Source organism: Gavia stellata, chromosome 8 (genome assembly GCF_030936135.1).
Source record: "Gavia stellata isolate bGavSte3 chromosome 8, bGavSte3.hap2, whole genome shotgun sequence".
In the NCBI taxonomy this organism is placed as follows: domain Eukaryota; kingdom Metazoa; phylum Chordata; class Aves; order Gaviiformes; family Gaviidae; genus Gavia; species Gavia stellata.
In genome coordinates, this window is record NC_082601.1 from 44,460,983 (window position 1) to 44,603,970 (window position 142,988).

At 47.2% G+C, this 142,988-nt stretch overlaps 1 protein-coding gene across 1 annotated transcript; it reads left to right on the forward strand.

Moving 5' to 3' along the window:
• Window positions 1–22,784: 22,784 nt before the first annotated feature.
• On the forward strand, window positions 22,785–82,599 carry ADARB1 (adenosine deaminase RNA specific B1). The gene is made up of 10 exons (XM_059820132.1): window positions 22,785–22,806; window positions 40,370–40,444; window positions 47,361–48,292; window positions 58,022–58,136; window positions 60,811–60,979; window positions 61,484–61,632; window positions 62,242–62,410; window positions 73,096–73,277; window positions 80,280–80,458; window positions 81,456–82,599. The coding sequence occupies exons 2-10, from the start codon at window positions 40,417–40,419 to the stop codon at window positions 81,630–81,632; spliced, it is 2,100 nt and encodes a 699-aa protein (XP_059676115.1). The 5' UTR covers window positions 22,785–22,806; window positions 40,370–40,416; the 3' UTR covers window positions 81,633–82,599.
• The last annotated feature ends 60,389 nt before the right edge of the window (window positions 82,600–142,988 follow it).

A 142,988-nucleotide genomic window follows, 5' to 3' on the forward strand; every position in this document is an offset into this window, starting at 1 on the left:
GGTCTTTGTCACAGCGCTCGGCTTCGCAAGGCTGGCCTCCGGGGATGCCTTCCCCAAGTTTGCCGAGGCACGGCTGCGTGAATGCGCAATTCTTGCTGTCAGTAATTAAGAAAAAGGATCGCGTGAGGAGTTTTCTCACGTTTTGCTGTACGGTTTATCAGAGCGTAACAGATGAGCTGTGGCCCTAACCCCTCACGCACCCGTGCTTTTTCCAGTTTCTTTTCAGCAGCCAGTGTGCTGGCCGAGGCTTCTCCGGCGCGGCTTGCGTGTGAAAGCACCGGCTCCTCAGCTCAAGGGAGAGCAGCCCAGCTTTTTCAGCCGGAGGAGAAGTTGTTGTATGATGACTTGTTTTCTGAGAAGGTACCGTAGAGGACGTTGTGCTTAGTGTTTGAAGTGGGAGGTCTCTCATAGCTTTGCTCACGCTGCACTCGCGGATCTCAGGCCATTTTGGTATTTGCCTCCCCGGCTTATTCAGATTTACCTGCTTTGATGAAAGTTTAGTGCCCTTTCGGAGGCTGTATGTGCTTTGGGAATGGAAATGCGGTGCTGTAGGTCTTCAGCGGCAGGCCTCTTGCTTGCAGTGAGCATCTAAGTCTTCCAGAGTACTTTTACCTTGTTTATTATAAGCAAATGGGACTTTTTTCTCTTCTAAAAGCCAACTGTGTTTTGACTTGAGTGAGTAAAACCTTCTAAAAGGCTGGGCTTATTAGTTCAGACAGGGCATCATCACAGTTTCGGACTGCAACCAGGTCAGGCTCTACTGCTCTCCAGCAAACTCATCTCTGCGCTCATACCCCGCACCGGTGCCGTCGCGTGTTTGCAGTCACCCGGTCAGAGATCCTGCGTGGGAGCGAAGGGTTCCTGTTAAACAGGGTGGTGGCAAACGCTCATCTTGGAGAGCCGTGGGACAGACCAAAAATATAACATGCCCTCTAAGCAGCTCAGCATCGATGTTTTGGGGATGTCATCTGTGACTTGAGGACCTTTTGGGGATGGCAGTGGTGGGTGTGCCCCCGGTGAGGAGCGTTTCACCGGCTGCAGGGCCTGGATGAGTACGTTAGTGCTTCTCTGTGCCAGGACGATTTTAGGCGAGGCTGAAACGGGCTGTCTCCAGGTGCTAGAAGTGAGTGTGGCTCGTCAGGTTGATGCCTCTTGCATTTGAAGTCAGTTCAGTGGGTGCAGGACCCTGACACAGTTAGGTGAGGATCTTTGTTTGAAGGTCTAAGGACACGGTCTGATGAAGAGAGACGCATAGCACTTACTGTTTCTGCAACTTCTGAAACAAGTAAGTGCTTGGCACCTTTGAAACTCAGGCCATCCAGCTGCCGTACTATGGATTTCAGTTTAAGTTTAAGTACCAAAGATTAAAACTGTGGTTTTGGACTGTATTTTTCCGTAGAAGCTGTTATTTATGTACTTGGTTTTCAAGGAAATACCTTTATAAGTATAAATGTTGCGTGACCAAAAAAAAAAAACAACTTGGCCAGTTGGTTATGTAAGCAAATGAAATGACATTTTAAAGCAAGTTTCTTTCCTGTTTGCATACAATGTGGCTGTTTTTTTTGCTCTTTCCTACCATTTAACAACAGAGTGCATTTTTTCAGTCCTTTTAGTGAATGTCTTTTGGATGGTAGGTATGAGAAATATTTGTTTTTGCAATTCAAATTCTTGAAGAGGCCGTCAGCAGGCTCTGGGAGCTGGCAGGAGCCAGCTGTGAGTATCGGGGTCTGTAGCTGACCAAAGCAGCAGCACATCTGTGCATTTAAAAAATAATAAAAAAAAAAAAAGAAGAAACCCACATAACTGATACTACTCTGGGAGCCAAGCTTGTCTCGGAGTGATGCCCCAGACAGCCGTCCTCTCAAGGATATCTGGTTGCAAAGGGAATTGGGATCATTTTTACATTCTCTGCCTCCAGGTCAGCCGCGGCGTTTGTCCGTCCCCGTGCAAAGGGAATTGGGCGCCTCCGCAAAAGCCGTGCGGGTTACCTTGAGCCCCCTTTGCCGGTGGGGAGCGCGGGGCTGAGTCAGTGCTGGCTGCCGAGGGCGGTGACTCAGTGCTGTCCCCTCGGATGCACGTCCAGCCCGCTGCCAACAGAGCCCGGCAATAGCCTGATTACAGAAGTCTCCTCTGTGGGTACCTGCTGGTTAGAGGGATCTGGGAATGTCGGGCTGCTTTTGGTAATTACGTGTGTGTTGGTGGAAGTTGGTCGTTCCTGAGCTTTTATACGCTGTACCGAGCATCTGTAGAAGTGCCAGGAGGCTCAGAGGCCAGAAGCTTCTTTCCCCTGTACTTGATAGCACGGTGTTATGGTTTTGTATCTTTGTGGGTTGTGTTGGTTTTTAAATTTTATTTTAATTTATTTCATTTTAACTTTTTTTTTTTATTTATGTGCTTGAAGAGGAAATGTGCTTTGTTTTCCTTGGGGAGAAATTTCTTCCCTGATGCTGTAGGGTTAGGTCTCTTAAAGCGAGGATGCTGTCCGTGCTTTTAAATTAGGATTGCCCCCTGAACAAATGTTTTTATCGGGAACTGCCACTCCCATATGTTCTGAGCTCTACTTCCCATTGCATAAGCATCACGCTGTCAGTGCCCCTGAATGAAATAATTGGTCAACATGTTGAAAAGTCCATCAAATTTGACAAGAGGGTAGAGATGTCAAAGGTAAGTGCCGGGAAGTTGTGTGAGGACAAGAATCTGCATGGAGGAAATTCTCAGGTTAGTGCTCCGCTGGAAGAAAAGCTGTTGGCTGAGTGCAAGTGTATTATTAGACATCAGAGGATCTTCGTGGTAGGGAGACAAACAGGAAATCAAGTTTCATAAGTAGTTCCAGTAGAAGCTGAGTGTCCTTATTTCCTTCGTGAACGTGGTGAGGAGTGATCTGACGAGCAATCTTGCATTGTCATAGGAGAGAAGAGAACAAAAGGTTTCGGGTACCGTCCTTCACCCTGCCCCTTGGGGCTGAAGGCGGAGGGAGATGAGTGAAGATTTTAAATTTCACTGTAAAGGCTTTTGCAGTTGTCCGGGAAAATGTCCTTTTATAGGTGCCACGTAACCACTCGGGTCAGGGTTTTTCTGCGCGGAGCGCTTTTGGCGGAGATGCAAAAGGAAGGTCTGCTTGGGGATTGAGGAGTATCGCCTTTTTCCTGTTTGCACCAGTACGAATTTAAGATACTTGTACTGAAGTTCTTTTCCATTTTGGTTTTCTGAGGCTTTTCCTTTGTGAGGCATACTGAAACAGGAAAATATTTTTTTTTTTAAAATTTATTTTTCAGTTCAAAGACATTCTGACAGAATGGACCTCTTGGACCTGTATCTTGTGTCTTGCGGGTAAGATGCCGAGTATCCTGAGTATTGTCATTCAGAGAAAATGTGGGAGGAATATACCGTATTTTGAATTTAAAGAAAAGTAGACATCTTCCTCATTTGGTGATGAGTTTGGTGCTGCGTGTCAGGGTGTACTCTGACTACCTTGCTGTCCGTTGCTTTTGTTACTATAATACTTTTAAGTCACATAAACAATTTTGTGATGGGCCTTTGGTAATATTAGGCTTGAGGACTATATCGATGCCAATCTATCATTGTTCCAAACTCTACGTGTGCTAGTACTCTTAATTTCCCAATGGCTCTCCCTCCTCCTTTCTGCTATTATTTTTGTCATATCAACTCTGGGAAGAGATGAACTGTTTAAAATTTGATCAAAAAGAGAACTAGCAAGTATGGAAAACATTATTTTCTTTCATTTGTCAGATGTAGCATGAGAAAATGAAGTTTTTACATAGGGATTGTGCGGCAGCCTCAACTAGAAGTATTTTTTTCCCATTTAATGTGTTTAAGTTTTGAGATTTGCAGAGATAATTAGTACCTGCCTCTTCCATTGTGAAGGGCTTCCGCTGAAAATGTTCAGTGCATCTAAAATGCGGTTGATTTTTATTTAGGTTGATTTACTGAGCTCCTCATCTTTATTAGAAAATGAGTCTTTAAGTTTAAACTTTCACTGCCTTTTTCCTTGCTTAATTATACTCTAATATTTGGGCACAGTCTGCTGGGAAACTAGTAGAGGGGAAAAAGTATTTTTGAGTTCTTACTTTAAATGCAGATTTTATAAATTTTTGTTTACAAAGCCCATTCTGACTCAAAATGAGTTTTTATTTTTCACCTCAAATACTGAGCACAGGTACTGAGTACTTAATAGTAATAATTAAAAAAAGGACTTTATATGACTCCCAGTGAAGAGCATAGTAGGATCTTTAATTCAAAAGCATGATCAGCCCTATTTTGTCATTAATAAAGTTTGGACATGCATGCAGATTAGCTGGAAAATAAATGTGGACAGCCCTAGCAGAAGACTCCAGCTAGGGATAATAGAAACACCAAGGGATGGACCATAAATCAGGACATTTGTGCAGCAGAAATTACCAGGGACTTGGGAGAGTATTGAGGGAAAATCTCGCTACAGGCTTGCCCTGTTCTCGCAGCAGCTGCCGAGGGAAGAACATAGCCCCCGAGATGATGGAGCCTTGGTGTGGTCCGCCCTGGATGCTGTTAGGAGGGTAGGAAGGAAAAAAACGTATTCTGATCAAAACCAGACTAAGATAACACATTTCCACGCTGCTTTTGTCCTTAGACTTGCCGTGCTTTTCACATCTGAAGACAGAGGATCAGTACTGGTATATTTAAGTCTCTGAAAAATGGGAAGAATGAACGTAAGCCGATGGCTGAACCGTGCTTTGTTTGTCAGAAACTTGTAATAAAGCAAGCTCCACGGGGGAACCCGGCTGATATCCCTCCTCCGCTGGCCGAGTTTTAAAGCTCGCTCTTGACACACGCACGTAGCTCACATTGGGAGACCAAAGGAGGAGGTGGTAACTTCTGTTTTGTCAGGTGCTTACCCGCTTTTTTAATCCTGATCATCCTTTGGTCAAGCTTACGCCCTGGAAAGAACTTCGTAGCACGCGTGTCTCCTGTTTCCCACGCTACAGAAATTAGCTTGCTAATTTGCTAATTATGTCGGGAGAGATCTTTGTGATAGCTGCTTAATCTGTATGAGAAATAGCATTGTTTTCTCACTTAAATTTTGGTAGTTTTGGTAGCTGAAACTTTTTTAATCTGGTTGAACGTCCCCTTTGATAGGACAAGAGGAAATGGCTACAAGTTGTGCCAGGGGAGGTTTAGATTGGATATTAGGAAAAACTTCTTCACTGAAAGGGTTGTCGAGCACTGGAACGGGCTGCCCAGGGAGGTGGTGGAGTCACCATCACTGGAGGTATTTAAAAGACGCGTGGATGAGGCGCTTAGGGACATGGTTTAGTGGTGGACTTGGCAGGGTTAGGTTTACAAGTTGGACTCGATGATCTTAAAGGTCTTTTCCAACCTCAATGATTCTACGATTCTTTTGGACGCTGACTCCGTGTAGTTTTGCAGCCCCTTGAAGCTGTGGCCTGTGGAGTCTGCACAAAGTCTGGGTGCTGTTTTGAAGGTGCGGAGCCACAGGCAACTGTGAATTACGGTCATATTCCACGTTAAACCGGAGTCATCTGTTCCAGCTAGGTTAAAACACATTCCCATTTTTTTTTTTCTCCTTAAGCTTTTCAGAGCAGCTGTGTGGCACTACGCTTCCATTTTCTCAGCCGCGTTGGCTTTGATGTCTTCTCTGGAGCTGCAGCCCCTCTCTTGGTTAGAAGCACTCTTACAGCCAGCAAAGTCGTCATTCAAGTGCTGAGAGCAGATGTGCTTTCCTGGGATTTAATGTGTATTATACAGACATTCTTGCAGTCGTATTTTTACAGATGCTTTTTATCTCCTGCCGCTTACCAGCGCCAAGCGGTATTCTACGGTTTGATGTCGTGGGATACTGTGTTTTGATAACAAAGTGAAGCTGGAAATTAATGCTTAAGTCGAACCAGTTGTGTGTTGGGTGTGTACGCTAGCATTTTAATTTGCTGCGGGAGCGTGCTTTTGACAGTCTCCTGCTTGTCTCCACGTACTGTGCTTCAGCTCGCATGGAGGAGCGAGGTGGGAGCGTGTGCCCGGACTCCCTTCGGAGGACGGCGAGCGCAGAGATGGGCTATAGGGGCATGTCTCCCGCCTGTAAGTTTGTGATTGGGTTGTGCCTCAATCGCTGGTGAGCGTTCAGTTTTTGATTAATCAGAAGCTAAATTGGGACCCTTGGCTGAGTTAGCAGCTTTTAAGAACGTGAAACAGAAAAGTACAGCTGACTCGAGCAAAAGCGTGGAGGTCTGGTTGGGAGCGCGTGTGCCTGTGCTTTTTACAAAGTACGGGCAAAGGGGCAAGGTCTCCCAGACTAAACAGCTTACGAGAAAGTGCCGAAAATTCTCTCTTAACTCCAAAACCGTACATACTTGGACCTCCCGTGTCTTTGCACCTCTTTGCAAAAATCTGGGAAGTGACGTTAAACCCAGCTCTGCTGTTTTCCATGACGATGATAACGTGTTGGAAATACTTCCCGTCTGCGCAAAGGGCGCGTTAGTCTGAAAGCCTCTGGGTGGGTTATCCCCGTTGATGCTTTTGTATCAAAGTCGGTTTCTGCGGACCTCAGCGCTGATGAATGCGGATACTGAGGGATGGTGAGTACTACTGTAGCTTGTCTGTTTTTTCTGGTGCAGCCTAGTTTCTCTTCTCTTATCCCTGAAAGCTATTCTTAGTAAGTGGTTGTTTTTTTTGAATTAAGTGAGTGAATAATCAGCATTTCATTCACTGTCCTTACATATGCTTAAATATAGTATTAACGTAATCTTCTTATATACTTTTCCTCCTGCTGCTCCTGAGTTCATAAAGGAACCAGGTTCAGTATTAAGAAGATCTATGAATGAACTCGCCTGGAAGCAAAATAGTTCTTTCGGGCTTTGGCTTGTGTTTATTGCCAAGATGATAATTTATTTATGTTTCTGGGAGATAGCATCATTCTTCATGCACATAACTTCTGGTGCTGTGCCGTCCCCGTCCGTTTTCTTTGGTGCTGCCGAGAGTGGTTTTTCTGTCTACAAATTCCTTAGATACACTCTGTGAAGTGGTTTTTTGTTTCTCCTGGATGTAGAGTGACCGTCTGGTGGCAATCTTTGTCTTTTCCCTTTCGGGAGGGTTGCCTGACTTGAGAAGACCGAGGTGGTGATTGACACCTGTCAGTCTCCTCGTGCAGGAGCTTCGCACGCCTCCCCTCGGGTCTGCAGCCCCGCTGAGCCGTGGGGAGGGGGGTCAGGGAGCGCGGCGGGAGGCTTCTCCCGCAGCCCCACGGGCGCGGCTGCCGCTGCGGTAGCGGTGGCGGGCGGCTCCCGTTCCCCCCGCCTGCCGGGAGGGAGGGAGGGAGGGAGCTCTCCGTGGTGCCGAGCGGGGCCGAGCAGGGCCGAGCGGGGCCGAGCGCGGCCGAGCGGCGCCGAGCGGGGCCGAGCGCGGCCGAGCGGCGCCGAGCGGGGCCGAGCGCGGCCGAGCGGGGCCGAGCGCGGCCGAGCGGGACCGAGCGGGGCCGAGCGCGGCCGAGCGGGGCCGAGCGGGGCCGAGCGGGAACGCGGGCTTCCCCGTCCCTCCGCCGAGGTGCGGGCGGTCCTGCGGCAGCGGCCGCTGCCCAGAGGCTTTAGGCCGCCCTGTTGATTTCGGCCTATTCCTGCGTTAGATCTCTCGCAGAGCAGGAGGTGTGGGGCTTTGGGTGTGGGCTGCTCAGCCCAGTTTGTCAAAGGTACGAAGTTTTTTGTGGTCGCTGTATTCAGCGGATCTGCTCCTCGGTCTGCTGAGGGCTTCAGCACACCGGAAATACAAACATTGAACGTTACGCCATGGTCACGTTTCCTGGAGATGGACTGAATGTAATATAGCTTAAATAAATATGGGTAGTGTTCCTGTAACCCATACATTTTTCTCAGTCCTCCCTTCTCCCATCATTGCATTTCAGATCACCACAGCTAGCTTTTCTGTAGCCCAGCTAATACTCAGCGCTATTAGACAGTATTCCCAACTCCACTGTTCATTCAGTGTGCCCAGGTGGCCAAGAAGGCCAACGCCATCCTGGCCTGTATCAGAAACAGTGTGGGCAGCAGGAGCAGGGAGGTGATCGTGCCCCTGTACTCGGCTCTGGTGAGGCCACACCTGGAATCCTGTGTTCTGTTTTTGGCCCCTCACTACAAGAAGGACACTGAGGGGCTGGAGAGTGTCCAGAGAAGGGCGACGGAGCTGGTGAGGGGTCTGGAGCACAAGTCTGATGAGGAGCGGCTGAGGGAGCTGGGGTTGTTCAGTCTGGAGAAGAGGAGGCTGAGGGGAGACCTTATCGCTCTCTGCAACTGCCTGAAAGGGGGTTGCAGAGAGGTGGGTGTTGGTCTCTTCTCCCAAGTGACGAGTGACAGGACAAGAGGAAATGGCCTCAAGTTGCGCCAGGGGAGGTTCAGGCTGGATATTAGGAAACAGTTCTTTACTGAGAGAGTGGTGAAACACTGGAATAAGCTGCCCAGGGAAGTGGTGGAGTCACCATCCCTGGAGGTGTTCAAGGAAGGTGTGGACGTGGCACTGTGGGACATGGTTTAGTGGGCATGGTGGGGTTGGGTTGATGGTTGGACTTGATGATCTTACAGGTCTTTTCCAACCTTAATGATCCTGTGATTCTGTGATTTTCCATTTCCTTTGGCCTCCTCATGCATTTTTTCTTAGGCAAAACTGCCTGCTTTTCACGTAGGGTTCAGTCTGGTTTAACAGTCAGCTGGTGAGATCTCAGTTGAAGGTGAACCACGGTACTTCTGAGGCCGGTTTTGCCGGCCCTGTTAGGAAGGTACGTGGCTTCTCTCAGCATCGGTGGTGTCCTTGCTGACTCTTTCAGCCTAAGTCTACTTCAGAGTTGTCCTTTGTTCTGCTTTCGATCTCTTCTTTCCTCAATAACTCATTCAAGATGTTTACTTTAAAAGAAAGTTGGCTTTCCAGCCTTAAGCAAGCTTCCCTGATAGCTGTGAGGACATTTTCTAAATAGCTGCTCCTGATTGCTTTAAGTGAATGTGGAAGAGACTGGAAATACAACATTTGATTCTTGCAGTAAAAGCTCCGTTGAGGAATTTGGCTATTGACTGTTATTCTCTTGCCAGAGTATCACCTGATCTATAGGACTGCTTGGACGAAACAGGCTGCTTTGAATCTTAAAGAAAAAAAAAAGCGCCAATATTTTGAAGGTCATAGCTTTTATAGTGCAGTGGTAGAAAGTCGGGAAAGGAATTGTTCTCCTGGTAGCTTTCAGCGTCACATAGCTCCTCAGCATTCGCTAATGTTTTGGCTTTGGTATTCGTGCCGCTCCCTGGCTTGCATACTTTCCTTGCCTTCTTCTAGTGGTTTCTTGCCTAGGTCCCGTACATTGCTATAGTCCAAATGGGGCATAAGTTGTAAAACGAGTGTATTCATCGGAACAGGATAGTCCCTTTGCCTGGGAAGAGGTAGGAAGCACTAACACTGTCCAGTTAGCTGCAGGCTTGCTCTGATTAGGAGACCCAGGAGAACAACTAGACAGTGGACTGTCCTGACAAAACGTGAGTGAATCGTTTAAAATGGAATACTGCACTGCCACTGTAAAGTATTTGCTGCTCTTGCTGTTGAGCCATCACCATCATCTTGCATAAGTCTTAACTATACCCATAACCAGCTCTTTGCCTGCAGAGCATTGGGGCAGGTTGATGATGATGGTTCTGAGACTTGTAGAGGTCCCTCTGATCTGGAGACATGGTGGTTGTCCCGTGAAACACGGAAACAGCACAGCCCTCTGAGCACTCCGAAAACAGCAGGAACCCCTAGATGTGCAGAAGTCCGGGAAAGTGAGTATAAATGTGTATTTTTGCATCCACTGGTACTAAAAATGCATACAAATTCCTCTTGTTCTGACAGTTTGCTGGACTTCAGGTGTACGTTGCTTTGGCAGCATTGGTAGTGAATACTACTTTAATGTGTGTGGGGTGGGATAGTTTTGAATAAATGACTTTTGGATCTGTGTTAGGAGGCTGTTGGTGTTCTTATTGGAGGTTTTCACCTCATGGAGCCAAAGTCTTGGTTTTTTGTTTAGTGCATTGTTTAGAGAACAGCTAACTCTCTTTATTTCTGAACGAATAGCTTCCTCTTTACTTCACAGCAAATGTTGGCAGTATATGCATATATATGAAATACCTGCATACGTATCATTTTTTGTGTTCAGTACTTTGTCCAGAATAGCAAATTCAGTCTAAAAATAATTTAGATACAGTAAAAGGGCACTAAAGTAGCACGGTCTAAATTCCACTCAATAACGTGGTTTCTTCACATACGAACTGATGTACTCACTCCTTGCTTCGGTGGCTGAGATTGCTTAGGTAGTCTTGATTGCATTAAATGGCTCTTTCACTCTGTTAGTTCTGTTGTAGTGAACCTGAAGCAAATTTTACATCTTGAGTTATTTGCTCCCCTCTGTTGGTGTGCCAGGGGAATGGGGAATTTCCATCCTATTCCAGGAGCAGATGCAGCATAGTCTGTGCAGAAGCAGTGCTCGTCCCTCTCTTGCTGTTTTTAAATTCTAGGGGACCTGTGGTGGGGTGATCTTTAGACCTATGTGTGTGTTGGTGTACGTATGGGAAGTGGCAGAGCTGGAGGAGGGATGTGGTGGCGGTACATGTATGTACGTGCCCGTGAGGTGGGGAGGATGTGGCAGTAGCATCCCGTGCCACAGCAGGCAGCTTGGGTGGCACCGCGATGTTACGGTTTTGGAAATGCAACCAAGCAGGGGAAAAAAGAGACGAGGCTTTCTGGTTTCCAGCAAAATCACGAGGAGGTGCCCCTTGTGTCCTGGGTGAAGGCTGGCTTCTCTCAGCTTTTCCATCCTTCCTTCCATGGGGGCTTGGGGCTGGCTGGTGGCTGGGTACCACTCAGCTGCCGCCTTCCCACGGCATGTGTGGGAGGCTGGCAGTTCTCCTCCTCCTCCTGGGCCACCTGGAAATGCTTTCTGAAAGGCCGTAGGAAAATAAAGGTTCTCGTGGCTAATCCAGTGTAGCCCTTGCTCTGCCGTCGTCTGCGTTATGTATCAATTCTGCCTGAAAAGCATCGATTATTTCTTGCCTTCATACAAAAAGCCTCATTTGGTTCTGTACAGCGCTCCCTTTCAGGACAGATAATTGCTTCCCTTTCTTCCTCTCCCCCCTGTGTTTGGCACAGTCATACTTTAATTTGTTCTATTCCGCTGAGCAGCTCTTGGGAGACTTCCCTCGAACTCCCTATGCTGCGTATCACCCTGTAGTTCTTCCCCATTTGCCTTCTGCTTTGAAATGATACCAATTTGCAAGAGATGGCAAAGACGGGCAGGGTCCTGTGTGCAGTTTTGTCATGCCTCATGCAATGACAAATTCCTGATATAAATAATTCTCTTGTATTGGTAAATTTTCCCCAACAAAATGTCCCCTCTGGCAGGACTCTGTCCTCTCTCTTTTTAAGCCCTCTCATTCTGGAAGTCACCATCATCTCTGCAGAACTAGTTAATTGTTATGGTGTTCTATGAAATACCGTACTGACTTATTTTTCTTGATACGACTGGTATTAACTCCAACTCTGTCACTTCCCCATCTGGCTGATGATGGTGACTGTCACGAAAGATGTGCAGTTTCTTGAGAGGGGGACGCTGGCAAAAGCCGTTTGAAAATCTGGGTGAGGTCGGTACATCTGCTTCTAACCAGTGCTTCACTGATGCACCCGAGATCTCTAGTAAATGATAATGCAGAGTGCAACCGCTGGCATCCCATGGGGTATGTGGTCCTCTCTGAAGCTTCTCCTTCTGCTCTCGCTCAGCAAGGCTTTCTTTTTGGCCAGTCTTACTCAACAGTTGGCTCAACTAATATATAGAGGAATTAATTCCCATTCAAAGTGGGTTTTTTCTTCTAAAAATAACTTTTGCATCTTCCGCCATAAATATTTGCCCGCCTTTCCCCGTTATCATAGGCTGCATTGCTTATAGATCAGGAAAACTTTTGTGGATTCAAAACGAAGTCCCACCCCAGCAAACAGCCGTAGCGGCGGTATAGACTTTACACTTCCTAGGGAATACAGATATTGACAGCAGCACAGATGGAAGTAAACATGGAAGTACTGATGTTGAGGAACTGATGTGGGAACAACAAAAAATTCCCACCAAGATGTTGTAAATACTCTAAATTATATTAAAAATAATACCTGAAGCTCAGTTTGTGTAACTGAAATACCATTTCTCTCACCCATTATTAAGACTTAGATTTGTTTAACTCGTGGGGGTAAAAAAAATGGGACTTCTATTTTTGTCCCTTTTTTTAAGACCAAAATTTCTTCACCTCTCTTTTCTAACATGACTACTAGTAACTGTTACTACTGTAGTATAGTTTTGGGAGCAACCACCATTTAAGTAACTCTAACCCCCTGCTTTCAAGGACAACTAATGAATTTCAAAGGACTCTTGTCTATAAATGCACAAAGGGTGGAGAAATCACCCCCCCAAAAAATAAATGGAAGAGAGCGGCTTTTGGCGTAAGAACCAAGAGATTAGCTAGCTAGGAACCGATTTCTGGTGGAAAGTGGCATTTGCTGTGACCTGTGGCAGTTAAGTCAGAGAAGTGGAATTTTCTCTATTAATCAAGGGGAAAGTCAACCCCAAAGTTCCCATGAGGTTATAAGAGACTTGTACTTTGGAGAAGCAAATCACCCGGCTTTTGTGGAGAAATCCCTATCTACATGCCTTGCCATTTTATTGTTTTGATTTTTGGGATCATCTCGATCCCGTATTTGGGGTTTTTGCTGAATGTTGTAGGCACAAAATCTGCTAGCCATGAATTGCGACTTCAACTCCGGCATGTGCTGAGCTCTACGTTCAGTCTTAAACACTCTGTTTTTGTTGGAATGACCTGAATATTGATAGTTTGAAATATAAGCCAGCCTTCGCTCCACCGGGAAGGGAAAAGCACAGCCTGATGGTTAAGGGCACTGCATCGCCACATCTGCCAACTCAGTAAGTGTCCGCTGAGTGCCAGCCCAGCTGCGGCTGCACCGAGAGCTGCAGCAGCTCGAGATGTGGTGAAGCTCCTGGTGTGTAGCTATAGCCGGCGTTGCAGCTGGGTAAAGCTGAGCTAGTCGGGATGCTCCTGGAAAAAAGCACAAGCAGTATGGGAATCCCCATGCTCTGGGAAATCATGCGGTGCCGGACATCGGCTCAATGGCCCACAAACACAGGGCAAGGTGGGGTTTTTTGGGTGTGAGTTGGGAGAAGCATTTTGTATTTCATATGGACCAGTGAAGTGAATTATTTCAGCTCGCTGCATTTTGCACATCTGTGTTTCTGTTCAAGATTACAGTCCTTTAACCAAAATTTTTCAGCCCTAGTATTTAAAATGTTTTTTTTTTTAAATGGAACTTTTCAAACACACAAAAGCTAAGAAAAGATTTGCTCTGTATCTGGAACTTTCATCACGGACTGATTACTTCTCTTTCTCTTAAATATATGTAGTTTCAGATTTGTCTTGCTAGGAGATTCTTTGGGGCCACTTTGTATAATTTAGTAGTAGGTAAAGTAGGCATATTTCCGCTCTCATTAGCGTCATTTCCTTTGGCTTTCAGGGGCGACTTTTAATACTCAGCAGGAGACGTTATAGTATCTGAAAACGTATTTATCAAACTTCGTCTGAACTCAAAAAGACTAGTGAAAATGAGTGTATGAGTTACCTACTGACAACTCAGCCTGTGGGGGTAAGGCATCAAAATTGTTTTCTCTAGTCTCGAGTCTCCGTCTTGATATACTCACAAATTTTGGTCCATTTTGCCCTCAGCTGTGGTTGAGAATCTCAACATAAAAGACTTTTCAAACCTTTTGCTGTATGCAAGTAACGCCAGCCAAGCGTCTGTTCTGGACATGCCATCCTGACCTGTGCCCAGGTCATGCCAGCATCCTCCCCCTCTCTCCGTCTCCTCCTGCCCTATGAAACTCTACCCAGCGTTTCCCTTGCTGGTCTTGTCAAACTCAGGGATGTATTACAATTTCTTGAGTAAGAAAGTGGTAAGTACCGTTTCCACACAACGTGGCTGTAAAATGTCTAATGTTCTGTGGTGGCAAACACTCTGCCCACACACCAGGGTGGTGATGGAAGTCAGATTTTGCACCATAAGTGTGGTTGGTGGTTTTTTTTTAACATACAGATATTTAATATTGAATAACACAAGGAACTACTCTGGAGAGGACAGTTTGAGTCAGTCTTGTGTTAGCGAGATTCCCGATAGCCAGCTGCAACTGCCAGGTCCTGAGGAAGGCTTCCAGAAACTCGGAAGACTGGCTGGGAGTCAAGCCCTCTCGAAAGTTAGCTTGAAGTTCTTCAAATCTGCTCATATTTGTAGCGGGGGAAAAGCAGAAATGTCATTTTAGAAGCGAAAGGTAACACTTTCGTATTCTTCGAAGGCCAGCAGCTGGTTCTTCCAGAAACATTGCAGTGAGGAGACACACGCAAAAATCCTGGAAGCCGCCACCATGGAAATGCAGACTGTTGTCGAGACTTGAGTTACAAACACAGGGTGCTTCACGTTTGGCTTGCAGGCTGCTGCCTGCTTTCCCCACGTGCTGCGACGGCCTGAGAGCAGGCCCCTGCAGGGAAGAAAACCCAATTTATGATGCAGGTGCTGTTTTTCTGGCTCCCCTCTGCATTGAGGCAGCTCGCGTGATCCCCCTGTCCTCGCCTTGTGTGGCAGGGCAAGGGCCAGCGGGTGACCGCAGGTAGGTCAGAGTCCTTGCTCGTGGTCCAGCCCCAAGGTTGGGCTGTGAAAACAGCTGCAGCCAGACCGGGACAGTGGGGAAGAGCTGTGCGTGCCGGTATGTGAGCGATCCCCTGTGCGAGAGAAGGGCAAAAGTGATGGCTCTGCGCAGCCTTTGGCAACTAGCTTTGGCAACTCTTCCCCTTCCCAGCTCCCTTGGAGCTTAGCCCCTGTCCTGTCCCTGCATCGCTCTCCGGCAGGCCCCAGCTCTGCCCAGAGCATAAAATGGGTATAGATGCATAAATAGGGAAGCAGCGAGAAAACAACTGACCTGGAAACGTGATTTCCAGCTAATCACGCCCTGGTCCTTTGTTTGGGAAAACAGCGTGATTCAGATTTCTTCCGTGGTCTTTTAACTTCCCTGTGCAGGGAGTTCCTGTAAGGTGCAAGTTAAAGCCAAAGGATTAAAGAGCTCTGAAATCCTCCCATGTTAAATGCATAACATTTATTTAAAAAATTATGATAATAAAGCATGCACTGGCAGTGACCACAACTTTGCTTGAGTGGGGCGATTGCTGGGACGGCAGAGTACTCGTGTGCTGCTGTTGGGTGTCTTGGCCTTTGGTACCCGCCTGCAAGCCACTATTTTTGTTCCCCCGGTTTAGTTTGTGCTTCCTGGCTTTTTACACACAGCGGATGCAGTTTCGTGCTGTTTCCCCCGCTGGGGGAAGCCGTTGGCGAGCTGCAGGCTGATGGAGAATGGTTAGCATCGTGATTCATATCAAAGGCTAAGCCCGAAATGTGCACAAACAATATCTGTGTTAAGCCCTGTTTCCAGCCTGTACGTTTTATCTTGGCGTACTCTTTTTATTGAAGTTGCAGCACCTTCTTCTGCTGGTTTATCTTCATATAGGTGCTATAAACTGCGATCAAGTTGCCTTCTAATCTTCTCACTGATAAAATTAACGAAATTCTGTGGCTGGGCTGCATGAGATGTTTTTTCCTGCAGTGATTTGTGTATGTGGATATATCTGTGCCCCTTGGATCTTGTCGAGAGGAGAGGTTTTTAATCTCCTCCATGTCATTTGGCCTTTGTCAGGTGCAGATAGCTAACCCTAGGCTGACTCAATGCTCTGCTTTTAAATCGAGCAATAAATCGCGTTGGTTCTTCAGGCTGCAGAAGTGGTCTGGGAGCTCCTAGCGACGTGGGTCTCCTTACCAGGCGCTGCTTGGCGTGGGCATACTTCACCACACCTTTGCTAATCGCTGGTCTCTCGCCCAGCTTCGTCAGCAGCCGCTTGTTACACCGGGCGGCTGGAAGCAGCTGATGGCAGCGGTTTGATTTTCTGCCTGGCAGCGGCTCGGTCATCCTGTCCTGCGTTTACAAGTAGAAGTCTGTGAGTAAGGTGCGTTGTTTCGGAGGTCCTGAAGCAGTAAACGTAAGTATTTAAGGGCTGTGGGGAGTGACTTCCCACGGTAAAGGCTGCAGAAGATATTCATATGTCCTTAATGCAGGACATCATCCATGGTTTTGAACACTGTTAAACTGAGTGATAAGTATTTTGCATCTTTTTACTAAACATTGGTTTCTGAGGTATTTTTCTGAAGTCTAATGGTAAGGTACAAAATGTCCATGTAGCTCACATGCATCTTATCTTTGCCCTAGGGAGGAAGTAAGAATGAAAATAATCAGCCTGCCTTGTTCTGAAGTCTTAAAAATATCGCTGTTGTTCAAACGAAGAAAGATTTGCAGTCCTCTAGTATATGCCGAACATAAGTAGAAGCAGCATGCAGGTATTTTTTTCAGGATGTGTTAAGCGGAAACCCCTGTTCACTCACTGTAGCAGAGACAACAGCTTTCAGCAGCTTTCTCGGTCAGTGCAGGAACATCCGCATCTTAGCTGAGCATCTTCCAGCACCAGAATGGGTCAGTGCAGCTGGGACGGGTGCGTTGTCCCATCCCCGCCAGTCCTCTAGCCTAAATTCTCGTCCACAGTCTGTCTGTAGTCCAGACTAATCTTTGTCTTGTAGCTGTTGTCTAAAAAGTACTAATACGGAACAGAGAAATTACTTTCAATTGATTTCTTAAATTCCTTTGTCTTTCTGAAGTTGATGCCTAGTCTCAAGATTGCACTATTGTACTATTTCAATTTGACTAACGTTTAAAACAGCGAAACGAGTAATGTGAATGTTTAAACATCAGCTATAGTGAAATCACAAAAAACAAGATTAAAGCCTCAATTCCCCTGAAGACATTTATGGTAATTTTGCTCACGTGAATAATTCCTTTGGCTTCCTGTTGCATTCTCTTCTAAGGTAACTGCTCTTATACACGGGATGTTGTGATCCTGTAGAAGAGAGGAGCGGCATTAAAATCTTTGCTTTTTGAAATAACGATGTTTCAGTGTTGAAATTTAATATTGAGGCTTTAGGCTGTCATAAATAGCCATCAACACATTGTTAATACAATTTTTCAAATGTAGGGGATCACAAAATTAAAAATCAGAAATGAAAAGTTCCTTGCTGATATTATGTGAATATGTGAAACCATTTTTGGCGAGAGAATGTTTGAAAAAATAATTTACGTCTGCATTTGTTCCTGAACAGGTTTGAATCTTTGAGTGTTCCAGAATAAATGATAAATGTAATCTGATTTGATAGCTGCAGTAATAGCTTGGATATTACTTCATGGAGTAGCATACTTATTTTTCCGGTGGATACTAACCTGATTCCTGTTGCTTAATAGCTGCTGAATTTTCATAGCTTTTGAAGTGTCCGTGAACTTGGTTGCAGTGTCTTACAATCAGATACTTTCTATACATAAGTTCAAAAAAAGAGTTTGTTTTATGCCAAGGGAAGGAGACGTGTTTGACAGCTTTGTGTTGTGTATAAACTGCACTTTCTGCTTTTTCCAATTGCAGCATGTATGTCCTTTTTTCCTGAACTATTTTTTTCGTTATGGTGATTGGTTGCTAAGGCTTTCCTAATTTATTTTAGAATTCTAAATGAGGAATTCAAAAGGGATACACGGATCGTGGTTTGGATTTGGGCTATTATTTCATTAATTCAGTCTGATAAATTAAGGTAGGTACCATCACAGATGTCAAATTGTTTCTTCATGTTTAGATGGAAAAACTATTTCCAGAGGAAAACCCAGTTCTGTAATTGTGCTGTTGAACTGAGTTTATAGTTCACGGCAGAGACTCGTCCCCTTTGTGTATGAAAAGACGTGGCATGTCTTCTATTGCAGGCTAATGCTATCGTTTTCTGGGGTCAGGAGCAAAATCTGCCATGAAGGCATCTCTTCCCCGGGAGAACGGGAGAAGAGGAAGAGTGGGACCAAAGCCCTGGTAGCTGTTCACAGCTGGTCTTCAAGTGGAGGCACCCTTCCCTTTCAAAACCAGGGGTGGCAGTTTGAAGTGAGAAAGATTCCTAGGTGAAGGGGAAGAAGATGGTATAGAAAAACATCCAGAAGGGACAAATTCTAGAAATTAAATACAACCAACCAAAAAATTTTAATCAGCTGCATTTGTTTTGCAGCTGGAGTGCGCTGGCACTCGCCGTGTCCCAGCCGAGGAATGGGTGGACAGTTCATGCTGGAGTAAAGGTTTCTTCCAGCTGCTCGCCTTAATCTGGAGTTGAGAGGCTGAAGCAAATCTGGTTTAATTAATAAAGAAACCTAGCTCCTCTGGTGCCTAGGGAGGGTGCAAATCAGTTAGCAAAAACCATGGCTGTGTCTGCATGAAAAATACACGATCTTTTGAGTTTCTTTTTTGACCTCTCTGTGAAATGTCTTGGCGCAATCTGTGTCAGGATGTAAACTGAGCAAAAATGAGCTGAGCAATGCCGTTGGCTTTCCACCTCTAAGCAGTGCAATTTCCTGAGCCAGCGTTGAAATTGGAAGGGCAGATGATGCCAGATTTAACATACCTGTGGTTTTTGTCATGTGGACGCGTGCAGTTGCGATGCCTTGGCAGCTTACCTGTGTTTCTCAACACTGGAAAAGTAAAATAAATAGGAAAGTAAATATTTAAAGATTGGAATTGGTGTTTTTTGTCCTGTCCACATGGCTGGTGGTGAGTCCCTCCAGATATAGTAACCTTGTGTTTGGGTGGCTCTTGCAGGTTTGTGTCTCGAGGTGGGACCTCCTGTCCCCTGTGGGTGGGTGTTTTGGAGTTCTCTGTGATTGGCCGTGCTTTTTTCCCCCCAGAAATCTTACAGAACTGAATTGAGGCATCTAGCATCTTGCAAATGTAAGTTACGTTGGAAAATCACTGTCAGTTACCGGAGGGAAACACGGACGCGTTTGTGCAGGTGCCCAACGCAAGGTTGCCTGCTCCCCTTGACTCCTCCACTGGTGTCATGCCTGGGACCTGGGGTTGCAGCTCCCCATGGAGGAGCCCGGATGGGGCATCCCATCCTCTGATCTCACAACATGGGTCCCTGCCAGGCCGTGTGCCTCTGCTCCTCTGGGCTGGAGGAGATGGGCCTGGGCTGATGGCTCCTGGGATAGGGCAGGGTGTTGTTCGGGCAAGGTGGCAGTGATAGCTGTAGAGTTGGAGTCGCAGGACCCCCATCACCTGCTCAGCCAAGGAGGCCTTCATTGCCTTCAAGGAAGGAGATTTTCATCGCTTAAGGAGAGCCCTGAAATCCTTCTCCATTCTCAAAGATTTTAGGACTATTTGTTGACCAATGAAGACCTCAAAATTTTAGCTGGATGTTCTTCTCAGTGCCTTTCTCCTAAGGAATTTTTCAAAGGGCCGGCAGATTAGCTCTGAGAAACTAGAGATGCTGTTTCGTACATGTGAGATGCAGTCTATGTAATGAAGTCAGTTATCAGACCTCTGATTCGATTCTCATTGCCTTGAATTGTTTTCAGTTTGGCTTTAAAAAGTCAGTGTTTTCAGAAAGCCCTAAATGTCCAGCGTGACGCGTTCTTCAAATGGGTTTCAAGTATCCTTTGCTGCCCTGGGAGAAAGCGTGTTGGGTGTGTTTCCAAACTTTTTTGGGTGAATAAACTCATTAGTCATTTTTAGAAATGAAGGTGGTCGGAAGTCGCTTGATTTCCATTTGTTTTGCTTTTTAGTTGTTATTCCAGCCATGTGATGAAAAAGAACTCTTCCCAGGCTTGCTTTTGAACTCTTTTTTTACTCCTGTCTGTGGCATGAGGATAAACCTGTGTTAAAACGACAATTGTCGTTTCACGAGGAAAGCAAATGCCAATGAGCTGACGTGCACATCCGTCTTCGGGGTGTTTGTAAGGGACTAAGAATTGGTTTACTGATTTTTTTTTTTGGGAAGTAACGATGTGGAGATGCTGCGTGGAGGTGCTGAGCTCCCTTCTCCCTGCCAGAAGAGGAGCCCCTTCTGGCAGGCAAACACCGGTCTCCCTGCAAAAGGTGGTGAGGAAGCATGTTACAGCTTGAGCAAGCCCTGAGGTATCCATCTGCCACCAGGCAGAGCCCGGTAGGATGTGTAGAAGATGAGAGGTTTGTTCCTGGTTTTTATAACGTTAGCGTTATTTCCCTTTCTTTCCCATTTAGCGTCTCTATGGTTTAAGGTGTTACAAGTCTCACGATTTCCTCTGCCCCTCTTTACTGCTTAGTCCTTCAGCGGCGAAGCTGGCTTCGTCAGCCCGTGTAGTGCCGGCCCGCGGGCTCTGGGCTGGTGGCTGGCTCGCAGGGGCCTTTCCTTCTGCTGACGTTGATGCAGGAGCCACAAAATCTCAGTAATCCTCTGCTGAGCGAACGCCCTCGGAGCCCGAGCAGGTGTCCACACACGCGGCTCTGCCCGCTGCAAATACCCAACGCAAACGGTATGGCGTGCCCAGTTTGAATGAGATTGTAAGTGCTTTTTCTTTAAACAAAAAAATTGAAGTTAGCATTTTTTTTCCTGGTGGTGAGCAGATGAATGGCGTGTCTTGGGGGTGGGCAAAGGTGCTGTGGTGCCAGCACAGCCGTGCCTGCAGAAGCAGCACCCAGCCCTGTCCGGACAAGCTGGCAGCACCCATCCTGCCTGCCCGCAGCACCCAGCCCTGTCTGGACAAGCTGGCAGCGCCCATCCCGCCTGCCAGTTGCCACTCACCTCCTTCGGTATGGACTTGGACTGCTACGGTTTGCCAGCTGGAAAACGAAGAGTTAGAAAATAACCGGTTGGATTTTGGCTGTAGATATGTTTTTAAGTAGTACTGTAAAACCGTTCCTTATGCGTCGTGCCTGTGAGCTGCTTCTTATCCTGTAAAACTGTCTGCAGCTGTCAATAAATGAGGATCTTTTGCACTCAGTGGTAAAATTTTAAGTCCAAAGTCTCATGAATTGTGTTTATTTAGTTTGTTTGAAACTCAGGGGATTACCGACTGGGGTAATGTGTTGTATAAGGAATACAATTTCTAAACCAACTCAAGTTTATACTAATGTAAAAACTTATTTTAAAAATTACTCGTGGTGCGTTGTCTCGGGATTAATTATAACTTTATTTAAAGCAATGCTCATGTAGAAAGAGAATTATCAAAGAGTCATTTTAAAAAAAAATCTTGTTTGTGGCAACATCCTCCCCAAAAACTGGAGTTTCACGTCACACAGTTTATAGCTGATATTCCAAGCGTTCGGAAGAGTTCTCGTTGTGGATATGGGGCTACGAGGTTGGGAAAATAGTAAAGGAAATGGTCAATCATCATGCTGTAAATACTGTATCCCCATTTGGTGGACTTGAATATAGTCTGTTGCAGCGTGGGAAGCTGACTTCAGTTGACACTGCATTGAGCTTTCGAGGCAATTTTTTTACTACTTTATAGTAAAATATCATTGGCATATTTTTCTGGATTATTGGAAAATGCCACCGTGAAGCGTTGGGAAATTGAAACGTCTTTGAAAAAAACCCAAGATTGAATTAATGCAATTTTCTAGTATATGGACTTTAAATATCGTGGCAGATCCCTTCTTGTCTAACTTCATCAAAAAAATTTAAGAGATGATCCGCGCATCCATCAGTTTGTGTTGTCCATAGCTGTGCTGTGTGTGCTGTAGAACTTAACTCAAGTGAAAGTTTTGGTAGGGTGCCAGCACCCTCTTGTGGGCAGTGTAACAGCAGAGAATTTTTGTCTTTTCAAGGTGCAAATATCAAAATCCTTTACAGGTGGAGGTGGTGTCCCCGCTCTAATCAGCCGCTGGACTGCGTGTGTGTTTTTGCAGAACGTAGCCACTCAACTGAAATAACTCTGTTTTGGAAATAGCTTCTGTGATTTGCTGAACCATTTTAGAATAGTGTATCTTCACATTGATAAAGTCACATAAATATTTTCTTATAACTAGGAGGTTATCTGTAAAAATAAACCCATCTGTTCCTGACTGAGCAGCCGTGCAGTTTATATGTATTTATGGGAATAAAAGAAAATTTCTGGCAGCATTGTCCTTCCCGTTATCCTGTCTCCTTCTCACCCTACATCTGCCATTTCTTTCCCACCCCGTTGCTGGTAGTTGAGGGATTTTCCAGTTTTGCAGGCATTCAGGAGAATGCAAGCTGATGCCAGCAGTATCAGAAAACTGGTGGCTGACGAGCGGGTTGTAGCATGAGGTGTTGTTTATATGGATTAAAATCAACCACTAAAAGTAATATTTAAGATCTAAATTTAAAAAAAAAAAATCCAGCAACTTCAGGTTTGCTTGCAGGATGAGTTGGCTGTGATAACACAGAAGTTGATTTTAGTTTCAAGCCATTATTGGCCAAATTTTTTGCTGCCCCTTTCCGCTAGAAGGTGCGGGGATTGCAGATGGGGTTCTGCTGAGTACCTGCTTGTAGCTGTGGGATATTTCTCCTGGCCCCAAGTACTAAGCATCTTCAGTCTTGAATTTTTAGGGTTTTTTCCCAACCAGGAATGTCCAGAATTGTTTCTCCCCCTCCCTTTGCTGGGGTTACAAGGGAGTTGGCTCTGTAACTGTGTATATGCAGTATGTACTATTTATTCTTACAGCATCAGAAATTTGTCCCTCTTAAGGTTAAGAGTTGCCATTTGTAGTGCACTTAAATTTGTAAAAGAAAAACAATACTAACTGTGTTTCCTCTTTTTGCAGGTTGCAGAATCAGCATGTGTCCCTAATAGCTGAAAAGGTAAGCAGACCATATTTGCAAATATATAGTGAGATTCTTTGTTTTCTGATTGATGCATTCCGATCAGAACTTGGAGGAGAGAATTCATCTTAACGTATTTAAAGAATTATTCAAAACTTCATTATTTCATGTATAACTTTTATTTGGTACACTAAACCCCTTCAAAGATATTGGATCAGTGCGGTTTGAAAATAGGGAAAAATATTAAGAAATATCTAACTGTACCAAGTTGATGTACATGTTACAAAAAATTGCTTACTCTTCTGACTGCAAATTTGTATCCAGTCCATGTTAATAAAATAAATATGCAAAGCTGGCATGTAGAACTTAAAATTTTGCTGAGTGTTTGAGCCGAGCTTGATAACTGCTTGTGGTGGGAAAGGAGGAAATAGGTCCAATTTATAAGTCTCTAATGCCAAACATCACCCTACCTGCATTACTCTTTTTTTTTTCTTTTTTATAAAATAACTTCAAGATCTTTGAGACTTTTTTAACCTCCTTTGAGACTATCTTAGATTTTTCTTCCAATTAGCTATTATTTTCCTTAGCGCCACTGGATAGCTGCATCTATTATCTTTTAAATGATGGTGAAAATACTGATGTTACTTGCTGGGAGCTCTGGGCTGCTCAGTTTTCTTCTCTGAATGGTTACCGCTTTTTCCTTGGAAGCACATCTTAAATACATTTCTGACAATCATGGGTATTTGAGGAGTCCTTTGGAAATAATCTGCATTAAAAATTAGATGTTCAGACTTCAGAGTAAGCCGGTAAGAAGGATACAGACAAAGGATACAAAGCTTCATAATACATATATGTTCCAAAACAATTGACTGTAGAATAAATCTGCAAACGTTGTAAGTTATTTCTCCTTTGGAGCTGTGCTCTAGACTTCTTTGGTTAAGGGAGCAATAGATGTAAAATCAATTATTTATGTAGTGTAACAGTAGATGGTGCTGTTGGAGTGGATTTAATCACCTGAGGAGTTGAACTGCAAACTGAGGCATATGGTATCAGAGCTCTTGGGGTCCCTGGTGCGCAGCCAGCAGCTTTGGGTTTTGAGATTTGCTGTGCCGAGCAAATGCTCAAGCTGTAATTAGCCTATACAAACTCTAGCGGTTGCTACTGGTTTATATTCATTCTTGCTGCAGAACACAAAACTTGAAGGAAAACTTGCTGTTGGCCTGTAATGCCATCCTCGTGCTTGAAAAGTACATGAATTGCATGTGGGGAAAAAAAAAATCACTAAAAGTGCTTACAAAATACAGTGTGTGACTGTTTCTTCAAAGAATGTATAAATTAAGCTGATGATAGTGGCCAAATCCGTAAGTAAATGAGATTTGCAAGGATGTTTTTCGTGCATAGAGATTTTTGTGCAATATATTTAAAAAAAAGAAGTAGTAGTAGTTTCTTTTGCATTCTGTGATCAAACTCTTTTTGTCCTCTTTCTCCTTTCATCAGCAGCTTTCCAACTTATCTGATTTGAAGTGAGTCTGGTGGGTACCTAAAGATATGACACATTATTCCTATGAGTTTTATGAAGAGTGCTGGGTGAAGGAGACACTTGCGCAGTGCTGTGTCTGGCAGAAGGGCTGCAGCATGGCCTCGAGCCTCCTGGTGCTAGGGAACCTAGACGGGAAGGGACTGTAGATGCCACAGCTACGGGGTCTCCAGGTGGAACTCACAAATACGTAGCCACAAAACGCCGTCTATCACAAGCCATAAATCCACAGAAACCTAGGCTGCCTTTCTACAGTGATCTAGGTGGTAGAGGCAAGAATTGAGAAGCTACTGAACTTTTCCATGAGTCTTGGTCTCGCTTGGGTTAGTTTATCTCAGGTTTTCATGGAGGACACCTCAGTTGTTTAGTGTCTCTGCATTCCTAGTTCAGTGATGCAGGTGAGATGGAAGTATTCAAGATGTGTGGGTATGTAACCAAATTCCCCCTGGGACTTGCTTTTTCTTTGGAAAGGAGGCAGTCCAGTTTATCCTTGATGCCTCTGTGGGCATTCAATCTGTGAAATATAAGATGTTGTGGGATTTACTGCTTCCAAGGTACACATCAAAACCGAATGCCGCGTTTTTGTTCTGGTGTGTCGCATTTGCCTCCTTGCACTTAGCTTTTAACCTGCTTTGTTAGAACAGACAGTCACACAGACTTTGCAATATATTTATGGATATTGAATATTTAATCTCATGCATATTACAGATGGCGTATTTTTTATTTCCCAAAACTCTCGTTAATGTGCCAACTGCAAATGAATGCAGTGGGTCACTAACTTTCTCTCCCAAGTGCATTGCGTACATTCCTTACTCAGTAGTCAGATTTTGGAGACTTTACTTCTCTATTGAAACTGTCACCTTTCAAGCTAAAATTATCTCAGATCTTCTTCCTGATTCTCATACCCCAGAGGCACATTGCTTTGGGGAGCAGTGGTCAGTAGAGTAGGAGCTGCTTTGGAGAGCAGAGCTACAGGGCTGAGCCGGAGGAGTCTTTTTTCAGTCTTTACACCAAGTCCTGTCAACAAAATCTCTGACAGGTTAGGGCAGATAAATTAATGGTTGAAGGCAAAAATCACTTTTGAATTTTCAATACCTAATGCAGCAATTCCCTGAAAGGGAAGGAGAAATACACGTTGTTACGTACATCTTTCTCGCCTGTGGTGAGAACAAGGTGGTGAAGGTTTCAACAGCTGGAATAATTATGGTAAAATGGTTTCACAGGCTGCTTTTTTGCTTTTACAAAGTATGCTGTTTACTCAAAGGAGCAAAATGAATTTCCGTTCCCCTAAGGAGTGGGGTTTTTTCCCCCTTTTTCTCTCTGTGTATCAATGGTGCTTTTCCTTCAAGGCTGTGTGGAAGTAGATACCTCACCCTCCTTGTCCTTTCCCCATCATGCACTGCTTAATGTGGATTGAAATGTCAAACTTGGCCTGAAACCATTAATTAGTGGGGTGCAGAACTGCTAACTTCCGTCTTAAATTGGGTCAGATGGGAAAGCGCCCTGCCAATACGCAGCCAGTGCCCGTGCGGACACTGGAGCTGTGGGCTTCACGGGGGTTTCCTTAATATCTGCCTTAATCTTGCCGTAATGCGTAGACCCATCGGGATGTAGCATTGCGGGACCTGATGTCAGGCTATCATCACTTTTAAATGAGGCTGTTTCTGGTTTCCATGAAGGGAGAAATCACAGAATCACAGAATCACTAAGGTTGGAAAAGACCTGTAAGATCATCAAGTCCAACCTAAAAATGTTGCTGTGTTAATCCAGAGCATGCCTCTGGTCTGTGAGCCCAAGTGGGCAGTATGTAGTAAAGGAAGGAGAGATGCTGAAAGCATAAGAAAATGCCTGACTTTGTCTGCTGCATAGGAGGATCACACCTTATTGCCCCAGGAAAGAACCGTCTGGGGAGTTGGTCTTAGATGATGATGGGATTCATTTCCTCCTGGGCTTCTTGATGGTGGTGAATATGCGGTAGCGTGACCATGGCATTGGTGGCTTGTTCCACCATGGCAAGTTCTTCTTTTTAAGTTGTGTAAACTGTGCACGAATGGTCCTGTTGATATTTCTTCATCCTCAGTGAAGTAGTGTCCATTAACATAGATGCTGAAGTAGAACTTCAGCTGCTCTGAAGTAAGTGGGGAAGTCTGCAGCCCTTAGCACTTAGGCTTCCTGCAGAAATAATTCCAGTCAACAAGTTAACTCAATCTCAGAAGCTTTCTATCACAGACTGGAGGTGAAAAAGCCGGTACGTAGGAGCTGGAGAGCAAGTGCCTGCAGAGGGAGCGGGAGGTGGAGAGGTAGGGCTCCTTGTTAGCAGGTCAACCCAATCCCAGTGGTGAGCTTGAGCGTGTTGGTTTTGGTTAGTGAAGTACTGCTAATTTAAGATGCCAGTGGCAATGTTTTTCCACAAATGCCAGCCTGGCTAGTTGTAATAATACGATGGTCCATGTCATCTACCAGAGTTTATCCAGATTTGATCATGTGCTGTCTTCCAAAGAGCCAAGGCCTGATATGCGGAGAAATGAAGGTCTGAGAGCAGGTGGAGGTGACTTGTCAGAGAAGTCTCCTCACTCCAGTAACACACTGAGGAAACCTGTGGAGGTTGTACCTGCGAACATCCCCTCCTGGAGGGTGTTTTCTGTCCTGCGAGGTTCCATCTACAGGCAGGATTAAAGGATAGCTGCGACCCCAAGTCTGTGCTGCTGATCCACGGGACCCACAGGATGAACGTGTGTTTGGTTGGTTGCTCAGACTGGGGAAACAGGATAATATCATAGTATCCCGTAATGTTACGTTTTGCTTTTTTGTTTATAAAAAGGCTGGAAAATGTTGACATTGGGAAGTCTCTCGGTAAGACCTGTCATACAAACCCTCGTATGGAAAATGTGCAACTAAAACTAAAATCTCTTTGAGATTTGCATTTTTGTATATTCCTGCTGTTCACAAATATATTTTGTGCATTTCTAGGCAGTGTATGAAATACAGAACTCAGAACATGAGAAGCAATTATAAAGGATACTAAAGGCATCTTGCTCTCATGCACTAGGACGTACAAACATTTCCTTGCTATGTCTGTCCTTGTTTCTGAGATACGTATAAGGCTGAAGCCACACCAAAGAGTTGCCCTTCTTATTTAGTAACAAAATAAAAATAAATTTACCTTTCTGCACCCAGCAGTGAGGATGTCTTCAACACTGTCCTTTTAAGAAAACTGTCCTTCCTTGCCCCTTTCACTTACCGAAGGGTTAATTGTCACATGTGCCTCTTGCGGTGGGTAGGGACGAGCTGCATCGTTTGTTCATCTTTGTTGATCGGACTGTGCAGCACATCCCGCGGTTCGAGGAACGGGCCTCGGCGAGGTGAAGAGAGCGCAAGGCAACGCAGGGGTGACCCTCCTTTCGGGAATACGTCGCTGCCTTGTTAGGAGGGAGCGAGGGAGTGCAGCAGGCTGGTGAGCCGGGCTGGCGGTGGTGGACTGTAGGTGTGTGCATGGCATCTCTTCTAGCCATGGCTCTCGGCATGGGGACCCTCTTCAGCGCGGTCCGGCGGCGCTGTAAACGGAGGAGGAAAAAACGATCGGAGCGGAAAGGTAGTGTTTTAATTGCTATACAGTTGAAACCGAGTACTGGGGGGGGGGTGTAAATGTAGACGTTTTCAGGTGAGGTTTGACCCTTCATTGCTAAATGCAACTTCTGTGTTTTCTGTTTGCATTTATAGAGTAAAAGAAATATTTTGAACAGAATTCTTCAAAATCTCCCAGCATTTTATTTCACTTAGCTTTCAAAGTTTGGAAGGAGAGTACTTTTTAACAAATACAAAATGTTGCTAAAGCTGCAGCTTTCTGACTTCTACGCCCTTTTAATAATAGTTTTGTTTCATCTGTCATGTTATGATTTTGTGCATATATGCCATTCTCTCTTAACATAAAACACTGGGTAGCTGCTAAATTTTCCTTTCAAGGTATATCTAGTTTTTCCTCAATGATGAGGATAAACCAAAATAGCTGTTACGAGTCCTTCACAGCTTTTTTTTTTTTTCCTGTGCAGTGAATACACAGAATATTCAAACAAAAGGAACGCAAGTTATATCTCTTTTTGTACTCATGTAGTGTGTACTTGCTATAGCCAACATTTAGTTAAAAATCTTTCAAGTAGCCTCTTGGGGAAATAAAAGCAAATACTGTTGTGTTGGCTCGTACATTTTGAAGTACTTCTGGTGTTCTTCCTATCTTTGGAAAGACTTTATGGGAAATAGAGACTTCAAAACCAGGAGAGGGTTAAAAGTGTAAATATAATGTACATTTTCATTACTTCACTTAAATTAGCATACATTTAGTCGTCATTTTCCTGTTTGACATGGCTGGCATGTAATGCATTTAGGAAAGGGAAGCTTTTTGCCGTTCTGCTTGTAGTCTGAATATTGCAGGGTGTGCTGCTCTGCAGAATCACTTGGCTTCGGTGAGTGTATTTAGCCGACAGCTGGACTTTGTTTTGTCGCTCCATGTTAAAAGCAAAAATCCCCCCTACTACACCAGCATGGTACAGTTAAAACCTGAATTTATTTTATCAGTATACCTGAGAGAAAACAGTTCCTGCAGCCAAGGATTAGGCTTTCTCCACAGTCCTATTCCACACACAAAATGCTGTATATGCACTGACCCAAATCAGTTAACTAATATTTATGTCAATTTTATTCTTTATTGTTATTTCTGAAAGCTCTGTAAATCTCTGAGCAGCAATTAAGCTTTTTCCTTTAGTCTTACATTTTTTTTTTCCAAAATAAAAGTTTTTCCGGTGCTCTCAGAGAGCGTTACTCTGGTTGTGTAACTTATCCCAGAGCAGGTTTTAAGGAATAAAACTTGAGTTTACTCACACCTGCTGTCCAAGGTGAATGCACGGCTTCAGTGGAGTCCTTTTGGAAGCTGTCCTTGCTCAGATGCCACCGACAATTACCAAACCTCGATGCTGAAGCAGTGCAGAGACTTTGTGCCTGTAGGACCTGAGAGGTTTCTGGATGTCTGTTGCTAAATGGATTATTTACAGGCAGTGAATGAGTTTTTATTATTGCAGTTTTGCTGCATTATGGAAGCTGCTCGAATAAAAGTTTGGAAGGTCAAAGAAGTCAAAAACGCTGTTCCTTCTTCAAAGTGAAATGATAACTGAATTATTAATGATTTCAGAAGTAATCAAGCATGCCTTGGCAAGAGAGGAGGCTCTTTTCTGTCGTGAGCACCCTGAGTTCAGAGTCCTTTTTCTGCAAAAATCTACCCCCAATTTCCGAAAGCATATGTGGGCCCTATTTTAGGCTTTTAAAAACCTATTTTTTTATCACCTAATCCTGTACGTCTGGAAGCCAGGTGAAAAATAATTAAAAAAAAAAAAAACCCATGGACTAGAGTGGGAGCAAGTTTGGAAGATTAGTCTCCTAATTAATATCCCTATAAAAAGTGCTGAGAAGTTCATTCTTTCTGCCCCAGCTAAGTGGTCTCCTACACATTATATGTACTGTTTGAATGTTACTCTCTGGGAAAAGTGGATGTTATTTGGACTTCATTAATAAGTATATCTAATTCATTCTCTTCAAATTATTTTTGACTTTGAGAGGGTGGTTGTTAAAGTTAGTTGTAATGGAAATCAGTGATACGTTACTTCTAAAAAACTCACACAGACTACTACTACTTGCTGTAGTGATGTGCTTGGGATAGGGGAGTCGTAATGAAAAATACACAGCTTCCCAGCACAGCTTCCCACCCGTGGTGCTCTAAAGAGACTTCAAGTGTACTTTACTCCTTGCTTTAGGCGTCAAAGTCAAATCCTAGCCTTGGTAGGACAGTTTTAGAGTAGGGTCAGTCTAGATCAGTCGAGCAGTTGTTTGCCAAGCAAAGGGAGGAGTGTATGGATGCTTGTGGAGCCCATGAACCAAGAATCTGTATCTGTTAGGATACTAAAATACTATATATATGTTAGTAGTTCTTTTTCTAGCTCTTCCCTGCCTGGGAAGATGGTGTGCGCGCAGCTTTGTATGCAGCGGGAACGTGCGTCGTTGAGTTGAAATGGAGTGATGGGATCACATAGGTGGCACAATCCAACCCGATACACGCTCCTGAACCCTTTCCACTCTATGCAGGGCCAGCTTCGGTGCCTGCAGTGTGACGTCTAGGGAACCAAAGCATGGGAAGCACGGGGTGGAGATGCAGGCTTGGTAGGCAGTCAGCCAAGCTCGGCTGGGCTTACCAGCCTGGGGTCTGTGCTAGGTGACTTCTGCAAAAGAGCGGGTCAGCGAGGAGAGCAACACAGGGGTAATCTGCTGTCACAGTCCTAGGTGCTGGGGGAAAGTGCTGAGCACTGCTAATTTTTCTCAAGTGTATTTTTTTTTTGTAAGGAAAGGACTGGGAAAAAATGTGGTCATTCATTATACGCCAAGAATATATTTAGCCTAACTCTTAAACACAAAGGGTTAAACCTTAAAAGGATGCAAATGCTTCATTAGAAAATGTGGACAGACAGCTTAGTGCCGTTTGGCTGCATTATTTATTACTCTAGCATTGCATCTTTTACGTGCCTTACAGCTCTTCTGTCAACTGTCCTTCTTCCTGGCTGTTTGTCACACTTATTTAAGTAGTAAAAAAAAAATAGATCTGTGTGAATTCTGTTTCTTATAACCTTCAGTAATGCCACCAACAGTCTACATTAAAGTCCTGTTGATTACAGTCAACTGATTTCCTCTTCTTACACTGGAGTTGTGCTGATGCCATATAATGCAAATGTGGCAGTACAGTAAAATGTTTCCTTAGCAGCTCTAGTACTTTAGTAAGAACATTGGTTATTTGTTTTTTTTTTTTTCTGGGAGGAGAAAAAGTCTCTTTATACTGTGCTTCAAACATAGTCATCAAGGCTAAAACTCATGGGAAAATTAAGCTGGGTCTGAGCCTATCTAGCAAAGCACCAAGACTTGTGTTTAGAGTCAACAGCCATATAAAAGTTTATCTTAATAAATACTTAAGCTTTAAGCAACATCTGGGTAACAGCACAGACCAGGGTGGCTGCTGTGCCAGCTGCCCAGCTTGTGCTGCAGGCTTGGCTCATTTTCACAGAATCACAGGATCATTAAGGTTGGAAAAGACCTGTCAGATCTTCAAGTCCAACCATCACCCCAACACCACCATGCCCATTAAACCGTGTCCTACAATGCCATGTCCACACGTTCCTTGAACACCGCCAGTGATGGTGACTCCACCACCTCCCTGGGCAGCCTCTTCCAGTGCTTCACCACTCTCTCAGTAAAGAAATTTGCCCTCATATCCAGCCTGAACCTCCCTTCGTGCAACTTGAGGCCATTTCCTCTTGTTCTGGCGCTAGTCACTTGGGAGAAGAGACTAACACCCACCTCTCTGCAACCCCCTTTCAGGTAGTTGTAGAGAGCGATGAGGTCTCCCCTCAGCCCCCTCTTCTCCAGACTCAACAACCCCAGCTCCCTCAGCCGCTCCTCATACGACTTGTGTTCCAGACCCCTCACCAGCTTCGTCGCCCTTCTCTGGACACGCTCCAGCACCTCAATGTCCTTCTTGGAGTGAGGGGTCCAAAACTGAACACAGGATTCCAGGTGTGGCCTCACCAGCGCCGAGTACAGGGGCACGATCCCCTCCCTACTCCTGCTGGCCACACTATTTCTGATACAGGCCAGGATGCCGTTGGCCTTCTTGGTCACCTGGGCACACTGCTGGCTCATCTTCAGCTGGCTCTCAATCAACCCCCAGGTCCTTTTCTGTGGGGTAGCTTTCCAGCCACTCGTTCCGTAGCCTGTACCATTGCATGGGGTTGTTGTGGCCAAAGTGCAGGACCCGGCACTTGGCCTTGTTGAACCTCATACAATTGGCCTCAGCCCATCGATCCAGCCTGTCCAGATCCCTCTGCAGAGCCTTCCTACCCTTGAGCAGATCCACGCTCCCGCCCACCTTGGTGTCATCTGCAAACTTACTGAGGGAGCACTCAATCCCCTCATCTAGATCATCGATAAATATATTAAACAAGACCGGCCCCAAACCTGAGCCCTGGGGGACACCGCTTGTGAGCGACCGCCAACTGGATTTTGCTCCATTCACCACAACTCTCTGGGCTCAGCCGTCCAGCCAGTTTTTTACCCAGCAGAGAGTGCACCTAAGCCATGAGCCGCCAGCTTCTCTAGGAGAAAACTGTGGGAGACAGTGTTGAAGGCTTTACTAAAGTCCAGGTAGACAACATCCACAGCCTTCCCCTCATCCACCAGGCGGGTCACCTGGTCATAGAAGGAGATCAGGTTGGTCAAGCAGGACCTGCCTTTCATGAACCCGTGCTGGCTGGGCCTCATCCCTTGGTTGTCCTGCACGTGCCCTGTGAGTGCCCTCAAGATGAACCTTTCCATAATCTTCCCCGGCACTGAGGAATTCAGGCGGCAGCAAATGTGAGTTTTGAAAACCGGGTTTGTTAGGACAGCGGTGACGCTCCGTCTGGGCTGCAAGGGATGAACACCGCTGGGCACCACCCTTCTGAGGGCGATAAATCAAAAGGAGAGCTAACGTCTTCCTATTTTTCTTCTAATTCAGGCTTGGACCTTATACTTCAATCAGCTCTCACTCTTCCAAAATCTCTCTGGCCTGGCACAGTGCTAATTGCACTTGACATGGTCACAGATAAGAATTTCCCAGCCACCTGCTCAAGCTTTTAATCTTTATTCAGTTAGGTATATGTGGTGGTGGTGCAGACTTTTTAAAATTGATGTTGAAGCTGCCTGTGGTCTTTAAGAATACCTCAACTGCCTAAAGCCTTTAAAGCATTTTATTGTCTTGGGAGTATTTTATTTTACTGTTTCATATGCATTGAAATAAATAATTCTGAAAAGAATCTTTACTGAAGAGGAAAATCAATTTTTCAACAACCTTCCAGGTCCTTTCTCTAATAATTAACTAATTTATTTTCAAGGAAAATTTATCCTGAACTGATATTGACAAGTTTGGAAAACATAACATCTTTTGGAATACAGTACTTTTAGAAGCATCTCACCTTTTTTCAAACTTATTTGAAATGCTTGCTTTTTAAACAATAAATATACTTTGCTTTCAATTAATAGTTAAAAAAAAATTATTAGTTATCACTTTGTTTTTGTTGTCTTTGCTAATCAGTTCAAATGAAAACGTATTAAGTCTTCATGCTTGCTTCAGTTCTATATTTTAAAACCTCAAATGTGGTTAGTAAGGACGTTACAGTTTACATGATGTGCTGGGTACACATGTACAAAATACGGTACTGGCAGGGGTAGTTTGAAAACAAGCTAGCATCCCTTTCCCGAATTCAGCACGGTGTACAACAGGCCAGTAACACGATGGAGATGTTGGAGTTTGATTCTGATTCCAAAATGCCTCGTTGGTCCATGCTTGGTTGTCATGAAATGCGCATCATCACAATGAAATAAAATACCCGTGCTTTCATGATAATGCATCAACATTGGTTTTGGTAGCCCACAAAAAAATTTCACCTTTTTTAGACATAATTTTTATAGTTTTTCCGCACAGCTGGTTTTTAAATACACGTTGACTGTGGTATCTGAGCTGTGTACCTACACAGCATGAGTGTTGCTGCTTCTGTTACTGTAGAGAAATATTTCCTCTTAACTGCTATACATAACTGTGCGTAATACTGTCCGTAATATACTTAATAGATAATCTGGTTGATGGAAATATTAGTATGCCAAGAGTTATAGCCTTATCGATAGTACAGAGTTAATTAGGATTGGAATCAGGCTTTCTCTATGGTAATGGGAAAGCAAATTTAAGCAGCTTTTATCGAGCAAATGGAAGTAGCCCATTTAGCAAAACTTCTGCTCAAATTTCTAATCTCTTTAAGGGAAAAAAGCTTACGTGATTTGCATGATCCTCTCCCCTCCCTCTGTCCATCTGCTTTAGCGAGGACGGTGACCAGGTGCAAGAGAGATGCCCCAGCTGGCACTGCCGCAGTGGAAGCATGGCATGCTTGGTCATTAAAAATTGATGAGCCGGGTGTTTCCAGGTCTTACGGGGACCTGGATCAGACAAGGGTGTGATCCTGCCCATCTGACGGTAGCCTGCCTCGAGCTGTTGCGTTGCAGGGAGCCCGACTGGTGGCAGAGGTCCTCTTGAATGTGTTGTGCTCATGTCCAGAGTACGCAGTAGGACAACGTCTCTACTCCGCCCTGGTGAAGCCGCAGCTGGAGGACTGTGTCCAGTTCTGGGCTCCCCGGTTCAAGAAGGACAGGGAGCTGCTGGAGAGGGTACAGCAAAGGGCTACGAAGATGGTTAGGGGACTGGAACATCTTTCTTAGGAGGCAAGGCTGAGGGACTTGGGTCTTTTTAGTCTGGAGAAGAGAAGATTGAGGGGGGGATCTCATTAATGCTTATAAATACTGAAGGGGTGGGTGCCCCGAGGATGGGGCCAGTCTTTTTTCAGTGCTGCCCAGAGACAGGTTGAGAGGTAACGGGCACAAACTTGGTCATAGGAAGTTCCATCTAAACATGAGGAGGAACTTCTTTCCTTTGAGGGTGGCAGAGCACTGGAACAAGCTGCCCAGAGAGGTTGTGGAGTCTCCTTCTCTGGAGATATTCAAAACTCGCCTGGATGCATCCCTGTGCAATCTGCTCTGGGTGACCCTGCTCTGGTGGGGGGGTTGGACCAGATGCTCTCCAGAGGTCCCTTCCAACCCCTCTCTTGCTGTGTTTCTGTGATTTTCTGAAATGGTGTCTTCTTTCCAAAGTCTGTTTCTTCCCAGCTGGGACTGGGGAAATCTCAACAGCTCGGTGCAGCACTCCAACAAAAAGCAACAGGCGCCTGGGCGTCCTGTCCTCCTTTCCTCCCGCTGCGCCCTCGGGCGTACACATCCTATGTGAAAGTAGCTTTCTCTAAGCTGTAGGTGTTTCTTTTGACTTTCTCTGCAAAATAACTGTTTTCCCTTCCCCCACTCATCCCTTCTTCCTCAGTAAGCATTTCTGTTGTTTGTCGGTTATTGCCGGCACTTGTGTACTCGGCGTTGATGCAAGCATCGCTGCTCCAGCCCCCGGTGACAGTGGGTCTAGGGACAGGGGGTACTGCAAGAAAAGCAATAAAACACATACTTGCCAACGTTAAATAATGCACACATTTGCAATTTCTTGTTCAGCACAACATGCTAGCATAGCAGCACAATCACCTGCAGTGAAAAGGCTGGTAATTCTTTCAGAATTAAGCTGGAGGGGTGGCTCTGCTGCCCCGTTCAGCACAGTGGGGTGTATTTCAGTGTGTGGATGAAATCCAGAGGCTGCTGAAGTCAGAAAGAAAGGGAGCTCCGATCAGCTCCCGCTTGTATGTTTGAAAGGCTTTTCTGATTCCTAAACTCTATCTAAACAAAGAGTGATTGAGGTGACTTGTTTGTTTACTTTGCTTAGTAAAACACACTGGTTTATGGCAACTTTAGTTACTGGTTTGTTTGTTCTCCCATTATTGCACAGGGACAGATGCTGTCACGAGACGGGGACTCTGCTAGCCAGCCTGAAGTGAAGCAGCCAGGATTGTGGCTGCTGTAGCCTGCAGCTGGGATAAAACATGATGGGAAGCTCTGCATCCCCCTCAGCTCATCATGAGTATTTTAGCTCAGAGGAGGAATAGCCCCCCTGAAGTACGTCAGTGGTCCTCTGATGCTAAAGGGGTTTGCGCTGTGGCTGGAGCTGTCTCGTGCTGTGTCAAACGAGGCACGAGCATCTTAGGGAGTGAAGCCTATCAGTTTTGGTGGTGTGGGTGGAAACATAACTGGTACGTTAAACGGTGTCGCAAGCTCAGCAAAGCGACGTGGGCTCACAGACCTGCTCCTGGGTGGCAGTTTCTAGGACTGTTGGGCATTGCAGCAGGAGAGAGCTTTGGGGTAGGATTTGAGAGGATAATATTATAGCTTTCTGGGTACTTAGAGGGAGCTCATTCCCCGTGTGATAGTGCTCACGCGAAAGCCTGGGGGTACGGTCACGGCTGATGTCTTTGTGGCATGAAGTTCGAATTGGTCTCACAGCCGTATGGGAGAGGTGATGGAGCTGGGCTGGGTGTGAAGAACACAGGTTTCCTCTGAAGCGAAAGGGATGGAGGAAGGAGGGCAACCCGCTGCGTAGAGGATGAGTGCGTGTACGTGTACCCAGGCTGGCAGCGATGATCTAAGAAGCTCTTTGAATATGCACATGTTACCGGGCAAACGGGATTTGTTACGGACCAGCGGAGAGGTTGTAGTACACAAGGTGAATGATGACAGGGGCGCGGAAGAGAGATTGCCACTCTGAAACCCACGGTTTACCTAAAGCTTTGATGCATGTAAGATGGAGTTTACGTAGTTGTACATAGTCTTTAGATTAAAAAAAAAAAAAAAAAAAAGTTGTGGAAATTCTGTGATTTGTTTTAGGTGCTCTTGGGAGTCTCGGGAGAAGTAGTATGTGTGGGCCAAGTATTTTAGCTCTGTGCCCCTTGAAATTCTGCACTGCTGGTGACAAAATTAGTGGGGAGTTTTACTGCTTGCCTTACTTGTCGTATTTTTACGACCTGCTTGAGTTTATGCTGTCTGGCTAGTGGGGAATCTGAACAGCCTCACGGTGCTCAGAAGTGTGGTTTTGCATCTGTTGTCACTGCCTCTCCTCCCTGTTTGTGCAGAATCCTCTTAGTTACTTAAATCGTTGTCTTTTCCAGACAGGGTTGGTGTGTGAAAAGGAATTGTCTTGCCTGAGCAAAGACACTCATCCAGGTCACAAACTGGGATGATCATAAACGTTTCGCGGTGGTGGTAGGAAATTCAGGATACCTGCAGGCACGTGGGCTTTGGTTTGGAAACAGTGTGTGAAATGGTGACAAACACAGAGAGATATTTCTTTCTCATTCTGTTTTTAGAGGCATAGCATTAATTAGTGTAATGATTGCTAAAGGCACATTTTACATTTTCAGTGAGGGCTGCGTAGCTCCTGCTGTGAAAAGTAAGCTGTGAAAATTGCAAATAGTAGTGTGCTGAGGATTTGTTTAGTTGAGGATAAACAGATTTCATTGTTTTAAATTACTGAATAACAATATTTAGCATGGATGTTGAAGTTGCAGACTTACATGTGTCTATATATATTTTAACGTCATTCTTCAATTCTCAGTGTCTGATGTTTGGTTTTGGACTACAAGTTTCTTGATGTTTCTGACATACACCCTTCACATTTACATTTTAATCACCAATGTGCCAGTGGTTGCACTTTTACAAAAGCTTGGTTTTGAAGTGGCAGTTTGACTGGGCAAGTCATGCAGTTGTCCTGTCCCTAAGTCATCCTCTGGCAGATCAGAGATGAAGTTTGAGTGTGTTGGTCAGTAGATCGATGGTTCAGCCAGATGTTTGGCCTGCAGAGGTGATTAGTTCTGCTTCTGTGGCTACCGTGCTGGAGGAGGACTGCACGTGCATCATCCCCGTTGGGTTATACTACTGTCGAGCAATTAGCTGAATTATTTGTTTCCATATCCCTATAGATCTTTCATTCTTGGATGGAAGTTTTTGTGGGAATTTTTTTTTTTCTTCTTACGTTAGCAAAGATAAAACCAAATTGACTTAAAAAAGAACAAAACAGAACAATGCAGTTCATTATGTTTGGCATTTAGACCGGGACTCTGGATTTGCACCATGCTTTTGCATGCTTTCAATGAAGTGTCTACTAAAATAATAAATAGGGGTGGAATGGCTAGTTTCTTTTTGCAAAACGTGGTAATTACATATTACGCGCTCAGATTACTATAGTGTGCAATCTGTGCATTCAGAACAACATCAGTGCAAAGTTCTGCCTTTTGTTTACTAGCTAAAGTCAACTACAGTTTTAATGTAGAGCAGAATTAAAGCTAGATTTTCCCACAAGAGGTGGGAAGAGGTGGAATAAATTCATTGTTACGGAGCAGGCATTTGGCTGTGTTAAAATGAGCGTTGATTTTACTGTGTCAACCTTGTCAAGTGACCATGTTGGTTTATATGGTTCCTCTTCTTGATAATTTTTGACTCTCTTGTCCAATTTCCACCAGTGCTGACACTTCAAGAAGTCTCAAAGCATTAAATTTTCTAAATATTTGTTGTTGGCAGCTAGACAAGAGACACCGATGTGTGTCCTCACTGAGGGAAGGGCAAAACGCAATATAATAAAGCAAATACTTTAGTTCTGTGAATTGTGCCAGCCCATACAGCAACGTGAAACCAAGCATCGTCTTTTATGCCACCTACCTTCCAGTGTTCCCGCGCTTTTGAAGGCACAAATGACCTCTGCTTCCCACCCCGTTCTCCCCATCCCTTCCAGCTGCAGCCTCAGCCCTTGGTTTCACAAGGCATTACCGTTCCTGGCAGTATCCTCTTTAAGACATCACCGTGACTCTCTTCTTCCCAGCCACAGTGCCCAGGTATTTTTACTGGTACCAGTAGCGATGTACCGGTGGTGAGAATCAGTTCCCTCTTCTGATCTGGCATATGTGACCACAGCCTCGGGCTGAATCGGGTATCGCTTGTTCTGCCAAGTCCTCAGTATCCTGAACACTTATCTGAAAGTGTCCATGCAGTTGTTAACTTCTGAGATCTGTACAGTGTAAGTAAAATGTCCACGGATAATTAGAATTGACACTGTCTATGGTAAAAGTAAGCTAAGTAAGAGACTGAAATTCTGCTGGGAGGTAATTGTGTTATTGGAGATAACAAAAGAATGTTGAATTTTTGTGATTTCTGTGGACTATTTGTAATAGTTTTGGAGTAGGATCAAAGACGCACTTAAAGGTAGGACTTCAATCTTAATTTAATCTGATTGTCAGCAAAAGAAATCAAAGTTTACAGAAGTTACACAAGACTAGATTATCACAGAATGATTTTGCATTTGTACTGGACTTTACTCTCTTCAGGTACTTTCCAAACATTTAATTGTGGTAAAAAATCAGCAGAAAATGAATGCATTATATACTAAAAAAAAAAACGAACTGCAATGCAGAACATAGAAAGTGCAATGCTTAGTTGTTAATGCTTCAAAAAAGCTACGGGGCAGAAGCACAACAGATTGGCAAGTACAAGACAAATTTCCATGGTCCCGTGTGAGAGCGCAAAGCCCGTTAATACTCCGCTACTTTTTCCTCACTGTAATAATGGATCTTTTGTTAAAGGTGTAAGTCTCTGCGTGGTTTTGGGGTTCAGTGCTCCCTGTGGGAGCACTCATGGCATTATGAGATTGGAGCAATTACCCAGAAAGCAACAGATACTATACACTTGATTAGTTTTCAGGAAAAAACAAACTGGAATAATGAAAAAACCCAAACCAAGCCACAAACCCATCACCCTTAAATTAGTGCTTTCGGTTTGGGTAAAATTGGTGCCTTCTTTCAAACCAAATGCTCAGTAGATTACAGATTTTGCATGTCAGATGCTTATATTCACCTTTAGATCTGTGTCTCTTGAAATGGAAGTCCCTGTGGTTAATAAAATCTGTTTCCCCAGATAACCAATATGTAATATCATCTGAACATTTCAGTTAATAAGAAAGTCCACGTGTAGGAGAGAGGGTTACATTACCCCCTCTGTCCTTCGCCTGATATGGGGCTACGTCTTTCAATCATTGATCATCTCAGTTTTAGGAGGGATCTTGGGTCAGGTTTTAACCAAATCAGTTTGGTGCTGGGTAAAAACCCACATTTTCAGTGTTTTGACTGCTTGAATTGTCTGGGGTAACCTGCAGAGTGGATTTGACATTAATTTGGAGTTTTGGAAAAAAAAAAAAAAAGATGAGATGAAGTCGTTTACGTGCTCTTTCAGATAAAAAATATCGTAGTGCATCATACAAAACCCCAAATTCTTGCAAACCTTATCCAATTTGCATTTCTGCAGAGTGTACCTCAGCTACAGAAATAGGCACTTTAGGAAAATACTATGTGAAAATTGAGCAGAAACCATGGAGAGCCCAAAGCAAACCAGTGCCCCGGCTGCTGCTTTCAAAGGAGTTTTAATGCTTTACCTTGTATGTTGGTACCTTAAAGATTAAATATACCACTCTCTGTTTTCCAGACAGAAGCAGTCTCCGCCAGCCAAGAAACCAGCAAAAATATTTCACAATGGATGTAGACGATGAAGAAAACATGAGTAAGATGTGCTTATTTACACAGTAATAATCGTTTCTGAAGGTGACTTTTTCTCACAAGCACAGGGACGACTTCGAAGAAACTTCGGAAGCACAAATTAAAATTATTTCTTTGTATGTTTTAAAATATGGTATAGAAGAGTGACTCGGAGCTTTTGCATTAAACGTGTTTTAAATACACATGGTTATATGATAGTCAAGTTATACCTTTTGTCTCTCATTTTTCTTCCAACAACTGACTAATCAAACAGAATATTTTCCTGTTTTGAACCAGCAATGAAGAAGAGAGGGAGAATACCGGTAGTGCCGATGCCAAGGGTTAGGGACCAGTCAGGAGGGAGGGGTGAGACGAAGGACATGGAATTGAAGTGTATAAAATAAATGAGGGAAAGCAGAAATAGAGGAAGAAAAGGCAAAAGGAGGAGCTAGAAGAGCTCCCCGCAGGTCTTGCAGGGCTGATTATTCTCATCAGATGCTGATTGTTCCAACCCTGAGCTACTGCATTATTAAAGTACGTTTAAGCACAAAAATAGTCAAATATAGTGATCATCTTGATGCATACACTGGCAAAGTAAGTGCTGCGAGGTTGCTAACTCTGCAGTATAATTAAAACCTGATAACCTGTGGAGAAAAGTGTTCTCATTAAAACGTTATAAAAATATTTTTACTATTATTGGCCTTTCAACGATCTTCTTTTTGTGAAGGAGAGAAACGTTCTGTTGCTGCTATGCTGATGTGCTGTGCCTGACAGTAAATAGTTGTATATGATATAATAATGAATGTGCTTATTTTTCCCCTAAGTGACAATGGTTAAACGGCGCATCTCTGGCAAAGCTGACAAAGCCCAGCGGTGTGGGAGGCTTTGGAGGAGAAGAGTCGTAGTTCAGTCTGAAAGAGTTACGAAACATTTTTATTGGGAGATAAAGAAGTTAGATCATTGTGTTTAAAAAAAAACCAACAAAACAAACAAAAACCAAACAACACCCCCCCAGAAAAGCCTCCCTAAAAACATTATCTGGACTAGAATGCACCTTTTTTCTTTGACTGAAACAGTGAACTCAACTGCAATATGCTTGCTAACACTTTCTTTTCCTTGGTATAAAAGAAGTTCCTTCAAGTGGATGCTTTAGCTATTTCTCAAAGTGGTCTTCCTAAGGAGGACTTCCAAAAAGTAAGAGCTGTAATTGGATGTTTCATGTAAGATAATTTTTTGCATAAAACATCCCCTTATCTCAATAAGGAGTATATCTGAGCATGAATAAAAGGTGCCTTCCTGAGCTGGAGAAAATGTCGTCTCTTTACAGGGGCATTCTGTAAGTGTCCTTAAGCAAAATACTCAATTTTTGTCCGCTTCTGGTTTTTTTTTTTTTTGTGTGTGTGTTAGTGCATCAATATGGGAAACCATTCACTGAACTTTTTGTCCGGTCAGGAGGAGTTGTTAGAGGTTTGGGGCATGCATTTGTATAACCGCTGTTGTCTCCCAGAAGTATGTTTTGAGATGTCGTCTGGACCATGTTTTTGAAAGGAAGCTACAATGTCTACGTGGATGGGCTGAGTTAATAGAAGGTGGAAGAAGACCTTCCTGCGCCTGTATGCCCACACAAACATCATGAATTTGAAGTGTCAAGTCATCAGATTTGGGGGGAGGAATCTAAGTTCAAATTCTTAAGTTCTTCAGCTTGATTCGTGCAAAGATTTATTAATTTTTTTTTTATCTTTCTGTATTTTTATATCTCTTAAGATTGTGAATTGCGATATCAGAAGTTGCCTATTAATTTTTTATTATTTTACATAACTCCTTTTCGGGGAAGTATCTTACAGGAAAGGAAGGTGGGCATATGCAATATTTGTAGCTTGCAGTTGCATAACTAGAATTGCGTTGCAGAAGCCAGAATTAAAATTGTATTGGTTCAGCTGAAATATAAGACAGTGATGAGGTTACATTAATATCCCTGAGAAAATGCAGCATTTTCAGACTTCAGGTTTTATGTTGAACACAGAGCATTTGGGGAAAGATTTTTCTTTTTTAAAAATGTTTTTATTTGATTTTCTGTTGCTTTGCATGGAAGATATGTCTGCAGGACTCTGAACACCCCAGGAATCTGTGCCAGAAGCCCATCTGTATATTATCTCAGCGTCAAATCAGAGCGCCCTGCAGAAGCATCGATACAACAGAAATCAATAATTTGCTAGGTGTAAATTCACCGTGTTGCCTATCCTTATCAAGTACCTTATGGGCAAGGGAGAAGTGGAGCATTTTGCAGAACACGTGGGACACTAGCATGCGGCTGTCCTGACCTTTCTTTTTGATCATTTTCCCCCTTTTTCAAAGAAGATGCTCAGAAGAGATCACATGGGTTTTTTTCTGCCTGTTTTTTATGAAAAAATGACTTATTTATTGGCCTGGGGAAATTCTGAGAGCAGTGATATAAGGGGTAGCTAGAAACATCTTTCGGTTCAGCTAAGAGTCATCTAAATTTAATTAAGTGTGCTCCAGATCAGACAGAGCAGGGAGAGTGTTGTCTGTCAGCAAGCAGGTAATGGAAGTTCCCCAATGGATAAAGCATCTTAATTACAGACGCTTTTTAATTACAGGGAATAAAACCAAAAATAAACCAACACAGTCAGATGGAAGATTTATTACTTTACTGGCATGAAAATTTCCTATGCCTTTTTCCTTCTTTGAGCGCTCTCGGGTTTGTAATCCTCTCAAACAAGATTTCAGGACTTCTCTTCCACTGAAGTTGTTGGCATGTCAACTATGATTTTTACCAAGGCAGCTTCTACAGACGTCAGTGAAATCTCTAGTCAAAGCTGCCAACTATTTTTAGTGACTAGAAAATAAGCTAGTCTTATGGAAAATGTCTTATTCTTAAATTATGGGTAGCGTTAATGTTTAGGAAAACAGGATCCCATGATCATGTATTAATGCTACTTTAAAGTGTTGAATACACAGCAGCCGTGATGGACCTCAAAGGGGTCTCTAAAGCATTTGTTTCTTGAAAACTTATTTAAAGACTGGAAAATGCGTAGACTTGAAAGTATATTTAAAATCTAGGATTAAGCTGTTTTTAAACCTCTTGATTTTGGGGTACGTTAGGAGATCCACCAAGACTGTGTAACCTTTCTGTCACAAGACATTCTACGTTAACATAGAAGTTTAATAAAAAAGAAAAAAGGATAATGAAGAACATCCATTACTGAATGCAGAGATTTTTTTTTTTATAATTCAGAAGGTCATTTTTTCCTTCTGCCAGCTCTCTCCTATGCTTTATACTTTCTAATAGTGTTTTAACATTCACAGTTGTCATTTTCCTGCCTTATTTTAGCTGTGATGCTGGCAGCACGAGTCTTACTACTGGTTTCCAAATCAAACCGATAGATTTGAAATCATCTAAGCTGATTTTTAAAACATGTATGGAGTGGTGGTCCATGTCTGCCATGACCTCTGCTTTAGAGCAACAAAATTTTGCTCCTTTTGAGTACTGATGCTCCCAGCTTGAGCTATGATGGGATCCTGAATCAGCCAGAGCTTTCACGAGGTGAAGATGCCCTCCCTCATTCTCTTTGGAATGAGTGAGAGACTCCTCTCTCTAAAACAACGTATTACCAAAATGAAAAAGACTGCAGAATAGAGTAAGAAAAGCAAGTATATGGTGCATCCAGCTGTGGGTCCGCTGCTGTGAGAAGAAGAGGATGACCTCAGGACAAGGGACAGTTAGAGCCCTGCAGTGTAGAGGAGGGATGACAATGTTGAAATACTAGAGATACCTGTAAAATCATGAGCAGCACAGGTGTTTAATATTGGAATCATCAAATTGAAAAAAATAGCGGATAAAACCCAATACATGCCCTAAGTGAGACTAGCAGATGGGGGTTCAGAGCAAGCAGTGGAAGATGTTTTCATGCAATGTGTAATGAAACTGTGAAACGCATTGCCCAAGACATTGTGGATACCAAGGGCTTATACAGTCTTGAAAAACACAGGGGGAAGCAAACCCCGTCGGCGGCTCCCTGCCAGGCTCTCTGGGACAGCCCAGCGCTGCGGCTCCCTGCAGGCTGAGAGGCTGCCTTGGGGAAGGACCTCTGTGTCCTTGCTCAGGTTTTGTACCCTCTCTTGGGGTCTGCTGGTGGCCCTGTTGCGGGCGGGGAGCTGGGTGAGGTGAGGATGAGCTAGTAAGGCTGTTCTTTACTTCCCTAACAAGGTGAGATGCCTGGAAAAGGGAGAACTGTTTCTGAACAGCGGGGAGAGGCTGGGCTGGAGGAGTTACTCCATGTCTGAATATGGACAGATTAAATGAGATTACTTCTCTGACTTTAACAGGTGGTGATAGCTAATCTTACTTTTTGGCTACTCTGTCAGATCTTTTCCAGCCCTAAGGTAATTAAAGGACCTCACCACTGCTGGGCAGGACAGGCTAAAGAAAAGGACCAAAAGCACATCTTCACCCTCAGCCTGAGAAGCAGTTGCTCTTTCTTGCAGTCCAGTGGCTCTGTGGGTTGAAACAAACCCAGATCCTTCTGGTTCGCATGGAAAGTCTTTTTCTTTCCATCACATGCAAGGCTTGGATTTGGATCACCTCCACGACATAGAAACTTGCCTACTTTCATGGTCTTTGGGTTTGACTCAGGCTGCTAGTTCCCTGCGTGCTTTTTCTTCTAGTTTCTTCCACCCTGCCAGTTCTCCAAAGCTAACAAGCCTAGTAGCTCTCAGGCAAGGAGTAGTTTTCTCCCCTTCTTTCTTACTGAGACAAGGTAAGCGTGCAAGTTTCTTTCCTGCTTCCTACAAGTCCCCCCTCTCTGTCAAAGCATCGTTTCCCCTACCTGTGTCATGAGATGGATTAAGGAGTTCCTCCAGCTGCCGTGCTTACATGCAAAAGTTCTCTTTTTTTTTTTTTTACGTTCAGCTGGAGTCTCTTCAACTCGTGTTTTCCTTCTGTGGTGTCCACAGGCACTGGTAGTAGTCTTCATATAAAAAGAAAGATAAAACCAGAGGCCATTAATTAGTGTTAACTAAATGATTTCTATTTAGCCTAAAAGTCATATTGGTTGACAGCAAATTCCTGGTGCCACTAGTATGAGCAATGTTCCAGAAATGGTGTTTTAGATGAGGTGTTATTTTTGGAGATTACAGCTTCAGGTAAGAAACTCACTGTAAGGAAAGATTTAAAAATTCACTCTCTTGTCCTTAGATTCCTTCACCATATATATGTGTAAAGAATATATATGCATGAACACTGTGTATTGACAGTTGTGGCTCTATAGCACACATTCTGCAGGCAATATAATTTGTGGCTGAGCATTACAAGAGAATACTTTATTAAATTTAGCAGATTTCTAGCAATGAAATGCTTCCGAATATTTAGCGTTTCGTTCGTGACCAAATTTCATTGACTGGAATATAATGTTCAGTACTGTACAATTCTTTGTTGTGCTGCTGTGATTTAACAAAATGTGTTCCTACTTTGGCTTTTCCTTTTGATCTTTTTTAATTTCTTCTTTTTTTCTCTTCGAGCACCGAAAGGAGTAACCTATCGAGCTTTTGCTGGAGGATGTTATAAATGAAAATTTAGTAACTATTCCATCAGCTTTGTAACCTGGGCGAAGTGATGTGTGCATGGTAGGGGATTCTTAGGGAAGACTTAAAGTGTGGCTGAAATTTGTCACTGTGAAAGAGAGCTTCCAGCTTGGTTTGCTCTCATTTCAATTAACATTTATCACCTAGTATCGGTGTGGATGTAATATAGGTATTTTGATGTTTTGGAACAGAAGAGTTAGTTAGAAATACTTGACCTACTAAATTTGCCTTTTCATTCACAAATGCCAGTATAAAGCACAAATAATTAATTTCCTTAGTTTCTTTATCAGGGTAAAAATGAGGTCTTTGCAGTTATAGCAAATACCATTCTTTAAATATACCTCTGACATATCATTACCCCAACTTTCTACTTCAGAAAATAAATCATTAAATTAGTATTACAATGCCTTTTTTCCCCCATTAAAATATCATCATTGTGATTGTGCAGCTCTTGTCACACTTCTTGTATTCTGCATAGTCTTAAGAGAGGATCTTTCTCTATCATGATTTTTGAGTTTGTTACTCTGTGAGAGCAGTTTTCTTACTTTGCGAGGAATTACAAAATAGCTTGTAAATGACAAATAGAAGGTTTCTGAACAGAAGGCTGTATGGAAATATATAAAGTAGTCTTGTGGTCATGCAGGCACAGTGGGCAGCTGTAGTTCCTGAGCAAATTGGGGTGCAGTGAAATGTATGTCTAGGAAAGGCATAAAAAAGAAGGCAGTTCAGAGAATATGGAATAGCTAAAGAGAAACAAAAGCATTCAAACACTCTTCAGTCACGGTGCCTACCAAAGAGCTGCCTAATTTTTCATGACTCAGATTTTATTTATGTAATTTCTCAATTTGAGCAGCTAAAATCACTGAGAAAAAAAGATGTAACATGGCTAAAATAGGAATAAAGTAGAATTAAATATTCATCTCCTAGTACTGGTCTTAAGCATCAATTTTTATTTTACTAATCGTAGTTCTTTGTTTTATAGGCTTATGCTACTATAACTTACATTTCTGGTTTTAAGCATTTTTCTGGGCAAACGTAACTTACGAGTAAAAGTTTTGTTCCAGCGTGATTTAAATGAAAAAAAAAAAAAGCTGCAGTGGTTTTTTGCTGTATGATTGTATCAAATGTGTAGTTTGAAAATAATTCTTCAGTGTGTTATTTCTTGAATTATCGAGAGGTTGTATTGCATTATTATTATCTCTGATTGCATTGTAAAACATTTAACCTGTGAGCACACATCACTTAACCAGTTACAAAGAGAGATAAAGGAATCTATAAATTTTGCATTTACAAGATCCTGCAACGAAGGCATTGTAAGTTACTCTTTCTGGGCACCGCAGGTTCGAGCAGCACTGATGTTAAAGAAAACCGCAACGTGGACAACGTTCCCCCCAAGGACGGCGGTGGGCAGGGCGCTGGGGAGGGGACGCAGCTCTCCAACGGCGGTGGCAGCAGCAGCAGAAAGCGTCCTTTGGAGGAGGGCAACAATGGCCACTCCAAATTTCGCCTGAAGAAGAGGAAGAAAACGCCTGGCCCTGTTCTGCCAAAGAATGCCCTGATGCAACTTAATGAGATTAAGCCCGGTTTACAGTACAAACTCCTCTCCCAGACGGGGCCGGTCCATGCCCCCATGTTCGTGATGGCAGTCGAAGTCAATGGGCAGGTATTCGAGGGATCTGGCCCGACGAAAAAGAAAGCCAAGCTTCACGCTGCCGAGAAGGCTCTGCGGTCTTTCGTTCAGTTTCCAAACGCCTCGGAAGCCCACCTTGCAATGGGGAGGACTCTGTCGGTCAACACGGACTTCACCTCCGACCAAGCGGACTTCCCTGACACCCTTTTCAATGGGTTCGAAACGCCGGTCCCTTCCGATGCTTCCTTTTACCTAGGGTCCAACGGGGATGGGTCCTTTAGCTCTAGTGGGGACTACGGTTTGCCGTCGTCTGCCGTAGCCAGCAGCCTTTCCCAGTCGCCTCTCCCCGCGCCATCGCCCTACCCCTCTGCCAGCGGGAAGAACCCCGTCATGATCCTCAACGAGCTGCGGCCGGGGCTGAAGTACGAGTTTCTCTCAGAGAGCGGGGAGAGCCATGCCAAAAACTTTGTCATGGCTGTGGCGGTGGATGGTCAGACTTTTGAAGGCTCGGGAAGGAACAAAAAGCTGGCCAAAGCTCGGGCCGCTCAGTCGGCCCTGGCATCCTTGTTTAACATGCAGCTGGACCAGACCCCGTCTCGACAGCCCATTCCCAGTGAGGGGCTCCAGTTACACTTGCCACAGGTGAGAAGCCCTTTGGGTTTTGTTGATGTCTTTGGGTAATGACCAAGAGTAGCCAAGTCATGCGTATTGAGTCAGCTTGAACGGCATTTCTGCTCTTTATTCTGCTTCTGTAGATGTGTGTGTGCATATATATATATATGTATATATGTATTAGGTGATTTATCTACTTATAGCTTCTGACAATTGCATGAACTCTTTATATTCTGTTGGGCAGAGAGGAGGCTTTGTTGCTGATGCTTTCAGCCTTGATCATGTCACGTAAGAGAGCACCAAGCCCAGTGCAGTGCCAGCTTGGATTATGGTTTGTGCTGATGAAAGGTTGAATCACATCTTGTTCGTCTTAGGCAGCAGGACTTCGATGGAGTTCAAGTCAGAATTACTGCTTTAAGTAAAATTATTACTTGATACAACAGTTTTTAGCAGAGAAAAAAATAATTCTCTTCTGCAAACTGAAATTGTTGGCATTAACGGTGCTGAATAATGGAAGTCAAGGACAGATTAAGTGAGGCTGATGCAGTCGCCACATATTTCCAGGGTCTAAATGAACGACACGCTCGCAGTGCATGTATCCAAGACGTGTCGTTAAATAGCTGTCATCTAAAGGCTTGTGCTCTAATCAAATTAGTTAATAAGCATATGTAAGTTACTTAGGCAAGTAAATCTGGATGAGAAATAGTTTAAATCAAATAATTAACGAGCTAGGGAAAGTCGCAAACATACCAGATGTAGACCAGCAATTTAAAGTAGCTAGAATGGAGTAATTTTTTAATTTTTTTAATGAAGAAAAAGTTCTCCCTTATTTGCTTGTTTGTCTTTCTCCCCAGTCAAACTACAGTAATGATTGTTTGACTACCCTCTTTCTACTGCGCCTCTTGGGTCTTTTTAATGATATTCTATGCCTGTCTAAATTCAGATACTTGCCTGTGACTTTTTCGCAACTTTCTATCTGTTTATCATGAGAATTTTGAGGCTTTGACTTTTTCTATCTCAAAAACATTGTTTTAGATTTCATTTAAAATTGTAAGATACTGGTCTGATTTGATAATGTGGGGTTGAAGAGTATAAGTAGATGTTGTGACTATTTTAAGTATGTTGTTTTCTCAAAATGCATGGACAATATACATCATTTAGAAATTCCTATATGCTTTCTTTTTTAATGGTGCACAATTATTGCATTATTGATGAATGCTTCCTTCATTTTCAAATCTAGGATCATGCTATTGCAGGTAGTTATGATTTCTTCAGGAGATTCAGTAATTTCAGACTGCATCCTCTGCTGTGCTTTTAAAAGTAGATTTGGTCCCAGACACCAAAAAAAATTCACTGCCAGTAATTTCTGTGTTATTACTTCTTGGATCAGTAAAATGGTGAAAACTGGATCTGGAATCGGGAAGTGGGAAAGAGCACGAGGTGAGACTTGAAAGAGGTGTCATTCTAAGAGGGTAAAGTTGTTTCTCCGCCCAGCAGCCCAGCGGATAACAGCTTACACAGCCTCTTTTCTTTGAGGGACTTCGGTGGACCGCTGGGCAGTGCTGGGTTTTTCTGAGCTCCTTGCCTTTGTTAGGCTTTGACCGAGCCCCAGGTACCTGTCCCAGAGCTTATGGGATGATCAGGGCATTCAAGCCTAGGGTACGGTGTTAAATAACAAAAAAAGCAACTCGTGCAAATTCTATTTTTCATTTTTGCCAGTGCTCCTACACTGACCTTGATACCCATACTGCGTACAACAAAGCACACCCCAGGGCTAGCTTGCGTTTCACCTGTCTTACAGGTGTGCACCGAAAAAGGCTGCTCTGGTGTGGAGGAGAAACCGGTGGGCTTTAGGAGTAACGCCGAATATGCTGGGTGGGAAGGGGGAGGTTGCTGGTACTGCCTCCTGTAGACCCGATTCGAAGTCAGTTATTTATTCAGAGGCTTTTGATCCGCTTGTGATCAGGATGTCATCGTCGTTTCTGCACTTTGCTGTGTTGTATTACCCTGCTTTTAATGATAATCAGCTGTCAAGTTATTGGAATTATATCAAGGTCTGTTACATATTAGTGATTTTGGTCTGGTATCTATTAATGATTAATAAGGGATTTAAGCGTTTGTGATGTTTTCAGGTCCTGCTTTATTTATCTTCCTTTTTTTTTTAACTCTGTGAGTTGTTTTATTTTTTTACAGAGTGTTTACTCTGGATGTGTAAAGGTGTTAAATTTGGAGATAATCCTAAAGTGAGTGAAGTTGCAAACATTGGAGAGCACAGGAATTATGTCAATGAGGATAGGATTTGTTATAACCCATAGATCAAATAAAATGCTGCTTGGGTTGGAAAAAAAATGGAAGCTGGAAACATGTAAGGGGAGGAAAAATCCAAATACCAAATGCTCAGTGGAAATAATAAAAGTACAGAGTGGTTGTGCCAATGAAGATGTTGGAATTGACTGCCTAGGTGGGAGGTTCAAAACCTGTCTGTAGCTGGTGTGTTAATTTGTGGTGCCTCGTGAGAAAAAGTGATAGAGAGGAAAGACTCGAGAGGAGAGAAGAGATGCTCCCTGCTCCGGACGTGGTCGTGAGTATCAGCTGAAATGCATATCTGTAATCCCACACCTCCCGATAGCTGCAGGTGCTCCGGGGGGAAATTAAATGTGGAAATACATGTGCAAGCTATCAAATGGTACAGAAGGGCAGTTGACATCAGACATCAGCTTATAAAATGGGCATAGGTATAATCTTATGGTCTGTAGAGGGGGTTATCAAGGTGCTGATCCCATGGTTTAATACATTTAAAACCAGTCTCTGCAAAGCAAGCTTATCTGCTTGCTTACAGCTTGGCTTTTTGTAAGGGGCGAAGCAATGTTGCCTGCCGTGAGGAAAATCTCTTTGCTGGGAAAACTGAGTTAAAGCCAGTAAGTCACTCAACATGTGCCTCAGAGTGGATGAAAATGCTCTGCTGAAAAAATCAGCCCTCGTGCATTTATTACCTCGGCAGCGAGTGTGTTAAAATAGAAGAGGTTGTCAGTCTTGCATTATAGGGACCTGCCTTTCCAAAACAAAGAAAATATTTTTACGGTTAGCTACGCTTTGTAAATTGATAGCCACCCTCACTTTACCTCCCAGCCCTCGAGGCAAGGGGGTGACCTGTATTCTGCAATAAGCCACAGGACGTAGGTAGCAAGGGCTCTAAAATATGTGTCCTTCAAGTATTATTCTTTTCCATGGAAGAAAACTGCATGTTTCAGCGTACTTAGATTAATATCATTAAAAAGTTTAAGTGCATGGCTTGTCATAGGTCTGCAGAGCTGGTAGGTGATGAGACCTGGAGAAGAATGTGAAAACAAAGGGTTCACACGTTTGTAGATGAAGCGTGGAAGTTGATGTGACCAGGTTTTTGAAAACCTGTTAGTGCAAAGTCCAAATCCGATTTCTGGGGCAAAGAGTATTATTGAGCACTCAGCTGCAGCAAGAGCCACGCTGGGCCAGGCAAAAGCTCCTTCTCACACATCATCCCGTCCCCGGTGCCACGTCCCTGCCAGCAGCCCCAGCACTGGGAAGCGGGAGGTTTGCAGGGAATGCGGGTGCTGGCTGAGGCTGTCTCCACCCGCAGAGCCGGTCCTGTCGCTGAGCAATGCCTTGGACATCTCAGGAGATGGGACAAGGACATCCTTGGACATCTAGTGGTGGACTTAGCAGGGTTAGATTTACGGTTGGACTTGATGGTCTTAGAGGTCTTTTCCAACCTAAATTATTCTGCTCTATTCTGTTCTGTTCTATCTCAGGAGATGGGACAAGGACATCCTTGCACATCTCGGGAGCAGCGGATGCTCTGATGGACTTCCCTATTTCTTCATTTTTGATCCCTTTACCACCCAGAGAGGTGTCTCCCAGACATCACTTGTCTTCTCTCCTTTTTTCTTTTCCCTTAGACACTCCCTGCTTCCCAAGGAAGGCCGTGAGGGCTCTCACACCTCTGGCAAAGGTGGGATGGTGCTGTCTCTAAAAGAAGTACTCAGATGAGTACCAAATGCCTTGGAAAAAAAAGGGCATATAGGTAGCAGTACTTCCCCAGTATGTGCTTCTAACTTTCAGCAGTTTGTGTCTCAAGGATTTTCTCAGCCTGAAATGGTGTCTTTCCATCTGAGAGTCCTTAATGGATTATTGTTTTCCCTTATGAAATTCAACCTTTTCTTGAACTTCGGTAATCTTTTAACTTCCAAAGCACCTTGTAGCAAGAAGTTCCACTGTTTAAGTATGTATTGCGGGAAAAGAGTCTCATCTTGTTTGTTTTGAACGTGCGGCATGCATCCTGCTGGGCCCTGGGGCGCTTGGTGATGTTCGGTGAAGCGTGCTGGTCCAGGCTGCCGGCGTCACCGATGGCAACGGTTTCCATCAGATGGTAGGAACCTGCTTGCTGGTGGAGGTATCATCTTCAGGCCACTGATGGCCTCTGTTAGGAAAACCTCCATATAAGCTTTATAATGCTATTTCCCAGATTTCCTCAAACTTAAAAAGATAGCTGATTAGTCAGGATACAAAGAAGTGGAAAGTAGAGAATTGGAATTGTAACTATTGAAGCTTAAAACCAGAGTTATTTAGATTAGTGAAAGGTGAACTATTGTGAGAGAAAGCAACCTGCGCTCGACAAATAAGCAGTGTAGCTGCGGATGAAATTAATTTTAAAAAATCCACTCGAGGAAATACTTTTAATCATTCACCTGATTGTGTAACAAATTCAGTTTATCCTGTATATTATTGTGGACAGACATTGAAACAAAATGTTAAGCAGAAGGAGTGGAGTGAGAACCAGTACTGCAATGGCTACTTTTACTTGAAGTGCTATGTTAATCCAGGTTCAACCTGGGGTGGGGGGAAACTATAAAAGAGGTATTCAAATATAGGAAAGATATACAAATTAATGATTAAAATGACCTGAGATCTGGGAAAGCTGCTTCTGCAGAGGTGCTGAAGTGCTCTAGGCAGTTTATTGCAATAGGCTGCTTAGTGTGTAGAGGAGAATGAGAATGTAACAGATTCAAACCTATCAAAAAGATAATAGTGAATGTGTTTATGGGAATTAATGAGTAATATGTTGGAATAATTGCTGTGGAATTGTCAGAAATGTAAAAGATACATTTGCATAAGCAGGGAGATAATCTACTGCCAGGTAGCAGTTCCTTTAAATAAATACAGGAAACTTTGGAGCACTGGAAAATAATTATCCTGTTTTATTAGCATAGATATGTTTGCACCTTCTCTGAATTGTGTGTGCTGGTCCCTGTCAGAGGAGAGATAATGGACCCTGATTTTACCTACTGTGGGCACTGCCGCTTCTCATCAGCTTGTGAAAGTTCACGTAAGCCCTAAACTGTGAAGGTAAGAAGAAGTAAAGCTGGGGGAAGACATTTGTGCTTGAGAAGGATCAGCGGAGATCCAAGGAGAGCACAAAAGATTGGGAGGTCTTGGGTCAGGTTCCCAGTGAGAGCCGGGTGCTGTCAGCCCACACAGCGCCCCTGTTCCCACTGCCTTTGGTTCCACCACGCGGGTGCTCACCAGCATTCATCTGGAGTGGTCTCTATGGCCTGCCAAGGTCCTCCTTCGGATCCAGGCAGACCTGAACTTCATCAGCTTCAGAATATTTTAAAACATGAATGGTCAGGGGGGTTCCGCTACAACACTGCTGCAAGATATGTATTAACCAAAATCAGTCTGTATGTTAGAAAAGAAGTGGACTCGCTGTAGCTTCATCAGAGAAAGGAACAACGCACTCAAAATAGCTTTGAGCTCACATGCCTTAACGAGCAAACTGTCAGCTATTTTAGGTCTTTCCTTTTTTGAATTACCCAACTTTGAATAATGATTGAATGCAGGAGTGTGGGTAGAGAAACTGTGTGTCAGATGTTAGGGCAGCCATTGGGAAGGTGAGACATGAGTTCAATTTCTATTCCAATTAATACTTATTTATATGAAGGGGAGTAGAGTCAGAAAGAGAAGGGAAGGATCACTACCCGGGCCGGGCAGTGGCCTGGGCTTGATGTGGAGACAGCTTCAAGTCCTTGGTTTTGAGACGGCGACAACAAGGGCATAATTTTAGACGAGTAAGTCTTGTTCCCAGCGCTGCAGTGGTCTGTTCATAGCCTGCCTTATTCCCATCTCTTCTGTGCTCTTAGTGACTCTTTACTATGTTAATGTAATAGACCACCTGGGAGAAAAGGATAATTGTTCTAATTTATCGGGTGAGTATTCTTATAAAAGAGCAAAACCTTAGTAACTAAATCTGTAGGCATTTAATAGTGTTTATTCCTCACCACCCACCTGTTGTCACACAACTTGAGTATCAAATAGAATACAAAAATCTTCAATATATATGCCTGTTTTCTGGCAGTGATTTTTCCCCCCTCTCCCCTACAGTTCCTCGTGTATTGTTTGCATCTCTAGCGGTCATTTTGTCTCGCTTGAGTTCTGCTTAGTCCTTCTTATCGGTCCTCCGCAGTGTCTGGCTTCGTGTTCATTCAAGCGTTTTTAGGTTTCCTTGCCAGCAGCTTAGTTCCACGCTGTTTGAGATGCAGCCCCATCCCATCCTTCTGTGCCAGCTTACATCTTCCCAGAGGGACTCACCATATTCTCAATTGTATACCAACACCACAGTTTCTTCTGCTTTGCTTATTATGTGAAAAAAATAATCTTTTTGGAAAAAGCTAATATGTCCACCCTGTATGCAAGCATCCTACCCAATGGCGGGTCAAGTAGCCTTTTTGTCAGCAGTATTGGCAGGTAAGTTGGCCATGGGTTTCTTCCCAGAAATGCTTGGCAGTTTCAGTTGCCACCTCTTGACGAGAACCTCCTCAAGCCAGCCCTGATTCCCCCAGGGACTGGGCGATCGCGTGCCTCTGTAGATCAGCCTCTGTTTGGCCGGGTAGATTGAGGATCTGTGTAGCGAGTTGTCCATGTTCAGTGATCCTTGAAGAGGAGTTCTTCTATGTTCACCCTTGGCAACTGGTCAGTTTTGGTGCAGCATTTTGGAATCACTATTTCTGGTATGTGCTGAACTTTGTGTTTTTGTGTAGCTCAGCATTGGAGAAGACTCCTCCAGTTACCAGTCATCACGCTCACTTTTTTTTGGAGAAGGGGTGACCCATATTGTTTATTACCTGGATGGCAAGCCTTTCTGGCAGGCTTTGAAGCTTCTCTGAAGCATGTATTCTTTTTGTGGATCAGGTCCATCCCTATTTGGAAAAGTTTGTTTCACTAGTATATTCCATTTCACTAGTATATTCCATCATAATGTCATTCAGCATGATTTTACATTGCTTTGCAGCTTGTCAACTGTCAACTGTGTTCTCCTGTCCAGCATGTCATGATGTAAGGTAGAGCAGAAGAATATATGTTACAAAAATGAGAGCATAAAACGTGCAGCTGGGAAGCAGCATCCATAATTATTCAGTGGGGCTGTGGATAAAACACTGGAATGGGGACTCTGTTTCTCGTCCCTGCAGTCATCTGTCTATGTGGCTGCAGGGGGGTTAATCATTTAAGCCTTTTGTGTATTAATTTTCTGTTTCTAAAGCCAGGGTGATAATAAAACTGTCGCTCATTATTTTGCTTTTGTGTATTTACCGTACAGTTCAGCTCTCTGCGTTGGGGAAGTACTAGCACAATTAAATGTAGATTTTGTGCTGCGTGGTCACGGTGCTGTCAGAGCACAGATTGTAACACAATTTTGGGTCCTGTAGCAAAAAGACCTTGTTTGAGAATCAGTGCCTGCCCGGACATGTTTGTAGTCTCTGAGCAAAACTGTGTTCTTGAAAAATTTCTCAATCTGTTGATGAGAGTTTCTGAGTTGCAGTCCGTTCAAATGCGTCGAGAAAATTTGTATTTGCAATGTCGAGAGTCTTCTGGCTCTACAAGTAGTGCAGTTGCAAAACATTGACCAAAGCTTGGTGCAGATGTGACCCTAGTCACCACTGACTGCTGGTCGCTGTCTCCAGTCAGATATCTGGGAAAAGCTGTGAAACTCTGAAATCACGACACATGAGCTTTAATTATTGCTGCCTTGGCTGCTAAAGCTTTTCCAGAAGGAAGTTAACATTGAGAGCTCCTCCACGTTATTTCTAGGCTGTCGGTTCTCATGAGCATTGTTAAGAAAATGGTGGTGAATCAGGCTGGCAGTCTTCAAACCCTCCTTTTCCTTCTTTTCTTTCGACCCTGGTAGCCTGTTTTTAGAACTGATTGTGTTCAAGACTTTGTACCGTTTCAAGTGGGTGCCCCCAAGCTCCATATACTGCTGTCCATCAGCCCTGTTGATTTGCCTTGGGCCTTCTGGAGGGGTGAAGGTGGTGAGCTTCTTCCATTGCTGAGAGCCCAAAGACAGTTTGTAAGCAGAAGACTCTCAGCCACAAGCATCCTTTTGGGCTTGACGTAGTGGCTTACATGTGTGTTTAGCACCACGTTGGATGCTCTTGGGTATCTAAGACACCTGCATGGCGCTGGCAGGTATGACACAGGACCTGTGTCCTTCTGGTGTGTCAACATGTGGGCTATGTGGTTACCCCACAACATCTCAGATACTGCTGGGTGCCAACACATGGACAACCGGACCAAGCTCTTTACGCCTGGCACTCTGAAATAGGGACTTGAGCTCCCTCCCTGGCTGTCTACTCCTCACTGGCTGCTGGTCCTGGTGCTGGTGGAAGATGGGTGGGGATGGGCTGCCCTGTCTCTCCTGCCAGCCTGGGGACAGCTTATCACGCCGTCTAGCATGTAACTTGCCTTTCTCAGCCGCTCCCTTGGGAACAACCAGCTGTGCTAGCGATGCTGTTGCATAGATTGCCCTGGTTTTCAGTTTCTTTTCAGGTGCAAATTCAAGAATTTGATCTTGACTCATCTCTTCCAGCTGTTACGGTTCCAGCTGCCTTAAAAACAGCAGGTGAGATTAGCTGCAGTGTTGAACTGAACCGTCATTCATCAAGAGCAGGACTGGTATTTTAAAGTTTTCCTTAATACTAGAAGTTAGCCTCCCTTACAGTCTGACCAACGTTGCTTGCTAACCCTGCTGGCAAGATACAACAAGGCTGTGACTGCTGTTGTTGAAGTTTTCCTGAGGGTGAAGGAGATAAATCCTTCCCAATTTTGAGATAGCTTATTTTGGGTTATACATTGACATTTTCTATTCCTAAATTTGTATATGTATTGTAAAAATAAGTCATAGAAAGTGTTTAATCAGTGTTGAAAACAGATTCGTTCTTATTTGTGTAATAGCTAGATAATGAAGTCAATTGTAATAAAAGGTTTACATGTTGGTTTGAGGAGCCTGGGTTTTGCACTTCAATCTTCTTGTCAGGTCCAATGTTGAGGATACTGAAATGATGTGTTTTGAGGTTTGAGCATTAAAGTATCGACTTATCTGTCTATCCAGTTGTTCTCCTATGCCTCAAATGTTCATAACGATCCTGAGCATTAGGTGCTTTGATGCTTGGCTTAGGGCTGTCTGACCCTGTTTTAACAGACGTGGTGCACACAGAGCTCTGCTGCCACTTGTAAAGAGCTGCGAGTGCTCAGTATGCCTGAAAATTGGACCCAGCCACCTCCTTGACATACTGCTGATGCCTCGATGTCCAGTTTTAAAGTGAACAATAAAAACTCGTTTAATTTATTGTGTCAAATCATGTAAAAGTGCCTTTATAACCTAACGCTGCGGTAATTTTTAAATTATTTGTTTAATTTTCTAATGTGCATTTCCGTCTGATCCTACAGGTTTTAGCTGATGCTGTTGCACGCTTGGTTGTAGATAAATTCAGTGATTTGACAGAAAATTTCACATCTCCACATGCACGTAGAAAAGTCCTTGCTGGAATTGTCATGACAACAGGTAAATAAAAAAAAAAAAGTACTATTTTAACTGCTTAAATACGAGAGCTCTGTTTGCATTCTAGGAAACTATCTTTTTTCGGTCAACCAGTATTGAAATAGATTTTTACTGTTTAATCTTCAAGGTGCTCTAAATATAGCAATTAAATGTCGGCTAAAGATAATTACAGGAAAATTAGACCTGCAAATACTTCTGTTTCCACAGAGTTCCTGCCTTCTGTCTGATTGAGACCTCTGAGATAACTCATGGTCTACGAAATACATGTACCTTTTAAAAAGAATTGTGCAACTTTTTGAAAGTAAATCTAAAATAAATTTCACCGTATCAGTCACACAGATGGCCTTCTTGGTTTTTGGCATATTATGTAAGAAATTATGCTCGCTTTCCAAGTTTTTAAGGTTTTGCACTTTGTTAGAGTTATTCTTGCTATATTTTATTCTTAGTGCTTTGTGTCTCAGTCATTTAGTAAAAATATCTGAAGAAAGCAGCTTATGTTTTGGCAGCTGACACTGGTGTGCGTCTACAAGCAGCGGTAATGTCGTGGTTCTCTGATTGCTGGCACGAGATCCGTGCTCTGCCAGATCACCCAGACCAGTGAAGTTCTGCCCTAAGCTGATCCGCGACCCCGCTGCTGCTGAATTTTCCTCAGGCTAAGATTTATCTTCATCTTCAATCCATCTGAACCCTTGATGGGACATTCATTTTGGGCCTGTCATGAAATGTCCCCAGTTCGTTGGACGAGTCAGATGGATATCGGTGATAGATGTACAGCCTTCCCTTGGTGATTTGGGCAACGCCAGCCCTTTCCTTCTGCGGGGATGTTTGTAGGGGCCTCCTCCACAGAGCAGAGAGGTCTGAGGGTGCTGGTTAGGGTAGATGGTAACTGCATGCTCTAGGGACAGGGGACTGTGACAAGGGGACGATGTGGCCCAAACTGTCACAAGACATCCGTGGTGGGCTGACCCTGGCCGGCAGTCAAACACCCACCCAGCTTCTCCCTCGCTTCTCTCTCCTGGGGCATGGGGAGAAAATGGAAGGAGAGCGAGAAGACTCGTGGGTAGACAAACGCCGTAACCTCAAACGTCCTCTTTTCCTTTCCCTGAGCTCTCATTGCTGAGCACAATGAGGGATATCCCTTGGTCACTGTCGCTCAGCTGTCCCGGCTGTGTCCCTCCCCGTCTCTCGCCCACTCCCAGCACACTGGCCTTTGGGAGGTTGGGAGAGAAAGCCTTGACGCTCCTCAAGCGCTGCTCAGCAACAGCCAAAACATTTGTGTGGTACCAACACCGTATGAGCCCCAAAGGCAAAGCACTGTGAGGAACATGCTGTAGTTTTATTTAATATATTGGGTGATATTTAACAAGTTTTTATTGTAATTACAGTCCTGTATCCACAATTCCTAGAAGAGCCATGTGACCAAAGAATTAAGACTTAATTAACATGTGAATGCATTTTGATTAATTGAAGAAATAGCTTTACACAGAATTAGAAACCATCTTTGCATGGATATGTGTCTGGGGAACCCCTGGAATTAGGTGACCCCATTGCACAGCCTGGTGTTGTAGAGAGAAGGAAGCAGCTCCCTGCTTCTCCTCTGTGGTCGTCTCCTCCAGCCCTGTCTGGCAGGAGGGGCCAGTTGGGCTCAGGTTCATTTTTTTAAGGCCGTATATTTCATCAGGAGTGAGAACTCATGTCTCAATCACCTTTTTAATTACTCAAATATCAATCCCCTTGCAAATTACTAGTTACACCCCTTCTATCGGCGCTGCCGTCGTACAGCCAGGTGGTTATGGGAGGATCCTCAACTTTAGGTGCTTGGGGTGCATTGAAAGTGGTTTTCCTGCTTTTCCATTCCACAGTAACTATTCTGTGGGAGGAAGACAGCAGAAGGCATTTGGTAGGGCTTGGCCGCTATCTGCCTCTGCTGGTGAGGCCTCGAGAGCTTCAGAGGAATTAGTGGGGCTTGTTGGGACTCTTTCTGCTGAGTGTTTTGCTAGAGGCATGTAACATTTTGACCTGTCTTTCTGAATTCTTCATGCAGCTGACATTTTTTTGTGTGTGTGTGATAAAGACAGGTCTCTGTGTAGAAAACCCCCAAAATAGTTTTTTAATTCTATTGTACGGAATGGTTTAATACCAAGAACTACACTTCTAGAAGCATTATACTGCTCATAAGCTTTACGGTGGTTTAAGCATTTAAACTTCTTCATTCCCTAGTCTTACCTTTCCTGTTGTTGGCTTAATATCCTTCCATAACGTGCTGCTGTTTTAATAAATCAGTGCCTTTCAGATTTTTAAAGTCACTCTGAGTATCTGCATAGGTGGCCAGAAGGTATGTGCTGGAAGCTAGCTGGCTGCCTGGGGCTCAGGAAAAAAGCACCGTCTTTAGAGCTCAGCCTTTAACAACTCTTCCTGGAGCAGCAATTGTTCCCTGCAGGTTTTCAATTTCTAACTTGTCTGAACTCCAACATGAAGAACTCACAAGAACCATAGACCGTACTGGTACAGGGAGGGTATGGCTGAGTGAAGCTTTTGCTTTAAAGAAGAAAAAACTTTTTTTTTTTAAAAGAAGCAAACAAAAAAAAAAAGGACCCTTGTTTGGGTTCAGCAAAGATCACTTGTTAGATTATTTGTGATTTTAATTGCATCTTCTTCCTGAAATTTTGTTTTGCAGGTACAGATGTGAAAGATGCCCTGGTAATAAGTGTTTCTACAGGAACAAAATGCATCAATGGTGAATACATGAGTGATCGTGGTCTTGCATTAAATGATTGCCACGCGGAAATTATATCGCGCCGGTGCCTGCTTAAATTTCTGTATACACAACTTGAGCTTTATCTAAGGTAAGCTGGAGGGAAAAGGAAGATGAGCTGATCACACGGAGCTGAAAAGGTGTCTGTGTAAAACATCTATCTTAATTATTTCAATGTGAAACGCTTGTCCTGTTGCATTAGGATGTTTAATTTAGAACTCAGGCCCTTTGCCCTAAAGTTTGACTTTAACAAAACGTGTATTCAGTTAGGTGTCAATCATGAGAGGGGAGGACAGAAAAAATAATTGGGAATCATTTTGTAAACTGTAAACATGTAAATCAAAATAATCTCAAGTGGGCTAAAGGGTGCTGATGCTTCATTTGCTGGTAAGTGCCTGAAGGCTTTTGACATCTGGGGATGTCAAGGGCTCTCTATTTCTTGTCTTTAATTTTCTTAACTGTAATAACTGTTAGATTTATACTATAAAATTTCCAGACATCCTGTGTTTGGTTTTAATGCCTATTAAGACTGCCCAGCTTATGGCTATTTACATGGTAATGTCAGTTTTCACTCTAGCTTTATTCTCTGTTTCAGCAATAAAGAAGATCAACAAAAATCCATTTTTATCAAATCGGAGCGAGGCGGGTTTAAGCTGAAGGAGAATGTGCAGTTTCATCTCTATATCAGCACATCTCCCTGTGGCGACGCTAGGATTTTCTCACCACATGAAGCAGCACAAGAGGGTACGACAGCAGTCCTCCTCAAGCAAGGGAGTTTAAAGTATTCTTTCAGCACGTACAAGTGGCACAGTTCAAATTTAGGTGTCTTCTTTCCTTTTAGTGTAGATGTGTGTTAGACAAAGATCTCTTCAAAAAAAGTCCGAGCTGTTCTTCCTGTGTGGTAGAAGTTAAGTATAGACTGATCCACCATGTGGTCTTGAAGAGGCTGAATGCCAGCTGAGATAAGCCAGTGGGTCAGCAAGTATTTGTACAGAACTAACCGAACCGTTTTGCTGTTTCCATCTTTTAACGGTGGTTGCCTGCCTCCCCCTTTCTTGATACGTCCATTAACTTAATTCTAACGCTGTAATGCGTAGAACAGAATTGAAGAGCTACCTGCTGTGTGCTGCTCCTTTGTGGAAAGCCTAGTTTAATTGCAAGTGTGTTTTAGAAGACAGTATTTGTGAGAGACGCCTGATGCTGTAGCTAGTTTGCAAGGAGCAATAGAGGTTGTTATACAAGCCAGCAGTTACACAGGCAAATACCTTTCATTGACTCTTCTTGCTGTAATGCTATCTGTACAACACTTTGAGAATGTTTCTCAGCTGATTGTAAGTGATTTTTGTCATTTAGATCAAGGGGACAGGCATCCAAACCGCAAAGCGAGAGGACAGCTACGGACAAAAATAGAATCTGGGGAAGGGACTATCCCCGTGCGCTCTACCACCACTATCCAGACGTGGGATGGCGTATTGCAAGGAGAAAGGCTACTTACCATGTCCTGCAGTGACAAGATAGCGAGGTGAGATATCCAGCGATTGGTTTCTTTGCTCTTGCTTTTTATTGCTGAACAAGAAAGGAGGCTTGCATGATACCTGCAGTGAACGTGCAGGTTATTGATTGGCTTATTTCACTGCTTAGACGTAGCGTGGGGGTGACTGTAGCTCCGGTGATAAAGCTCTGATTCCTCACCTGCAGTTGGTGTCAGACCTTCTGCTGGCTTCAGAGGCAAGGTGAAATCATTATCTATCATTCCAGCCACGTCAAGTCATGACAGCTTTGTTCTGTATTTATATCCCTGGGAAATAGCAGAGGAACGCTTTTTTTCCCCCCTAAAGGAGTATAGCATTAGCAAAACAGTGCAATAAATATATCGCATCAGTTACACTTGGATAACTTTCTCTGATGATACACATCCTTGCCCCATCACTGGAAGTGTTCAAAGTCAGATCGGACGGGACTTTGAGCAACCTCATCCTAGTGAAAGGTGTCCCGGCCCATGGCAGGGAGGTTGGACTAGATGATCTTTAAAGGTCCCTTCCAACCCAAACCGGTCTGTGATTCTTTGATGTCAAAGATACATGTATGTTCCATGGATAGATTTAGATTTGTATTATTTTATACAGGGAAAAAGTGTTCCAGTTAAAAAAATCTTAATTGAGAGGCACTTTCAATTTTTAACTTTAAAATTATGTTAATTTTAGTTTAAATGTTTTTACTGTAATTAAATGTTTTGTTTCCAATACTAGTGCTTTTATTTCTATTTCATCCAATTCCTTCTTTGTTGTCCTTTTTGACAAAGATTGAAAGATTTTTTTTGTTCAAAATTGTAAATGGACAAGTGATTACCCCCCAAAAAGATTTAGCAGCAGTATCAGAAATAAAGGAGAGTTGCAACATAATTATTTGAAATTAGTCTGTGTGTTTGCAGCCTCTGTGTTCTTGCAAAATAGATGAGAAATGCCAAGTTTTTCAGCTGATGATACTTTAATGATTTTTTAATTAAAATAGCTCTGCTGTTTTGTCAAGTCACAGTTAGTCTGAGTCAAAATTTAAGTGTATTAAGTTGGAACTATTCTTGTGAACTGCGTATGCCAAATCAAACATGCAGGAGGAAGGTTATATAATTGCTTTGTTCCTCTAGTCTTGTCTCAAGTAATCAGCATCTACCATCTACCGAAGGAAGACGTTTTACTTCCATTTAAATACCCCTAACATAAATGGATAGGGCCTTTCAGAAGCTAGGACAGCGGGCTGTTGAAAGGTAATTCTACAAAAATGCCATTGCCGTTTCTTTTATAATATTTCCAGTAAAATTCACCAAATAAATTCCTCAGCTTCACGCCAGGGACTTCTCCCAACCACCTGACATGGTAATCGTGTCACATTCATTTGACTTCTTTTATCACGTCGTCATTGCTGTTAGTGCAAATAAAAAAAAAAAATGAAGAGAGTTGTTGAGCTAGAACACATTTGACTATTTTGTTGATTTTGTGTGATGCAGAACAGAATCCATCTCTCGCTTGCGTAGCTAGCTGTCACCTCTCCTTGGGGCTAATGGGAATAATTTTGTTTCTGCCAGTGAAGGAAGCAAATAGAACCCCTTGACACAGAACAAAGACTGTATGACGGGTAAGGAGGCCCAAATTTTCATATTCTTTTTTTTTCTTTTCTTTTTTTTTTTCCTACATTTCCCTGACAGTTATGACCGTGTTTTGTCCATTTACGTTTGAAAGAATGCATTGCTCTGTAGTGTCCAGCAGTCAGTCCTCCAGTATTCCTGAGCACTGTGAATTTCCACGGAGCTTTCTCAAAGGTTCATAGTCCCAGCCTGGAAAAGACATGGATAAATTTGGGGTGCAGGATTGCACAGGCAGGAAAACTTGTATCTGAACAACCTCATCTGTGTGGATTATATGTATAATCCAAGCTGTTATGTCCAGCCTCTGAGCACTTTGTTGCAGTGTGCTGTCTAGCACCCTCCTGAGCCTGGTAGGAACATCCAAGAGGAATTGTGAGGAACATGGAAAGGCCATGAGTATAATCCCATTTGGGTCAGGAGCATTAGAACAGGATTATCCTAGTGTGTTAGTGCCTGGTGGCACTGCTGTATGGTGTTGGGGTGGTTTCTGTGACCAGAGTAACCGTTTTGGGACATTAATATACATGCATTTGTTTTAAATGTATCCTAATCTTGTTCCATGATACTGTATTATGTCTATTTTTGTCAGTCTCCTTTTGATGTGTTTTTCTGCCCACATTCATTTTAAGTTTTTTGGCTTCAAATAATTAGTTAACTTCTCATGAAACATTCCAGCTGTAGCTAATGTCTTGCTGAGAAGAGCGCAATTTTTTTTCATCCTGTTTCATTGCTAGGAAGGCTGTAGGAATTGAGAAGTGCTTTACCATTAGGTGGAGTTATTAAAGGGGAAGTCATTGGTGCTCTTCTACTCTAAAGAAGGGAAAATATTATTTCTGATAATCTTTCGTGTGAAAGAACATCACGTCCTGTGCACTGGCCTCGTTTTGTGCTTATTCAGAGTGGGAAATCCGAATGGATGTTTGTAACTCAGTCTTTCTCTTTATTTCCTGAATGGCTTTGTCTTCCTGACCCCATCACCTAGTTTTCTGGGACTGGTGAAGATGCACAAACACATCTTAAAATCCTAGGCGTGCTCACTGAAGGCTGCATGTTCTGCAGCTATGTCCATGCCTATCCAGCTGTCTTTGAGTTTGAGAGCTATTTCTAAGTGGCAAGCTCCATGGGAGAGCCAGTGTGATTTCTGAACAGCAATAGCAAGAGCAGTTCTTCTCACCAGTTCTTAACCCAAGTGACAGTGGCCAATGTGCATGTATTCACTTCAATATGTGGTGTCTGTGTGACGTCTAGGTAAAAAACCTGGGGGAAAATGGTATGAAATCACTACCCAAGGTGTAGCATCTAAATAACAAGGTGTAGCATCATGTAACCTCTCAAACCAAGGCTCTTGGTTTGAGAGTCTTGACCTGAGTCTTGACCAAGGCTCACCGGTATGCAGCAAATCCAGGCAACGCCAGAAAAGCTGGGACATCTCAGAGCTGTGTGGTTGCCAGCCTAGGTACAGCTACAAGGGAAAACAGATCCTCTTGTATGTAATTGCAAATCTGACCTCAGGATAAAGAAAAAGATGTTTGCGAGAAGTGCTGCTGTCAAAGACCGTGGACTTCTTGCACATACTGATAGATAGGGTGGGCGGCTGACCGAGCCACTTGATGTAAAAGAAGCTCTGACTCCACTCTATGTAAAGATGTTGCTGCCCATTTATGCTGTGGCTCAGGAAAGACATGGGCTGCTCGTAGAGATTCAGTTAATCGCTTAAGGAAACAAAGAGAAATCAGATTCAAAATCAAAAAAGAAACCAGACTGCAGTTAGCTGAATGAAGGCAGCTCTGCCCGTTTGTTCTGCCAGGTGATGAGAGTAAAGCCCAGCTAGATGGGTGGCCACAGCAAGCAGATCATGACCTGCCCAGCGTGGCTCTGAGTTGAAGTTGAGCAGCAGAAGTGTCCCTGCACATCAATGATGAACCACAGCGACCGTGGTTGCAAAGACAGACAAATGCTTGTCACCGAGCTACAGAGATGAAGGCTTCCACAGGGCTCTGCAAGTATCCCTGGGGCTGCTGCTGGCCTCAAACTTGGCAGGGCGACGACAGCAGTCTTGGAAACCAGAAATATGCAGGAAAACCCACGGGCGCAGCTACTGCAAACACGAGCGCCTTCTGTTCAGAGCTAGTGGCAGCCCCTGGGTCTGTGGCTTCCAACGTCTTCATGGTAAGAAGCAAGTTGCCCCACATCTTGGATGCATAGTGGTCGTGGGGAGCTCTTGGTTCGCGTTGCAATTCAAAAGACCTTGAAATCTTGTTGGTGTTGCAGTAAGCTGAGCCTGCTTTTTGGGATTGCTCCCTGAGACAGCTGCCTTCTGAGCTGTACGCCTCTGTCACGGAGGAGGGCAGGACATGCATGTGAGGAGACAAAATGCTTTCTGGGGATAGTCTGACATCTTCTTACACGCTGACACCTTCTCTCCCTTGCCATCGGTTGCAAGTAAAAGCTTGTCATAAACAAAATGCCTACTAAATAATTTTCCTTTCTTCATAGTCATTGCATTTATAAATTATATTAATAAGAGCAGTTCTTTGAATTGTAAACACTTGTTTTTATTGGGCTTTGCAGTCTATCATAAGTATCACTTCATTTTTTCAACAGTAAACTCTCGTTTTGGTAGTTGCAGGAAACTCTATTCATTTTCCTGCGATGAATTCTGACACCGGTTCCACGGGCACACCATTGTAAACGCAACACGTAGTGACTCGCCTCTTCCATACAATAATTATTGAGAGTGGTACTAAGATGTTTGATGTCAACATCAAGCTTTATTGCTTACTGCTGTTAGACTTACCTCATTTCTATGTTGTCCCTAAAATAGTGCAAATAACAGGATTTTAATGCAGTTTGGGTTTGGAAAGTTCAGAGAAGAGTTTTTACCTGAAGCGTGTATTTTCAATCTGGTTTTTTTTGGCAAGAGATGCACTAGCACACTCTGTGAAAGTGGTGCTGCAGAGTTAAATTTTACTTACCTTTTTATGTATCAAGAGTTGTGAAATCAGCTGTATGTCATGAAGATATCAATAGATCTTTTAGGAATCCCCTGTAGATACCCTTGCCTTAGAGCACATGGTAGTCTAAAGCAGAAATGTGACAACACAGCAAGGAAGAGAGGACTCCTCTTGATTTGGTGTTGGTCCCTGGTTTCTCTCCCCTCTTTTTTTAATGTAGTGTGACTGAGAACAGCAGAAAGGTTGAGGAAGTGCATCCATCCTCCAGGTTGTTATCAATAGGATCTAAATGGTGAATATAGAATAAGGGAACCAGTGAGTATGATAAATTTGTGAAATTCGGATGTCCCCAATGCAGTGCTCGTCTGTAAAACCTCAGGTGAGCACACTACACAGAGAGTATCCTCTCTGTAAATAGTCAGAAGCTGAACACGATTCACGTGCACAGATCTGCAAAGGCCATTGTTGGGGTCTAGTCTGTAAAGGTGGTGAGATGTAGTGGTCTGAAAGAGCATTTCTCTGGATGCTTGAGCACAAGATTACTTCATAGACGACGTAGAGGACATGGCAAAATGTTGGTGACAGGGAAAATTTGGTCTTTTGGTCTCACTGCAGCTAAGCATGCATGGGGAACTGTGAACTGTAGAGCAAAGTGGGGATTTAAGGCACCCCAGGCTATACTCCCAGGGAGACACCTCAGCAGCATTTCTGAACTGAAGTAGTTTTTGGTTCGCACCTGCCTTTTTTCAGATGGCTGAATTTTTCATGCTAAACAAAAATACTCAATGGAAAGCGAAGTTTTTGTACAAGAAAAAGATTTTGTCAAAAAAGATGATCTGCTGGTACAACTTTGATGGAAATTTCTCCAAATAATAAACGTGATACCAGAGAGAGAGTATGTAATTATGCGTTATTTCTTCCTCATAGCAAACAGTGAATATATGAAATAATAAGGAGTTTAGAGAGGAATAATAAGAGGTTACTAAAAGGATACATGTTATATTTAGGTCAGACCAGATGTAATTTGTTGCTTCTCACACAGTTTGCTCCATCTTGCATCATTTTCCTCAGCAGAGTGGCCCCGCTGAAATCAATAAGACTATTTGCAGGAAAAAGGATCATTTGTCCCGTGCCTATTTCCTTTCTAAAAGCAAGCTAACATTCAGCTGGACTTGGGAGTGTGCTTTCAGTGGTGTATTCGCTGATGGAGAAAAGGTTTTAGGAGACTGCCAGTACCCATGCCCAGGTGCTGCATCCCTCCTGCACGCTGTGTCTCCCTGCCTCTCGGCGGTGGTCCCGCAGTTTTTCATGGAGCTGTGCTGTAAACCCGACTGGATAAACTGCCTTTTCAAAATACAAGGCCAGGGGTTTGGGTTTTTTTTAAAAAACTTGAATCATGGCACTGAAATGACTTTACGGAGAGCTGTACAAGCAATAAAATTAGCAGGTCGAGGAGGCCTCAAGTTGCGTCAGGGGAGGTTCAGGCTGGATATTAGGAAAAATTTCTTTGCTGAGAGAGTGGTGAAACACTGGAATAAGCTGCCCAGGGAGGTGGTGGAGTCACCATCACTGGAGCTGTTCAAGGAACGTGTGGACGTGGCACTGCGGGACATGGTTTAGTGGGCATGGTGGGGTTGGGTTGATGGTTGGACTTGATGATCTTACAGGTCTTTTCCAACCTTAGTGATTCTGTGAGGATCAAGGTGGTGATAGGCAGAGTCTTTTTCAGGCAGGCTTGGCGCTGGGGAAATGTTAGGGTGCAACTTCGCACTTTACAGCCGCAGCAGATTACAGCATCCTTGTACTGTCGTCCTCCTTATGTTTTTTAACTGTTTGGAGCTGCTTAATGGTCAGATAGTCAGATGAAGTTGTAATTTCTTTTTCCTTGTCCCAGAAAAGCAGCAGTAGCTCATACATGTAGTGATGGGAACACTGAACCTGCTAATCCAGCTGCCGTTGTGGTCTGTCGGGCCATTGCGGTGTGTTGGCTGGCCTGTCCGAGGAAAAAGGAGAGCTGCGGTTTTGATCTGCAGCTTTTGTTTCCCTGCTCATGCTTAAGTACTTTTCTAATTATTGCTAGAAGGGCTTTAGAAATGTTGCCTCGTCAAACATGGTAGGGCTTAAACATCACCTCAGTGAGCCCCTGGTAGAGAGTGAACCAAACGGCTTGGTGACTCTGAATGTTCTTCTGTCTCACAAAAGGCAGCGGAAAAGTGAAAAGCCAGTTCAGGATGAGTAAATACGCCTTTGTTTGAACTTTCTGGCATCACATCAGGTTGCTTTTCCTTGCGCTGTGCATCACTTGCAGAACTGCAGAGTTGAAGCTGAAAAAGTATTGCATGTTGCTGAACACGCGGCTGGCGTTCGGCCGCAGGTATTCCCATCTGCACCAGTGCCCCAGCTTCCCTGGCATTAGATGGCCGACACATTGATGGAGAGCAGCCCAACAACCATGGTCATACTCGCCTGCTGAGTAAATCATCATTAACTGATATGAGATCTAGACCCCCAGCTCAAATCAAGGCACCTGTATGTAAGTTTTGGCAGCCTGGACCTAAATGCTGTAGCTCGTGCTTTATAGCAATATAAAAGCTTGTATTTTAAATGCCAGTTTTATTTTGCAGTTTTATAAAGGTTGTAAAAGAAAGTTCATGTAGTAACTTAAAACCAGAACACTCCGAATGTGTAAAATACTGTCGTAAGAGGCATTAGTTTTCTGCTCAGCTAAGACAAATGTCTCAGATTTTTCCAGTGAGAAGTTTTACGTTGGAGGGTGTCTCCCTGCCCCCTGAGGTGGTCTTTGCCTTTGGCAAATCTCTTGTCTACGCGATTTCAGTATCGCCATTGACGTGATGCAGCATTCCTGTATTCTGCTTACGCTCATGCTTATTGCTTTTCTCTGTGGCAAATGTGGTGCCATTTTCCTGCTTTAATGGTGAGAAAAGCCACTGCATGAGTCCAGTCTGCTCTGTGATCTGCCTAGTTAAGACTGGACCTGAGATCAGGTCATTTGACGTGGGAGCTCTGCATCTGTTCCCATGGCCGGCGCAGGATAGATTTAAACTGCTGAATTAGCAATGGGAAAGTTGTCTTCCGTTATCACTTTCTTGAGCCATCAAATGCTCCTAAATGAGTACTGTGCCGCAGCCAGGGTCTGTGTCCGCTCTGCTGCAGTGTGGAAGGGTTAATTTCCGTATTATAAACTACAGCCAAGCCTTGGAAAGTTTGTAAGCTAGATTTAAGTCACTTCAGTTCCTTAACTCTTTTCTGATACTATTTTTAGTGTGAATAAAAAATCCTTTGCTTAACTGTTTCACTAGAAAGGCAACACGGACTTTAATAAAGTTTTCTGTAAGAAATGTTGCGCTTTCTGCTCTGCACCTCACGGTTTGTAGTAAAATACAGAATTTGGCCCATTAACTTCAAAAGAAGTTATGGTTTCAGTAAACGTTTGGCAGCATTTGTTGGCATGCATTCGGACAATTCATGCGTGTAAACTGGAAGGACGAGGCAATTTTAGCATTTTGGGAGGCAATGGCTGTGGCCTTTCAAAAACTGATGCGTGGTATTGGTGTAGCTTCTTCTCGGTTTATATCTATAAAGGTTGTTTTTAGTGTATGTGCTAAGGGAAGTGAGAAATTACTGTTTGGCAGAAAGAAGTACAGTATAAAAAAGGAGCAACAGGAAAGTCTCCGTGCAGTCCTTCCTTTTGACTCTGTTGCAATCTGCAAAACTTCGTTTGGGTTTCATGTTTATCTCTGCGTTGCTGCCAGTTTCTGATACAAGTATACGTTTCTATAGAGAAGTGTATATTCTTTTATTACAACAATTGAAATTTAAAGCTAGTTTTATAAACCTAACCACCGTCCAACCCTGCCTAATCAATATTGAGAGCGTGAGGCTTTGGTTGTATGAATGGTTTCTGCAAACCTTGCCCTTGCAGCAAGCCAGCTGCTCTGAATCCAGCGCTCACGAGCACATCCCGCAGTGGTGGATGTGATGCAGCACACCCCAGCAGGCAGGTGGGCAGTCACAGAGTAGCTTTTGTAACACCGGTTCATACAGTTCACCTCGCGGAAGCTTGTTCAAGTGTCCACACTCCTTTTCTTTTAATCAAAAGAAACTTAGCTAGAGAAACTTCAGCTTTCATTTTCTGTGCCGGAGAAGGTCACCAAGTGTGGGAGGAAGCAGCAAAACACAAGCTCTGGAAATACTGAAGACTGAAGCAAGGAAAAGGGTCTGGCAAAGGTTTTATATAGGGAGCTAGGGCTTGCCAGAGGAATGCTTTGGCCTTTTTTAAAATGTCCATCTGTCACTCAAGTCCTGTTCATGAAAAGTAAAGTGTGATGTGCCTCACTGAAGGAAGCTCGGTTGTGTGTCTGCCAGTTTCAGGTACGATTGTAAGACCCCAGTTTGCAATGCTGAGTCTTGAATTCTCTCCAGATGTTTCTTCCATAATATTATCTGTGTCTGTAGCAGTCCGTATGCTTCTCTATGCTTCATGTAGGTAGTACTGCAAATAACGAGAAAATACTATTGTGATGTATTTGGCACTTGAAAAACCTCTGTGCTTACAAAATTCTAGTCATGGTAAGGTCCTTAGAAAGGCATCTTGGCCCTGGGGAGCAATAATTTTCACTTGATAACTTTACTCTGACGTTTGGCTGCTGATTGCATTTTCAGTGTTATCAAAAATATGCCTTTATTCAATGTAAAATATGCCTTATTTTTTATTAGCACGGTATTTTTACTCATTCATTAGGGCCAGCTTTTTTAATGACAGGTGAGTAAGCTAATGCACATTGCCTCCATTTTCATCCTCAGTAAAGATACGCAAAGAAATTGTTTCCTTGGATTGCAATTTTTGGTTTACCCTTTTGTTTTAAAACCTTTTGCAAGTCTCGTAGCCAACATCTGTAGGTCAGTTTTTGCAGTAGTGAAGCAATTGTGCTATATAGTTTCTAGCCAGAACTGATGATGATGTGTAGCCATACCATCCCAGCACAAGCTGCAAGAAACACTGTTAGCAGCATCCAAGGTCCCTGTTTTCCGAGGAGAACCTTGCAACCCGGTTAAGGATGGGCCTTATAATAAGGACAGTCATTCTGTATGAGCACGAGAGCTTCCATTGTGCTCATCTGTTTTATTCAAGCACCAAAAGAAACTTTCCTGCTGCTTGTGTCTGGGTGTTGCAGTTATACTCAAGTATGCTATTTTAATAGTGCCAAGCTGTTTGCAAGTATACCTCAGAGACAAGGACAGTGAAAATACTCTGCAGGAGACTTTGAGGTTTTAAAAAGTACTTTGTATGACTGTTACATACAGATTGAAAGCCAAAACTTGGTCAAATGAACACAGCTACAAAAAAACTTCAGTATTTTGCTCCTGTGCATGCTATATCCCTGCCACCGGACCTGATCCAGTGTAGGTCATAGTGGTGCAGACAGGACTTTATGGTTGGAGTCTATGAAGCAGCTGAAGCGAGCAGAGTATACGCACTCTGCATATTTTCAGTTTTCAGATTCAGTTTTCTCCCTGCCCATGGATGTTGCAAGCAACTACACATGTCCTTTCTGGCAGCAGGGTGTGGACAGTTTGGCTAGGGTGTCAAGGACAAACTTTCCTTTATGGTGATGAGGTGCTGAGGTCTTACAGACACAATCCTTCTTGCGTTCTGGGAAGGATGGTTTGCCCACTGCCAGGTGTCTTTTGGAGGCATCAGCTACTGTTTCTGACTGAGGATCTCACAGTTTGGCTTTCTCCGATCGAATGATCCTGTTCATCTCTGGCATTAGGATGCTGGAAAATGCATCACCAGACATGTTAGTGGGGAAGTAAAGTTACGGAGTCTGCTCCTGAAGTGGATGCTGACAGTAGACCTGTTGCTATAGGTCATCTTACTCAGGATTTCGTTGAGCATCCCATAAGCGGATCTCTGAAATGCTGGCAGGTGTCACAGCTATGCTACCATAGTCACGTGCTGGTCAAGAGGAAAGGATGAAAGTCTGGTCCATTGTGATTGACTGCTATTATGTCTGGCAGATGTTACTTGTTCCATTAAAAAGAAAGTGTTTTTTTTGTTTTTTTGTTTTGTTTTTCCCTCCCTCTTAGGTGGAACGTATTGGGTATTCAAGGAGCCTTACTTAGCCTCTTTGTGGAGCCAATTTACTTCTCTAGCATCATCTTGGGGAGTTTATATCATGGGGATCATCTATCCAGAGCCGTATACCAGAGGATAGCAGAGATAGAAGATCTACCACCTCTTTATACACTCAACAGACCTTTACTTAGTGGCAAGTATCTAATGGAGAAGGCCGTGCCGGTAACTAAGTCTGTTCCAGTAGCAATGTGATTTTGCAGTTCTCAAAACCTTGCAAATTATGTACTGTGAGTAAACTGCTTTCTGGTTACAACAGAGAAGTTGTGGTCTAAAGCTAATATAGATACTCAGTCAGAAATACCATAGCAAGGACCCTTCGTGAGTTAAAAGGTGGAAAGAACTGGGCTATGAACCTTTGGATGCAGTTTCACGTAATTGCTGTCTGGAGCATGCCCTAGCGATATGTGAGGCAAGTTGAAGGCCCCGGCTTAGTGAAACCTCATCCCACCCACGAAATAGCGTGTTAGCTCTCACTGTCACTTCTCTTGCCATTGCAGATATTTGTTGAACAGCCACGTCATTAATCAGTATGCCAAGATAGACACATTGGGTTCACAATTTCTAGATCAATAACCAACTAAAAATGGATGGAGAGAACATCTCAGCTGCCATTGGTTGTATTTTCTTTTTGTCATCAATCTCTGTTGGATGCAGCATTGGCTTTAATTAGCATGGCACCCAACTTGTTTGCATGACCCAATAATCATAATATTTTAATTTCCACTTTGTAAGTTAATGCACAAATGCCGCATTCAGAGCCCGGTGGCACATTCTTTGGGTTCATTTTTAACAGAGTATTAAATATATCTGACAGACAGCAATAAGGCAAGCCCCAGCCAGTGTAGTTAGCAGTTGACTTTTGCAGCCGCTGTTGAACATTTAAGTACTGGTTTTTGGCTTTGCGCTGATCCAAGGCTCTAGTGGGGCTAAAAGGAACGACAGTATTTGAATTAACAGGTCGTAACTTCTAATCGAGCCGTAACTTTCCAAGGAAAGTTCTGAAGCATCTTAAATTCTGAAACTGCTAGTTATAGTAACGCTGTGAAAGCTTTAAAACTGAAATCTCTTACCCTCCCTCTCATTGTGTGCATTGCTTTGTTCTGTAGAGCTTGGCTTTTGGCATGTGTCTGTTTATTTTCCAGGAAAAAAAAAAAAGCTCAGTGTTTTAAAGCATGTTAAAAGTTTGACATGAGTTTTTAAAATAGATTTAGGGAAGGAGTGGGGAAAAGAGCATATTGAACAACCAGCATTTTTTTAGATAAGAAAGATAATTAATAGGGATTCCCTAAACTAGGATGTATTAAAATGTTAAGTAATGTATTTGTCCGTCTATTAGCAAGTAAGTAACAGTTACAACACTCACAGTACTAAATATTAAATTGTTGTATGGGCATAGTAGCTGATGTGTGGACTGTTGCTGCCTGATTTTGGGGAATTTTTATCAATTCTTCAAGACAGCAGGTTTGGGGTGGGAGGAGTTTTTGTTATCCTTTTCAGAAAATATAATAGTACCTTGTCTTCTTAAAAGTCATCTTTCTGAAATATTGTTATCACCTATTTGCCATGGAATAGCACCGTCTGTTTAAACCGTTCAGCTGGGACTTGCTGAGCAGTAGAGAGAGTTCAGAAATGTTCTCAGCTGTTGAGTTTTCATGAAAATACATGTCTCAAAAATATACAGGAAGCTGGTTTGGAAGGTGGGGCAGAGAACTGTATTGATGGATTTTCTTCCGCTGGTTCCGTCTTGAATGCTAGTCTTCTGACCCATGCTGTTGGATTCAGCTGGGGCATTTGTGTAGCTACCCACCTGCTCTTTGCTTCACACATTTTACAGTGAATTCTTACCTGGAATAAGCACCGCAGAAATACCTGTCCCCAATTCTATGTTCCTCCTGGTACCACACACATGACTGTGTGATTGTGACTCATTTCTACCAGAGAGATGAACCAAAAGAGAAATAACTGTCTTTCCCCACTGTCTCACCTGTTTAGCTGAGAAAGTACTGTAAAAACTGTTTTTTTCCTCTCATAAAACAAGTTTTATGTCTGCAGGGACAATTGCATTAAATCAAAGTCAGACTGAGTTATTGTTATCTACTGCTAAAAATTGTCTTTTAATCATTTTTCTTTTCTCATAGGAGATTTTCTACTTATACCTCCTTTTCCCAGCAAGTTAAATGTGAACGTGCATATCAGAGTAGCTGGTTTTCAGCAAGGGGATGTGGGAAACCCCTATATTGGTAGAAAACTCCCTCCCCGTGCTGACTCTTGGAAGCCTTCCTTGCAGGACCCAGCCTTTCGGGATACCTTTAGCACCGTAGCACTGAGGGCACGTGAGCTCTCATTGAGAATTGGCCAGCTCACTTGAAGAGAAGACAGGTTCAAATCTTGTGAATTTCTAGAATAATCGTAAGGTACGATCTGTCTAGCCCAGTACTCTTTCCCACAGGCAGTTAGGCAGTGAAAAACAAAAGAAAATTGTAAGCCTCTGCAGATACCTTCTGAGAATCGCAGCAGTAAATCTGCGGATCAGGGACATCCCGCGTCAGGTATTGAGAATCTTTGTGTTTAGAAATCCTTAGTGGATCTTTCATTCATGAGCTCCTGGTTTTGTTTTTTGAACTGGTTTAAACTTTTTACCATCCACAGCCTCCTTTAGTAAGGCTCCTTTAGTAAGGAGGGCTGTAGGCCGTGTAAAGATTTGTGCCATGGAATTTCCTTTCTGCTAATGTAATTAGATGCTCCTCAGTGCTCTGTGATAGAGGCTATAAGCAGTTGTCATGGTGCTCAGTTTTCTATACCTCTGCGAAATTCCTGCATACGTCCTATGTTTTGCAAGCTGAAAAGTCTTAGTCTGCTTTGTTGTTCCTCGCATACCTAATATTTATCCATGAGGAATTTCATCTGCCTTTTTATTGCTCAGTCACTCAATGTTACAAGCTTTTTTTCTGCTACTCTTGGCAATTGCTTCTCTTATTTACCTTCTTAAATAATTTAGTATCATCACCAATCTTATTCACCTCGTTTCCCACGCCCCCCCCCCCCCCATTCATCCCAGGTCTGCACAGAGCTTGAGGGTCTCCAGCTGTGTTGACTCTTCCCAAGGAGACTGTCTTCATCCAGGTGTCCATCAAGTCTGTTTTTAAGGCAGACATCACCTTCTACTCCCTGGCCTCTAAGAATTAGTGTCACACTGGCCACCTCCAGTCTTCAGTTACTAAGGCAGGGGTTTTTTTGAGTCTTTCCCAATATTGTTGTATTTGCATCTGTGCCTAGTAGGGCGGTATTGTAGTTCCTGCAGCCTTCCTGGTGCAGATGTTGTGTTTATTGACTGGTAGTTCCCTGGCACACCTCTAAACTCCTTAAAAATTGGAGTCGCATTGGCCACCTCTCATCCTGGAGAACTTGTGTGGTTTCTGATGAGAGGTTAGGTACCGTGACTGCTGTTCCTGCTGCCTTGTCTTTAGTTTCCTTCAACATGGGTGAATACTGTCTGGGTGCCGTAACTGGTGTTCGCTTACTTCATACACATATCCTAGAACTACTTATACTGGCACCTCAATTTGAGATGGCACCTCAATTTGAGATGGCTCCTCTGGCACGTTGCCTGTGAAGAGAGGCTCCGGTCTGGGAACCCACCCACCCTTTTTGCAAAACTTTCATTTGTTTTCTGTACACAGGAAGAGTTCAACCACCACCGCCAGTGTGGTTATTATAAATGTTCATGCCTCAGCAGTCCTCTGACTGCTGTCTACATTTACATATTTTATATATATATATATATATTTTTTTTTTTTTCACAAAAATAAATCCTTCAGCAGAACCTTTGGTGATTTTTTTTTTGGCTGTTGCCTTGCTACCTTATCCTCCCCCACATTAGTGTTTTTCAGCTTTAAGCTGAAAGAGGGTAGATTTAGATTAGATATCAGGAAGAAATTCTTCCCCATGAGGGTGGTGAGGCACTGGAAGAGGTTGCCCAGAAAAGTTGTGGATGCCCCAACCCTGGAAGTGTTCAAGGCCAGGTTGGACGGGGCTGTGAGCAACCTGGTCTAGTGGAAGGTGTCCCTGCTCATGGCAGGGGGTTGGAACTAGATGATCTTTAAGGTCCCTTCCAACCCAAACCATTCTATGATTCTATGATGACGTCTATTTGAAATTCTGAGTTTGTTTTTTTTATTTATTTAGTTCATCAAAGTAACCTAAGGAATGCAATTGTATAATTGCCATGGAAATGTAATGCATACTGGATGTTCAGCTTCCTCATCTTTATATGATTTGCTTGTGTGGGTGCTTGTGGTGTCACAGGTGTCTGAGTAGCTGATAGGGCAGGAGCAGGCTCAAGGAGCAAATGGTGTTTTGCAGTACTCAGTGAGCTGTATCTGATCCCTGTACTTGTTCAGTAGTGTATAGAACGAAAGCAAAGCTAATAGTATAGATATCATTAAATTAAAGAAAAAAGATGACTGACTGCTTGTCATGTGGTGGCAATTTCTTCGCCCTCTTGCCTCAGTAGTTTTGGTAAAACCAATTTTTGATTAAGAGGTTTGTAAGCATGGGTCTGTTTCACATAAGCTTCACTAAAGCAGCCTGAATTTATATGCTTTTGGAGTCTCAGAGTTGAGATTTGTTTGGTGTGCACCCAAAATTTATAATTTATTAGGGGTTTACGTGCAAGCCTCGTGTTGTGTGACTCACGGGGCGGCAGTGTTTGAACTTCAACAGGACAAGTTGCATTGTGCATGATCAGCTCCAGTTTTCAGGAGGCGTGATGCACATGTTCATTGCCAACTGCTCAGAAGGACCGCAGACGTTGTGATGAGGACTTTTTGACTCTCGTCATAAAGTCCTGTTCTTGCTGGGTCTTCCTCAAGTACTGCTTGCGTGATATTCTTGATGGTACCTGCGCAGCAGGGACTGCTGTCCGCCCTCCCAGGTTGGTCAGTGTGTGGATCCCACATCCCTGCTCACCGATTTACAGATTGGTGCGTGTAGATCCGTGGCATCCTGCTGTATTTCAGCTCCTGGATGCATCTCTCCTAAAAGAAATCAAAAAAGAGCTCTTCAGGAAACTTTTGTTCCGATTCTCATTTTTTCAGCTTATATTTTAAGGAAATGGGGAATGGTAGGGTTATTTTTTATTACTTACGTATTCACTTGATTACAGGTTATCAGTCATAGAGACCACGTTGACATACAACAGTTTCAGGAAGTTCCGTATGATTGATGTTCCAGAATGTTTGTTTATTTAGTAAATGAGGAATTGATTACAGTAAGCAAACTGAATTTCGCTGTGTCGTTCAGACCTCGTAGGTCTCGCAGTGCTGGGCCCAGAGGTGCCGTGACACCTGGGCCAAGTGAGCCAGTCCTGCGCTCTGGTGCCTGAGGTTGGCTTAACTTTGTTTATTAGATTGTGTTTCAAACGTGAGCAAGAAATGCATCCTGCTGCAATATTATGTTCAATTTATACAAATTCACTAGATTTTATGAAGCGTAGGACCTAGCATAACCTCAGAGTAGAATTGAAAGAGGCTCTCGGTGAAAGTTGCGTTAAAGTAAAAATGGGATCTTTACTTATTAGAAAGAAAAAAGTCCCCTGTTTGTTTGTTCTCTCCTGGTGAGGCAACTGAGCTATCGCAAAGGTAGAGTTTTGCCACCCCTGTAACATCTGCAGGATCAAAAGCCATGTGCTCCTCAGCTTTTCCATAGCACGCACAACCCAAATTCATGGCCCTGGCTGCTGTTCGTGAGCGCCAAGCGCCGTCCAGCCGCACTGCGGGAGAGGAGTTGCACGTGGGTGGCAGCAGCTGCCGTGATCTTCAATCACGGTGCTGCAGTCATTATATACAGTGCATCTCTGCAGCATTGGGGTGCTGTGGGGGAATAAATCCTGCCCTGGGCAGGCAGCTAGTCTCGCTTCACACTTGGGTTAGACTTCTGGTGGGTTTGCTTCTCCATCAGTAGAGATGAAGCCGTATTTGAGAGGTGTCGCACAATCTAACATCTGAGCAAAATGATCCGTGTCCTCTCTTGAGTCCTGCGGTTCGCCATTTCTGGGCACTGGAAGTAGCGACGGGCATGTGACGTGGGGAAGCAGCTGAAGCACAGCCGGATTTATGCTGAAAGACTCAAACGTCTGCCGGTTTTGGCTTTCTGTGGAGGATGTTGAGGATGGGGCTCACTTTATCTAACTTGGATGCTCACAGCGTCAGTGCCGCTGCCTGTGCTAGTCACGCTGTGTCCCGGCGTAGTCCGTAAGAAGGAAGAAATAGTTTGGTAGCTTTTAATGAAACCCACTTGACGGCTACTGAAATGTAGGCACCTTCATGCCTTGGTTTGCAAGGCATCCTGCTTTCTCCTACAACTGCTCTGACCTAACTCCATTTTTATGAGGGAAAGTGAAAAAGCACATTGTAGGCTCTTCTAAATAAGCACGACCTCTCCGAATGAGACTGCAATCCAAAGTTGTTAGCTGAATTGTAACTGTGTGTTGAAACATGACCAGGGTCCATAGTTTCACACCCGTTTTGAAATGAGATAAGCAACATGCACCTAAGTTTTTACAACAGCAGAGTGAAAGGGAATTGATTGGAGAGTTATAACTCTCAAGACCTCACAGTATCTGCTCTTTCCTACACTTGGCTCGTTCCGCTACTGAGTGGGCTCTGAGAGCAGCGGTTTCTTGTGCAGGAGCAAAGCAACTTTTTTTCTGCTTCATAATGATTTGCAGGTTAATAATGAGTTCCTTGGTTTGCCCTGTAAGCAAGACCAGATCCTCCTGAGATGGTTGTGGCAAGGTGCTCATGTTACTGTCCACGTGGCCCCTTGCCACAGACCTCTCTGTAATCCCCTCTGCTGAGGAGGCTGGTTTCTCACGGCTCCAGCGATGCATGTTTGCCCTGCGCGGAAGGATAGGAGGAGAAAGCACTTTAGCCAGGCTGAGAATGAGATGTGCATGGCGATATCTCCGCGAGTCGGTGAAAAATCTGCAGGAGAATGTCCTTGGAATAAAAGATCCGCTTGTAAGACTGCTTAGCGATGTGATTTCAGTAGCTCTGCTGTATCGCTTACTCCCCAGAAAAAGCAAAAATCAAGCGTTAGTATTTACTATTGTCATTAAACATTGCTTTTCTTTCAGGTATTAGCAATGCAGAAGCCCGTCAACCAGGGAAAGCACCAAACTTCAGTGTGAACTGGACAGTAGGAGACACTGGTCTTGAAGTTATTAATGCTACAACTGGCAAAGATGAAATGGGTCGTGCATCTCGCCTTTGTAAGCATGCTTTTTACAGCCGCTGGATGCGTATTCATGCAAAGGTATATCTTCCAGAGTGCTAGATTTTCCACTTCTTAATTCTTAATGAAATGTCTGTGCGTGCTGCCTTCTGTGTACAGAAGCCACTTTCTGAGCCTGTTTTAAGCTAAGGCTGACGTTAGTAGTAGTAATGTAGTAATGGAAAAGAACAATGCGTTTGTTTAGCTTGTTCTTTAATTTGATGATGAAAGGTCCAAAATGCATGCAAGGATCTAGTAATCCTTGGTTTGTAGCTAAGTAAACAACGGGTGCTATCTCCTCTGAGCTTGCCTTCTCATTTTAATTTGTTTGGAAGGATAATCCCAGTTTCACTGCAATCGAACCTACCGAGGTTTCGCTCGGTCCTCTTTTAGAAAGAAAAGCTACAAGAAAGTATCTGTCAGTGGCTTTTCAGTGTCTAGATTTCTTCCACCAGCGGAAGTTGATAATCCAGAGAAAGCAAAAGGCAGGCTAACTGGGGTGAGACTAGTCCAAAGAGTGCCTCTGCCGTGGCGCGGCGCTGCGGAAGGGCTTGCTTTGCAAGAGGCAGACGTTGCAGTTGCGTGCGGTGAAGCTGGGTACAGAAGTACAGTACTGTGTACTTGTCTGCTTTCGCCTGAACATTGACAGGACAAGAACAGGACAAGAAGAAATGGCCTCAAGTTGCACCAGGGGAGGTTCAGGCTGGATATTAGGAAAAATTTCTTTACTGAGAGAGTGTTGAAACACTGGAATAAGCTGCCCAGGGAGGTGGTGGAGTCACCATCCCTGGAGGTGTTCAAGGAGTGTGTGGATGTGGCACTGCGGGACATGGTTTAGTGGGCATGGTGGGGTTGGGTTGATGGTTGGACTTGATGATCTTACAGGTCTTTTCCAACCGTAGTGATTCTGTGTGATTCTGTGATTTGGTTTAGTAGTTCATTACCTTGTTTTATAATAGTTGTTTTAATAACTCAGTCACTCTCAAACTGTTTGGCTTAATGGTTTCTTGTCTTCTTTTCTTGTCTTTAATCCACACAGCTTTCCTCCAGCTTGCGCTCAAAGATCCTCAAGCCTAACCTGTACCACGAAACCAAGCAAGGAGCCACTGAGTATCAAACTGCCAAAGAGTGTTTGTTTAAAGCATTCCTGAAGGCAGGACTTGGAGCCTGGGTGGAGAAGCCCATAGAACAGGATCAGTTTTCTCTCACGGTCTAATTCACAGACTGCACATCACTTTGGAAAGGGGGTTGTTCTGGAAATTCCTGGCGTCCAGCATTGCTTTCTGGCATCTCCACAGCAGTCAAAACATCTTTTTACTGTTTGGAGTTGGGTTTTTTCCTTTGTTTTTTTTTGAAACTTCATAGTAACTGTTTCTGTTTTGCCTAAGTATTGAAACTCAGCGGTGATCTGACACATAATTGTATAATTTGTTATGGGAAAGTAATTTCTGGTGTATTTCTAGAAATACTTTTACTGTAGAAAACTTGCAGTAAGGCTGTCCTTACAGTATACAATGACTCATTTTTTCTGGGTTAAAATAATGTCAATTTTTAGTTCAATGTCATCAAGTGCATGAAGAAATGAAAGTTTCTCTAGGTTTTACACGACACTTTTAGAAAGCAGCTTAATTTTTTTAAAAGAAAATAGGTGACAAAGCTGATTCTACTCCTCTGTTAACTTGGTTTTGAACTGCAGATATTTCTAGCATATAGACCACAGAGCCAGAATGGAGTCTGGACAGCTAGTTTTTCCCCACTTCCTTGCTCTTTAAAACCAGCTGCTGAAAATTTCATGTCTTTGATGTATGTATTTATTAGTCTGTGACCCAGTTTTTAACATGCAGCTTTCTATTCTGTTTTTAAAAATACATTTACCTCCCATTTACACACATTGTGAAGTCTTCCTTTTTTTTACCATTGTAAACTGGAAAGAGCAAAATAATTAGTTGTAAGTTAAGTTTAGTCTATAACGTGCAGAAACCTGTTTAGAAGTAGGTTATTTGTATATCCCAGGAACTCATCAAAATACAATTGTAACTGTAATGGTAGTATGACAACTTAAAAAAAATTTGCTCATTTTAAGGGCACTAAGCCTGAATTGCCAAAAACAGTCACTTGCTGGGTATTGATTGCTCTCCTCTCGAAGAAATGAAAAGCTCTTGTACCAACAAAAAGTTGTTAAAACTTCTTTCCTGTGAGTTATGTCTGCTTTCACCCAAGTTGTTGTGTCTCTGAGATTTCATTGCCTTTTGGCTTTACATGTGTGATGGTCTTCATGAAGCTAATTAGGTAAGTTGCTCTCAAACATGCTTTCATTTGCTTTGACGATTACTTAGAAAGGTGTTTTTCCTAAAGGTGTAGAAACTTCTGCTTTATGTAAAAATGTAAGATAGAAGGGAAATATTGTGAGATCAGTTTGATTAACTGGTGTATAGAAGGCATTTTTAAAAACATTTTTTAGTACATGACGTTTAAGAGCGATGACACAGTGTCTGGTATCGCTTCTCTGCCCGCGTGGCGTGTGTCCAAACACATACCTTGGCTCATGCCCATCCAGGTATCACCTGTGCTTTCTGAAGAGCATCTCAGACATCCTCCGTGTTCCCTTTGCAAATGATGAAGGTGATGCTTTGTGACGTGGGATTTCGCCTGACAGAACCAAATCGGTGCACCGCCGCTCCAGTTGTTGGTTCCTGTCCCTCTGCTCCACCACCCCTTGCCTGTGCCGCACGGGATATCAGATCAGCGGGCTGGTCCGTGCTTTGAAGTCAAGTGTTACTTTTAGACCCACATTGGGTCAGAGATGAGTTTAGAGTTGTGCTGGCGCATCTGCGGAGGCAGTGGAGTGGAGCGTGGGTCCCTTCAGCCAGCTTCATGGCCAAAGCCTGTGTATCGTGAAGCTGTAACTGGAGTTACCGTACCTCAGCCCCAGCATCTCCGGGGGGTTAGCAAATATTTGGGGTGCTGGAGACTTCGATGAAAAAGAACTTCTGGCCGATCATGAATGCCAAGGAGATGTACTGCTTCGTTATTGCTCAAGTAGGAACCCGTTTTCAACTTCAAAAAATGATCAAGCCTGAAAATTGCTTGTGCATTAGTTGAATCCTCTGGGTTAGTGTCTTGGAAGTAATGCATCGAGGTGCAAACAATGCATTTTTTGGCAGTATTATGGATAATAGCGAGCACTGCTGTGGGAAGGCGAGCAATTCTGTGGCCGAGTGATCCCCTCGGAAAAGACTGTGATGCTTCCAGAGGTTACTGCCTTTTCCAGATGCCAGAGGAACAAATGTTGCAAGCTGCAATAGACAGGCTGAGTTAATTCAGTTTCATTGGTGACTTAAGCCACCCTGTCCGCTTCTCATTAAAACCAGGAGTGCTCCCATGGCCTCTGCCAGCCCAACAAGGCTTTTGCGGTCGTCATCCGACTGAGGCTTAGACTGACCTGTTCTAAAACTAGAAGGAATTTAATTGTATGTGGTCAGGTTTTGCAAGCCGCTCGGGCATCTGCCTTTGAGATCAACCTTGTCTCGTTCATGTTGCAGAAATTCTGTTGTGGCTGTAGTTGAATACGTGCACATGTTTCTGCAGGATCGAGGGAAAGCTGGTTGCGTCGTATGCATTTTCTTGAGATCATTACTGCTATTAGATGAAATGCACATTTTTAAGGAGCTCAGTCTATGGATATATGAAGTCTGTTGATAATTTCCAGCAAATTATTTTCACCCATCTTTCTGAAGTGGTTGTTCAAAAGTTGGTGTCTCTCTGGATTTTTTTGACGACTAGGAAAGTATTAGCTCAAACTATTTTTTTTATGAAGTCACAAAGATGAGCAATATATTTAAGTATTATTATAGACATAGTTTTTTAAGCTGTTCAAATGAACAATTAAAATTAAAATGTAAAGGAAATACGTTCCATGCCAAAACCTTTTGACGAAGGAATGGTGTCAGGTTATTTATGAGGAATGAGTTCTCTTGTTTATAATTCTGGGATTTTAAAAAGTAAGAAGTTTTCCAGGGTTGTATGCAATCCATATCTGTCTTCTGGGAGTCAATAAAATACTGCTTGGCTTCCTTCACTTGCCTGTTCCTTTTTGTGCAGCTAATACATGGAAAGAAGTTGGGAGGCAGAGTTGTGATTGCTGGTGCTCCCGTATTCCTCACTAATCACCGTCACCGAGAAAGAACGGATAGCAATGTATATAATTTCAAGCGACTGCAAAAAGATAAGACGACTCAGCTTCTGGCAGCTGCTGAATTTTGTGGCTGAGCTTTCTGTTGGGAGCTGCGAGTCTCCCCGGTGGGTTGGGTGGCTGAGGGGTCTTGTCTGAAAAGCCTGGGCTGGGTGGATGGGTGCTGGCCTGCCCAGGGACTTGCAATGCTGATCTGGGAGCTGCTTCAGTTCTTTTTTTTTTTTTTTCTCGTCTTTTTGATTGAATATGAGTGTTTGTCTCAGGATCTTCAAAGGACTTAAAATAAAGAGTAACAACTTTAATGTTGATGAATACTTGAAATCTAATTTAAGGTGTTTTTCTCCAGATGACAGTCTAGTTATAATAAAGTTTGTAGGTTAATAAAATAGATCATTTTAAATATAGATGTTTGAAATATGTATGTTCTGCAGGATTGTTTTAAGAAAATTTGGGCCTAAAGCTTAACACTTGAAATATTGGTTATGGCTGTACTCAGGACCTGGGAATAACTATAGGTTATTTCTTACCGCTTGTGTGTGAAGCGTATTGTGTTCAGGAGCTTGTTAGCAACTGGTAATCGTGACTCTGCGTACTTAGGAACGTACAGCAGCAGGGTTTCTGTACAGCTGGCGATTTTGACCTTCTCCTCGTCTAGAGAAATATTTTCATGACTGGTTACTGCATAGAAAACTCAGGAGTAGAAGATTTTTGTGTGCTATTACTCTGTACGTCCTCTAAATCTAAAATAACTTGCAGCTGAAAGTCTAAGGATCTTGGAGCTGGTGTTGCATTTCATCAGTCCAGTTCCATAATGTCTGAGTGCCGTTGAGCTAAGGGAAAAAAATAAATCTCATCCTGCTTTCTCAGTGAAAACGTGCATGAAATAAAGCCGTTGGTTCAGAGTGCTTGGTAGCACGAAGCAGAGCGTGCATCTCATGGAAGAGTCGTGCTGCCTTTTGAAACCAAGCTGTTTTTTTTAAAAAATAACCAACCAGGAATGGAGAATCAGTTCTAAGAATTACTCAGTCATCGTTGCCACATAATTGAGATTTTTTTTTTTTAAATATCAATGTTTTTCTAAATAGCGAAGATTATTATTGCCATTCCTTAAATTAGGCTTTAATGCTTGGGAGACTCATGCTTGCAGAGAAGTTGTGCTTTGAATTCTTTGCATTTTTATCATCGTGAAATGTCCACTGTGAAAACTATCCCAAAGTTTACTGAAAAGAAAGAAGAGCTGCAATTCAGGTATACAGTCAGAACAAAAATGTCTACTGTTATTTAAAACCTAAGAATCCACAGTAATAAAATGTGTAAAATATAATTATCCTGTCTCAGAATCACCGTGTGTTTTTTATTTTTGGTTGGTTTTTTTTTTTCCTAATACCAAGTGATATCAGTTGAGTTTAAAAGATTGCATCTTTGCCTAGCGCGTTCCTGTTTGGAGAGGAGTTGGCGTTTGTCCCAGGGTTACCTAGAGCTAACAGGCACAGGTTTTGAAAGGGACGTGAAGTGGATTTTGGAAGGGACACTGGACTCGGTGCTGCGGGGCTGGGAGGGGGCTGGTGCAGGGACAGGTCCCCACTGCACCCCGGTGCGGTGGCCTGGGCTTGGTCCCTGTCCTGCTGGTGGCTCAGTCTGATGTGCTACAGCTGTTGCTGAGTCAGCATCTGACTGAAGCCAGAGCGGGAGGAGAGAGAAATTGAAATTGCTGCATTCTCTAGTTCCTAAAGTGGGAATGATGGCATGGGATGGGATTTCTGCTCCCTCCTGCTCTCCGCTAGAGAGGCCGTTGGGCAGGAGATGGGGAGCATGGGCCAAATGAATTGTCTGCTCAGCAGTCGGTGCTTCCCGGCCACCGCCTTTCCTAGAGATATCCCAGCACAGGCGGGCCCCAGCTGCGTGCAAATCTGAAGCTTTTAGGGTGCATTGGGCTTGCTGCTGGTTCAGACTATTTGCAACAGTTTTGGGTTGACGCCCCGAGGAAGACGGTTGCATGGGTCTCTGTGGCAGGCAGGTTGGGTATTTACAGCCACAGGCTGTGTGTGGTTCATCACTAGGCAGGTGTTTGTCTCTAAGGCACACCCAGGCGGGTAAAACTAAGGCCCAATTTTCCCTAAGTACATCCACTAGCATCACGTGCCTAAGCTGTTACGGTGCTTCTGATAAAAGAACTTCTTTCGTTGTCTCTGGTTGTGGTAGGAATGATACAAACCTACGGGGGCTGCAAAAAACCAGCTGTGGCTGAGATCCTGAACCTGTCAGAGCTGGTGGAGAGCAGATAGGACCTGAGTTTCTCCTCGGATCATGCAATGTACAGTGTTTTCCAGAACCTTTGCAGCCAAAGGTCTGTCCTATTGCCCGTTAATAAACGGGCAGTTAATTGTGCCAACAGCATTTGCATGTGCAGGGATGAGTTTTATGGGTAGCTATGTTTTGTTTTCTTCAGTCATTCCAGAAAAGAGGAATTACGAGCTGTGTTTGCTGTCAGTACCGAGGGCAGCCGGCCTTGGCAGGTGTAATGATTTAAAGAATTTCTGTTCTCTGGAGGGAAAGATCTGCAGTCGAGGCCACTGCAGTGTTTTTTACATTTTTAATATCTTCATTGTTATCATACCAATATAATTTTTGTTGTAGTTTGGCTGAGACGTCTTTAACAAATTCAAGATCAAATATGTGTGTGAATATATATTTATATACATATATTGCTGTATATTATTTGCATTAAGCAGTTATTCTTCCCCAATCTTCCTGTGTGATAGTGCAAATACATTAGCTTCACCTACCTGGTGTAAGGATATTAAAGAACACTCTCAGATACTGTCCTCAACACGCACTTTCTCCATTCATAATCCCAACTTGGAAGATAAGACCTCATGTTACCTGTGGTTTGTCACTTTCCTTACAGCACACTTGTTCCTATCCCAGTGTCACTGCTGAAGCACAACCCATCGGTCGATTATTCTAAGCAATGACTGTTTTGCATACTACCTTGCTTTGTTTAATTAATGTTTGTACAGAGATTTGAAAATATAAAGAGCTATATAATTGCTAAGTTTCATCATTGTTTTTGTGTATTGATATCGCTAGTGACAGCAAAAAAATAAGTGAAATGTCACAAAATACTGTGCGTGTCCTTAAAATGGTGGTTTTGGTTTGAAGAGCTAGTGAGGAAGTAAGCTGAGGGTATACTTCTGAAGCTGCCAACTTGATCTCTGAAATCGCAGCTTTTGCAAAGAGAAAGGGAGGGAGGGAGGGTCTGCATGCTTGGGAGCGCACGGCACTGCCTCGCAGAGGAAGCGGGAGTGCCCGGGCTGTGGGGGTGCCTGCGGCTGGAAATGGGAAGCTCTGGAGGTGGGAGCTGCCCTCCCTGCTCATGGGACACTGACCGGCTGCCTGGATGCAGTGAGGTGGGTGATGTGTGGTGTCGCTGCTGGCAAGAACGCGGGACAGGGGAGGGCGAGAAAATACGCCGCAGGTCTGCAGCGCCAGCGTAGACGCGTGGCCTGTGGCTGGCTGCGGGCAGGGCTGTGCGACTGCTGCTGCTTTTGAAGAACGGTGTTTTGCAGTCGTTCACTCAAATGCCAAGTGGATGTGTCCCTAACTTCTAGGGACTTGTAGGTGGTCACCAGGGTTTTCATCCGAGCGTGCATCCTCCATTGGGTTTGGATCCTGCACATGGTGGCAGCTTTGAGCCCCACTGCCAGTGGGCTGGGTGAGCCCCGTGGGGTGTCAGCACTGACACCGCCTGGGGTGGGAACCCAGCTCTGCAGTGCTGGGGACAGCAAAAGCCCAACTGCCTGGTGCTCACCCTTCATCAGTGGCTGTCCCGGCACAGTGGGAGAGCCTGTTCCTAAATGTACTACTCTTGCATCCTGCTCAAGGGACATCTCTGCGGCAGTATCCAGAAACTGCCAGCAGAGCCCTGGGACATCCCCCCGGCTGAAGTGCCCTGGTAGAGGAGTGGAAGATCCTGGGTTCTGCTCAGTTGACCAGCCACAGAAATGTCCTCTCAGATCAGGGGCTGCAGTGACAGCTGGGGCAGGGCAGGGACCCCCTGACCCCTCTGCATGCAGCCCAGCCTCCAGAAACAAACGCAGAGCTCGCAGGCCACTGAGATGGTGCTCTTCCTGTTCACCTTTCCATGCATGAACCACTGCGAGTTTTGATGACAAAGCCAACTGCCATCTGGGCACTGTTCACCTGACCCTGCATGGAGGAAATTCATCCTAAACAGGAGACAGATCCATGTCAGTTCAGCTCCACAACCAGCTTGTTGTGGGACTGGTGCAGATGATGGTCTTCAGGCCACTATTTGTTCTCCTCATCACCTGGCTTATCAGCTCAATTCCTGGTTGGGAGCAGGAGCAAGATGGGAGATCCCTGTATGGGTGATGCACGCTTTTTGAAAAGACTCCCTGTAAGCTCTGTGACCTTCCTTATGAACAACAGGGAAAGCAAAGACCAGGCACGTGCAAAAGTGTCCATCAGTTGAAAGTGCTTTCCGAGACGATAGCTTGATGGGTACTGTCACCAACCACGTGCCATGGTCCCCAGCAGAACCACAAATTGGATGATGCTGGATAGTGGGAACTGCTCAGAGAGGGAAGCAATGGGGCTGGCAGAGGCACAGCACAACACACCCACTCTGCTCCCGGCAGTTTGCTCCAAGGCATGGCTTGTTTCTCTTTCACCAAGAAAGACAATAGCTTTGTGGATGAAGGACATGAGTTTTGAGCACCTTTGCCCACTGCCATGAGCATGAGTGAGCTGGCTGGATCCAGCGTCTGAGCTGCCGTTTAACAACAGGGCCACAACCCTCCAGCGGTTCCTCCTCCTAGCATCTGCTTCTGTCCCCTCCACCCTCCCTGCTCAGCCAGTGGCACCATGTCAAGAGGTGCCAGACCCAAGAGCAGCTCCTGGCTGAGACATGTTTCCCCACAGCCTGGCAACACAGGGCTTTGTGCAGCCAGGTGACATTGTCACCTGCTGGGACCATCTTGGCTGAGGGACCTATTGCACCAGACTTGGCAGTAGGTACTTAGGGGAGGGCAACAATCTCCTCTGGAGGTGTTTCCTTGTGCAATGAAAGCAGGATCGTGGTGGCTGGAGGCAGGAAGGATGGGTGGAGAAGCTGTTCCCCCTGAAGGTGAAGCTGTTTACTGGGTTTCCTTGACTTGGAAATCATTGCCTTGTGGTAAATTCCTTTGTGAGGTGTATGGGAAGGTTATGAGAGAGGTTGGTCAGTAGCTTTTTGTGCGCTGGCATATTATAGGAAGCACCAGTCTGCAGATACAGTAGGATGTTTTAATGAATTTTTTTTTCTGTCTCCTTCCCTATCTCATCTCTATCACAGCCTCATCAAAAAACTGGGCTCTGAATTTCATTTCCAGGCTTTGCAAATAGCCAGAATCACTACGACCCACCCATGCCCCCTGCCACAGTGTGAACACGGAGGTGCAGCCCGTTGGTGCTGCTGCTGACCCAGCTCTTCCCGATATAAGATCAGCCCAGACCTGGTGACCTTAGCTGCTAAAAACGTCACTTCTCTTCCTCCCACAGCCTGCACTGAAGTGGGGCCTGTAAAAGCCCCAGGGCCGTGGCAGCCCTTGGCCCCTGCCCCAGCTCCTGCAGGTGGATGCGTGTCCCGCAGACGTGCTGGCTATGGCACGGTGAGGAAACAAGGTAAGTGCTAAGCAGAAACTCACTCTCCTGAGTACGCGTGTGAGGATGCTTGCAAACGCACCTGGGTTCAGTGATCGGAGGTTGAGGTCGAGACAGGCAGGTCCTGGAGCGGCTGCACTCACTGTGCTGGGGAGCTGGCGACTACTCTGGGAGGTGGGATCCAGTGGCAAGGGGAAATCTTTACTACCCTCGGAGGCAGCCACTGACCATCAAGGTCAAGCTTCTCATGTTTGAATGTCACCGTGTCTCCAGCTTAACACTCAGGCTTCCCAGTGAATTTGCATGTCAGCCAAAATTCAATATTTATGAGGACAGCCAAATGTCATGGTCTAGCTAATGCCTACATTAGAGCTGTTCAAATAAAGATAGTGCTTCATAGCAACAGTAAACAGCGGCAACTATTTCAGGTGCTATGCAGGAATGGTTGCAAACCTTTTAAAAACAAGCAAAAATATTCCCAGGCATGAGAAGCATCATCCCAAGCTTAGCAAGTGTACCAACATTTGAAGTGGACAGCTTGCAGCGTCACTGCCACAGCCATGGGCACCACTGGGACATCTGCCGTGGAGGCAGACAGCCTTTGGAGCAATATTTTTTGAATCTCAAAATGGCAAGATGGGAACCCATCTGAGTTCCCAGAAAGGCAACAGGTCGTGGGAGAGGGTCCCTGGTTGGCCCTTGTCTGTGGCACACAATCCCCAAGGCTGCTGTTGGCTGGCATGTGCCACCATCCCCAGCCTGTCCCCATGCAGGGACAGGGCTTGGTTTCCAGCTGTGGTTTTGCTGGTGCTGCAAAGGCTGGGTCAGGATTTGCCACCCAGCAGAGCTGGGTCTGCCTCTGCAGCTTGCTGCTAGCCAGCCGCGGGGTTTGGCATGCTGCCGCGGGGAGCTCCTGTCCCATGCCATGGCTCAGGGGGCACTTTTATCTGCTTTCCCCTGTCCCCACATTGCAGCAGTTGTGGTTTTGGGCTCCTGCCAGGTACTGCTTGGTGCAGGTCACAGGCAACTGGCTAGCTCTGTCACACATTCATCATGTGGGCAACATGGGAGGAGATGTGAAGGACAGAGCCCTCGTCCTGCCACAAGAGCAGCCAGGAAGAGTTACTTTTTCCCCTGGGTTATTTTTGCCAGGGAGGCTATGCATACAGGAATGGGATTACAGTGATAACCCATCACACTTCCTGTGACACAGAGGACAGCGAAAAGGTGAAGGTCTGTTGCTGTACAGGCACCTCTCAGTGCACTGTGCTGGCCTCTACTCACATGGCCACTGGTGAACGTTCCTATAACCTAGCAGGGTTGGACTCCCCCCTCCCTTCTTTTTCAGAGGAAAAAGAGATACTCAGCCCCCTCTCTTCAACGGCTTCTGTACGTTGCTGAAAATATTCAAATCTGTCATGCTTTACAAGGTGGTGAATATCGAGTAGGATCCTACTTCTTGGATGGCTGTGCAGTCAGCGACAGGGTGCCGACAGCTTTTGAAGGTTATGGGTGCTTTTCCCACGGCTGTATCAAACACTACCATGGAAATGATGGGAACCCTCTGTCGGGGGCCACAGTTGGATATTTGTATTACACAGCACAACGAAAGATGAACCATCAAAAGAGAGCGGGTTTCAACAGCAGACTGCAGCCCTGTATGGGAGCAGGAGTGGGTTGCTGCCCAGTGAGCACAGTGAGATGGGGAGCTTGTAGAATGCTCAGCCAGGAACACTGGTCTGTGGCAGGATGGATGCATTTGACTGTATTACAAAGCCCCCTGATGAAAAGATATGTCATCATGATCTTAGTATCTATTCCTTCATCACCTAAACAAAACCACACCACTACCTCCCAGCGTCTTGCCCATTGCCAACCTACTCGCAGAGGGCAGAGTGCGAAACAGAGAAGGCCTTGACACCGTGCAAGCACTGCTCAGCAGTAGCTAAAACATTGTTGTGTTGGCAACACTGTTTTGGTCACAAATCTACAATGCACCTGTGCTGGTTTTGGCTGGGATAGAGTTAACTTTCTTCATAGGAGCTACTATAGGGATGTGTTTTGGATTTGTACTAAAACCAGTATTGATACACAGGGATGTTTTAGTTACTGCTGAGCAGTGCTTACACAGAGTCAAGGCCTTTTCTGCTCCTCACCCCACCCCACCGGTGAGTGGGCTGGGGGTGCACAAGGAGTTGGGAGGGGACACAGCCGGGACAGCTGACCCCAACTGACCAAAGGGATATTCCATACCATGTGATGTCATGCTCAGCATATAAAGCTGGGGGAAGAAGAAGGAAAGGGGGGACATTCGGAGTAACGGCGTTTGTCTTTCCAAGCAACCGTTATGCGTGACGGAGCCCTGCTTTCCTGCAGATAGCTGAACACCTGCCTACCGATGGGAAGTGGTGAATAAATTCCTTGCTTTGCTTTGCTTCCTTGCATGGCTTTTGCTCTACCTATTAAACCGTCTTTATCTCAACCCACGAGTTTTCTCACTTTTACTTTTCCGATTCTCTCCCCCACCCCACCTGGGGGGAGTGAGCGAGCGGCTGTGTGGTGCTTAGTTGCTGGCTGGGACTAAACCACTACAGCACCGCCACACCAGCTGCTGTGAAGACAATTAACTCGTCCCAGCCAAACCCAGTACAATCTCCACCTCTTACTCCATACTGTTTGCATCATGCTCACATCCTACAGTATTCAGTACATTTTCATCAACCACCACTGCCCACTTCCCCGTCCTCTGTCATATACCTGGGTATCATTTCCTTAGTGTATGGGCCACACCCATTCAAATGTCCATTCAAATGTCTATTCAGTTAATTCAATCCATGACTTGAGCGTCATCTGTTGCCATGGTCATTCAGTACAGTGTGTTGTGTTGGACTGTTGGAAGCTGAAACCAGCTCAGGTTGGATCACTGCTGCACTTCATGGTTCCTTACGAAGTTCAGCCTCCACTGGTTCAGGTGACTCCTGCTGTAGTACTTTTGACATATAGCAATGGCACCGTGTGGCTATGGCATCATACAACTCAGTGATTGATCAACACATTCTTGGTCTGGAGACAGGTCAAAGGTGAACAGGGTACATCCATGGGCAAATTCTGTCAGCCAACAGGCTATATGATCTTTCATACAGCTGCTGATCATCTGAAGGAGCTGGGTGTATACTCTCACACAGTAGCCATTCTCAAAATCAGGCTGCAGCGATTTTGCTGGTGTTTGTTCACCGCCCACTTAGAAGGCCACAAATTTATATAATAATGTTTGAAGTTCATAGAATTGTAAGATATCCTGAGTTGGAAGGGACCCATGAAGATCATCGAGTCCAACTCCTGACTCCACAGAGGGCAACCTAAAAGTTAAACCATACATCTAAGAGTGTTGTCCAAACACTTCTTGAACACCAACAGGCCATGACCACTTCCCTGGGGAGCGTGTTCCAGTGCTTGACCACCCTCTCAGTGAAGAATTTTTCCCTGATATCCAATCTGAACTTCCCCCAATGCAGCTTTAAGCCATTCCCTTGTGTCCTATTACTGGATACTGATGAAAAGAGATCAGCGCTTTCCTTTCCACTCCCCCTCATGAGGAAGTTGTAGCCAGCCATGAGGTTGCCCCTCAGTCTCCTCTTCTCTAAGCTAAACAAACCTAGTATTCTCAGCTACTCCTTATAAGACATGCGCATGTTTGTTGCCCTCCTTTGGACATACTCTAATATTTTTAGATCCTTCTTATATTGTGGAGCCCAAAACTGCACACAGTATTCCAGGTGAGACCACACTAATGCTGAGTATAGTGGGACAATCACTTCTTTCAATGGGTTAGCTCTACTGTGCTTAATACATCCCAGGACATGGCTGGCCCTTTTGGCTGCCAGGGCAAATTGTTGACATATATTGAGCTTACCATCAATTAAAACCCCCAGATTTCTTTCTGCAGGGCTGCACTCCAGCCTCTTGTCCCCCAGTCTATGCATACATCCAGGACTACACTGTCTCAGGTGTGGAATCCAGCATTTGTCCTTGTTAAATTTCATGCAGTTGGTGATTGCCCAGTGCGCTAATCTATCAAGATCTCTCTGTAAGGCCTCTCTACCCTCGAGGGAATCAGTGGCTCCTCCCTAATTTAGTATCATCAGCAAACTTATTTAGTGTGCACTCAACTCCTGCATCCTCGTTATTGATAAAAACATTGAAGAGAACTGGCCCTAAAATTGAGCCCTGGGGAACACCGCTAGTGATTGGCTGCCAGCCAGATGTTACCCTGTTTACTACAACTCTTTGAATTTCCTGGACCTGTTTCGAGTCTGTTGTATGATAGTCCCAGTTAACATCTGGGAAGTTGAAGTTGCCCATGAAGACAAGGCCAACTGATCTAGAAATTCCTCTTAATTCCTATAGAATAATACAGTGGTGTCATCATCCTGGCTGAGTGATCTATAGTAGACTCCCACAACAACAAGACCCTCTTTTGTAGCTTTGCCCCTAATCCTTACCCAGAGGCTCTCAACCATGTTGTACCCAACTGCAAGTGCTGTTCAGCCCAATCCCTCCTTTAAATACAGTGCTACCTCCCCACTGCGCCTGCCTAGCTCTCCTGAAGGGCCATCACAGCACTCCAGTCACAGGACACTTCCCACCAAGTCTCCCTTATGCCAATGATATTGTAGCTTTGAGACTGAGCCAAAATCTTTTAGTTCCTCTTGTTTATTCCTCGTAGAGCATGCATTAGTGTACAAATATTTCAGATGCTCTCCAGTGTACTCAGTACATCATGAAAGCCCTCACTAGCTCACTGTCCCTCAAACATTGTCATGCCATCCCATAGCTTATCATTAGTAAGCCTGATTTTATCCCTTTTGCCCTCCAAACCTAGTTTAAAGCTCTTTCAATCAGCCCTGCTAACTTACGAGAAAAAATTCTTTTCCCCCACTGATAAAGGTGAATCCTGTCAGGCCCCAGTAGGCCTGGTGTCACATAGATGATCCCATGATTGAAAACCACAAAATCCTGCTGATGACACCAGCCTCAGAGCCAGATATTGATCAACTGGATCTGCCTGTTTCTTTCGATGTCATTGCCTACAACTGGGAGGATAGAGAAGAATACTACCTGCGCTCCTGAAACCTTTAACAATCTCCCCGCAGCCCTGAAGTCTCTTTGATCACCCTTGGACTTCTCATTGTTACTTCGTTGGTACCCATGCGAAAAAGCAATAGCAGATAATAATCTCAGGGCCCTACCAGGCTAGGAAGTTTCCTGGTAACATCTTTAACCCAAGCCCCAGGGAGGCAGCAATTGTCCCTAAAAGGTGGGTTTGGTCCACGGATTGGGCCCTCTGTTCCCCTTTTTTTCTTCATGGAGGTGGTCATGATGCAGAGAATAGGCTGACCTGATCTTGGAGACTCCTCTAGCATAGAAGGATCATCATCCACCTCATCACGTCCCTGTCTTTCTAATTCCAGAACCTTATATCTGTTGTGTAAGGGTAGCTGGGAAGGCAAGTTAAAAGGATTCTCAGCGCAATTGCTGCTAAAAGTGTCGTTACCAACAAACCTAATAACAAACTGGGGCAGCTGTTCCAGAAACAAATTTTCCTGGCTGCTGACACAACTGCCAGTTGGTATGCCAAACAATTTCATGCCCACCCAGTCCACAGGTTATTTAGCTGGCCATAAGTAATGCCTCTGTCTGCCCTCAACACACTCCAAGTGCCACCCACACCTTCTTCACAAGCAATGAGGCAGAGGCAATAACCACCTTGGAAGCTCATGCTGCTGGCGAGCTCATCAAACAAAACCATCTTTGATGCCCATCAGCTTAATTTTTACATCAAAAAACAAAAGATTGTCTTGAAAGAAGAGACTGTGGAGAGGTCACAAGAGTTCAGTCCTCCTATTCTGGGCTGTTAGAGCCGAGCATTGCCTGAACCTGTGATTACCCAACACCATTCAGTGAGACTGCTTCCTGCTGCCAGGCTGTGTCTTTGTAGGATGGCCCTGTGGAGAAGTGCGTGGACAGCATGCCATGGCTGTGACTGAGAAGCAACTCAATGAAGGCACAGGAGAGGTAGCAGTGGTTGCTCTGGTTTATCAGTTGGTCCCCCAGCGTAGTGGCCAGCTGGCTGAAAATAGAGGCCAATGGGGGATAATTTGGAAGACCCATGGCCTCACTGTCTCTGAGGTAGGATGCATCAGCTTTTACAATCTTGCAGCAAAGATACAGCAGGGTGTTGTTCAGACCTATGTAATCCTCCCCATTCCCAGCTGTGAAAAAGTTCTGATGCGCATACTCTGCAATAGTGGAAAGTTGAGGCATCTCAATACACAGGCTTTTCTCAGGACTGCTCAGTCCTGGGGACACTTCAAACAAATCCAGCTCGGATTTGGTACATTCTTCTGAGCACCTATCCCTTTTAAAGGAAAAGCCATCCCTTTTAAAATATATTTCCTTTTCTAGTGTGTAGTGGGTTAACCCCAGCAGGCAGCTCAGCCCCACACAGCCACTCACTCCCTCCCCACCATAGGGATGGGAGTAAGAATGAGAAGGTTAAAACTGAGAAAACTTGTTGAGCTGAGATAAAGACAGTTTAATAGATAAAGCAAAAGCTTTGTGTGCCAGCGAAGAAAAATAAGGAATTCAATCTTAGCATCATAGAATAGTGCAGGTTGGAAGGGACCTCAAAAATTCATCTGGTCCAGCCTTTCATGGGAAAGGGAGCCTGCCCCATGACATCTTGAAAACCCCCAGTGATGGGGACTCCACTGCATCCTGTGGAGGTTGTTCCAGAGAGTGATTGTTCTCACTGTAAAAAATTTCTATCTTACGATGAGATGAAACCTCTTCTGGTACAACTTGTACCTTGTCTTCTCCTTGTGGCTGCTTGTGAAGAGAAAGGCTCTGTCCTCTTTGTAGCTGCCCTTTAAGTACTGGAATACTGCCATAAGATTCCTCCTGAGCCTTCTCTTCTCCAGGGAGAAAAGACCTAACTCTTTCAGTCTTTCTTCATAGGGCAGGCTCTCTCCAGCCTTTTGATCATCTTCGTGGCCTCTCCAGACTGTCTGCATCTTTCTTGAATTGTGGGTACTGGAACTGGATACAGTACTCTGTGAAGCCTGGCAAACACTGAGTGGGATGATCACGTCTCTATCTCTGCTAGTAATGTCCCTGTGGGTGCAACCCAGGATCTGATTTACTTTTATTGCTACAGCGGTGCACTGCTGACTCACGTTCAGCTTGTTGTCCACCAGGAGCCCCAGGTCCCTTTCAGCAAGGTTGCTCCCTGGCTACACAGATCCCAGCCTGTACTGGGCTCTTTGGTTTTGTCATTCCAGGTACAGGATTTTGCACATGTCTTTGTTCAAGTTCATACTGTTCTTGCTAGCCCCACTCTTCCAGCCTGTCCCAGGTCTCTCTGTACGATGGCTCTCCCTTCTGACATGTTCACCTCACCACCCAGTTTGGTGTCATCAGCAAACTTGGTGAGAGTGCTTTCAATCCCATCATCCAGATTATTTATGAAGATGTTGAAAAACTGTCTGAATGTGACCTGTTAGGCAATTTGCCACCAATCTCACAGACCACCCATCCAATTTGTATCTCGCCAGCTTGTCCAGCTGAAGACTGTAGGAGACAGTGTTAAATTCTTTGCTGAAGTCCAGGTAGACAACATCCACTGCTCTCCCCATCTCAGCAGAGGATGTTATTCTGTTGTAGAAGGTGATCAGGTTAGTCTAGCATGATTTGCCCTTGGTAAAGCCATGCTGGCTTTTCCCAATCACTTTCATTGACTTAGTAATAGTTTCTAGGACTTGTTCCATTGCTTTCCCAGGACTTGGGAACTAATAGGCCTGTAGTTTCCTGGGTCCTCTTTTGGACCTGTATTGTAGATAGGCATGGCATTTGCCCTCTTACAACCATCAGGGACATCCCCTGATCTCCATGACTTTTCAAATATTATAGACAGTGGCCTTACAACAGTGTTAGACACTTTTCTTAACACCCTGGGGTGGATTCCATCCAGGCCCATAGGTGAAACACTGGCACAAATTGCCCAGCAAGCTGCTAGATGCTCCATCCCTGGAAACATTCAAGGTCAGGTTGGACAGGGCTCTGAGCAACCTGATCTAGTTGAAGATGTCCCTGCTCTTTGCATGGGGGGTTGGCCTAGATGACCTTTAAAAGTCCCTTCCAACACAAAGTAGTCTATGATTCTATGATTTATGTGGGTTGAGCCCTTGCAAAAGGCAACAGACCAGCCCTTCTGCCACTACTGCTGGGTCGACATGTGTTGTTGTAGCTACTTGATCTGGGGGCCAGCTATGCTGGTGAAGACAAAGAAGGTATTGAGAACCTCTGCTTTGTCATCATTACTAGTGACTCATTTCCCTACCCTGTTTCAGTTGTAGCTGAGCCTCAGCCTTCCTGGCTGCATCTCTGCACGCCCTAGCAAGGTTCTTGCAGTCCTCAATTCATTCACTGCTTCCCATTGGCAGGCAGATGTTTAGCCATTTGAGGAAAGGACAGCTTCATCACACATAACGGTTACTTGGGAAGACAAACACCATAACACCAAACATCCTACACATCCTCCTTCCTCCCCCAGTTTCTGTTGCTGAGCACAACATGATATGGTCTGGAGTATCCCTTTGGTCAGTTGGGGTCAGCTGTCCCGGCTGTGTCCTCTCCCAACTTCCTTGTGCAGCCCCAGCCTCCTCACTGGTGTGGCAGCGTGAGAAACAGAAAAGGCCTTGACTCTGTGCAAGCACTGCTCAGCAAGGCTAAAACATGCTGTGTTATTAACTCTGTTTTCATCACAAATCGAAAACACAGCACCATAAAAGCCACTGTGAAGACAATTAACTCTATCCCAGATAAAACAAGTACATAGTGGTAGGATAGGACTTTTTTCTCCAGAATTTCAGAGTTTTTTGCCATTCTGTTGTCAGGCACCCTCTTCCTTTTTCTTTTAAAGGGCTGAGGTGGGCCTTCCTTTTCAGGGACGTGACATGATTCACTTTCTTTTAAGGCTGTTTCTTTAAATATAAGCAAGGCCCAAGGTCTTCTGATTTGCTGCTCGAAACCCTTGACCGTGGGAGTGGTCACCCTGTTCTCGTCACTCTAATCTCTGTCTTCTATTTGAGCCAGAAAGGTGGATGTAATTTCTCTACAATCTACTTGCATTTGCCTTTGACTCTTTCAGCAAGGCTGAAACAGAACAGCCGAAACCCTGGGAGACCATTGCTGTCCTGGGCTCTGTGATAGTTCATGTAAAAAGACAGGTCCCCATAATTTTTTACTACTACCATTCTGGTGTGGTTTCTTGAAATACCAGAGGCTTCTGGGACCAAAGATGCAGCTTCACGATCACCTTCGCGAAGCAAAATGAGAGGTGCTTGTTCTAGTCACTCTACTTTGATGGTGATTGTGTCGAAGTGCTGGTGGTTTACCGGCATGTAGTGTGGCGTACCAGACATGACCGTCACAATCTTCTATATATTCCTCCCGGTCGGGACATAGTGCAATAAAGGAACCACAAAGTCCCTGACAGGCTGGTGGTCTACAAGTTCCGTGCAGAGATAGAGCAGGTTAAACCCTCCAGTGATGTCTGCCACAAAGGGAAATTTCTTAAGCAGTAACCACTGGAGAGGCCCCCAAAATATGTGCCAGATGCCCAGTTGTAGAAAAAGTCTACGGCTTTTCATCTGTTTTGATCTTAGTTTTCCTAATGACAGGGTCATAGGCAAGGCTTACTTGTGGACAGCTGACAGCTGAAGCTTTGTTTGAGGAGGCTAATAAGGTGGTTCAGACATTGCATCAACGAGGAGCGGGATGAATAACAGCCTTTCACAAAGCAGACTGCCATGTCTAACCCTGTGATACTATCTGAGAGCTGGCGTCATCGCTGATACTATTCCAGCCATGCAGGTGCTGTATTTCCTACAGCCCCAACTCCGACCTGCCAGAGATCTCCCAGGGCCTCACCAGCTGTACAGTGGCATTTGAGATGGGCTTTTGTGGGGAAGATCCTGGCATTGATGGGCAGCATGATGCAGAAACCCTTGGCACAAGAAGCAAATCTCAGTGTGTGTGATGGCAATGGGCCAGGTACAAGACAGGTAGGACAGTGGTGTAGTGGCTGCATTGGCTGCAATAAAAAAAAATGGATCCGATGGTGAGGTTGCAGAGAGAGCACACTAAAGCCGCTCACTGTGCTGTTCATAGGCAAGTGATTGCAGTATGGAAGCTGGAGCCAGGAGTACACAAAGTGCTGCCCTGACGTCTTTAATTTTATAAAACCAAGACCTTTAAACCGTGGAGTCTTTGCAATACTTGGTCACGGAAATGGTTTGTGCCACACAGAGCTTTGCTTGCTGGCTCCGAGGATGCGCTGGCGGGACGCACTGAGGGGACGGGACAGCTGGAGGCCCCAGGGGACAGGCATGCAGCAGCACCTCGCAGGGCCCTTTGTGACGCGCCGTGATATGGGCACTGCCGATTGGATGGCACGTGGCCGTGTGTCACAGGGCCCTTTGTGACCCACTGTGATATGGGTGCTGGTGGTGACATGGCCAGCCCACAGTGCCCGGAAGATGCGACGGGACAGGAAGGGAAGGAGTGGGGCTGTGAGGAGCCCCTGCGCAGCCACCTCGTTCCCTGCTGACCCACGTCCACGGCGCTTTTCTGAGGTGTCTCCCATCCCTGAGACAGGAGCCCTCAGTGCTAGGCCTCAGCGAAATGGTGGAGAGACCCCCCAGTGTACCCAGGCTGGCCTGGATGGAAGGGGAGAAGGAGGAGGAGGAGAAAGGCGCTGGGGCTGCACCAGTAATGCAGCCTGATGAGGTGGAGGAGGTCCAGCCGCTGCAGGCGGGTGAGTGGCTGAGCTGGGCCACAGGGCTAGTGGCTGCAGCCAGCTTGGCCCCATCCCATCGCTCGTGGACATCTCCAGGGAAAGAGGGGACAAGGGGATGGGGCTGTTCCCCACGGCTGGCTGGGCTCCGGCCATGCTCCATCCACTGGGCACCCCCAGCCCCAACCTGCGGCCAGAGAGACGGGGGTCAATGTCCCCACCAGCCCCTGTGCCGAGGCTGGCCCTGCCTGGGCAGCGCGGGGCTCGGCTGTGTTCTCCAGCCTCTCCCGCAGCCCCTCAGCTCTGCCTGCGCTCGGTCTTTGCCAGATCCAGACTGGGACCTGCCAGAAGAGGAGCAGGAGCAGGAGCTGGAATACACCCGTGCCCGCTTGCACAGCAGAGCACAGGTACCCGCGGACATCTCCCCTGGGCTGGGCCTGCCCTCGCTGCTCAGCCCAGCACTGCCATCACGGCACTCGGTGTCACATCCCTCTCTTCCCTGCCCTTCCTTCTCCTGCAGATGTTTTCGGAATCCCTCAAGCCCACTGAGCGTGAAGACACCACCATCACGGCCATCAAGGACATGGCAGACTCCGACTCCTGTGATGTAGAGGCTTTTGCTGCCATGCTGGATGTGCTTGTCAAAAGTCACTTCTACAATTTGGAGATGGTACGTAGCCTGTGGATGGGTCTCGAGCCCGCCGGGGATCGTGAGCCCCCTGAAGCCGGGTCTGCTGGCCACCTGACAGCCTTTTAGGCCAGCACGGTGTGGTGGGAAGGGAAGCACTTCTCGGGGGAAGCTGGGGAAATGGCTCGCTCTGACAGCACTCCAACTCCCAGCCATGTCTCCTCCAGGTGCCCAGGATTGTGAGGTGCATCTATTACTGGCTCACGTCCAACACGGATGGGTCTGCCCAGCACAGGCTGGACAACACCCTTCTGGAGCTGACCCACGCGCACCCCCATGATGTGGTGGTGACCCTCCTGCACTGGGCCCCATGGTGCGACAGGTATGAGGCGCGCCTGCCTGGAGGGCTCAGGGCTCACCAGCCTTTAGAGCCCATCAGCCTGGAGAGCCTGTTCCATGTGGGCTGCCAGACAGACGGCGATTTTCAGACCCTCCCTGCCCTCCGTTTCCCAGCCCTGGCATGTCAGCCCCAGAGACCTCTGCCATGCTCCCTCCCGGCCCCTCAAGGCACCATCACTCGGCCGCCTGCTGCAAGCACGGGCAGGCTCGCTGGCTGCTGCCGGCGTGGGGCAGCGGGCAGAGGCAGGGCTGGCAGCCGGTCTGGGTCCCCGTGGTTGCCCAGGCCATGGTGCTGTGGCCAAGATCCCACTGACACAGAACTCTGGGCCTGCAGAGATGCCGCAACCATGTGGAGGGCAATGGTGTCCAAGAACAGGACTGCAGAGAAGGTGCTGCTGGAGCTGCTCGGCGTGCTGGAGGACTGGCCACTGCACAGCATGTCCACCTCCACCGGGGACAAAAAGGACATCTTTTCCCTGGCCGTGAGTTTCTGGACCAGGCCTTTCCTTGCCCCCAGGGTCACCTCTCCGGGCGGCTCTTCATCCTCCCATGCCACTGCATCTCCCTTCCTCATACGGTGGGCTGGAAACCTGGGTTAGAGGCAGGTTTAGGAGCAGCAAGGCCGTGTGTTCCCCCTGCGTCTCCTGTGGCCCAGGGCAGTGCCTGAGCCTCACCCTCCCACACTTGGGCCCTGCCACGGGGACATCTAGGCACTGAGCGCTGTCTCTGGGTGTTTTGTTTTTTGCAGGCAACCAGGGCACTGTGGGAGATCCTCCAGGTGCCCAAGTACCCAGAGGGGTTGAGGGTGCATTTCCCTCAGGTCTTCCTGGCTCTGCTCTTCCAAGTTTTCTTCAGCACAGAGCAGATGACAGAGGAGGTCGATACCTTCTGGAGGGAATGCCAGGAGGAAGACTGCCTTCCCAGCCAGCCCAACAGGTGCTCCATCCCAGTCCTTCCATCCCTCCCATGGCCCCAGAGCTGGGGCCAGGGCTCCCGGCGTGACCTGGGCTTTGCTCTGCACACAGGTTTGCAGTGCTGACCGTGAAAGCCCTGCTCTGCCGTCTTGAGTACGAGGATGTGGTGTTCGAAGTTGATCGTAAGCGTGGCTGGGACATACTCCTCAACGCGGAGACCCACCACTGCGCAATGGGTCTGCTGGCCAGGTGAGAGCCCCCTTCTCCCCGCTCCCCCCGCCGTTTCTCCCCTGCAGATGGGGTGCCCCACACAGTCCCCTTGGTTGTGGGTGAGAGGGACTTGTCACCAAGAGATGGCCCAGGAGAATGGAAAAGCCTGCGAGAGGTGGGTGCACGGGAGCAGCCAGCTCCCAAAGTGCCAGCGTCCCCTCCCGTGGGAACTGGGCTGACGGCACCGAGCCGGGGGTTTGTCTGCAGGCAGCCCCAGCAAAGGCAGCCCACCGGGGCAGGGCAGGATGTCCTGAGGGCCAGGGCCAGAGCCTGGGGGACAGGAGTCTCCCATAGGCAGGAAAGGGGTCTCCTCTTCCTCCTTCAAGAGAAGGCTTTGGGGCAGGAAAGGTGTTTTTCCTGTCTCGTCGCCAGAGGAGCCTGCTGGTGTTGAGCACTGCCTTTCTCCTGGTGAGGGGTGCTGGGGAAAGACCAGGTCTCTGGGAGCAAATGCTGCCGGCGGCTGGAGCGGAGTGCAAAGGGGGCCTTGGCCTGCCCGACCCCACTATTACTTGTGTGGTAACAGCTGGATGAGGGGAGCAGTCAGTCTGGGAGAGGATTGCCCACCCTCCTTTGGGCTGACGGTGCCTTCTTTCCCCTGCCAGAGAGTTGCTCAGTATCTCGAGACGCTTGTGTCACAGCATGTTGGGCTACTTGGTCAAGCTGCTCAGCAGGAAGGAGCCACGCTGGGAGGTCCCTGCCATGGCGTTCCTTGTCGAGGTGAGCCTGATGGCGAGCGCTGCCTCGCTGCCTCCCACCACTCTGCCCTGTCGTAGCCGCAGCTGCGGGGGGAGCCCAGTCGGTGGAGCTGGGGCAGAGGATGGCCTCTGCTGGGTGCCCTTGGCCCTTGCTGCTGGGCTGACACTTGTCCCCACCTGTGTTTCGTGCTCGCCTTGTGCCAGCTCTCGCTCTTCCATCATGGCTCCTCAAAGGCCAAGGAATCAGAGGCTGCTGAGTCCTGGGAGGCACAGCGGAGCGGACAAGGGACCTGTGCTGTGTGCCCCACAGCGCAGGGCAGGGAGCCCAGGGGCTTTCCACAGCCACTGCTGCCTTTGGGCTTGGCTGCCTGGGATGGTGCCTGTGCCTTGCGCTGCAGGCACCCTGAGCGGTGCTGGGGCCCTGCCAGCCGGACACCCCTGTCATTGCTCTGTGTGTTTCAGCTCCTGGCCTGCCCTGAAATGAGCGAATGGGATGACTGCATCCTGCAGCTTGTCCCGAGGTACCTGCAGAGCGAGTGCAGAGTGATGCATCAGCTGGTGCTCAGAGGCCTCATCGCGCTCTGCAAGAGACCCGTGATGGTGAGCAGGGGGCAGGCGGCTGAAGCTGTGCTGGCGACGTGGGGCTGGGCAGGGCATGCTGGGGAACACAGGAGCTTGCACTGGGCTGGGCTTTGGGAGCTGTGGTAGCTGCCTCCCCGTTCACCTGGCCGAGTCCTTCGGGGCAGGCCTTTGGCGTCTGGGCCCCAAGGCAGCAGCGTGGGCTCAAACCGCCGGAGTGGTTTTGGCAGTGCAGCCTTTTATGGCTTCACAACACGGCGTTGTGTTCCACACAGGCCAAAAGAATGCAGTTCCTGCTGCCAAGGCTCATAGAGCGCCTGCAGGATGCAGACTTGGAGGTGGTTGGAAAGACCCTGTCTGTGCTCGGCAAGGTGGTTCAGAACATGGACATCCCAATTGCCAGCCCTCTTGCGCTGCAGCTGGCTGAGAGGCTCCGGCCACTTTTTGACAAGGTAAGGCTTTGTGCCCCTGACCCTGGGCGCTGGGTGCTGCCAGGAAACGTTGTGCCCTGTGCATTTCCAGACCCGTGCCCAGGTGGGCCTGGAGCAGATGGTGCTGAGGTCTTGTCCTCTTCCTTTCCACCAGGAGGCCTACTATGTGCGACTGCTCTCCATTCGCCTCTTCCGAGATGTGATGGATAGGGGAAAAAAGCTGCTGAAGACGCATGTGCGCCAGAGCCTGCTCCCACTGTTCTACCACCTGAACGATGAGAATGAGCGCGTAGTCGAGGTGAGGATTTCTGACCTGACTGCTGGTCATTTGGGGAGGGCAATGCTGATGGCTCCTGGGTGGGCCTGAGCCTCAGGCGCAAGGGCTGCTGGAGGGCACAGAGCCCGCTCTGTGTCCGCACAGGCCCACCACCGCCTGTACTCCCCCTGGGGTACCTCCTCCTGCAGAGGGACGGAGCAGTGGGGTCTCCTCCCAGCCCCACTCCCTGCAGCCAGCCCTCCAGAGTGCAGCCTCCTGGGAGGGTGCCTGCAGCCGCAGAGCTGGCAAGGGCCAGGAAGGCAGACATGGGCATTCCCAGGCCTTCCCTGCCTGCTCCTGCAGTGCTCAGCAGCTGTCCCTGGCCACAGAGGCCTAAGCTCTGCAGTCCCTATGCGCTTCCAGGTGGTGCCTGCAGGAGTACAAGGACTCCTAGTCCCTGCTGCCCCCCATGCTCTGCCCAAGGACACCCCGCTGTCTGAGCTCCCTCGGGCACAACCCCCCAGGAGCAGATGCCCTGCTCAGAGCGGCCGCCCGGCCCCACGTAGTAGCCTGGGCCATGGAGAGGGGCACAGCCCCTGCCAGAGGTTGTGGGATCTGCTGCGTCCCCCAGCCCCACCACCCTGCGAAGGGGAGAGCCACGGGGAGGGAGCTGTGGCCAGGGGAGTGGGCTGGCTCTGCGTCATGCCGGTGTCCCTGTGGGAGGTGGCTCGGCTGCCTCCTGGCCTGGTGTCTTGTGGACTGCAGCGCTCCAGCCTCCTGCGGGCCTTGGCTACAGAGCAGCAGCTCTGCCGGACCTCTGTCCTGCTGCCCCAGCAGCACCAGGTGCCCGAGATGGAGATTGCCCCACTCCTCTGCCCGGGCACCGAATCCACCAACAGACGCGTTCCCCAGCTGCTGCATCTTCCCACCAGGGGCCAGGAAAGGCCTTGAGCCTTGCCCAGGTGCAGGGGACGCAGGTCCTGTGCCCTGGCCAGCGGTGCCATCTCCCAGTCTCTGCTGCTCTGCAGGCCTCTCGGGAAACCCTGCTTCGAGCTACCAAGTTCCTGACCAAGAGGAAGCTCAGGCAGCTGCTGCAGAGTGAGGAGACATGGGCGGTCGGCGAGTGCCTGGTAAGGATGGCCCCGAAGCCCCAGACCCAGCCGGGACAAGCCCCCTGCCCTCAATGCCCAGTGGGTGGGGCTGGAAGCTATGCCCCTGCCCAATGCCGCAGCCCATCGCTGCCAGCCTGCATCCCGCATATGCTCCCTTTCCTCAGCGTATGGCCCCATGAGCTCTTCTCCAGGCTCCTCTCCCTTCCCGAGTGCAGGGGTGGAGATGGAGCCCACGGCCAGCTGGGCTTTGGCGGCAGGGTGGCAGCACAGCTCCCCGGGGAGCACCCAGGCCTCTGCTCCCTCCAAACCCCAGCAGGAGCCAGCTGCTGGCTGGGCGTCGTGGGTGTCCTGGCAACGGGAGGCCAGTCCTGTGCACAGGGACCACCTGGCCATGGGGGAGAGTCTGCGTCAACCCTTTCATCTGTCCCCTTGTGCCCTCTCCAGCTGGCAGAGTACAGCAGCAGAGCAGACGAGTACCTGCACCAGTCCCTGCCGTACCTGCAGAGCCCACAGGAGACCATGCGAGAGGCGGCCGTCAGGTTCATTGGTGAGCCACAATCCCCTGGGGTCCCTCCCTGCCCCACTGCAGCTTGACCCCAGCCCCGGCTGCTGAACCAGCAGCAGCAATCAGCCAGTGGCTGTAGATCCTTGACTACCCGATGGGCTCCCTGCCGCCCACTCCCACCCCTTCCCTTGGGCGCCACACTGGGGGAAGACCCTGGGCTCAGGCCCCCCAAGGGGAGGAGGGCGTGTGGCCGGGCTGGCATGTCCGGCGTGGGAGAGCTGTGCCGCTGGGGCCAGTGACGGGCTGTGTGTTCCTAGGGCTCGTGGGGCGGCACATGAGGGGTCAGCAGGAAGAACTCCAGATCATCTACGAGGGTGAGCGAGGGCAGCGGGGTGTCAGCAGGGACTGGCGGAGAGGAGGAAAGTCGCTGGGCAGGGAGCTGCAATCCCTGCCCCGGCTGAGGAGGGCTCTGCTCTCTGCGCGGATGAGGGGTGGCATGGGCAGAGCAGAGAGAGATTTCAGGGGCACGTGGGGTATTCGTGGCCAGCACCTCCGGCTGATCCCATTGGCCCCTGCTCCCTCCTGGCCATGGGAAGAGCTGGGTGAGGTGGCCCTGGCAGGAGGGCTTCCTGGGGTCCCCGCACACCCGGGCTCTGACCTTGGCTCTGTTCTGCTCTGTTGCAGCCCTTGAAGGCATGACAAACGACATCAGCCCCTCCGTCTCAAACCTGGCAGCTCAAACCCTGTTGCTGCTACGAGCTGTAGAGAGGAAACCTTCCTCCAGATCCAGGCTGCAGGTGCTGCAAGACCAGCTTCGGAAAGCATGGAAGAGGAGGCCTTCTCTCCGGGGCAATGGCTGGCTGTGCTGCTGAAGTCTGTGCAGAGCTGATCCCAGGACCCCCCATGTGCTGGTTTTGGCTGGTATGGGGTTAACTTTCTTCATAGGAGCTACTATGGGGCTGTGTTTTGGATTGTATGGGGCTGTGTTTTGGATTTGGGCTGGAAACAATGTTGATAAAGCAGGAATGTTTTAGTTACTGCTGAGCAGGGCTCACACAGCACCAAGGCCTTTTCTGCTCCTCACACCACCCCACCAGTGAGTGGGCTGGGGGTGCACGGGAAGCTGGGAGGGGACACAGCCGGGACAGCTGACCCCAACTGACCAAAGGGATATTCCATACCATATGACATCATGCTCAGTATATAAAGCCGGGGGAGGAAGAAGGAAGGTGGGGACATTCGGAGTAATGGCGTTTGTCTTCCCGAGCAACCGCTACGCGTGATAGAGCCCTGCTTCCCTGCAGATAGCTAAACACCTGCCTGCCGACGGGAAGTGGTGAATGAATTCCTTCTTTTGCTTTGCTTCTCCACGCGGTGTTTTTTGCTCTACCTTTTAAACTGTTTTTATCTCAGCCCACGAGTTTTCTCACTTTTACTCTTCTGATTCTCTCCCCCACCCCACCTGGGGGGAGTGAGTGAGCGGCTGTGTGGTGCTTAGTTGCCAGCTGGGCTTAAACCACGACACCTGAATAGACAGTCCCACTCATTTACCCTGTCTGTGTGTCCTTCTTTTGTGGATGAAACAGCAGAGGAAAAGTCAGGGCCTAAAGCAACCGGGACTCTCAGCAGAGAGTGATGAGCTGTGTCCGCTTTCCAGCAGCTGTCAGCAGCCCATGGCCTAGCCACAGGTGCCAGCTGGTCTGCCGGCCTGCAAGAGCCAGAAGAAAGAGGAAAAGCTTTTGCCTCCCGGGCTCCCACTCTGCAGCGCTCACGTCTCATGTCGCAGGGGTGGCTGGGGTACAGCCCGCAGCGCCAGGCCATTTCTGTCCCCACGGCCTCTGGCGCACAGGCACTGGAGCTGCCCGTCTTTTGCCACACGAACCGTGTGAAGAGACGGAGGGGAACGAGGGCAGCCTTAACGTGCTCATAGAAGCACACTGTGCTGCGGGAGGCAGGGGAGGGAACTGCTGAGGCAGATGTATAAATACTGTATGTTATGTGTGCCAAGAGATTGCCACCTTCCAGATGGGGGTTTGATCCAGGTATACCAGCTCTGACACAACCCCCCAGGCTGGCTTTGTGCCCTCAACACCCCAGAGGTGCGAGGCTGCTGGAGGCCTTAAGGACATCCCTTGGGGGAGAAGAATCTTGTCCCTGCTCCAGCAGGCGCCTCCAGCTCTTCAATCCACAAATGCCCACAGACCCGAACAGGGAACCACGGGCAGGAGAGAAATGCTCCGACAGCCACATCCCGTTTCTTTGGAAATGTTTCCACCAAGTGGTTTTGCTGCCATGTCACCCATCAAAGGTCTCCTGTCTGCATGCTTCCAAAAGTTGGAGACAGAATTTTCTGACCTGCTTCACAATCTCCCAGACCAAATGTTTCAGAGGGTTTTGAAGCCACTTGTTAAGAACAGAAGAAGGCATCAAGAGCTCCCGATTTGCTTGCAGGATGCGGCAAGCACGACCAACAATGCTCCTCTCGCATTTGGAGCTTTGTGTCCGCGGGAGGTCTCTTTTCCAGTGATGGTGGCCATTAAATCAAGTACCCAAATACACTGGACCCAGAACCGGACCTGCGCATGGCCGTGTCACAGAGCATTAAACCAAGATGTTCAAAATGAACGTGATGGAAGCCTGTTCAATCGCATTGCTCTCACTGAACAACTATTATTCGTAATGCATATAGAGAAATTATTACTTCCATTACTTATTAGAAATATATTTAGTGAGAGCACAGGGCTAGGGGTTGCAGCTGGCTTGGCCCTATCCCATCACTTGTGGACATCCCGAGGGAAAGAGGGTAAGAGGCGATGGGGCCCCTCCCCATGGCTGGCCAGGCTCTGGCCATGCTCCATCTACTGGGCACTGCCAGCCCCAACTTGCAGCCAGAGTAGAGGTTCGGTGTCCTCACCAGCCCCTGTCCCTAGGATAGCCCTGCCTCTTCCGCAGCCCCTCAGCAATGCCTGTGCTCGGTCTTTTCCAGATCCAGACTGGGACCTGCCAGAAGAGGAGCAGGAGTGGGAACACACCCGTGCCCTCTTCCACAGCAGAGCACAGGTATGTACCCGCAGCCATCCCCCCTGGGCTGGGCCTGCTCTCGCTGCTCAGCCCAGCACTGCCGTCACGGCACTCTGTGTGACATCCCTCTCTTCCCTGCCCTTCCTTCTCCTGCAGATGTTTTCGGAATCCCTCAAGGCCACTGAGCGTGAAGACACCACCATCACGGCCATCAAGGACATGGCAGACTCCGACTCCTGTGATGTAGAGGCTTTTGCTGCCATGCTGGATGTGCTTGTGGAAAGTCAATTCTACAATTTGGAGATGGTACGTAGCCTGTGGATGGGTCTCGAGCCCTCCGGGGATCGTGAGCCCCCTGAAGCCGGGTCTGCTGGCCACCTGACAGCCTTTTAGGCCAGCACGGTGTGGTGGGAAGGGAAGCACTTCTCGGGGGAAGCTGAGGAAATGGCTCGCTCTGGCAGCACTCCAACTCCCAGCCATGTCTCCGCCAGGTGCCCAGGATTGTGAGGTGCATCTACCGCTGGCTCACGTCCAACACGGATGGGTCTGCCCAGCACAGGCTGGACAACACCCTTCTGGAGCTGACCCACGCGCACCCCCATGATGTGGTGGTGACCCTCCTGCACTGGGCCCCACGGTGCGACAGGTACGGGGCGCGCCTGCCTGGAGGGCTCAGGGCTCACCAGCCTTTAGAGCCCATCAGCCTGGAGAGCCTGTCCCATGTGGGCTGCCAGACAGACGGAGACTTTCAGACCCTCCCTGCCCTCTGTTTCCCAGCCCTGGCATGTCAGCCCCAGAGACCTCTGCCATGCTCCCTCCCGGCCCCTCAAGGCACCATCACTCGGCCGCCTGCTGCAAGCACGGGCAGGCTCGCTGGCTGCTGCCGGCGTGGGGCAGCGGGCAGAGGCAGGGCTGGCAGCCAGTCTGGGTCCCCACAGTTGCCCAGGCCATGGCTCTGTGGCCAAGATCCCACTGACAGAGAACTCTGGGCCTGCAGAGATGCCGCAACCATGTGGAGGGCAATGGTGTCCAAGAACAGGACTGCAGAGAAGGTGCTGCTGGAGCTGCTTGGCGTGCTGGAGGACTGGCCACTGCACAGCATGTCCACCTCCACCGGGGACAAAAAGGACATCTTCCCTGAATAGACAGTCCCACTCATTTACCCTGTCTGTGTGTCCTTCTTTTGTGGATGAAACAGCAGAGGAAAAGTCAGGGCCTAAAGCAACCGGGACTCTCAGCAGAGAGTGATGAGCTGTGTCCGCTTTCCAGCAGCTGTCAGCAGCCCATGGCCTAGCCACAGGTGCCAGCTGGTCTGCCGGCCTGCAAGAGCCAGAAGAAAGAGGAAAAGCTTTTGCCTCCCAGGCTCCCACTCTGCAGCGCTCACGTCTCATGTCGCAGGGGTGGCTGGGGTACAGCCCACAGCGCCAGGCCATTTCTGTCCCCACGGCCTCTGGCACACAGGCACTGGAGCTGCCCGTCTTTTGCCACATGAACCGTGTGAAGAGACGGAGGGGAACGAGGGCAGCCTTAACGTGCTCATAGAAGCACACTGTGCTGCGGGAGGCAGGGGAGGGAGCTGCTGAGGCAGATGTATAAATACTGTATGTTATGTTTGCCAAGAGATTGCCACCTTCCAGATGGGGGTTTGATCCAGGTATACCAGCTCTGACACAACCCCCCAGGCTGGCTTTGTGCCCTCAACACCCCAGAGGTGCGAGGCTGCTGGAGGCCTTAAGGACATCCCTTGGGGGAGAAGAATCTTGTCCCTGATCCACCAGGCGCCTCCAGCTCTTCAATCCACAAATGCCCACAGACCCGAACAGGGAACCACGGGCAGGAGAGAAATGGTCCGTCAGCCAAGCCTGCTTTAAACAGCCACATCCCGGCCGTTGCTTTGCCGCCTCCCAACCCCCAGCGCTACGGCCAAGAGGCCCCTGTGGTCTGCAGCGACCCCTTTGGTGCCTGTGGGACTGCTCAGGGAAGGAAGGCCGGAGCAAAACACTCGGGGGACCCAGGTGCAGCAGCCGAGAGGGAGGTCTGCCCCGGGAGCGAGGAAGCTGTCCCTGTCCCAGGAGGCTACCGTGTAAAAATGCTGTGTTGTCCAGGGACAGAGAGTGACAGAGCAGCAGAGCCGCCCCGTGTTCCACCCACTTTGGAAGGGCAGTGGGGGCTGAGAGGGGTGCCGGGAGCCCGCCAGCGAGGTGCTGGGGTTGAGAAGTGCAACAGCCTGGGTGCAATTTTATAGAGGAGAGAAAGGAAACACACGGGGACTTTCTTCTCATCACATCAAAAAGAAACACCAGGGCTTACAAGGCCACACAGCAGACCTATGGACATGCCTGGGAGCCATTAATCTTTACTCCTTTCCTTCCCCAAAGGAAACTATTCACCAAAAGAGGGGAAATAACCCCTGCCTCACTGTCCAGCTCTCTCGGCAACCATCCATGGCTGGTTACGGTAGTCCGTACGCACTATCATCATTTAAAGGCAACCACAGTTGCTTTGATTGGTTTTACAGGTACTTACAAACCCTCGCTGAAAGCCACTCGCTGTGCTTTTCATAGGCAAGTGATTGCAGCATGGAAGCTGGAGCCAGGAGTACACAAAGTGCTGCCCTGACGTGGTTAATTTTATAAAACCAAGACCTTTAAACCGTGGAGTCTTTGCAATACTTGGTCAGGGAAATGGTTTGTGCCACACAGAGCTTTGCTTGCTGGTCATCTCGTGGCAAAGCCCTTGAAAGAGCTGTTGCACGTGAAGGTGAGTTGTGCATTTTCTCGCACAAAAAGACACGCCTTCCACATCTGCTAGCTGTTCCTCTGAGGACAAGGGGCTGTCAGGAGTATACTGCCCAACAGATATTTTCACAAAACTAAGCGCTCTTAATCTGTCCCTTCAAGCTGAAGGTGACGTGCGGCCAAGGAGTGAGGAAGTAAGTGCTTTTGGGAGGGAACCATGCTGGGGAGAGGGCCTTGTGAAAACAGATCTTTGGAAATGTTTCCACCAAGTGGTTTTGCTGCCATGTCACCCATCAAAGGTCTCCTGTCTGTATGCTTCCAAAAGTTGGAGACAGAATTTTCTGACCTGCTTCACAATCTCCCAGACCAAATGTTTCAGAGGGTTTTGAAGCCACTTGTTAAGAACAGAAGAAGGCATCAAGAGCTCCCGATTTGCTTGCAGGATGCGGCAAGCACGACCAACAATGCCCCTTGCGCATTTGGAGCTTTGTGTCCACGGGAGGTCTCTTTTCCAGTGATGGTGGCCATTAAATCAAGTACCCAAATACACTGGACCCAGAACCGGACCTGCGCATGGCCGTGTCACAGAGCATTAAACCAAGATGTTCAAAATGAACATGATGGAAGCCTGTTCAATCGCATTGCTCTCACTGAACAACTATTATTTGTAATGATTATAGAGAAATTATTACTTCCATTACTTATTAGAAATATATTTAGTGAGAGCACAGGGCTAGGGGTTGCAGCTGGCTTGGCCCTATCCCATCACTTGTGGACATCCCGAGGGAAAGAGGGTAAGAGGCGATGGGGCCCCTCCCCATGGCTGGCCAGGCTCCGGCCATGCTCCATCTACTGGGCACTGCCAGCCCCAACTTGCAGCCAGAGTAGAGGTTCAGTGTCCTCACCAGCCCCTGTCCCTAGGATAGCCCTGCCTCTTCCGCAGCCCCTCAGCAATGCCTGTGCTCGGTGTTTTCCAGATCCAGACTGGGACCTGCCAGAAGAGGAGCAGGAGTGGGAACACACCCGTGCCCTCTTCCAGAGCAGAGCACAGGTATGTACCCGCAGCCATCCCCCCTGGGCTGGGCCTGCCCTCGCTGCTCAGCCCAGCACTGCCGTCACGGCACTCTGTGTGACATCCCTCTCTTCCCTGCCCTTCCTTCTCCTGCAGATGTTTTTGGAATCCCTCAAGCCCACTGAGCGTGAAGACACCACCATCACGGCCATCAAAGGCATGGCAGACTCCAACTCCTGTGATGTAGAAGCTTTTGCTGCCATGCTGGATGTGCTTGTCAAAAGTCAATTCTACAATTTGGAGATGGTACGTAGCCTGTGGATGGGTCTCGAGCCCTCCGGGGATCGTGTGCCACTGAAGCTGCGCCCACTGGCCACCTGACAGCCTTTTAGGCCAGCACGGTGTGGTGGGAAGGGAAGCACTTCTCGGGGGAAGCTGGGGAAATGGCTCGCTCTGGCAGCACTCCAACTCCCAGCCTTGTCTCCGCCAGGTGCCCAGGATTGTGAGGTGCATCTACCGCTGGCTCATGTCCAACACGGATGGGTCTGCCCAGCACAGGCTGGACAACACCCTTCTGGAGCTGACCCACGCACACCCCCATGATGTGGTGGTGACCCTCCTGCACTGGGCCCCATGGTGCGACAGGTACGGGGCGCGCCTGCCTGGAGGGCTCAGGGCTCACCAGCCTTTAGAGCCCATCAGCCTGGAGACCCTGTCCCATGTGGGCTGCCAGACAGACGGAGACTTTCAGGACCCTCCAGCCCTCCGTTTCCCAGCCCTGGCATGTCAGCCCCAGAGACCTCTGCCATGCTCCCTCCCTGCCCCTCAAGGCACCATCACTCGGCCGCCTGCTGCAAGCACGGGCAGGCTCGCTGGCTGCTGCTGGCGTGGGGCAGCGGGCAGAGGCAGGGCTGGCAGCCGGTCTGGGTCCCCGCGGTTGCCCAGGCCATGGCGCTGTGGCCAAGATCCCACTGACAGAGAACTCTGGGCCTGCAGAGATGCCGCAACCATGTGGAGGGCAATGGTGTCCAAGAACAGGACTGCAGAGAAGGTGCTGCTGGAGCTGCTCGGCGTGCTGGAGGACTGGCCACTGCACAGCATGTCCACCTCCACCGGGGACAAAAAGGACATCTTTTCCCTGGCCGTGAGTTTCTGGACCAGGCCTTTGCTTGCCCCCAAGGTCACCTCTCCGGGCGGCTCTTCATCCTCCCATGCCACTGCATCTCCCTTCCTCATACGGTGGGCTGGAAACCTGGGTTAGAGGCAAGTTTAGGTGTAGCCAGGGCGGGTGCTCCCCCTGCGTCTTCCGTGGCCCAGGGCAGTGCCTCAGCTCACCCCTGCCCATTGCTGTAGCCCATCGCCACCAGCCTTCACCGCACACACGCTCCTTTCCCTTGGGCATGTGGGCCTGCTAGGTCTTCCCCAGGCTCCTCTCCCTCTCTAAGCTCAGGGGTGCCGATGGAGCCGAAGGCAAGTTGGGCTTTGGTGGCAGGGTCACACTGCAGCTCCCCAGGAAGCAGCCAGACCTATTCTCCCTGCAAGTACTGGCACCAGCCAGCCGCTGGCTGGACATCGTGGGTATTCTGGCAGGGGAGGAAAGTCCTGGGCACAGGGACTGCCTGGCCAAGGGAGAGAGTCTGTGCCAACCCCTTCCTGCACTCTTCAGACAGGGCCAGCCCCGTGAAAGGGGCTGGTGGGAACAGTGAACCCTGCCTCTCTGGCCTAAGGTTGGGTTGGTTGTTCCCAGTGGACGGAGCATGGCTGGAGTCTGGCTGTACAGCCCCATCCTCTGTGCCCCAGCACCTCGCTGTCCGGTTCCTGGAACCCATCTCAGCTCCCACTGCCCTTTCCATGTGGGTGCAACATGGGGTGGCTGTGCTGCTTGTCGTGGTTTAACCCCAGCCGGCAACTAAGGACCACACAGCCACTCGCTCACTCTTCCCATGCCCCAGCGGGATGGGGGAAAGAATCAGAAAAGTAAGTGAGAAAGCTCATGGGTTGAGATATGAACAGTTTAATAAATGAAATGTAATAAAATAATAATTGTAAAGAAAAGAAAAATAACAATAAAAAAATAAAACCCAAGAATGACAAGTGATGCAAATGAAAACAATTGTTCACCGCCCCCTGATCGATGCCCAGCCTAGCCCCAAGCAGCGCTCTCCCAGCCAGCTTTCACCCTAGTTTATATCCTGAGCATGACATTATATGGTATGGAATATCGCTTTGCTCAGTTGGGGTCAGCTGTCCCAGATGTGTCCCCCTCCAACTTCTTGTGCACCCCCAGCCTACTCGCTGGTGGGGTGGGGTGAGAAGCAGAAAAGGCCTTGACTCTGTGTAAGCACTGCTCAGATATAATGAAAACATCTCTGTATTGTCAATACTGTTTTTAGCACAGGTCCAAAACACAACCCATACTCGCTACCATGAAGAAAATGAACTCTATCCCAGCCAAAACCAGCACAGTGCTCCGTCACTCTCTGTCCCTGGACATCACAGCATTTATACACAGTAGCCTCCTGGGACAGGGACAGCTTCCTCACTCCCCCTCTTGGCTGCTGCACCTGGGTCCCCCGAGTGTTTCGCTCCGGCCTTCCTTCCCTGAGCGGTCCCACAGGCACCAAATGGGTCGCTGCAGACCACAGGGGCCTCTTGGCCGTAGCGCTGGGGGTTGGGAGGCGGCAAAGCAATGGCCGGGATGTGGCTGTCGGAGCATTTCTCTCCTGCCCGTGGTTCCCTGTTCGGGTCTGTGGGCATTTGTGGATTGAAGAGCTGGAGGCGCCTGGTGGAGCAGGGACAAGATTCTTCTCCCCCAAGGGATGTCCTTAAGGCCTCCAGCAGCCTCGCACCTCTGGGGTGTTGAGGGCACAAAGCCAGCCTGGGGGGTTGTGTCAGAGCTGGTATACCTGGATCAAACCCCCATCTGGAAGGTGGCAATCTCTTGGCAAACATAACATACAGTATTTATACATCTGCCTCAGCAGTTCCCTCCCCTGCCTCCCGCAGCACAGTGTGCTTCTATGAGCACGTTAAGGCTGCCCTCGTTCCCCTCCGTCTCTTCACACGGTTCGTGTGGCAAAAGACGGGCAGCTCCAGTGCCTGTGCGCCAGAGGCCGTGGGGACAGAAATGGCCTGGCGCTGCGGGCTGTACCCCAGCCACCCCTGCGACATGAGACGTGAGCGCTGCAGAGTGGGAGCCCGGGAGGCAAAAGCTTTTCCTCTTTCTTCTGGCTCTTGCAGGCCGGCAGACCAGCTGGCACCTGTGGCTAGGCCATGGGCTGCTGACAGCTGCTGGAAAGCGGACACAGCTCATCACTCTCTGCTGAGAGTCCCGGTTGCTTTAGGCCCTGACTTTTCCTCTGCTGTTTCATCCACAAAAGAAGGACACACAGACAGGGTAAAGTAGGGGGACTGTCTATTCAGGGAAGAGCACATGGGGGTCCTGGGATCAGCTCTGCACAGACTTCAGCAGCACAGCCAGCCATTCTCCCGGAGAGAAGGCCTCCTCTTCCATGCTTTCCGAAGCTGGTCTTGCAGCACCTGCAGCCTGGATCTGGAGGAAGGTTTCCTCTCTACAGCTCGTAGCAGCAACAGGGTTTGAGCTGCCAGGTTTGCGACGGAGGGGCTGATGTCGTTTGTCATGCCTTCAAGGGCTGCAACAGAGCAGAACAGAGCCAAGGTCAGAGCCCGGGTGTGCGGGGACCCCAGGAAGCCCTCCTGCCAGGGCCACCTCACCCAGCTCTTCCCATGGCCAGGAGGGAGCAGGGGCCAATGGGATCAGCCGGAGGTGCTGGCCACGAATACCCCACGTGCCCCTGAAATCTCTCTCTGCTCTGCCCATGCCGCCCCTCATCCGCGCAGAGAGCAGAGCCCTCCTCAGCCGGGGCAGGGATTGCAGCTCCCTGCCCAGCGACTTTCCTCCTCTCCGCCAGTCCCTGCTGACACCCCGCTGCCCTCGCTCACCCTCGTAGATGATCTGGAGTTCTTCCTGCTGACCCCTCATGTGCCGCCCCGCGAGCCCTAGGAACACACAGCCCGTCACTGGCCCCAGCGGCACAGCTCTCCCACGCCGGACATGCCAGCCCGGCCACACGCCCTCCTCCCCTTGGGGGGCCTGAGCCCAGGGTCTTCCCCCAGTGTGGCGCCCAAGGGAAGGGGTGGGAGTGGGCGGCAGGGAGCCCATCGGGTAGTCAAGGATCTACAGCCACTGGCTGATTGCTGCTGCTGGTTCAGCAGCCGGGGCTGGGGTCAAGCTGCAGTGGGGCAGGGAGGGACCCCAGGGGATTGTGGCTCACCAATGAACCTGACGGCCGCCTCTCGCACGGTCTCCTGTGGGCTCTGCAGGTACGGCAGGGACTGGTGCAGGTACTCGTCTGCTCTGCTGCTGTACTCTGCCAGCTGGAGAGGGCACAAGGGGACAGATGAAAGTGTTGGCACAGACTCTCTCCTTTGGCCAGGTGGTGCCTGCACCCAGGACTGGCCTCTCCTTCCAGGATACCCACTATGCTGAGCCAGCAGCCGGCTTTTGCCAGTGTTTCTAGGGAGCAGAGGCCTGGGTGCTCTCCAGAGAGCTGCGGTGCCACCCTGCCGCCAAAGCTGAGCTGTGCTGGGGCTCTGTTGACACCCCTGGGCTCAGGGAGGGAAAGGAGCGTGGAGCAGAGCCCTTGGGGCTGCACGCCTGAAGGAAAGGGAGCGTGTGTGGTGTGCAGGCTGGTGGCGATCGCTTTTACGGTTGCTGCTGTCTTTTAAACGGCATTTGGAGACTAAATGTGGCTCTGGAATGAAAAAAAGGATTGCTCTCTATCGCCAGCCAGGCTGCTGTGTTGATGGTGGGATGTTCGTGTGGCAGATCCGCACTTTGCCAAGAAATCAGGGAGCGAGCTCTCCATCTCACCAGTCTTTGCAGTTTCGCCGTTAACGGCTTACATTTTTTGGAGTGTTTTGCCAGGCTTTTGGAAACCCAGTCTGCTGTCATGTCTGTCGCTTGGCTCCCACGGTTCGGTAGTCCCAACAGTGTCTGTGCAAGGCAGCCCTTGCCCCAAAGGATGGGCAGGTTTCTGATGGCTAATGCCCTCCGGCTTCACCAAAGCTTTGCAATTACATGCATGATCCAACACAGACGCAAGACTCGTGTGTCCAAAAAAAAAGAGACAGGAAAGGTTTTCACCTGGAGTATTAAATTTCCTGCCGTCCCAGCCAGGCACCTGCGGCTGCGGTCGCATTGTACAGATATTGCCTGTTTTATAAAGAAAGTGAACCCTGACTTGTTTTCTCGTGTTGCACTGGTCCTTCCCAACTGCCACGTTTCCCTGTGTCCCAGGTGTTCCCATTTGTTAGGATCCAGATTAGACCTCCTGTAGCGAAGACCCTGGGTTTTGCTGTACTGTGTATGATGTGCCCAGGTTGGCTGATAAGCAGTTTCTCCCCTGGATCATGGGGTCTGAAGCACCTGAACAGGCAGTGGGGGTCATTCTCCAACAGCAGGAGTAGGCTGGTGTATAAGCCATACCTTGCATCTGTGCCTAAAAAAATTGCAGATAAGTAATGGAGCTGCCTAGCCAAAAGAGAAGATTTCAGATTTACTGTACAGAGAAAAGATAAAAGAAAATAAGTATAATGAAACTTAAGTACTGATAGTATGATATTTTCCCACAGAAAATAAATACAGCCCATATGTGGAGGAATGGCTTAGTAACAAGGGACACGATCTGATTCCCATGAGCAACCCAGTCTCTGATGAGGGGAAAGGCTCAGAGGAAACCGTTAACTGTCCTTGAAAGCCTGTTGTGATAAGAGACAGTGGAATGGTAAACAAGAAGGAGCTACATTCGCGAAGAGGAGAGGTGCTCTTGTGCACACACAAGAGCACTGTACCAATCTCACTCACCGCCTTGGCGTGTGAACAGAGGCTGTAAGCCAATCATACAACTGTTGTGGACGCGTGTTCTTGGCATCTGTCTATATATACTCTATAAGCTTCAATAAAGGGGAGAACGACTATACTCATATTGAGATTCCATCGTTACTCTGGGTCTGTCTCCCACTCCAACATCTGGTAGCAGAGGATGGTTCAGTTCGACTGAGGTCTCCGAGACTGCGGTAAGCAGCTAGAGGAGGGGAGTGGGAAACCACGGCTGAGGGAGGTGCTGCTTGGGCGCAAGAAGTGGGGCAGACACCGATGTGTGAGGTCGCTCCTCACCCCTCAGGCACAGCTATGGAAACAGAAGCTGCGGCCACCTTGCTTGCAGGAATCCTCTCTAAGAGAGGGATTGAAGCACCTGTAAAGCGGCTGGTTAAGTTAATTAGGTTGGGACAGCAATGGGGTCATTTTTCTGACAGGCACATGCTGTTTTCTGTCTCGGAATGGCGGGACTTTGGAGGGACAATGTGGCAAAAAACGATCGAGGGGAATGAAAAAGATGAGAAAGAAATAAGGACGGTCCGATGAGCAGCCGGCGAAAAGAGGCGGCAGTGCCCATGTTTCTCCGACATATACTCTCTACGAGAGGACTGAGTTATGACCTGTCTACCTCGAAGGCACTGGAAGGGATCCAGGGAGGCGGTCAAATTCTCCACTGCGCGGAGGTTCACCTCAGAGACTTTGAGGGAAATGCAGCAGAGCGACGTGCTGCTGCTGCGGCGCTCATGACTACCAACCCTACAGGAGTGTCTTGTGGTGCGCCGCCCGCGGCACCCGCCAGCCAAACCCGGCTGGACAGACGTGGCCTCCGGCAGCGCGGCGGTGCCGGTGCGGGTGCGGGTGCGGGTGCGGGTGCGGGGCCGCTGTGCCGGGCGCGCAGCGCTGCGGAGGCAGGAGGCCGCCATGGGCCCGGCCCTCCCCGCTGATGCGCGGCCCCACCGCCCAGGGAGGCACAATCAAACCTGCAGCACATCGATCCGCCGGCGCTCGCTGAACTGAGCGCAGCGGCTCGCTGGTGAACTTGGACAAAAAAAAAAAGAAAAAGAGAGAGAGAGGAAAAAAAAAGAGTGAGAGAAAAAAAAAAATCTGCCGCGGAGCCCCGTGCAGGACGCGGAAAAAGCAGAAGTGAGTGGTTCTAAGCCAAAATGGAGAAATAATACGCAATCGGAAGTGCCTCCTCAGAAAACTCTAACGGAGGAGGGACCCGAGCCACCTACTGAGCTCATCGATTTGGGACATGAGGCATTCGGGAAGGAAAAACCCCCGCCAGCAGGTGGCGCCAAGTGGGGAGCGGGGAGGGGGTGAACATCTGTCTGCCGCAGCCCGGGCCCGGCTGTGCCGCTGCCGTGCGAGCGCCCGTGCTGCGTGCGCCCGGCGACCCCCGTCCCCCCCGGCCTCCCTCCCTGCCCCTGCCCCTGCCCCGAAAAAAACCCTCAATTCAGAAGTTGCAGCATTCTCAACCCCCCCAGTCTCTTCAGCACTCAAGAGAAGCATCACCTTCGTGCTTCTGAACACAAACAGCAGAAGCAATAGATAAAGTTAGTTATAAAGGGTTTACCGCTCAAAATTTTATTTGACAAAATAGACTTATAGAAAGCAATTTGTATTAAGAGGTTTGAAAAGCAACTGAAGTGTTTTCTCCAGGAGAAATTACGAACAAATCTATCAGGAGCTTACGTGAAATAAAGAATGAACCAGTCTGTCAAGTATTTATCCCAAACTTCAACTTTTCCTACATATTTCAGACATCACAAATCTTGGTTTCTTCCAGCAACAGGTACGAAGGACAGGCTTGGCCTGTTTCAAGGATCCACACATCCTCTAAGCTTAAGTTCAGACAGGTCCTGCTCGTGTATCATTACATGGATGATGTTTTAGTTGCGGGGAAAGATTAAATGTTGAAAAAACATTGCAAGATTTGACAGTTACGGTAGAGAGAAAAGGTTTAAAAATTGCACCTGAAAAAGTTCAAAAGGGTCCTCGATGGCATTATTTGGGTTGGATCATCACACAAAGTACTGTGAGGCCACAGAAAATACAGCTGACCACGCAGATAACAACATTAACAGATGTGCAGAAATTATTAGGGGACATTCGGAGTAATGGCGTTTGTCTTCCCAAGTAACCGTTGTGGGTGATGGAGCCCTGCTTTCCTGGAGATGGCTGAACACCTGCCTGCCGACGGGAAGTGGTGAATGAATTCCTTGTTTTGCTTTGCTTGCCTGCGCGGCTTTTGCTTTAATGCCTCTGTTAGGGACTTCTGCATCTGCTGATGCATCGAGAACTTTATCGATGCAGCAACAGCAAGCTTTGCAAAAGATAACTGAGAAATTAGTCAGCGGGGTGTCACAACGATTTATTACAGAACTACCTATACACTTACTTATTGTTAATTCCAGTAAAAGTAGGAACCATGTTTTGGGTCTCTTAATCCAGCAATCACCAAAAAGTGTCGTAATATTAGAATGGCTTTTCTTGTCGTATCAGCCTAAGACAACAGTGTGTACTAGAATAGAACTGCTTGCAAATATCATCATAAAGGGAAGGCGTTGCAGTATTGATTTAACAGGGCAGGATCCAGAACGAATTTATATTCCTGTTAAGCAATCCTATTTAGATTGGCTTTTGTCCTCTTCTGATATTTTACAATACGCTTTTGCAGAATATACTGGTCAGATTACTAATGCTTACCCACCTACAACACTTTTACCGTTGTTACAGGACCAAGCGTTTGAAGAATCTCTGCAATTATCAGAAACGCCTGTCCCAGGGCTTACTGTTTTTACCGATGCAGGAAAAAAGTCAAAACGAGCCGCTATTACTTGGTGTGTTCAAGGACAATGGCATTCCCAATTGCTTACAGGTTATTCGCAAGATTCGTTGCAAACGTTGGAGCTAAAGGCCATGGCTTGGGCTTTTCAGAATTGGACAACTCAACCTGTTAACATCATCTCTGATTCCTTATATGTAGTGGGTACTGTTAAACGGATTGAGCGATCTATGGTACGTGAGGTGAAAAAACCCAATATTATACCAGTTGTTGTTACAGATGTTGCATTTGTTAAATCAGCGAACCAATCCTTATTTTATTACGCATATTTGCAGCCATCAGTTTGACTCTGGTCTGGCCATTGGCATAACAGAGCAGATGACTTAGTTGCCGCCGCTTGGGAAAATCGCCAAACTAATCTGTTTGAGCAAGCCCGGAGTTCCCATGAATTTTTTCACCAATCGGCTAAAGGTTTAGCGAGACAATTTAATCTTTCTGTTTCTGATGCCCGTGGCATTGTACAATCATGTCTGGACTGCCAAATTACAGGTCTGGGATTGGGTTTAAGAGTCAATCCTCATGGATTGCATGCTTTACAATTGTGGCACATGGACGTCACTCATATTCCTGAATTTGGGCGTCAAAACTATGTTCATGTAAGCATTGACACATATTCTCTGGCTATGTGGGCAACGGCTCAGACAGGTGAAACGGCAAGACATGTGATTAGACATATGTGCACATCCATCGCTGTGTTAGGTGTACCTAATGAAGTTAAAACCGGTAACGGTCCTGCTTATGTTTCGCAACGCTTCGCACATTTTTGTACCCAGTGGGGTATCCGTAGGTCTACGGGTATTCCACATTCCCCGACGGGACAGGCCATAGTAGAACGTGCTCATGCTACGCTGAAATCGCTTTTGCAAAAACAAAAAGAGGGAGACTCATCCCTGTGTCCAGCTGAACGGCTTGTAAAAGCGCTGTATGTGTTAAATTTTTTACGCTTAACGGGCAACCGCGAGTCCCCCCCAATAGTGATACATCATTTATCGCTGAAATCTGCAGCCCTCGACACCTGTGTGGGTACAGTTCAAGGACCCAATTTCCGGGGAATGGAAAGGTCCTGATGAAGTTAAAATGACTGGGAGAGGTTATGCTTGTATCTTAACAGATCAGGGTCCACGGTGGGTCCCAGCACAGTGGATTAGACCATGGAGAGAACCTCCTCCTTCGATTGACCCCGTCCAGTTGAATGACAACTGAATACGTGCACTGTGCCACCTGCGGACAACAAGAATTTCGTTGTCGAGGATTAGTGGGACATTGGTGTCATGACTGTTTAGAAGGACAATACCAAATCGGTTCGCAATGCTTCTCACATCGTGGTAGCAACAGGTCATGAGCCTGAGGCCAACTCTGACAAACTGCTCCAACAGACTCAGTTATGGTATACGCGGATCTGGCAGCAAATGAGTTCCAGGAACTCATCCACATAAGACTGCCCTTTTTAGAATTCTGATGAATATGTATGATTTTTCTATATATGAACTGAGGTGTTTTGCTAACCCGTTGGAGCACTCATGGTGGACAAATCCCCAGTGTTGCCCAGCGCTGTATTAAAGAATGCCTGCTTAATAACAAACTAGTTGTTATTAAGTTATTCATCTCAGAAAACCGTCCTGATCGCGGGCTCGGTACCGACTTTGTTGTTTCAGTTTTAGATGGGACCATCTCTGTCCGGCTGCAGGAACCTCTGAATCGGCGACTCTCTAGGCTGGCCCCGGAGATTTCTCTGGAGGGACTCACCGATTCAGCGGATCCTCGCGGGGACAGACAAGGACCTCTGGTAAGAATAAGGCATTCTTTTTTGTTAGGGACCGGTTATTTGAAGCTGCTCATAACTTGTGGTTCGTGAGAACCCCGCCTGGTGACATACAATTGCATGTATGATTTGTATAATCACTTGGTTACTACGTTGCATGATTTGTATTGGTCATTTGGTTAGTACGGTCATTTGGTTGTGCATGAATGGGAACAAACTAAATCAAAGTGCGCTGATTTGTTAATTACTGTTTTAGTATGCTTAAGCTGTGCTATATCTTGTATAAAAAGGTTAATTTTGCAGCTCACTCACCAAGCCTGGACTGCCCAAAAACAAGAAGGGGGAATTATGGAGGAATGGCTTAGTAACAAGGGACACGATCTGATTCCCATGAGCAACCCAGTCTTTGATGAGGGGGAAGGCTCAGAGTAAACCGTTAACTGTCCTTGAAAGCCTGTTGTGATAAGAGACAGTGGAATGGTAAACAAGAAGAAGGAGCTACATCCACGAAGAGGAGAAGTGCTCTCGTGCGTGCACAAGAGCACTGTAACAATCACACTCGCTGCCTTGGCGCGTGAACAGAGGCTGTAAGCCAATCATACAACTGTTGCGGACGCGTGTTCTTGGCATCTGTCTATATATACTCTGTAAGCTTGAATAAAGGGGAGAACGACTATACTCATATTGAGATTCCATCGTTACTCCGGGTCCGTCTCCCGCTCCAACAGGAACAACTAAAAGTGGAGATAAAATTTGAGAAAGGAAAAATAGAACTTTGAGTGGGGGATGACCAGCTAATTGAACTTCTGAGTCTGGCCCTCAGAGATACTCCTGTTAGCTCAGAAGTACCTGAGGAAATCCAGAACCAAGTATATCCAGGGGTATGGGCCTCAGAAATACCAGGAAAAGCGAAAAATGCCTCCCCAATAATGGTCAGGCTCAAATCAGGGGCGCGGCCTGTAGGAATTAAGCAATATCCCCTCAGAACTGAAGATAAGGGAAGGAATCCGACCAATAATCAACCGAATGGGCTACTAACAGAATGTGAATCGGAATATAACACTCCCATTCTACCTGTCAAAAAGCCAGATGGTAATTATCGAATAGTACAGGATCTCAGAGCCATTAATAAAATTGTTGAGGATCTGCATCCTGTCGTGGCAAACCCATATACATTATTAACTAAATTGACACTTGAATTGGTCTGGTTTACCGTACTGGACCTGAAAGACGCCTTCTTTTGCCTACCTTGAGTCCAGAGAGCCAGTTGCTCTTTGCATTTGAGGGGGAAAACCCGGACTCTGGGAGAAAGACACAACTAACGTGGACTGTGTTACCACAGGGGGTTAAAAAGAGCCCCACTCTTTTTGGGAACCAACTAGCCAAAGACTTGGAACAGTGGGAGCAACCGCATGGAGATGGAATAAGGTTACAATATGTAGATGATCTATTGATAGCCACTAAAACAAAAGAACTATGTATACTATGGTCAGTAGGTCTGCTGATTTTCCTTGGACTTAATGGCTATCGAGTCTCTCCACAGAAATCTCTCTCGCACAGGGGATCGCTCCACCTCCTGTGCGTGCTTAGTTTCTCCGCTACAGAAGTTATATACAATCAAAGTATACATATTCATCACATTTCCAAGAAACAATTAACATACTCATACCGTTTCCGAGAACTCATTAATATATGTAAACGCTCGTGACGCGTGCGCCTCCAGGGACACAGGTGGTCGTCTAAGGTCCTCTGGTGGTCGTCCATAGTCTTTCTCATGGTGTCCTTTAGTTGAACCCCATCTTTGCGCATGTTCAGTTTGGTTGCAAAATTCCATTCTTGGAATCTTCCTAAGTTTTCCTTGGTTTACTGACCAGGCCTACAACATCATTCTCTTGAGAAGCAAATCCTACATATTCACAATGCTACATTGTTCAGCAGTTAGTTTATGATTAAATCACAGACAAATCATACCTAGTTACCTTCATACAGAATATATATAATTTAATTTTTATTAATCGCTCTCTGGATTATACTGTTCTATCAATAGCCATACTTAAAACAATCAATGGTTATTTCTGTTAATATCTATTGATTGGCATTCTTGATATTCGAATCAAGGTGGGAAAGGTAAGGAACTTTCCAAGCAGCATCACTAGTGCATATCAGGTCACATTGTCACAGGACTCAAACAAGACTTTTCTATTCAATTCTTCATCGTTCCATCTCGTTACTGTTAGTTCCTTAATACGGAACAGTGACTCCCTGGTGAGGTTCCTATGGTTATTGTTTCAAATTTAACAATCCTAACTTATACCTTTGTATTTTATTCTTTTATTTATTAATCAAACTTAACCTTTCTATATGATCAAATCTTGATTATTTAAAAATCAGAGTATTTGCAACAAACATGCACCACGACCAGCCATTTCACTAGACTGAAGGCTGGCAGCAGCGTACCAGGACAGTCCTTTCTGGTCACTTCACTCCTGGGTAGAAATCCTACAGAATTCCTTTAGTTCAGCCCATAAAACACCACCTAATTTAATGCCAGAAATCCAAAGAGCTACACTGAGGGTTTGGGTTTTTGGTTTTTTTTTTAACAGAGCATAGCAGAGAAAAAGCAAGCAAACAAACAAAAACCCCCAGGGAAACCCCTGAGGGACTAATGAGGAACAAAAGGTTGAGCCCAAGCTCAGTCCCAGGGCAAGCAGGCTGGCAGAGGGGAGAGGACGCTGCTGGGGGACCGGGCTGCGGGGCAGGAGGCAGCCAGGGACCAGAGCTCTGCCGGCACTGCGGTGCTGCTCCAGCCCGGCACGGCGGCTCACGCAGCGGGACCCGGCAGCTCTTCCCTCCACAGACCCGGTTCTGCTCTGAACCCGAGCTGCAGCTGCGTGTCCACAGCACCCTGCCTTCAGCAGCACCAGAGGGGAGGAAACACCAACCCGGAGCAGACACCAGGCCCGTCCCACCTGCTTCACACGGCATCCCTGCAGCTACAGGCACCTCCTGGAAGGCCAGAGCATGCAACTGCAGTTTTTAAACGTCTTTCCACAAAGACCAGGTGATGACAGAACAGATTCAGAGGGCAAAAACGGGGGAAAAGGAGAAGGAAATCGGTCTGCCTGGCTACATGAGATCGGTACGAGAAACAACGAGAGATGCAGGACAAAGCAGAACTGAGCAGGAGCTTGAAGGCGAGGTGAAGAAAAGATAGGCAAGCTGAACTACAGAAGTGTTCTGAAGAAGAACTATTTTGTTTAAATCTCGAATAATTCTTGGTTAGTAATTCCTTATCAATCACTCTGATTATTAATTTTATTTTCACACAGGCATTTTTTCAACATTTAAGAAGATGCAGCTGTCCGAAGCTCACAGCACAGAGCAGCCTGTGACAGTCCCCGTTGTCTCCTTAGGACGAGGAGCAGCCCCAGGAGCTGCCCTTGGGCAGAAGGATGGCGCAGGACAAGCGCAGAGGAGCTGCTGCAAGGAAGGAACCGGGGACTCGCCGAGGCTGCGCAGGGATGTGTGTCACTGGGGCAGGAGGGCTGGGTCAGGGGTTGGGTACCGGGAAGGGGCAGCAGCAAGGCTGCCTTAAAAGCCTGGGTGCACAGGGGACCCCAGAGAAGCACCCAGGAGCGGTCATGCACCAGCGAGGTGACAACCTGCAGGCTGGCAGCACATCAGGCGGTACAAGCTTGCAGAGAAAAACGATGGCAATTAGTGACATTGCATTTAGAGCCATCAACAGCCACAACGTTACTGCAGTGAAGATCAAGTACCTTGTGCGGAGCTGTGGAAGAGGAGGGAGGTGGAGATGAAGGAGTACCCGACTCTGGAGGCTAAAGCAGGGCCACGCACGCCATGAGGCCCTCCTGCTATTTCCAGTCTCAGAGCAAGTGCTGCTGCCGTATTTCCCAATCGGAAGCACTCCCAGCTTCCCAGCACATGGAAACTTTCAACACGTTTCAATTACTTCTTGTACCTTAATGACTTCAGGTTTCTGCTCCGTCCGCAGGTGTAAGGAGATTATTTTCTGAACAGGGAGCAGGTCGTTCAAACTCAAAAAAAACAGACTTTGTCTTTTGAAAAACGTGCAACTGAAAAGCTCACCGCAGAAATGGAACTCTCTCCATCCTGGAAGCCAGAGGAGCAGCAAGGCTCTGCAAAGGCGCTGGGCCCCAGGACACCCCCGTGCCCACCCCCAGCCTCTCCCAGCACCCACGAGCTGTGGAAACCCGTCCCGCAGGCAGAAGGCAAGAACCCGCCCGGGGCCAGCTCTCGCCTCCCGGCTTCATGCCGGCTTCTGAGGGATGCACCTTGGTTCCGGGAGCTCCCACCCTCTGCAACACCACTCTGAGGCTGCTTCATCACCCTAAAACCACCCAATTCACGTCACCACAAAGAGCAGCAAGCATTGAGCGTGTCCTTTTTTCCACACTTGAACTAAAGGGCGGAAATTAACTTTCCCTCCGTTCATCCGACCGACAAACCCTACGGACACAACGTACCCTCACGGACACCAAAAACCTGCCCCGCCGCGGCCCCGCCCGCCCTCATGAATATTCATGAGCCGCCGCTCAGGCCGGCTCCGCCCCCGCCGCGGGGAGCCCCGGCAGCGCGGCCCGGCGGGGAGCGGGGCCGGGGGAGAACGGGGCGGCGGGGGGACGGGGACGGGGACGGGGACAGAGCCGGGCCGCGGGGCCGCGGGGCGGAGGGGCGGGGAGCTGCGGGGCGGGGGCTCCCGCAGGGACACGCTGCAGCGGGGCTGCTGCCCGCCGCCACGGAGCGAAGTGCGCCGGGAGGAGGGGCCGTGTGTGGCAGCGGGACCGGCACCGAGAAACGGCCTCTGCCGCGGCTCTGCCGCTGCCACCCGTCACTAGAGGAGCGCTGAGTAACGACTGCATCATCGACGGCGTGACTATCCAGAGTCCTCCCCCTCCGCAGGATGCCTCCTGCCCCCTCTCCTCTTCCTCCTCCTCTTCTCCTCCTCCTCAGCAGTCCTTGCCCTCCTCCTCCTCCTCCTCACAAGCCCTTGTGCTCAGGAGTCCTCCTCTTCCTCCTCCTCCTCTTCAGGAGTCCTCATCTTCCTCAGGAGTCCTGCTCCTCCTCCTCCTTTATAGCACTCCTCCCCCTCAGGAGTCCTCTTATGTACTTCCTCAGAAGTTCTCTTCCCATTCAGGAGTTCTCCACCTCTTCATCAGGACTTCCCCTCCTCCACCTCCTCAGGACTTCTCCTCAGGACTCAGGACTTCAACAGAGTTCTGCTCTTCAGGAGTCCTTCTCTTCCACCTACAGGAGTCCTCCTCAGGAGTCCTCCTCTTCCTCAGGAGTCCATCTCTTCCTCCTCCTCAGGATTCCTCCTTCAACTCCTCAGGAGCCCTCCTTCTCTTCCTCCTCCTCCCCCTTCTCAGGAGTCCTCCTCTTCAGGACTTCTCCTCCTACACAGGATGCCTCCTTCCTCAGAGTTCTCCAGGAGTACTCCTCCTCAGAACTCCTCCTTATCTTCCTCCCCCTCAGGAGTCCTCTTCCTCCTCCACCTCCTCCTCCTCAGAAGTCCTCCTTCACCTCCTCCTCTGGACTTTACCTCTTCCCCCTAAGGAATTCTCCTACTCGTCCTCCTCAGGTGTCCACTCCCTCTTTCTCCTCAAGAGTTCTCCTCCTCCTCCGAAGACCTTATCCTCCTCAGGAGTCCTCCCGCTTGTCCTCATGAGTGCTCCTTCTGCTCTATACGAGTCATCCTCCTCAGGACCCTTTTCTCCTCCTACTACTCAAGACTTCTCTTTGTCTAGGTTCTCCTCCTCAGGGGTCCTCCTCTTCCTCCTCCTCCTCAAGAATCCTCCTCCTCTTCCTCCTTCTTCTCCTAAGGAGTCTTCTTATTCCTCCTCCTCCTCTTCCTCAGGAATCCTCATCCTTCTCCTACTCAGGTCTCCTTCTTGTACAGAATTCTCCTCAGGAGTCCTCGTCCTCCTCAGGAGTCCTCGTCCTCTTCCTCCTTCTTCTCCTAAGGAGTCGTCTTCTTCCTCCTCATCATCAGGAATCCCCCTTCTCCTACTCAGGACTCCTTCTTGTACAGAATTCTCCTCAGGAGTCCTTGTCCTCCTCAGGAGTACTCCTCTTCAGGAGTCCTCCTTCTATTCCTCCTCCTCAGGAGTCCTCCTTCACCTACTCAGAAGTCCTCCTCTTCAGGAGTCCTCCTCCTTCTCTTCCTCCTCTTCAGGAGTCCTCCTATGTCCTCCTCAGAAGTTCTCTTCCTATTCAGGAATTTTCCACTTCTTCATCAGGACTTCCCCTCTTTCTCCTCCTCAGGACTCCTCCTTCAAAAGAGTTCTTCTCCTCAGGACTCCTCCTCCTCCTTCTCAGGAGACCATCTCTTTCTGCTCCTCAGGATTCATCCTTCAACTCCTAGGAGTCCTTCTCCTCCTCTTCCTCCTCAGGAGTCCTTCTCCTCCTCTTCCTCCTCAGGAGACCACTCCTTCTTTCTCCTCAAGAGTTCTCCTCATCCTCCTCAGGAGTGCTCCCGCTCAGCCTCATGTGTGCTCCTTCTACTCCATACGAGTCATCCTCCTCAGGACCCTTCCTCCTCCTCAGCACTTCTTGTCTAGATTCTCCTCCTCAGGAGTCCTCCTCCTCTTCCTCCTTCTTCTCCTAAGGCATCGTCTTCCTCCTCCTCCTCCTCAGGAATCCTCCTCCTTCTCCTACTCAGGATTCCTTCTTCTACACAATTCTCCTCCTCAGGAGTCCTCCTCTTCAGGAGTCCTCCTTCACCTACTCCGAAGTCCTGCTCTTCAGGAGTCCTCCTCCTTCTCTTCCTCCTCCTCCTCAGGAGTCCTCAGAAGTTCTCTTCCTGTCCAGGAGTTTTCCACCTCTTCATCAGGAGTTCCCCTCCTTCTCCTCCTCAGGACTCCTCCTCCTTCAGAGTTCTCCTCTTCTCGAGTCCTCCTCTTCCTCCTAGAGGAGTCCTTCTATTCAGGAGTCCTCCTCCTCTACCTCTTCCTCCTCAGGAGTCCATCTCTTCCTCCTCCTCAGGATTCCTCCTTCACTTCCTCAGGAGTCCTTCTCCTTCTCTTCCTCCTCAGGAGTCCTCCTCTTTCTTCTCCTCCTCCTCAGGCCTCCTCCTCCTACACAGGATGCCTCCTTCTTCACAGTTCTCCTCCTCAGGAGTCCTGCTCTTCCTCAGGAGTACTCCTCCTCAGAACTCCTCCTTATCTTCCTCCTCCTCAGGAGTCCTCTTCCTCTTCCTCCTCCTCCGCCGCCTCCTCCTCTGAAGTCCTCCTTCACCCCCTCCTCAGGTGTTTACCTCTTCCCCCTAAGGAATCCTCCTCCTCGTCCTCCTCAGGAGTCCACTCCTTCTTTCTCCTCAAGAGTTCTCCTCCTCCTCAGGAGGCCTTATCATCCTCAGGAGTCCTCCCGCTTGTCCTCATGAGTGCTTCTTCTACTCGACAGAAGTCGTCCTCCTCAGGAGCCTTCCTCCTGCTCCTACTCAGGACTCCTCCTTTTCTAGATTGTCCTTCTTGGGAGTCGTCCTCATCCTCAGGAGTTATCCTCTTCTTCGTCATTCTCTCCTCCTTCTCCGGAATCCCCCTCCTTCTCCTACTCAGGACTCCCTGTACAGAATTCTCCTCTTCAGGAGTCCTCATCCTCCTCAGGAGTACTCCTCTTCAGGAGTCTTCCTTCTCTTTCTCTTCCTCAGGAGTCCTCCTCCTTTTTTCCTACTCAGAGTCCTCCTCTTCCTGCTAAGGAAACCTCCTCCTCAAGAGGAGGACTCCTTCTCTTCTTCCTCAGGAGTCCACCTCCTCTTCCTCCTCAGCTGGCCTTATGCTCCCCAGGAGTCCTCATCCTCATGAGTGCTCCTTCTACTCTAGAGGTGTCGTCCTCCTCCTCCTCCTCAGGTCTCAATTCTTTGTCTCGATTCTCCTCCTCAGGAGTCCTCCTCCTCTTCCTCCTCCATCTCCTCAGGAGTTTTCCTCCTCCTCCTCCTCCTCTAGACTCCTTTTCCCCTTCCTCATGAGTCCTTCCTCTTCCTATGGTGTCCTCCTCCATCTCATCTATAGGAGGTCTTCTCCTCAGGTGTCCTCCTCTTCCTCCTCCTCCTCCTCTAGAGTCCTCTTCCTCACGAGTCCTTCTCCTCCTATGGAGTTGCCGTCATTGTCATCCTCCTCCTCCTCCACAGTCCTTTTCCTCTTGAGTCCTCCTCCTCCTCTTAAGGAGTCTTCCCCATCCTCCTCCTCCTCTATTGGAGTCCTTGTCTTCAGGTTCCCCTTTCATACTCCTCCTCAGAAATCCTACTCCTCATCCTCAGGAGTTATCCTCTTCCTCATCGTTCTCTTCCTCCTCCTCTGCTTCTGCCTCAGGAGTCCTTCTCCGCCTTTTTCCTGGAGCCCTCCATGCCCTCAGGTGTCCTTGTCCTCCTCCTCCTCCTCTTCTTCTTCCTCCTCAGGAGTTTTTCTCCTCTTCCTCCCCCTTCTCCTTCTCCTCAGAACTCATTGTAATCCTCATCCTCCTCAGGAGTTCTCCAGGCATCTCCCAGAGTCTTTTAACCTCTGCTTCAGAGACATGAGATCCCAGGTAGCAGCCCCAGACTCCTCCAAGGAAGCTACCCGAGATGTCTTTTCTCCTTTAAAGGAAACTCTCTCCTCTGGGATGCACCCGAGACTCCTCCCAAATATCTCCCACAGAGTTCTGACTTCTGATTTAGGGACGTGGAATCCCGGGTAGCAGCCCCAGACTCCTCCAAGGAAGCTACCTCAGATGTTTTTCCTCCTTTAGAGGAAGATCTCTCCTCCGGGATACGCCTGAGACTCCTCCCAGGCATGTCCGGGAGTCTTTTGACCTCTTCTTTACGGTCCTGAGATCCCAGGTAGCAGTCCCAGACTCCTCCAAGGAGGCTACCTGAGATGTTTTTTCTCCTTTAGAGGAACACGTCTCCTCTGGGATCCACTCAAGACTACTCCAAGGCATGTCCCAGAGTCTTTTGACCACTTCTTATGGACCTGAGACTCCACATAGTAGCCCCAGACTCCTCCAAGGAAAATTCACAAAATATTTTTTCTCTTTTAAAGGAAGATCTCTCCTCCCAGGCATCTCCCAGAGCCTTTTGACCTCTGCTTCAGGGACATGAGATCCCGGGTAGCTGTCCCAGACTCCTCCAAGGAAGCTACCCAAAAAGCTTTTCCTTTTTTGGAGGAAGCACTCTCCACCAGGATGAACCCGAGACTCCTCCCAGGCATCTCCCAGAGTGTTTGGACCTCTGCTTCAGGGACCTGTGATTCCAGGTTGCATCCCCAGACTCCTCCAAGGAAGCTTCCTGAGATGATTTTTCTCTTTTAAAGGAAGATCTCTCCCCTGGGATCCACCCAGGACTCCTCTCAGGAAGATCCCAGAGTGTTTGGAGATATGCATTAGTTCCCGGGTAGCAGTCCCAGACTCCTCCAAGGCAGCTTCCCGAGTATATTCTTCTCCTTTGGAGGAAACTCTTTCCTCTGGGATCCACCCTAGACTCCTCCCAGGCATCTCCTGGAGTGTTTTCACCTCTGATTTAGTGATGTGAGATCCTGCGTAGCAGTCCCGGACTCCTCCAAGGAAGATACCCAAGAAGTTTTTCCCTCTTTTGGAGGAAACTCTCTCCTCTGCGATCCACCCGAGACTGCTACCAGGCATGTCCTGGAGTCTTTTGACCCCTGATGTAGTGACGTGAGATCCCAGGTAGCAGCCCCAGACTCCTCCAACGAAGCTTCACGAGATGTTTTTTCTTCTTTAGAGGAAGTTCTCTCCTCCGGGTCCACCCCAGACTCCTCCAAAGCAATTTCCAGAGTCTTCTGACCACTGCTTCAAGGACCTGACATCCTGGGTAGCAGCTCCAGGCTCCTCGAAGGAAGCACCCAGAGTATATTTTTGTCCTTTGGGTGAAACTCTCTCCTCCAGGATCTGCCCAAGACTCCTCCCAGGCATCTCCAGGAGTTTTTCCATGTGTGCTTTAGGGATCTGAGACCCAGGGTAGCAGCCCCATACTCCTCCAAGGAATGTACCCAAGATGTTTTTTCCTCTTTTGGAGAGCAGAGTGGATGGGCAGAATCACCTCCCTTGACCTGCTGGCTACGCTGCTTTTGATCTAGCCCAGGATACAGCTGGCTTTTGGGCTGTGAGCGCACATTGCCAGCTCATGTCCAGCTTTCCGTCCACCGGTACCCCCAAGTCTTTCCCTGCAGGGCTGCTCTCAATCCATTCATCCCCCAGCCTGTATTGATACCGGGCATTGCCCCAACACAGGTGCAGGACCTTGCACTTGGCCTTGTTGAACCTCATGAAATTCGCATGGGCCCACTTCTCAAGCTTGTCCAGGTCCCTCTGTATGGCATCCTATCCCTCAGGCATGTCATCTGCACCACTCAGATTGGTGTCATCTAAACTTGCTGAGGGTGCACTTGATCCCACTGTCTATGTCATTGATGAAGATATTAAACTGTACTGGTCCCAGTATGGACCCCTGAGGGACACCGCTTGTCACTGATCTCCATCCGGACATTGAGCTGTTGACCACTGCCCTCTGGATGCGACCATCCAACCAATTCCTCATCCACTGGACAATCCATCCATCAAATCCATCTCCAATTCAGAGAGAAGGATGTTGTGGGGGACCCTGTCAAAGGCCTTACAGAAGTCCAGGTAGATGACATCCAGAGCTCTTCCCTTGTCCGCTGCTGTAGTCACTCCGTCATAGAAGGCCACTAAGTTGGTCAGGCAAGACTTGCCCTTGGTGAAGCCATGCTGGCTGTCTCGAATCGCCTCCCTGTCCTCCATGTGCCTTAGCATAGCTTCTAGGAGGATCTGTTCCATGATCTTCCCAGGCACACAGGTGAGGCTGACAGGTCAGTCGTTCCCAGCATCCTCCTTCCGGTCCATTTTAAAAATGGGTGCAATGTTTCCCTTTTCCCAGTCACCAGGGACTTCACCTGGCTGCCATGACTTTTCAAACAGCATGGAGAGTGGCTTGGCAACTACATCAGCCCATTCCCTCAGGACTCCGGGATGCATCTTGCCAGGTCCCGTAGACTTATGTACGTCCAGGTTCCTCATGGGGTCACGAACCTGATCTTCTCTTACAGTGGGAGCGACTTTGCTCCCTCAGTCCCTGTCTTGCAGTCCATCGATAACCACCAGTGGCGGTCGTGATGGCTGCATCTGGTCGTGATGGCTGCGTCCGGCTCAAAGTGGATTCGGGAGACAGATAACAACACAATAGCCAAGGGCTGATGTGGGCAATGCGCCCACCTAACCACAGTGCTGGTCAAAGTCCCACTCAAGCCAAATCTGGAAGAAAGAAACTAAGATCTCTGTGGTCGGTATGCAAATACGACTAGGAGTCAGTCATCTTACCCCCATAAACGGTGAGCAGCCCAAGAGCCCTTTGAGCTCTCCTGCACGGCAGCGGGTTGCACGGCGGGATCTCCCCTTGAGCAGGGACGCCTCCCAAGGTTACGCCTGCCGCAGAGATCCCTTACGCCTCGGTGTTGAGCAGCAGCAGATCCTCGGTAAGTGACTAATAGCTTGCTAAACTTTGTAAGCTTCACTAAGATTATATCTTTGATTGCTTGTGCACATATAATCCTTTAGACATAAACCGTTGACCAAGTCCAAGACTAAGTTTGGATCCAGCCACACCTAGACTCCTCCGAGGGAAGGAGTTTAGAATGCAAAGGGGGTCCTCTCTGAACCTCGTGAGTCAGCGGGAGGGTCTCCCTAACAGTTCTGTCTGACCCTGTCCTCTATGCAGTAAATAATCAAGTGTCCCTTGCCATCGAATCTTGTTAAACCACTGTCACATTTACTGTGAAACAGCGATTTAACAACGTTTGATATCAATAAACAGATTGCTGCTTCTCTCTTAGGAGCAAAGTGCATCTATCATGCCATCCACGACAGGCTGTCCATTACCTGGCTTAAGAAATTATCCTCAGTGCTCTCTGGGAGTCTCCTGCATCGCCTACAGCTCACCGTGCTACTTTTCCAGCAGATGTTGGGGTGGTGGAAGTCCCCCAGCGGGACGAGAGCCTGCGAGTGCGATGCCTCCTGTAGCTGGAGTGAGAAGGCTTCTTCAGTAGGCTCCCCTTGATCTGGTGGCCTGTAGTAGACACCAACCATAAGGTTACCTTTGTTTCCTCAGTCTCTAATTCTCACCCACAAGCTTTCAACTTGCTCGTGGCTGTCCTCCAGAGACAACTCTTCACAACCTATCCATTTCTTGACATAGAGGGCAAGCCCTCACCCCCTCCTTCCTTGCCTGTCCCTTCTGAACAGCCTGCAGCCATCCATAGCCCCACTCCAGTCATGGGCTTCCTCCCACCAGTAATGGCAACTAGGTCGTAGCTTTCTAGCAGCACGGTGGCTTCCAACCCCTCCTGTTTGCTGCCCATGCTCCGTGCATTGGTGCAGAGGCACTTCAGCATGTCACCTCCTCAGAGGAACACACATTAATTCCTTTGAGGTATTAAAAGAAGCGTGAGCAGCAGCTCAAGGGAGGTGATTCTGCCCCTCTACTCCGCTCTGGTGAGACCCCAACTGGAATACTGCGTCCAGCTCTGGAGTCCTCAGCACAGGAAAGACACGGACCTGTTGGAGCAGGTCCAGAGGAGGGCCAAAAAAATCGTCAGAGGGAGGAACAAATCTCCTATGAGGAAAGACCGAGAGAGGTGGGGTTGTTCAGCCTGGAGAAGAGAAGGCTCCAGGGAGACCTTCTTGTGGCCTTTCAGTACTTAAAGAGGGCTTATAAGAAAGATGGGGAGAGACTTTTTAGCAGGGCTGTAGTGATAGGACAAGGGGTAATGTCTTTAAACTAAAAGAGGGTAGATTTAGACTAGACATAAGGAAGAAATGTTTTACAATGAGGGTGGTGAGGCACGGGCACAGGCTGTCCAGAGAGGTGGTAGATGCCCCAGCCCTCAAAACAGTCAGCTTGGACGGGGCTCTGAGCAACCTGACCTAGTGGAAGATGTCCCTGCTCATGGCAGGGGCGGGGTTGGACTAGATGACCTCTAAAGGTCCCTTCCAACCCACAACATTCTATGATTCTATGATTTCACTGTTGTTTCCTTGTTGGCTCCTATTACCTCGGGAGCCCCCAGCTCATCTCCGTAAGACTTCACCTGTGCTGCCCTGTACCCAGCACATCTCAGAGCAACGGGCTGAGGGCCCTCGCTAGCACCCTGTCCCGCTAACCTTGGCGTGTCATCCCACAGCTTGTCAGGGCAAGCCTGATATCATCTCCCTCCCCTTCCAAGTCTAGTTTAACACTCTGTCAATGAGACCCGCTAGCTCGGCAGCAAAGACCCTCTTCCCCCTTTGAGAAATCCCATCCGACCCCAGCTGGCCTGGTGCTGTGTCGGCCATCCCATTGTCAAAAAACCCAAAACGGTGATGGTGACAGGAGTCAGAGAGACCTGTATTAACAGACCGGGTCCGTCTGTTTCCTTCCAGCGCGTGGCTCCCCCAGCCCAGCTCCGTCTCAGCCCCCCGACGCCCCCCCACCTTCCTACCTCCCCCCGCAGCTCTCCCACCGGGCCGAGCAGGCGCTCCGCTGGGTCACCCCTCCGCAGCTCTTCTCGCTCCCGCCCGCCGGCACCAGCCCCAGGCTCCGGCACGCCCGGCAGCCCGAGGCCCGGGCGGCTGCCCCTTCTCGGGGGGGCTCTCTCCGGCTGCCGCCGCCGGCCTGGCGAGCGCAGAGGACGCGGCTTTCTGCCGGCGGGGCACCGCAGCCGAGCTCCTCCCGGCTGCCACGCCGGCCTCGCCCGCTCCGGGCGCCAGCGCTGCCCCGGCCGCTGTCGAGAGCCGCGGGGGCGGCCGCGGCCCGGCGCGCCCAGACCTGCCGCTCCGCTCCGCTCCGCTCCGCTGCGGGCCGGGCCGGCTCCGGAGCCGCTCCCCTCGGCCACCGGCCGCTCCTGTCCGTTACAGCGCGGGGCGACCGCCCGCCGCCGCCCCGGCCCCGCCCCGGCCCCGCCCCGGCCCCGCCCCGGCCTCGCGGCGGCTCTGGCGGCAGCTGCCGGCGGCTCTCTCCGCGGCCCGGGCGCTTCCCGCCCCGGGAGCCCCCCGCTGCGCCCAGACCTGCCGCTCCGCTCCGCTCCGCTCCGCTGCGGGCCGGGCCGGCTGCGGGGCAGCTCGCCCCGGCCACGGCCCGCGCCTCTCCGCCACAGCCGGGCAGCGGCCCCAGGCCCCTCCGGGGGAGCTTCCCGCGGTGCTGGAAGCAGCTCTCTCCTGCGGGGACCCGCCCGCCACTCTGCCGGGCGGAGGCACCGCACCCCCGCCGGCCGCCCCTCCTGCCGTGTCTGGGACCCGCGCCATAGCGAGGGGGTTCGGGTGTCCCCGGGGACGGGGACGGGGACTCACCCCGGTCGCTGGGACACGCGTCCTGGCGAAGAGGACGGTGCTGTGCGAGGGCCTTCGAGGGGGCGGTGACACGCGGAAACAAACTTCACAGCTCACACAGAGGTGTAAAGCGACAGTGGTTTATTGCGGTCCCGGGTGCAAGGGGATTTCTCCTCCTGACATGCACACCGGGTTAAAATCATGACAGGTATTAAAACAGTTAACAAAGTTAGTTACGCCTCCTGGTGCTACCCCTTAATTAACTCTTGGTTAATACTGTTCTTACCTCATCTTAAAGGTACAGTTCTCTTTTAATTCACAACACATGCTCAGAGAGTAGGGGGCTTAATTGGGTTGGGGCTTTTCTAGCTAGGAGGTGTGTTCCGTAGCATTCTAATGACATTATAATGAGACGAGTTAACTGTAGGGCACTATTTTGGCAGTCCATTCTATTTTTCTATGATTCGTCCTTGTGTTAATCGTTATTGCTAGTTAGCAGAGAATTAGTGAGACAGTCTTTATCTCTAATATTTCTAAGTACCAGGTGCAGTTGTTATGAAGTATCTTCTTTACATTCTTCTCACTTACTTTTAACCCTTTTTTTTCAAGACGTCCTGTATCAATTTCCCCCTTTTCTTTCCCCTAACCAAATTCTTTGGCGTTTAAAAGTGGTTCGTTATGTTTCATTATTATTTTTAGTGTCCATACTTGCCCAATAAGTTCCTTGAGTTTACACCAAAGAATAAGATATACTATTGTTAATGTTGTCGTAGCTATTAGTAACACCAATACCGGGTGGGTCGTTATGTTTAAGATTTTGGTAGCTGACGGGGAATACCCCCTAAACACATCCCACCAATTGTGCTCTCCGTCTGACTTCACTCATTCCACTGCTTGGTGTATTTCCTCTGCATCATGATGGACAGTAATTAAAGCCTTTCTTCCACTTTCTTCAACTTGTTTTAACAACCTTTTTAAATTTTCGTGATGCAAGAGTTTTCTTATTAGAGGGAGATTCATTCCAATAGGGGTGGGCTGTATATCCTGAATCAATGTATAATTAAATTGTAGCAATTGATAAGTAGTAACAGGAGCCGTGTAGTTAAAATCACATCCTGTAAGACTAACAAAGTTGCAAATGCAAATATTTGAATGGTTGCTCGTGTCCACCATTTGATCATCTACTTGTACAAAATCACATTGAGATCTCAGACAAACACATCCCATACCCCTATAAATTCTGATGGTTCTTAGGGTCTCGTTGGGATACACCTCAAAGTGACAAACATTTTGGTCAGTGTCAAGACAAATATCTTGCCCTTTGATGGTGTTTCCTTCACAAATAAATCCTTGCTGGTCTCGTATGACACAGGCCTTGACATCAATAGTTTGCCACTTATTCCTGTTTTTCATAACCCATACCCTATGTTCTGGAGGATAAAGTACAATTCCATGGTAGTTTAATCCTAGTGCAACAATCGGGTATATGTTATACACTAAAGCTTTAGATATTGTTAGTACAAAAGCTGGAGCTGTGTTGTTAGTAGGGTGAAATGTAAAATTAACCAAATGCCACCACGATTGGAATATCCTTTCAAATTTTGTTGCGTTATTCCAAATCACCTTTCGGCTTTCTTTTGGTAGGATTCCGTCTCCACCTTCCCTAATGATTGCAGCTGCTATTGTCTGTATCCATAATTGAGCTTGGATACAACTGAGTGCTGTAGAAACATTAGTCTGAGCCACGTCTCATGCATTTATAATTAGTTCACTGTCCTTTTTATTAAGCTTATCCCACTGTGGTAACACATTTGCTGTAAGCCATTGGCCGGTTCCTAAAGTGAGGAGGGAAGATCTTAAAGGGTTCTGTATTTTGTTCAGATCACTGGTCACCGTGGCACGTTTGTTCCTTATTATCTCAGTATCTATGATATTTAAAACTCCCAATCCTGTTCCTACTGCACCAATCGCATGTCTCCTTTTTCTCATTCGGGAAGGAAGGGTCCTCTTATGTGACCATGATGTCCACCCCATATGTAAGGGTCTTATAAATGATGAACAAGCTGGTTGAACGGTGGAAATATCGTTCCGTTTTAATAATTCCACTCGCTTAAGAGACCATATTCAATTAGACGTTACCTGTTGCTGACCGACATAATTTCATTACGTATGGTCCTGTCAGGTAGATACAAAGAGAAAGTTTCTTGCTAAAAAAACAGTTGTTAGTTGAAGCTCAAACCATGTTAAGCCAGTTCTGGGGATGGAGGTAAAACACAGCGAAGGGTACGGTCACATTACCAGACACTACCGAGTCACACCAAAAGAATGGATTATTGTTCACCACCTGAGCTGTGGCAATGAGCGACAAACTGCCTCAGTAAGAGGCAAGTACGTGCCAGTTCCACACCTCCGTGCACCACCACCAATAACTCCTCATGCTGCAGTGGTCCAGTCCTTTGCCTTATAAACATCAAATTTAAGCATGCTTTAGTGAGACAGAAGCAAAAGGGACAGAAGAACTGCTGTAATGAAAAGGGATCCACATGCCAATTTAAATTGTCCATTGGTTCTATATCTAATGACAAAATACAGTTTTTCTTTGGTCTCTAGACCCAACATCATCGTTTTCAAAATCATAGCTCTGGTTTATCTGGAAAGGACAGATCAGGACTGCATGCTTCATTCTGATAGGAGCAGTGGACCAGTTAGCTGCCCTCTTCAGAAAGATCCAAACAAGCAATCAGGGATCTTCCTTACAGGCAGGGAGATGAGGCAAGTTCTTTGGACAGGTTTCAAATACCCAAACTCCAACAGGAGCAGACAATACTAAGAGATTTCCTTATCAGCAGAATTAATCTGGATCCTTCAAGTCCCTTCTTGGAGCAGCAAGGGCTTCTGCCATTCCAAAGTGCAAAGGTCCTGACTGCTAACCCACAAGGTAGGAAAAGGCTCTGTTCCTCCCTCCCAACAGCACCTGCCGAAGAAGTGCTCTCAGAAGTTGTGCTTTAGTCCCTGCAGAAAATCCCTCTCCCCACTTTAGCAACTCAGGTTCCTAAGGTGCAATGGAAACACGTCTCTGCCCCATGAAGTTGTCCGCTAACTGGTTTGGTTTGGTCAGTAACTGATAAAGCAAGAAAGAAATGGAACAAGTATTTTTAAAACTTCAGCTTCTCCATTAACTTCTCTTTGCAATTAGGATTCTGCGTCTGTAGAAATAAATGAAATTCTTAAGGAGCCAAGCATTATAATTTGAACTATACGATGCTACCAATTGTACTTTCTTTATAATCCAGACAATGCAACAGGGAAGTAAATCCAGGATAATTTGGAATCAGTTCAAAAATCTTTTGGAGTTAACGGATGAGTTTACGGTGAAACACTGACTTCATTACCATGTTTAATAAACACTTGTATAACCAGGGCTCCGAAATGATGTTGTTATGCAGTCATGTCAAGGTCTAAATAACATAGCTGAAACAATTGCCTAAGTCCTACGTGAGACCTGGTAAGCTATTCTCCTCTGTCTCCAACAGGTACTAGAACCTGCAGACTACCTGTCCAGCCGTTGCTGAGGAAGAGCAAGATCACGTACAACCTCATACACCCAGAGCCAGCTGACCCACTACCAAAGGACAAGGCACCGGGACGGAGATTTTAGTACAACGACAGAGCAGTACAAGGAAACCTACGCCAGAAATCCCACTCACGTGTAGTTTGCAGCCTTCAGAAGAGGAACTACATTCCCAGCTACACACCCTTCCCAAAACCAACTCGGAGCAAAGCCAATGTCCCTCCCACCTATGCACTAAGCCAACTTTTTCACCTCAACACCTGCCTTAGAAAAACAAAGAGAACACAGAAGTCTGCAGTAAGGAAGCAAAGGAGTGTCTTTTTTATCCAGGAATGTGAAGAAACTGCCCAAGTGCACAAGTGTGGAAAGCAACAGTCTCCATAGAAGAGAGGAAGCTGCTGCAATCGTGTGCGTGAGGCAGCACAGACACCTTTTCCCTCACTGCTTGAGTTCCCACACCCCTTGTACTGACAGGTCCATAGGATGAAACCATTGGCAACACACCTTCACAGAATACACCAAATGCCAGACTCGGCGTGGCTCGGGTGTCGTGCCGGGCCACAGAAAGATTGTTTGCCTGGGAAAATCACAACCCCACGGAAATTCGATTTTTTAAAATGCATCATACCTCTTTCCCAGGCTCTCAATTTTATTATTTCCATTCTCAATCAATGTCAATACAAGCACAAGGGAGAGAAACATTTGAATATGCACAGGCATTCTACAATTAAAAAAATAACTCTATGAATAAGGGGAATTCTATACTTGGCAATGAGGTATAAAGCACAGAGGAAACCCACAAGACCAAGGGCTGTTGCTTAGCACATACATCACACCTGGCAGAGCCACAAATAAGGGGTCTA

Bases quoted from the DNA above. Each gene is read 5' to 3' on its own strand.
- ADARB1 (XM_059820132.1), top strand. From the start codon at position 40,417: ATGGATGTAGACGATGAAGAAAACATGA. The intron at 48,293-58,021 runs GTGAGAAGCCCT...CTGATCCTACAG, and splicing joins TCCAGTTACACTTGCCACAG to GTTTTAGCTGATGCTGTTGC. The intron at 62,411-73,095 runs GTGAGATATCCA...CCTCCCTCTTAG, and splicing joins TGCAGTGACAAGATAGCGAG to GTGGAACGTATTGGGTATTC.